The sequence below is a fragment of the Coturnix japonica genome, chromosome 1, assembly GCF_054131305.1.
Source record: "Coturnix japonica strain WE chromosome 1, WE-NBRP24, whole genome shotgun sequence".
NCBI lineage: Eukaryota > Metazoa > Chordata > Aves > Galliformes > Phasianidae > Coturnix > Coturnix japonica.
Genome location: NC_140663.1, coordinates 37,855,576 through 37,999,754, shown reverse-complemented (window position 1 = coordinate 37,999,754; position 144,179 = coordinate 37,855,576). Strand labels below are relative to the sequence as shown.

At 36.2% G+C, this 144,179-nt stretch overlaps 3 protein-coding genes and 2 long non-coding RNA genes across 11 annotated transcripts in view; 2 read left to right on the top strand and 3 right to left on the bottom strand.

Annotated features, from left to right (window-relative positions):
• Positions 1 to 22,094, top strand: part of MGAT4C (MGAT4 family member C) — a 256,593-nt gene extending 234,499 nt beyond the window's left edge. For 2 of the 4 annotated variants that reach the window (XM_015857541.3, XM_032443799.2), the window contains 3 exons: positions 5,115 to 5,270; positions 9,799 to 9,946; positions 11,674 to 13,129. In XM_015857541.3, the coding sequence (XP_015713027.2) occupies positions 5,118 to 5,270; positions 9,799 to 9,946; positions 11,674 to 12,830 (1,458 nt within the window). In that variant the 5' untranslated portion in view covers positions 5,115 to 5,117 and the 3' untranslated portion in view covers positions 12,831 to 13,129. Of the gene's footprint in view, positions 1 to 5,114; positions 5,271 to 9,798; positions 9,947 to 11,673; positions 15,799 to 21,900 lie in introns of those variants that run through there. The other 2 variants (XR_014942900.1, XM_085538100.1) reach the window with 2 other exon arrangements.
• Positions 8,944 to 20,090, bottom strand: LOC146762357 (uncharacterized). Its single transcript, XR_014942902.1, has 3 exons — positions 19,968 to 20,090; positions 19,759 to 19,849; positions 8,944 to 9,077 (listed from the first exon to the last, which is right to left on the bottom strand). It is a non-coding gene; the product is annotated as an uncharacterized LOC146762357 (long non-coding RNA).
• A 19,602-nt stretch (positions 22,095 to 41,696) lies between the features above and the next one.
• On the bottom strand, positions 41,697 to 54,267 carry NTS (neurotensin). Its single transcript, XM_015857543.3, has 4 exons — positions 54,068 to 54,267; positions 50,960 to 51,021; positions 44,562 to 44,786; positions 41,697 to 42,628 (listed from the first exon to the last, which is right to left on the bottom strand). Exons 1-4 carry the CDS (start codon positions 54,126 to 54,128, stop codon positions 42,482 to 42,484), a joined length of 495 nt encoding a protein of 164 aa, XP_015713029.1. The 5' UTR covers positions 54,129 to 54,267; the 3' UTR covers positions 41,697 to 42,481.
• A 3,820-nt stretch (positions 54,268 to 58,087) lies between these two features.
• LOC107311222 (uncharacterized) lies at positions 58,088 to 72,270 on the bottom strand. 3 transcript variants are annotated; one of them, XR_014942896.1, is made up of 3 exons: positions 71,801 to 72,195; positions 71,422 to 71,541; positions 58,088 to 59,600 (listed from the first exon to the last, which is right to left on the bottom strand). It is a non-coding gene; the product is annotated as an uncharacterized LOC107311222 (long non-coding RNA). The 3 variants fall into 3 exon arrangements; XR_001553952.3 differs by having other exon boundaries at positions 58,414 to 59,600; positions 71,774 to 72,270; XR_014942897.1 differs by lacking the exon at positions 58,088 to 59,600 and adding an exon at positions 68,821 to 68,938.
• An 11-nt stretch (positions 72,271 to 72,281) lies between these two features.
• On the top strand, positions 72,282 to 100,743 carry RASSF9 (Ras association domain family member 9). Of its 2 annotated transcripts, none has more exons than XM_015857547.3 (2): positions 72,282 to 72,608; positions 97,042 to 100,743. In XM_015857547.3, exons 1-2 carry the CDS (start codon positions 72,562 to 72,564, stop codon positions 98,315 to 98,317), a joined length of 1,323 nt encoding a protein of 440 aa, XP_015713033.2. In that variant the 5' UTR covers positions 72,282 to 72,561; the 3' UTR covers positions 98,318 to 100,743. The 2 variants fall into 2 exon arrangements, with proteins under 2 accessions (XP_015713033.2, XP_015713041.2); XM_015857555.3 differs by lacking the exon at positions 72,282 to 72,608 and adding an exon at positions 72,691 to 72,983 and having other exon boundaries at positions 97,042 to 98,463.
• The last annotated feature ends 43,436 nt before the right edge of the window (positions 100,744 to 144,179 follow it).

Sequence of the window (144,179 nt, the reverse complement as noted above, 5' to 3'; positions counted from 1 at the left end):
TTGCCGCCGCTGTTCTCTCTTCCCATTCCCTTTTCTGTTCCCTTTTGGGCCGGGGGCCCTACGGGGTGGCTGCCCCTGTCACGGGTGCAGGTAGATCTACGTAACCTGTGACACCACCCTCAGCAAGTTTTCTGATGATAACAAGTTGGGAGGATTGGCTGATGTGCCTGAAGATTGTGCTGCCATTCAGAGAGACCTGGACAGGCTTTAGAGGTGGGCAGTAAGAAACCAGATAAGGTTTAGAAAAGCAAGTGTAGAATCTTGCACCAAGGGAGGAATAATTGCATGCACCAGGACAAGTTGGGGGATGACCTGCTGGAGAGGATCTCTGCAGAGAGGGACCTAGGTGTCCTGGTGGATGACAGGTTGGCCGTGAGCCAGCAGTGTGCCCTCATGGCCAAAAAGTCCAATGGCATTCTGGGGTGCATTAAAAAGAGTGTGGCCAGCAGGTCAGGGGAAGTGATCCTCCCCTTCTACTCTGCCCTGGTAAGGTCTCATCTGGAGTACTGTTTCCAGTTCTGGGCTCCCCAGTACAAAATGACAGGGATCTCTTGGAAAGAGTCCAGTGGAGGGCCACAAAGATGGGGAAGGGCCTGGAGCATCTCCCCTATGAAGAAAGGCTAAGTGAACTTTGTCTGTTTAGCCTTGAGAAAAGAAGACTGAGAGGGGACCTCATCCGGGTCTATAAATACCTAAGGTGCGGAGGGCAAAGTGGCGAGGCCAGGCTCTTTTCAGCAGTGTGTGGAGACGGGACAAGGGGAAATAGCCAGAAACTGGAGCATAGGAAGTTCCACATGAATGTGCACAAGAACTTCTTCACAGTGAGGGTGACGGAGCACTGGAACAAGCTGCCCAGGGCAGTTGTGGAGTCTCCTTCTCTAGAGATATTCAAGACCCACCTGGATGCCTACCTGTGCAACCTGGTATAGGGAAGCTGCTTTGGAAGAGGAGTTGGTCTCTGGAGGTCCCTTCTTTAACTGCAACTTTTCTTTAACTGTTGGGGCACAGCACACAAGCAAACCAGAACAGAGCATAGAGATGATCTCACTGCTGCAGTTCTTTACATTTGTAGATACAAGTCAATCCACTGTATTGGTTAGGTAAGTTTATGGTTAGGTTGGCGTTTTTAAATATAAAGGAAAACCACAGGGACCTTCAACATTTATCTGTTAAGAAAAGGAAATAGATCAGGAAAATGAACAGTAATCTCTGAGAGTGGGACAACAAACATGTGACAAGTATTGTTAGAAAGTCATAAAGAATTAGAAAAGATTGAATATGAAATGGTTCATCACAGTCAACTTGCAAATGTGCAGTACACAGAAATTACTGCAGAGTTGGCATAAAATATCCTCTTACCTCTGAAAGGGGGAAAAATAAGGAAGAAACCGTGCTTTTAGCCACTTTTTATTCTTGGTAAAAGATGTTTAGACATCATAATTGAAAGTTGCTTAAAACTTTTAACAGCTTTAATTTTAAATTTAAGTTTTTGTATGTCTGTTTCAGAGACTTGGCTACTAGGAACAGACTATTACTAGAACACTCAGAATTTGCTTTCTAAAACTTTTTTTTTTTTTTTCTTTTATAAAATTCTGTTGAGTGTTGCAAATTCTGCAAGAGAAAGCATAACATTGTCATGTGAAAATAGTTCTGATCTTTAAAAAGCCTTCACACCTTTGCAGGTCTTTAAAAAACAGCTTCTTCTCTCTGCAAGGTATGTGATTGCATATTTTACTTCATTGTTTTTTTGTGTCTGTATGATCTTAGAAAGTCACAAGAATTATGGTTTTAAATTACTGTGCACAACAGCACAAGCACACGTGAATACAAATGTATATTAAAGCTTTGGAGTCTAAAGTGAGGGAAGAAAATTATACATCTAATTTAGAAAGGAAAAGAGAGTTCATGCATGTGTATTAATAACTACATTTTGACTGTGTAATGCTAGCTTTACAAAACAAATTGCATTTATAGCATTCTAATATCTAATTAATTGTGCATGAATAATGAAAGCATAAAATCCTAAAGCAAAGTTATAACTTCATAACTGATAAATTGAAGCTTTTTTTTTTTTTCAATTTCAGAGCCTTAGTTTTGAGTGATGGTGAATATTCTGCTCAAGTAGTCTTAATGAATACAAGAAAATTCTTTGTGGGAAGTCTGGATACTATTTTTCCAAAAGATGACTGGCAGTGCCTACCACTATCTTTTTATCCTTTCATATTTCATTTTTGTAGTGTTCCACAATACCATGTTACAGATTGGAAATAGTGATGTAAGAAAAAAGAATTCTGTATGTATGAGGCTTGAATAATTTTAGGTAAAGGCTTTCATTGTAAGTATACCAAATAATACATTCAAACAAACTGGTTGGGGCAGGTTGAATGCTGGCAAGCAAGCATCTGCACTGCCATCTGGTGTTAGTGATTGCAGCTGTGTCTCCTCCATGAAGCACTGTCAGCAATGGTCTCACCACAACTGGATTTTCTTCTCTGTAGTTCCTTGGGTTGGTGGGATCCTGTAAGTTTTATGAGCATTTAAAAAACAGACAGAAAACAACAACAACAAAAAACCCAAAATCATTGGAACTAAATTATACTTTAAACAGTTTCAAGGATTCTATATGTAATCAAGAACACTATAATGACTTTGTGTGAATCCAACTCAAGAAATGTAAGCAATTTCCACTGAATGTTGGCCATATGGAACAATTCTCTTTCTGCACATCAGCATTAATACGCTCCATTACTATTAATAATAATAGCCTTCCTCCAGTCTAACTTATGTGTTTCCAGCATCATCTGTTCCTAATTCAGCAAAGTAACTGTCTAATGAAAATTGCTTGTCCTTAAAGTAACAACCAGAAAACATAGTTACAAACATGTTCCTCATGCTTACTGACTTTGTTCAAGTTGCTCAGAGCAAAGACAAGGGAGCAACTACAGCTCAGTCAACTACAACTACAGAACAGTCATTCTATGAGTGAAAAGCCACTTATTTATTCTCAAGCATTCCAAAGGAAAACTTCTCTATGTGCAGCTGAAGCACATCTCTGATATCTCTAAAGTTGATAGTGATTCTAAGCACTGTGTGTCTTGCTGCTTGAATTTTCAGCAGCCATTCTCATTCTCATGCCATTCTCTAAGAACTGTCAGTATATAATGTTTTCAGTGATAGTTTCATCAGTCTTTAAGAGTGTATTGCTTTGAGAACATAGTTACATTGTGAGAATTAGTATTTATATTTATGTATGTATGTACATATATGTGTGTACATATATGTATGTATGTACGTTTCATGGCTTAATCTACAACAGGGACAATCTTTCATTTCCACAGCTGTTATGGTGTCCTCTGACAGCCTGTTGAATCCACTGATCCTCAGTAATCAGCGTGCTGTTAGTAGATGGAGGGAAAGAGTTTGAAGATTCATGACCCTCATAGCTCCTTCCTGGTGGGCTATTGTAATGTAAATAAATAAATAAATAAAGATTAAAAAAAAAATAAATCCTACATTGGACTTACTCAGATTCATAGTGAACAGTCTATTTTGGTTCTGCCCACCCTCAAATACATGAGGACAAGTCTGGCCAATTTCTGAAAAATATGCTGATATTCTTTAGTAGTTCTTTTCCTTTCTGCAAGATATAAGTTGCTCTTATTGTTGCTCTCTATATAGTGATTTTAAAGCCAGTGATATTAAATTCAGCCAGCATCCTTCCACCACAGTTCATCTAAAAAAAACCTTGCAGTTAAATTTTTCCACTACTTACACCTGAAGTACTTACCTCTCTGTTCTCTAGAGTGTAATGGGCTCATATTTTAAACTGTCATATATATTTAATTAATTTGACAAGGTAAATATAGATTGAATTCTACATTTTAAGTATTTTTCATTGGTAGTCCAGAAAATTATCAACTTGACATGATAAATCTTGTACAGAATTCATAGCTGGATACATTTTCTGTCAGTTTAGATGTTCAGCACATTAAAAAGCGGAGGTATCTAAATACAGATTTTAAACATGCACATGTAGTTCTATTTGCTTCTTCATGTAGATTAGTAGATCTTTACACTCTATACACATGTGTTCAATATATTAAATATTGTGGAAAAATCATACGTTGTTACGAACAACAGCCATAACACTTTTGCACTTAAAAACATTGAAAACATAAATGATGAGTTTATAATCTACTTTTCAGTTAAGAATCTCTCAATGTTTGAGCAGTACAGTCTGCTCTGGGTGGGTTTTATTTTAGTTTGTGGTCAGACATTTTTCAAACAAATGTAGTTCACAGTGAAGTAGTTAAACACATTAAAATAAGATAATGTTTGATCTGATACCCAAGAATCCCTTTTATATTGTATAAGTAGTAAAATCACTAAAACAAATATGTAATGCTATGATATGATTAGACAGCCATGTTTGTTGATCTTGAACTCAACTAATGAGCTTCCTGATTCTTTGTGCCACTTTTCTTTGATTTGTTTAACTGGGGCTTTCCTACAATTACCTGTGTCCAGTCTAAGGTAGGCATTGATCTTTTTTCTGCAATCGGCGGAGAAGATAACAGCTCTGAGGGAAGTTTTCTTCATACTAGTACAGGTGTCTGAGGCTGAAGGGTGCTGTAGATTCCTGATGTTACCGACTTTCTGCAGGAGAGGTACTTCATTCCTGCCTGGAATTATCCTGACTTTTCCCATTGGCAAGGATTTTGAGACAAGCAATAATTTCTTCCTGGTCTTTTGTCTTGAGCTGTATTTGAAAGGAAGTACAGATACAAATCATCTTTGCTTGTCATCTAAATGGAATCGAAGAAATTTATGCATTGGGAACTGAATAGCTGATGCTTTCCTGTCACAATGTTGTTATAGTGCCAGACTAAAATGGCTAGTATAAAGTGTGCTTTTCTTTATTGACTGGAAAAGAAAGGTTAAATTACAGGTAGGATTAGATATTAAGCTTGAAGATGACCAAGATTACATGAAATAAATTCCACCTTGAGGAGTATATTCTGTGTACGTTTTAAGAGCTTTGATACATATTGTTTTGCTCTCATACCTATATGGTAGATGAAGAGTTCTTGTAACACTGTGATTTTCTTTCACAGGTGATGCTACCGTATGCCTTTCTTCATATGAGTCACAACTGGAAATATTTTGATAAAATGAGATGCTTGCGGAAACGATCAGCAGTGTCATTCTTAGGAGTCCTTGTCATTTGCCTGCTGTTCATGAACCTGTACATTGAAGATGGTTATGTTTTGGTAAGTTTCTTAGATGAAAGAAGTTCTGGAATGAACAATAAAGTACATCCCTAGAGAATCATTAAGTTTCATAATTCCTGTAGTCTCCTCCCTTTAGTGTACAATTAACAACAAAATGCATCGTGATGAAGTCATAGTGCACAACACACACAGGGTGTGTCAGTAAGATCTGATCTGTCATTTACTTTTTAAGTATAGGAGAAAATGAATGTAGAAAATCTTTTCTATCAGATACCTCATTCTAAGTCAAAACATATCCTGTATTTTCCATATTTCTTGATTTCCTTCAGTTTTTATGTAGAAATAGCCTACATTTGGAATATTCATGTAAGCTAGAAGCTCCTGCTTCAGTCCATGCTACAAATCACACCTGAAAATGCTACATTACATAATAATAGGGAATATAGTTATAGAGGAGAATCTAAATTAATTCCATATTACTTTTAGGCTCTTGTATGAATAAATTATTTTCACCACTTTTATTTTATGTTTTGTCATATTCTGTTTCTAAGATTTGAATCTTCTAGGTTCAGTGCTACAGTGTAATTAAATGGAAATGACACCTAGTGTAAGTCAATAATATATAAATAAGTAAATAAATAAAAATCAAAAAGTCTGCTAAGGCTTTCAACAAGTAGGTTATTGAGAATGTAACATAACCTGCAATTTATATGTACCCTATCAAGATCTCAGTGGAGAATGAGAACTATATCTGAAGTATAAGTTATATTTTGAATTTCCAGTTCATCAGAGATTAGATTATGCTCAATGGAAGGGCATGATAGCCTAAAAGATGGAACGTGTATTTACATGTAATAAAATAACTAAACATACAGCACAGTGATTCAATTAATCCTCTTTCATGATTGATAGTTGAACTAATGAATGGCTTTCTGATTCCTCTTTGTCTGACTCATCTTATGGAGCAGTACAGACTTCTCAATATTGTCTTTGCTGAATATGAATAGCAATGCCATTGTATGAAATATGTATATGTATGTAAATAGTAAAATGCTTATGTGAATTTATCAGAACAATGTATGTCTTACTAGTGATTTTAATTAAAAGTATTTTACTCATTGTTATATTGTTATCTTTGTGAATACAGTTAAGGCCATCCTAGTGCTTTTTGAACTTTCAAAAGGATAACTCATACTTCATTACTGACATACTGCTTTCTCTAACTGTACTAGCACTAAGGTTTTATACTGTTTTCTTTATTCATTATTTCCTGGTTGTAATTGAATTTGACCTGGCTTTTTTTTTTTTTTTTTTTTTTTTTCCAAGCTGCATTTTCTTTGATGCTTCTTCTTTCAGTAATTGCTTCAAAGTCCCCCAGATGTCTCTGAAAGTGCTTTTATTATCACTTCTAATGGCGTTTCTCTTGGTTCGTTTTTGAAATCTTTTCCCAACCTATCTGCCAACTCCCCAGATGGCTCCAGGTCTTATTCTTAATTTGTTCACCATTTGTTTTTTACAAAATTCGCTCTTCTTCATTGCTTCTCTCATCACAGTTCTGGCATGTTTGCATTAATGTATCTCCCAGCCAAGCCTCTTGCCAAATCTCCTGACAGTTCTCCCAGGTCTCTTGATACATTTATGGTCCATCAAGCATTTTTCAAATGTGTCAGGCTGTTGACTTTTTAGCTTATTTATTTTTATTTTCAACTTTTCTGACCATGTCTGACAGCTCCTTTAATTTACGAGTATATGTGCTCTTCTGAGGTTAAAAAAAAAACCAAAACAAACAAACAAACAAACAAAAGCCATCTTTAGTGTTAGTGGTGAGGAGAGATGCAATTGTGGATAGACTTTGAGGACAGCAAGCTAATCAGTGTCCCTCAGGAAACAAGAATCTGAAAGTTCTCAGAACCCTGGAGGCCTTCTGACTTTCTAACTACAGCTTGTTTCCTGCTAGAAAATCTCCTGTAGAAAAGTGACAGAGTATGTGTGTAATTGCCCAGCTTCTCTTTCCAGTCTTGGACAGCTGGTACCACTTTCACCAGATGCAAGACGAAATGAGCAGATCTTCAGGAAGTTACAAATTAAAACTGAGATACACCGTGGCAAAGCATAGGAAGGGAGAATTTTCCTTTTTCACATGGAGATTCTTGCTTATCCAAAGAAACCTTTCATTGGTCTCTGCAGGGCATTTGCTGTGGAAGTGGAAAGTAATGACTGTGGAAGTAATTACTCACCTGGAGAAATTGCTTAAATTGTTTTGATAGATGCTATGCAGTGCTGATATACGCATATGGTTCTGCTGTAGCATAAGTCCCACTTCATCTAAACATTTAGAAAACATTCTGTATTAATATAACTTATATTGCAGTGTCTCTATTCAGATACTGTGACTTTTTCTACATACTCTGAGTTGTAAGTGAAACATGGCTTCCTCACTCTTCTATGAATAGCAGCATGATTTGGGTACTGTGAAAACTATGGTTATAATATAGCTGACACAGAATCTTTAGTGGAGCAGTGTATGTATATAAAAATGGAGCACTTTGGACTATCCTTACACTTACAATAATCTATCAAGATCCAGCAAACAATAGAACGTAAACTAAAGGTTAATTAAGAAAGGAGAGCCAGAGCTATTGTAGAAACAGAGAAGACAGTGAAAGAGAATAATTAGCTCTTCATCTTCACTGGTCTCTCCACAGCAGTCAGGAGGAAAAAAAAAAAAAAAAAAAAAAAAAGACAACAACAACAAAAAAACAAAACCAAAAACAACAACAAAAAAAAAAAAACAAAAAAAAAAAACAAAAAACAAAAAACGAACAACAGACCTTATAGTTAAGGAAAAAATCAATATTTCAGTTTTGCTTTTCATTCATTTTTTGAATGAACAACAAAATCTACTCATAAGAGTCATTCTTTCAAGAGTAAAAAGAAAAAAAATGTTGTTTTTGTTTTGTTTGTTGTGGTCAGTTCATTTTAACATTTTGTTCTGACATTTGTTATTTCTAAATATTTTTAAACTTTATGCAATAAGTCGGATTTCCATTCTCAAGTCCTATGAAATGAAGAATTTTGGTGTTTCAAATGGCACATGACATTTTGACATTAATGAAAACCCCGGTTTGAAAAAGTAATACTAGTACTAGAACAATTGTTGTTTTCTGTGCATTTGTTGTCATGTGTTGTTGCTTTCTGTTTCAGTTTAGTTTTGATCAGTTCTTATGAAAGTCTCCTGAAGTTTTGGAGCCAGTCCACTGATTGCATTTTAATCTAGAATCAATATGAACCTTCTTCTCCTAACTTATGAGAACATAGCATATAGCATAGCAGTACTAGAGAGTTTAACAGTGCATGTAGATGTCCTTGGGCATCATTCAAAAGATCTTTACTGAACTCAGATGACAATTATTTACTCTTCCATGAAAGAAAAATAGTAAACTTAAAATGAACATGGTATTGGTTTACACGAGTATTTATTTTCACCATAAAATACATCTTGGCATACCCAGAATGTTTATACCATCAAACAGAAATTTTGCTTACTGTCATTTATGTTAGCAGCAGAACTATTGCTGCACAATGCTCTCATTTAATGACAGGTCATGACATACTTTAGCATAGTAACGTACTGTAATAGAAGAAAGAAACTAATTTCTTAATTGACCTGTCATCAGACTAGGATCAAACAATGTAAATTAAATAAGCATACCTTTAGATTCAGTCTCATGGTGCTGCATCTTGATATACTTTTTTTCAAGGACTGAGAGAAAGCTTTTATGGATGATTTGCTGCTGATGAAATCTCTCTTTCCTTTGTGTGACTTCATTAAGGCTCGAGAGGCCTCTTGGAAGAAAAAAGAACAAGAATAGGGGATAGGGAGAGAGAATGTGGTGATAATTTCACTTTTCTTTTTCTCTACCACCATACCATATTAACTAAATCCAGCAAAAGATTTGTCTGTTTGGATGATCACGCACAATTCTGCTTATCATAATTCTAAGTTGGGGCCACTCAGAAAGTGATATATGACCTGATTCAACAATACAGTCTTGTGTTTTCTATGTAACTGCTCTGTTTGGGGCTTTTTTGGTAGTTTCCTTGTTTTAAGGCTTGGTTTGGGTTGTTAGTTTGTTTAGCTTTTAATCAATGAAAGTATTTTCAAAAAGATCTCCTCAACCATTTCTTCTTACAAAGAAAATTAAATCACGTGTTGTGAATGGATGTTCTCTTTTCCATGTTCTGAATATGCCAACTTTTTTTTTTTTTTTGTGATAATTAACTGATCTCAAACCTTTCAAAAAACATTTTAAGAATTTTTTTTCCAAAATATTTTTTTCTTCTTTTCTTTTTTCCATAATGTGAAAGTTACTTCCTGCAACTAAAAATGTATGATAATCAGTAATGGGTTTTAAAAAATAAGGTAACATCTCCATGCTTTCAAGAAAGCTGACACTGAAAAATATTATTCTTGGAAACCTGCCTGTCTGTGTTGCCTTTCTGGCTAGGATTCATAAATGTCTTTGTCTCTATCCCTTTCCTATTCTTCTTGTTTTCTCACTAATAGGAAGGGGACAAGCAATTAATCAGAGAAACAGCCACGCATCAGCTCAACCCAGAGCGTTATGCTCACACGTACAAAGATTTGTCTAATTTCTCAGGATCTATAAACATTTCCTATCGCTACCTAGCTGGCACGCCTTTGCCGAGGAAAAGTAAGTAACAGCAATCTGAATGTTATGAAATGAGATAAATTAAAATGGACAAAATCCATGTAGTTCTTGTGGTATTTCTAGGCAAGAAAAATTAGTTAAACAGTAAGAATCTCAGCGAGTTTGGTGGGACGGGTATCTCTGCACAGGCAGTTCCTGGGTAGCTGCTAATTCAGCCCCAGCAGTCAGTGTCCTACAGCTTCATTATCTTCTAATCGCATGCCTGCCTCATAAGCTGTCCTGCAGGCAGTCCCAGATGGTCTGTGTATATTTTTGTGGATCTCCAAAGCTGGAAGAGATTATTCAGGAATCTAGAGCTATGCACATGATGGCGGTGCACTGCAGCCACTCCCTAAGACTAGACACAGCCTGTGCCTGTATAATCAGTATGACTGGGATCAAATGGATGCAGTCTTCAGATCCCCCATTGGGTCAGTCTAGAAGCTGGAATTCAGTGTTCCTTTAACTGTGATAACTGGAGATAGGAGTTGCACTGTTTATGGAGATGGTAGACAAGGATTCTTCTCCTAGACTTCTGCAAACAAACTGCACTCTCATTCTGACTTCCAGCAGGGCTCAAGACTTCCACCTTGAAGTGAAATATAGACATACCTCAGTTTCATCCAGGAGTCCTTTCAAATCAGTCAGTTCACCAACATAAACAGGGCTTAGAAGTCCAAGCAAAGACAGTAAAATAGAATCATTTGTATCCTACTGATCTTCATAGAAATCTATAAGGCGTAATTTGTTAAAATTAGATTCGAGAAAATTCTGACTATGTAGGCAGCATACCTGGCTTCTAGGGATTGTACTTCACTGTACAAATGCATTTTAAGTGGAGTTTAGACTCAAGGAAAACTATGCATCACCATATCAGAGCAGACTTTTATAAACTTTTAAAAAAGTTGGGTCAGGCTCAACTTAATTATCAAGTTTTAGCATTTATTACATTAAAATAGAGATACGTCAGAAGATGTCTGAAAGTACTGATTTGGATTGCTGTAATAGTTATAACTGCAAAGCAGCAGAGATTAAAATTATTTGCTTAAAATGAAGATGTAGCTCTCCCCAGCAAGATGTAGCAGTATTAAAAACTGCTTATATACATATATGCAGTGGTAAATTCTCTTCTACTTCAAAATTATACCCAAATTACATCTTCCAAAAGGGACTTACACATGCTCACCCAGTGAGTTCTGAGAGTCAGAAAAAAAATCAACAGGAGAAAATTGGACAAGTTCAGTTCAAAATGAAAATGAAAATGTAGAGAGAAATTATTCATGTAACATTCATAAAATGGCGAATACATACATAAATGAAACTAGTACTGTATAGTGCTTAAAATGATAAAAGTTTAGCTCATGTTTTTGTGCTGTACTTTACAGTGCCTTGTTTCAAAAATACTGTGTGAATCATAAATCACAATCACCTTTCTTTCAGCAGATTTCATAGTCTTAACACTGAATTTTGGACCAGTAGATTTTTTTCCTGTTCCAGGCATACACATTGTTTTGAATTTTGTCCATTTCACACCTGTATGCAGTATGATCCTTGTTTCATGAATGACATTCTTTGTTGCATGCACCTCAGTAGGTTCACACAACAAATTCTCAGATTTCACCATTCAAAAGCTTTATTTAATGTTAATACAGCCCTAGATTATAGCTTTGCAACTGGTTTGCAATGTCAGATTCTCTGTTTTTGCTTTTTCTGATTTCTTTTTTGTACAGGATATCTTACAATTGGGCTATCTTCTGTGAAACGGAAAAAAGGAAACTACTTACTCGAGACCATCAAGTCCATATTTGAACAGTCAAGTTATGAGGAACTTAAAGAAATCACAGTGGTAGTACAGCTGGCAGATTTTGATTCAGCTTGGTGTGATGTGATGGTCCAGGATATTTCACAGAAATTTGCACATCACATAATTGCAGGCAGACTAATAGTTATTCATGTCCCTGAGGAGTATTATCCAATACTGGATGGTCTCAAGAGAAATTACAATGACCCAGAAGACCGAGTTAAGTTTCGATCCAAACAAAATGTTGATTATGCTTTCCTGCTCAACTTCTGTGCTAATCTTTCCGACTATTATGTGATGCTAGAAGATGATGTTCGCTGTTCAAAGAACTTTTTGACCACTGTTAAGAAAGTAATTACCTCAAGAGAAGGATCTTACTGGGTAACTTTGGAATTCTCCAAACTGGGATATATTGGAAAGCTTTACCATTCCCATGATCTCCCACGCCTGGCTCATTTTTTGTTGATGTTTTACCAAGAAATGCCTTGCGATTGGCTGCTGATACACTTTCGAGGGCTGTTAGCTCAAAAAGAAGTGATACGTTTTAAGCCATCACTGTTCCAGCACATGGGATACTATTCATCTTACAAAGGAGCTGAAAACAAACTAAAGGATGATGACTTTGAAGAGGAATCATTTGATGTCCCTGACAACCCACCTGCAAACTTGCACACCAATATGAATGTATTTGAAAATTACGAAGCAAGCAAGGCTTACAGCAGTATTGATGAATACTTTTGGGGCAAACCTCCTTCTACAGGGGACTTTTATGGAATTGTATTTGAAAAGCCCATCAAAATCAGTAAGATTAAAGTTGTCACTGGAACTGAAGATCGACAAAATGACATTCTGCGTCATGGGGCCTTGGAAGTTGGAGAGAAGATTGTAGGAAGTAAAACAGGGAGAAAATGTACCACGTATTTGAGACTAGGGGAATTCAAAAATGGGAATTTTGAAATGACAGACGTAGAGCACAAAGTCTTGTTTGATATTAGCTGCATGAGAATTCTTGTTACCAAAAGTCAAAAAGAGTGGTTAATCATTAGGAGCATTAGCATCTGGACTTCTCAAACATCAAGTCAATAAAACGAAGCTACCTGAGAAGGTACAGATTAAATGCAATCAGCTGGGTCCCAAATGGTACCATTTCCCAGATAAACTGACTTATTTCCAACTCTTTCCTAGAGACACAGGAAATCTGGGTAAATACTAAAATTATCAAAGCAATTTATTTTTTACTAGTTTGGCCAGGCAATACACAAGCATTTACTTGTTGAAAATTTTGAATTTTATAGGAAATGCAAAGTTCTGAAACTTTTATTGAGATCTTGAATCCTTTTTTTTTTTTTTTTTTTAAATATATATATATATATAATTTCTCTTTATAGAGAGATTTTCTGTACAATACAGATCAAAACAAAACATACTATAATTACTGGGAAATTTAAAGCTATGACCAGTATGTTGTGAACAGAAGTTGGATTCCACCTTATTTACATAAAATGTAAAATGTTATGGTAGTATGTATGCGTTTGTAAAATAGTTGGTGATATGTTTCTTTTAAAGGTAATTGTGACAAGGATGTCTGTCCTGAAACTGGCAATTTCATTCTGAGAACTGTAAGAAAATACTGTGGGTAGTCACTGAAAATTCTTTTCAAATGGGAATGTATGCAAAATTATGAATCTGCCATGATTACTCTGTGAAAAATAGATAATTGCGTCTATTATTCTGTCTCAACAAATATCCTTTGTTCTTTCTCCTAGGTTAAATACTACTAATATTTTATATTAGTTAGGAGAGCAATTTCATCTTATTCAAATAAAATTCCTCATAGTAAGCAAGCATTCTGCTTGAGTACAGGTGTCAGTATCAAATCCAGGCACCCCAAGGGCAACATTTCTTTCTTAGGCATCTTAACATATTTAACTTTCATAACTTTCTGTTCTTTTAGTTTGCAGAACTCCCTGTGAAAATTATGTACACAGCTGCTGTTTTCTTCCTGACAATTGCTCTGCCTTCCCTACTTAGATGTCTGGTCTATATATGTTGCAAATGTAAAGTGTACCAGGTAAAACAACTGAAAATGAATGTTACATCATTCTTTACTGGCTGATGTCCAGGCAATAGACCAGATGTAAAATGAAGATGCTTAATTTAAGGATCAATTAATACGTTTCCTATCTTTTTTTCCTATCATTCTCTAAATTTTATCACATTGGTCCTGTTGCCACCTTTTCATAGCCTCGAGTTTTTCCCTATAAATTTATTTTGTCTGGCTTGAGCCAATAAGCAGAAAGCTTCCTCAGTCCTAATGACTTCAATGTAATCACTGGATTTCCAGTGGATTACACAGGGAGGCTGTATGGCTACATGATTTATATTACATGAATACATTTGCATGAGTAGAATCTACAGGGTTATTCTTTTCTTCTAAGAAATTCTGCAGACATTCTCAGAAGAAACTAAAAACTCTGTAGGTATAACAAATGTGACACAGATGAGCACTGTATTATCAAACCCATGAATACTGTGGCTATCATCTAATTACATGAATGGATTTTAGTTAAACCTGGGAGGCAAAGATTAAATTTCAAGAATTCCTGCACTGACCAAGAATGAACTAACTACTGTACTCAGTACATCCAAACTTGACATAGGTATTTCAGAAAAGTAAGTTACTTGAAAACCTACACAAAACAGCAATGAAATTGCTTTTCCTGATTCATAAATCCTGCTAAATTCAAGTCCAGGTTTGGAAAATCTCCTACTTAGAGGCAGGTACATTTTAAAATATATCTAATACTACATGCTTATACATAACTCAAAAAAGCATCCTTTCCTTTAAGAAGAGACTTTTCTCCTTAATACACAACTAAATCTCTTTTCTTCTCATATTTCTATGGAAAGACATCTTAAAAGCAACATACATGTCCAATCTGGAAAGGAAAATATCACTTTTTTAAAATGACTTTTTTTTTAAATGAAAAATATGCACCATTCTCAAATGGTTATAAAAACTTTAAAAAGGAACTGCTTTTTAACAGTGATTACCCACGACTATCAACTTACTAGTTGATAATTAGTTATGAGTCGACAATATGGTTTTAAATGAAATGTCTTTCTACATTTCCTTTCCTTGATCATCAGCTATTAGTGCCAAAGCAAATATAACTAGGCTAACTAGGAGTGTTTACTTTTATTCAGAAATGCAGTATTTCCAACCAAATCTTCCAAATCAGGATGGAGAACATACTCAGTCTGTATGTTCTATAATGAAAAGTCAATAATGTTACTGTAATCTAAACCATGCACAGTATGAATGGGTGATATGCATTAAATGCTCTCAGCAAAAGCTTTAAAGAGTATTTTATGAACTATAAATCAAAATAATCAGTTCAACTGTGCAAAAACTTACCTAATAAAACATTTTTAGTCAGGCTTATAGTAAAAATAATTTTAAGTTGTAGTCTAAATAACAGTCCCTCAGAAATGCAATTTCAAATTGAGGCCTAGACACTAGCATCTGATGCCTGGCCATGATGCAACAGCTGGGAGGAGCTGGACATGCCAGTTGAACAGTGGAATGCCTGAAAATGCTGAAAACAACTTCTTATGCTAAATTTGCTGATTCTATGCATTTAGGAGACTGTACCCTTCTGAACTATAGCTTGTGTGTGAAAAGAGTCACAATACTTATTACCATTCCTTTGAGAGCAGAACACAACTGCTTTCCTTTCTAAAACACTAGCAGTGAATTTTATCTCCTGCACCATACAGATGTGGCAATAAAAGTCATCTGGTTTCAGGCTTTTCCCTGTCTGAGAGGCTCAAATCCATGAATAACAAGCATTTGCCCTCGAAGGAAGTTTGCTTCAGGTGTCGGTAGTGGTATGCTCTGGGAATGAGAGGTATGCTTAATTCCTCCTCTTTTATTTTATTTGAGAACAAAAAAAAATAAAAATTAAAGATTCATTTAACGTAGGAGAAGCAAGAACACTGTCCCATAGAATGCCTGAGCACTCACTTGAGTGTGTGGGTTCCACTTCCTCTTCCAAGTAATGCACATTTTACCCAACACATTAAAATGAAAATTGTTGCCAACTATTTTTTTCTGCCAAAAAAATACCCCCCAACACCACAAAAAAAAAAAAATAAATAAATAAATAAAATAAATAAAATAAAATAAAATAAAATAAAATAAAATAAAATAAAATAAAATAAAATAAAATAAAATAAAATAAAATAAAATAAAATAAAATAAAATAAAATAGTGTTAGTTGGTTTTCAGACAGATTTCAGAAAGATATAATTGAGATATTTTTTCCTCATGTGTTAAGAAAAGTGATTGCCTTCAGAAAGAGAAAGATTTAACTGGAAGTGTATATGTTCACTGATGCTTCCCAAAGTTTGGATTTTCTTTTTTCTTTTTTTATAAATACACTGATTAAACAAAATATTGGCAGTGTCTCTGTTCATTGATGTACACTGTTGGTTAGCGTGTTTCTTGTGTTCATTTGTGGACAAAATGTCAGTATTTTCACACTGAAATGCTAATACTGAAAATCTTACATTGTCTTCTGCACATTGATTGGTCTATTCTTAACTGAACATGCATGTATTGTTTCTATTAGCACTGTTTGGGACTACTTATTGTATAATTCCCCTGGGATTTTTTTTTTTTTTCTTTTCTTAATTAAAAGCCAATTTGTCTTCTATCTTTCTACAAATAGTGTGATCCCTTTGATGTAGGGAATTCTAGGGAAGTAAAATACTGCTCCTTGTGAAGTAAAAGAACTGAGTTCCTAGTTTTATGGAGAACAAACAAACTAAAAAAGCAAAAGCTGTCAGTTAACAATTTTAGCATATTTTCTCTATTTATTACCACAAGGATAATGAATGTACTGTTTGTAGATAAGAGTAATGATATTTTTAACATGATGCTCTGTTTTACACTCTGCCTAGTATTCTTCTCTTAGGCACCAATTTTTTTATTTTTTTATTTTTACTTTTTTAAGAGGAAATTTGGATTCTGAACATTATTCATTTATTAAAAGTGAAAAAGGGGAAATTAAAATAACTTAAAACTGAAAAGTGACTAACAGAAAAAAGAAAATAGACATCATTTAAATTACTGAACTGTAGATGCAAGTAGTTTTTATTGTGAAGCACTTCAGAGATTCCATTGGAAATTATACTTTTTACTAGCTGCATCTCATGTTAAATTTACAGTCCTTTGTGACTGCACGTTCAGTAACTGCTGAATTATCAGTAGTAACAAAGAACATGAATTATGAACTTAAGCAATGTCATATCCTCAGATGTGCAGCATAATGTTTTACAACAAACAGGTGGAAAATATGGATGAATTATAATGAAAACAAGTTAAGAACTTTTATTTTCATATACTATATACTAATACAAATGTACTGAAGTGTCTCCAAGACTCAAACAGCTTTACAGATAAGGTAAAACAGGGGGCTTAATACTTGTCCTTCTCGGTCTTTGGAAACAAAAGCTACAAAATTTCTACCCTCTATAACCAAAACGGAATTGACCTATAAAAGTCTGAATGCGTTAATTTATTTTATTTTGTGTGTGTGTGTGTGTGTGTGTGTGTGTGTAGAAGCTAATATTTCTCTTTTCATTTCTTCCCCCCCCTTTTTTTTCAATCTAAGAAGGCTGAAATCCAGCTAATGTATCTCCAAACAGATATATTTTGTTATCTCTGCGCTTCATTTTCTAAGTTAGCACCTGTTTTACTAATTTTGATTCAGCAAATTCATCCTGTATTGCTAACAGGTTCAGGACCTCTAACTGTAAGTAGCACAGTCAGGCTTATAGAGACTAAGGCCAGACTGCTGCTCCTGTTGTAAATGAAGAGGAGAAGAAACATGTCTAGAGTCATATCAGCATACAATAGATGTCTAAGGTCCATCTATCTAAATTTACTCTTTTGAGAGGCTATGCAAGTCATTTGGCCAGAATATTCAATTACTATGTAACTAAAGATACAGGAGACCTATTACTTTTGTATATTAAACATAATGCACATAAAAATAGATAAAGACATTTGATACATAGAAACCAAATATTTAATTTTACTTTCTAATCAAAAGCACTGCTGCTGTAGTTAATTTTCACTATAGAGACATTCAGCATCTTCTTCCCAAATGTTATTTTGCAATTTCTATGAAAATAATTGCTTCAGCTTTAAAATAATAAAGATAAATCAATCTTATTATTTATTATATGTTAAAGATTAATTACAGCGAAGGATTAATTACAATAACATTTCCATAAACACTGACTTGGTGTTGTTAGTATAAAATTGAATTGGCATCTAGGCAATTTTTTTAGCTCTATTTCTGGACGTTTTCCAGCTCTCATATTTCCCACTACAAATTTTCAAATAAAATTCCACTTTGTCCTTAAAGCTGATAAAAAAGGCTCTTAAAATTCTCTCTTGAACTTGAAAGAGCTTTATGTAGTGTTACATTATTAATTGAACCCTTTTCTGGCTCTTTGCTAGGCTTATGTGAGAGGTTCACATTTAATGAATAAAACCGAACATCAACAGCTGACACTTATTTCCCCTGTTCAGCTGGTTAAATAGCTGCCTTCCCTCCTTCTTGCTATTTACTCATTAACACTGGGTTTGCTCTTTCCAGTTCAGAGAAACCTGACTGGCAGCCATGGAGATCTGTCTGCAAATTCTCAGTCTCAAAGATACTGTGATTGTACTGCATGAAAAGTTCCAGTTTCTAAACACACTCACATTCTTTTTTAACACCAGTGAAAGGCACAGTGCTCAGTTTCTTGGTTTCTTTCCGTTGGCATAATTAGAGAGGGTTTTCTTCCTGGGTAACTGCATGAAGCAAGGGTGTTAAAAAAGATATTACCAAGAAATAATAATAATAATAATAATAAATTGTTATGCATTTAATGTTTTAAAAACAGATTCAAGGTTTCCTTTGTGATCAGGCTCCATCTATCTTTAGCAGTTTAGGCTGCAGTGATGAGAGTAATGTGATGGCAAGAAAAGGTTAAATAAACACAGTGTCTTTAACAATGGAGGGAAGGTTTGTGTTGCTGAGCAACAGGGTCAGCCAGGTATATTTCTGCAGTGTGATTGCACTTAAACTAACTTATTATTTAAGGACTGTTCTTTGTCAGAGTATCATCGTTATACTATCCCTTTTAGTGTAAAAGGGAGACTGTGATGGCCCCCAGAACTGCAACTGCAGGGTTTTTTTGTTTGTTTGTTTTGGTTTTTTTGTTGTTGTTGTTTTTTCCCATCTCAATAAAAATAATAGATTCAGCTTTAAAAAGCATTGCCTTGGGCATGCACACTGATGCAGTACAGACAAAGTATACTGGAGGCTGTCTGTCCAGCTTGCAGCATGGTAGCACTGGAATACTTATTTCTAACAGACTAGGGGGTGAATATGAGACGAGGAACAGTTACTGTTCTTGCTATGGTATCCAGAATATTTTTATAAATAAATGTAAGTTTGGAAAAGACTTGTTGTCTTAATGCCCTTCTCTTTAATCATATTATGATTCACTTTTCTTCTAACAAAATGAACTACATTTACATATGTTTTACTTGGGACAAAACTGTATATAAGCTAAGAAGAAATTTGACAGTGGATTCTTTTATACTTTCCCATACGTATGTTCAGCTTGTTCCGATAATCTGGATTTAGAGCTCCTTCTCAAACTGAAATCTAAAGCTGACACTTAAAATATTCTGCCTTTCCTCAGTACACATTCTACCTCCAACAGCAGAGGGCTTTAGGCATAGGTTATGCCTTTACACCAGTACGTGATGATACAGAGACTCTTGTGCTGCCACCACTTGTGAAACTTCAGTTTATCTGCAGCCTCAGAATCAATGCTAATATCATGCTACACTTACAGTAACACATGCAAGCAGTCCTTCCCCTCTCTTTAATTTAAGTACTGAATTAATTAACATCATGGTGGGTAAATACTGTCAAAACCCTTTCACCTTCATTCAGGAAACTGGGCCAGTTTCTGTTGTTCCTCAAAATTACTTCTTTTACGTAGTCAGTGCTCAACAGATTTAAATGTCATGTATCCTGTGAAGGCAATAAGCATTCTATAATGAGACACACTTTAAAAGAAAAAAGTGCTATTTCTTTTTTTGCCTTAAAGCAAAGGACACTCTATTTGATTTTTTCAAAATCAGATACATACCTTTTTACCTTCATGAAGATCTAGTAAAGCAAACTGGCTTTGTTAATCACTCCTGAAAAGGTTTCCTGTCAGCAGTCTGGTTTTGCACTTGCAAATTGAGCCAGGTTTCTCTCCTCCACATGGCTGAATAGTGTCTTTCACGGAAGGAAAAAAAAAAAGGCCCAAACAGGTCTTCTCTCTAGTGGTTGCCTGCTACCTTTCAAAGATGCAATTTCTTTCATATGTTCCTTCCCTTCTCCCACTAAAACTGCGTATTAAATCAACATGTGGTTTCCCTTCTTCCTAATACCTCAGCTCTCTCCCACCTACACATTCTCGTTTTCTTTTGGAAATGAGTACTTTTGCTTTAACTGAAAACTCTTATATTTGGTGGATAAATGACACAAAACAGCCAGCAATTTTTTAAAAGGTCTGTGGTACTGGAAAGATTCAGAATTAGATATGCAGTGTATTCCCTCATAGATAAAATGTTTACTTGAGGCTGCTCTTTACACACAAAAACACACACAACCCAAAAAAACCTAGGCAAGGAGGCTTTTTAGGTTAATGTGTGCATCTATGTATGTGTGTGTGTTAATAAAGCAGTTGCAAGAAACTTGCATAGAATCATAGAATGCTTTGGGTTGGAAGAGACCTTCAAAGTCATCTAGTTCAACCCTTTTGCTATAAGCAGGGACGCTTTCCACTAGACCAGGTTGCACAAAGCCCCATCCAGCTTGGCCTTGAATGCCTCCAGGGAGAGGGCATCCACAACTTCTCTGGACAACCTGTTGCAGTGTCCAACCACCTTCACAGTAAAGAATTTCTTCATAATATCTAGTCTAAATCTTCCTTCTTCCAGTTTAAAACCATTTCCCCTTGTCCTATCACTACATGCTCTTATAAAAAGCCCCTCCCCTGCCTTACTGTACTGGAATGTACTGGAAGGCTGCTATATCATAGAATCATAGAATCATAGAATTACCCAGGTTGGAAAAGACCTTGAAGATCACCAGGTCCAGCCACAGTCTAATCATAGTACCCTCACCCTAAAAACCCTCTGCTAAATCATATCCCTGAGCACCAAATCCAAACAGCCATTAAACACATCCAGGGATAGCGATTCAACCACCTCCCTGGGGAGCCTATTCCAGTACTTAACTACCCTTTCTGTAAAGAAGTGCTTCCTAATATCCAGCCTAAACTTGCCCTGGTGCAACTTGAGGCCATTTCCCCTTGTCACTTGTCACCAGTGAGAAGAGATTTGCCCCACTCTCACTGTAAGCACCTTTCAGGTACTGGAAGAGGGCAATAAGGTCTCCTCTCTGCTGAGGAACTCCCAGAGGCCCTTTCTTTTCCATGCTGAAGAGATCCGGCTCTCTCTGCCCGTCCTTGTAGGAGAGGTGCTCCAGCTCTCTGATCATTTTTGTAGCCCTCCTTTGGATCTGTTCCAACAGCTCCATGTCCTTCTTGTGCTCCAAAACTGGACACATTACTCCAGCAGAGTCTCACAGGAGCTCTCAAGTAACATAACTGGGGATGGAACTATGAAGAGGAGCAACATGCCCATGCATGGCCTTTGTACAAATCTAACTCATTCGTTTTTCAAGCAAGTTCCCAGGCTGGGCTTGAAGACACTGCAGAACCTTCCACATCAGTATGCAGAGACTGGCAGAGAAGCTCACTGTATTTTCAACAGGCCCATAGGATGGGCTTTGTTTTTAAAAATATTTTTCCTTACAGCAAACAATCCTTCTTGTTCTTGTTTGTGGACCCGTCATATTTAACTGTAGTGTGTTTTGGAATAGCAAAGTAATAAAGATATTAATGTAAGGGGAAATAAAATGGCTTGTGAATTTTCACCAGTTAGTCATTTACAATATCTCAGCAATAAATAATGACACATTTTTCTTCCATTTAATCTAGCTTTATTTCTCCCTCTCATATTTTTTAGCTGCAGAGACAACTGAAAACAGAAACCAACAAGAGCGAATCTTCCCACCCTTACTTCACAGTTTGCGGTTTTCAGCATTTATCCACAAGGAAGCATCTACCATCTGGTGAGCATATTTTGGTCGGATGCTCTGCTCCCAGTAGTCAGACTGTCTTGGAACAATTCCTAGTTCTTATTAAAAGAAATAAAATCTTCCTCTGTGCCAGTGTGGTTTTTGGGCCAGACACTTGCCTCTGCTACAGTGGTGCAAATAACTACTTCCAATACCAATTAAAAAACAAAAGATGTCTTTTTCCATTTCTTATATTCTTCAAATTTTCATTGTAATTCAACAGAATCAGATAATGAAATAGCTCCAAAACATTTTTAAGGGGAAGATAATTTTAGCTTAACTCAGAGTAAGATAATGGGTTTTAATTCCATTGACTCTTACAAAAGAATTTTTGTGCTTTTGAGAAGATCTCCGAAGCATTCAAAAAATCAAGAATCTGAAATCTCATTCCTCATCATATAAGTTGTGGATAAGCACCTTACTACCAAAAGAGTATTTATTCAAAATAATAATCAGAATTTCATAAATGGGGTGTCCATCGATTTGGTCTGCACTTAGTAGCTTAAGTGGTTTCACTGCACTTCTGGCAGAAGACTTGGTTTTTAGGTTTTGGTCTTTAAAGACAAAAAAGTTTCACAATTAGGAACTACTCTTTTTCTCCTCATACTTATATTTTGTGTATATATATATATATGTATACAGATATATATGTATACATACAAATATATACAAAGAAGCAATAAGGAAAAACTGTTTATAGTCTTCAGGAGAACTGCTCAATTTTTTAATCCCTTTTGTTCGAAAATTGATCCTTTTGCCCATATGGCACATCAGAACAGAGTTTTGGCACACACAGGCTCTTGTTTGGAACATATTCCTAAACGCTAATGCAGTTTTTTGTTGTTGTTGTTGTTCTTCTTTGTCCCACACTGCTTCTTTTAGTTTTCTGTTGTCTTTAAGCAATCGCTGTTTGTTATGAGCCTGAGGTTTGGTGGGTTTTTTTTTGCTTTTTCTTTTTCTTTATCAGAATGGAAATTATTCGTAAAAAATGCATCCTCTATCAAAATGATCTATTGCTTTCTTTTACGTTTTAGGAAGAAGTGGGAATGAATTGCAATAGCACTGAGAGCTCAGAGTTATTCAAAATTTCATAAAAATCAGTTAGCATGATTTTCCACAAGTTGAAATAGGGTTTTGTTTTTCTCACTCACTTTTGTTCCCATCTTTGCATCACCTCCCTGCAGGTTGCTTGCACCCAGTACAGTCAGGGAATGAATCAAAGAGAAGAATAAAATATGGACCTGATTGGTTACCATTTGGCTGTGCATACACTTGTCCTGGCATAGTTAAGGGAGTGGAGCTCAAAGAATTCAGTTAGAGAGAAAGAAGACATTGTGTATTTATTGACTTAGCTGTTATTTACAGTCCTTGTAAAATGTATAATGCCTTTCAGCATCTGTACCAGCATACATAATACTCTCATTGTTGCAGATCTAAAAAGATAAAAAACATATTCAGAAGAAAGAAAAAAAGTGTTACTCCAAACAGATGAAGTAGAGCACAGAAACTCAAAGATGTATCAAAACCACAAAATAAAACAGTAACAAAGGCCCAAACAGGGTCCAGGTCTCAATGTCTTCACATTGTTCAGCTGCAAATAATTGTTTTTGTTTGTTTTGCATCTTCACTAGTCTAGTTTTACATAAACTGTAATAATTTTAAATAATCTGTTGTTGCAATAAGAAAAAAGTCAATTAGATTATTTATCTTTAAAAGCAATTCTTGTAAAGAAATTCTCTTTAATTTCACATATGTCTTTTGTTACATTATTACAAGCCATTGTCACAGACAAGCATTTTCCACATTTTAAATTACAGATTTGGAAAAGTTTCTTTGACATACATAAATTTTAAAACTTACTGGAATACCAGCTCTGGATTTTTCACCTCCATAGCCAAAGAGGTTAATACTGCTGGCAGCTGATTTCTAAAGTCAGCTGAGTATTAAACAGAAGCATTGTGTATGTGTTAATAAAACTACAAATAGAAAACCAAATAAACATATTTGAATAGTATTAAAAAAAAAAAAAAAAAAAAAAAAGAAAGAAAGAAAAAGAAAAATGTTCAAATTAAATTATTTTTAGTATATTAAATATTTCCCAAAAATGTGTAAACACATACGTATTATTAATACACTTCTTAATATACATAAAAGCATAATTGGAAATAACAAAGGAGAACATAATGTTAATGGATAAATGTTTATCAAGTGCATGAGGCTACAGAGAGCAGACATAGAGACTGCTATGGAACCTTTGTGGCTGTCCCAGTTTCTGTGTCTATATGTCTGCTTTCAGTTTATTTCACACTTCTCACCAGTATGTGAAGGTTCCTACATTTTGACAGCTAAGAGTGTGAACAGAAGATAATCAGAGGCAAACTTCACTGCCAGTAAACAAGTTTCATAGTGAAATAGATGAAAAGTCATGGGACTGTGGAAAGAATGTTGTGGGGAAAACAAAGAGGATAGTATTTTTATGCACAGTTGTAAACCCAGAGAAAGAAAACTGAAGATGAATTGAACCCAGTGTTGTACAATATTCTAATGTAATTTTCACAATTCTTTGATTTTTTTAACATTGAAATAGACATTTGGAATTGCATAGCTTTGTAAAATAACTCCAATTTTCTGTGTGCAAGAACAGAATATTTCAGTTTAAAAAAATATCAAAAATCTCCACTATAGGATGGGAGAGAGATGGTGAGGCTAAAAAGGATAAAACTACATCAATCCTTTCAATTTCATAGCAGACTGGTCACAAAAGTTATGACCTTTAGTAATTTTAAAAAATGACAAGATGGAGAAAAAAGCTTCTAGTGAAGCCAGTCTCACTGGGAGGCAAGTAAAGACTGTGAAAAATCAGAAGGGCTACATCACAGATCAATATCAGGTGGATCCAGAAGGCAGGAGAGAACAGCGAAACTAGAGAATAGAGTTTACACCCACATTAATATATTTAATTCACTTAAAGAAGCCAGTAGTTTAGACAAAATATAGATATATATTTGTACAATTTACATTCTTTCTTAATAGTATACCTTCCGGTGGTGACAGAAGAGAAAAGACCTGATGGGACCTATGAACTTAAGTTTGAAAACATCAGATCTCAGCTGTTGTTATATTCAAGTTTTCAGTGTGAAGGCCAGGTTCTAAGTTATGTTCATCTTAGAATGGCAAAAGCTGAGTTCATTTCAGAAGGTATTTTCAAGTGAAGTCAGTCTGTTTATTATCTGGATACTCAATTTATGTGATTACACAGGCTCTATTTTTTTATTATTATTATTGTTGTTGTTGTTGTTGTTGTTATTATTATTATTATTAAGCAAGATCTTTTTTATGTATTTCTATTCTATATAAATTTAAAAATACCAAAGGTGTTGTACTCAGGAGGGGGGAGAGAAGAAAAATAAATCTAAGACATAAGCGCTTTCAAATGAATTTTATTTGCTTTCAGACAATAAATGGGGAAAATTGATAATTGTTTTTGGACAGGATTCAGTACTGATGTTCACTGCCATTTTAGATATTATTGGGTATCATAGATATCTCAGATTCAGGTTTGATTCAATGATATGAGAAACAAATTTGACTCAGTTCAGTTCCCTCACCTACACCCATACACATATTCAGACTGATGTTTTAAATGGAACATGCTTGTTTCTATACTTTTTCAAAAATAAAAGCAATAATTACTGCCAGAGGTTTCAACATTTCTAGTCTCAATTTATTAAAAAAACACCTGAGGATCAGTTTCAAAGGCTATACACTCTACCATAATGTCTTGAGCATGACTTTTATTTCACAAACACTGACGTTTAGTAATACTTCTATGTGTTCATGTGCAAGGAACAGTACATTGACTAATTAATGTTCTATGTTATTAAACCCACTTTTCTTTGTGTGTTCTTAGAATTGTCTAAAATAATAAATTGTCTCACTTAAGATATATATATGCAGTTCTCACAAATTATGAAATTCTTGAATTCTTATTCATCAGTAGTGCAATTCATGAGTCAGAGGTGTGCATACTTAGTGTGACTATGAAGTTGCTGAATGGATAAAAGCTTGATTCCAAAACTGTCAAATCTTCATAACACTGAAAACTACAAAATACCTAATTCCAACTTAAGGGCTTCTCAACAACTGAATCAGACCCTCTGCATGTACAGCTGCTGTGTCCAAGCCCTAATCAGCCTTGTCCACAGCTCTTACAAAGTGAGCAAAAGTTTTCATTGTTTTCATCTAATGCTGTGTTCCAGCTTCAGAATCTCCTTTTTGATTTGAAATAAGGGTACCACCTACTGGCCATACATTTTTAATTCTGTTCAGTGTCATTCCCACTTTATATATTAAAACAACCTAATTTCATACCTTTTCCATCATTTCATGCAATTCCAGGGATGTGGGTTTGAATAATACTCTTGTTGAAAATGCACATATTGCTAAGGGGTGAAGGATTGAGAAAAATATTGTGCAGAAGAAGAACTTTTAGTTGATCAGAGTTTTACTGAGGCAGGTATGAACAGGAAGTTCTGATTTCTAAAGCATTACAGAGGAATGGCCTTCAGAATAGCATCCTTTCCTAAAAAGAAATGTGGAAGAATATTCTTACTTCCCCTTCCTTTAAGGACATAATTAAGGAACAACATGATCATCTCAGGCATCTAACTCTGCCCTGGTTATTTTATACCTCTGCAGCAGAAACAGGGAAAGTCCAAATTCTCTTCAGCATTCATTCTCTATCACTGTACAAAGCACAGAAGACAGGAAGAAGAGGTGGACCTACTTGTCTGAATACTGAAGGTCCACTGAACAAAATGTCCTCTAAATGCTAGGAGCAGATTAATCTGGGTTGGATCAGGGAACCTCAGCAGTCTTTTTTCTTATTTGTCACTCATCTTGCTCAGCACCACTCACCCTTGAATAGTCAGCTATGTGAAACACTGCTAATCCTTTGTAGCCTTCCTTCTAAGGCCAAACTTCTGCAAATTCCTATTTACCTCTGGTCCTAATCACAGAGTAAAAACAAGCCCCGTATTTTCCTTGCCACAAGCCTAACAACATCATTCTCCTGAACATACTCCAAATGTTTGCCACCACATTTGATTCTTCCTGCCTCATGCTTTGCATTCCCCCCAAAGCACATCAGTCAATTCTTACCAAACAAAATTTGCCTTTGCAAAAAAATCTGGATTTCATTCTTATTTGAGAGAGAAACATTTCATACAGTGAATGAGGAAAGAATTTAGATGATATTTCATCTAGCAGATAAAAAGCATTAAAAAAATGGCTACAAAATAACAACTGACATATTCTAACTTATACTGCTTATTTCAGTTTTCAGTGGTTAGTATGGTTCATCTTTGGAGAAGATTATCACCAGAGGATACTGAACCATTGGCAAAAATAGGACAGATAAAATCACCTTCTCAGAAGCAAGAAATGAAACTTTGAAATTGAGAAGAGAACCCAGTACTTCCTTTAAGCAAAGAACAAAGAGGGATAGAACTTTTTACTATATTGAAGGCTGCATATGAAACTACTTTCAGAGCTAATTGTAGAGGTGCTAAATATAATAATAACATAGAACTGAAAAAAAAAATTAAAAAAAAAACACAAAACCACAAAACAAAACAACAACAACAACAAAAAATAGTTACAATTACAATAATTGTAAAAGTGCTGTAGTCCATACAATAAGTTATTTAAGGTAGAAAACAATTTCCTCAACAAATATTCTTCTGTGCAGTAGTGCAAAAAAAACTTTAGGTAGTAGAGCAATATCATTTAGCCATATCATATTAGCTTTTAAAAGAACATGGAAACTCACCACAAAGAAACTTACTAATATGACATGAATATTTTTTGAATCTCATTGCCATATGATCAATATGGAATAAGCAGTTGCTCAATAAACCATCAATATTTGGTCTAACAAAGCTTTTCAATATTGATATGATGAACTGAATCTTTACTTTCGTAAATATTTGAGGAACTAAAATTTTCCTTCAACCATATAGCTTAAAACTAATTCTCTATTACAAGTGAAACTGTAAACTCTGTGCTTAGGTACACTATGAAGATGACACTGCTTTAATTAATGTAATTAAATTATTCTAGGCTTTTGCTTTAAAACTTCACTGAATTGATTAAAAACAAACAAACAAACAACAACAACAACAACAAACCCAACACTTCTGTAGAGTTACTGATCTTGCCAAAGCTCCAGTAGAAACCATCAAAGATGCTGACTGTTTGGCTATGAATGTGTGAACTAGCAGGAGTCCTAAATTACCCTGGAAAGCTTTTGTTGGTTTGCTTTGGTATCCCAGATTGAATCATAGAATCATAGAACCACAGAATCATAGAATCACAAGGTTGGAAAAGACCAACAAGATCATCTAGTCCAACCATCCTCCCATTACTGCTGCTACCACAAGCCACTAAACCATATCTTGAAGCTCTCATCCAGACGCCACTTGAACACTGCCAGGGGCAGTGACTCCACTACCTCCCTGGGCAGCCATTTCTGTGCCTGACCACTCCCTGAGAGAAAAAATTCTTATGTCTAGTCTAAATCTCTTCTGATACAACTTGTGGTCATTTCCTTGGGTCCTCTTTGATACCTGGGAGAAGAGGCCAAGCCCCTCCTCATCACAACCTTCAGCAAGTTGTAATGAGTAAGAGTGTTGTGAGGTCTCCCCTGAGACTCCTTCAGACTAAACAATCCCAGCTCCTTGAGCCGCTCCTCAAAAGACACGTGCTCCAGACCCCTCACCAGTTTTGTTGCCCTTCTCTGGACATGTACCAGGACCTCAATGTCTTTCCAGTAGCGAGGGGCCCAAAATTGAACACAATACATGAGATATGGCCTCACTAGAACTGAGTACACAGGGATGATTACCTCCCTGCTCCTACTGGTCACACTATTATTATACAGGCTAGGATGCCATTGGCCCTCTTGGCCACCTGGGCACACTGTCAGCTCATATTCAGCTGAGCATCAACCAACACCTCCAGGACTCTTTCCTCTTCACAGTCATCCAGCCACTCAGCCCCAAGTCTATAGTGCTGCATGGGGTTATTGTGGCCAAAGTGAAGGACCTGACCTCATCCCATTCACCACAGCCCAGCGATCCAGCTTATCCAGATCCCTCTAAAGAGTGTCCCTACCCTCAGGCAGATTGACACCACCTCCCAACCTGGTGTCATCTGCAAACTTACTGAGGGTACACTCAATATGAAACAAGATGGGTCCCAGTACCAACCCCTGGGGGACACCACTTTTAATGGGTCGCCAGCTGGTCTTAACTCCATTAACTACTACCCATTGTGTACGACCCTCTAGCCAGTTCCTTACCCAAAGGAGGGTATACCTGTCCAGGCCATGGGCAGCCAGTTTCCCCAGGAGAGTACTGTGAGAGACATTGACAAAGGCTTTGCTGAAGTCTAGGTAGACTATATCAACAGCCTTTCCCTCATCTACCAGTCTGGTCACCCAGTCGTAGAAGGAAATGAAGTTGGTCAAGAACGACCTGCCTTTAATGAACCCATGCTGGCTGGGCCTGATCCCCCAGACAACACACACATACTGTGTGATCTCTCCCAGGATGATTTGTTCCATAACTTTCCCTGGTACCACTGAACCATAGAATCACAAGGTTGGAAAGGACCTACAAGATCATCTAGCCCAACCAAGGTAATCTAGTCCAAACATAAGTTACATGGCTATAAGCCTGCTTAAATCACTCAGCAGACAGTTTTCCAACATTTTTTAGTATCAGACCTCAATTCCCTAAATAAATGGTTAGGAGACATGTGGGTTGCCATGTCACAGGAGCCCAGCAGCCAGGAACAGAAAAAAGAAATAAAGAAAAAAAGAAGGAAAAATAGCAAAAAAGAAAAAGAGAAAGAATATGAAAAGAGAAAGAATTTGAAAGGGAAAAGGGAAAAGGGAAAAGGGAAAAGGGAAAAGGGAAAAGGGAAAAGGGAAAAGGGAAAGAGAAAGAAAACCAAATAAATGAGAATGGAAAAGAAATTGAAAAGCAAAAAGAAAAAGAAACTAAAGAAAAAGAAACAAAAGAAAAAAAAAGTTAGAGGGCGTGGATTTTTTTTTTTTCATAATTTTAATCAAAATGAGAAGGGAAAAAAAATAATAGGAGGAAAAAAAAATTAGCAAAATATTTTGAACTGTCTTAAAAAATCATGTGAAAAATTCTGTCCTGCCTTACTAACCAGTTATCCTTGATACTGAAATTTATGTGTAGCTTTAAGAGTATCTTTAAATGTCCCTTACCATTTAAACTCTTAAGTTTAAATATCTGTTTGAAATTAATAAGCTGAGTAAGGTTTCTGCAAGAACAGCACAGAGAGTTCATGTTTTTAAGCGATTTATAACAATAAAGCCAGAAGGACCTACTGAAGTTAATTAGCAAGAGTTAATTTTTGATAGTAAACCTACCCAATTATCTAGATATAGAACTGCTGAAAAGCTTCATCTTTCTGTTTCTTTCCACCAGATGGTGGTATACTGCAAAAAATCAGCCTTTCCACTCCCTTCTCCTAAAGAGAAATACTTCATTAGTAAAACTACTTTCCTTCAAGTCTGTTATTTACAGTACCAGAGGACAGATAGCTTCATTTTCCAAAGACTGAATAGAAGAGGTGTTAAATAAAATGAAATAAAATATTTTTTAAGGATGCTCTATCCCAACTCAGCAGCAACTCTATTTTCACCTATTTATTCTTAGTAGATCTACTAGTTTCATTTTCCTCTGGTTCTCACCAGTAACACAGATGCACATTTCTGTTGGATAAAGTGAAAGTTCCTGGGAACAGCAAAGCAAGTATTTAAAGCATATCTAGATGTCATGATATGACTCCTATACATTACGAATACTTTGAAATTTGTCCGAGTTAACTTTGCCTTAAAGATGGGGTGTGGCTTTAACACAAGGAAACTCCAACTACTAGACTTACATTGGCTGAAAGCCAGGAGAGTGTTCATCACATCCATAGGACCTTCTAGAACTGAGTAACTTGGTAGAAACAGTAGACTTTGAAGCTCATACAGAGTATGGAGTTTCAAGAACCATGTGTATTGGTAGCAGGGGTTTGTGTGACTCGCACTGAACCTTATTCTAGCTGGTTAGTACTATTAATGCTCACCTTCAACTACTGTGGTATTGAATTAGAATCTGCATCTGCATTCACTTTAGTGCGTACAAGAATTAAAAAAATAAAATAAAAAAAAAATGATGAAGAGCTCATACTTATAAACTTTATGTTCTCATCTGTGAGACCAGTGATTGTCTTCTAGTGAGAAACACTAATTTCATCATCCAAACAGAATGAAAGCTGTTTATTACTAATTTTCACAAAGGAAAATCTTAAAAGGTGAAATAATGCTATTGTCTACGCTTTATTTCGCTTTGTTTCTCCTAGTCAAGCCTTGATATGCATACACAAATAAAAGGGTCCATTTTGCTAATCCTCAAACTCCAGAGGATGAGCTCCAGGCCCTTGGGAATATGACGTTCAACACAAGCCCTGACATTACACCCTAAGCTGTGTGGATATGAAATCTAGGCTTTAAGCCTGGAGCAGGCCTGTATTCTAATTATCCTTTTCTCATGTGAAAGACAAGTCTCAGAAGCTAAGCATAATTAAAGCAGATATTCTACACTTTGGTCCCTAACATGAAGCAACTCAGGCTCCCAGCTCAACTGTTATCCATACTCTGCCAAGTTACTTTCTGCCAGGTTGATTTTTGCCTCCTCAGACACATGCCCTCTCTTTTTATCTTATGCTTATTGTATCTGAATTGTTAATTTTCTTCCCTTTCAATTTCAAGATATGTTTCCTAAATCACTGTCAGTTCTTTCAAACATTTACTGAATTAATATTCTATACGATGCTATATCTATGACACCAGACATCAGGAGGATTGAACTAGGTGACCTTGACAGTAACTTCCATTACTGTGGTCTTTTGTGTTACTTCATATCAAATTCCCTGTAATTTCAGTTCTGCAATAACTCCACTTAGGATGCTTTCAGGGAATCGAAGAAGAGCACAGGCCTAAGATACTAGACACTAAACGCTAAACACTAAACACTAAACACTAGTTTAAGAAAGAAAAATGCAGTATGATACCCATGTGTCACTTTTCTCAAAAATCAAGAATAGATTTTGGCTTGTGTACTGCGTAAAGTTTCTGTGGCTGGTTAGGTGCTAGATCAGTAGGAAAATCAAAACACAAGCTCCCACCTGTTTGATTTCTACCATCCCAGGAGGGCTAATATTAAGACACAGAAGAGCCTACTGTTTCTTGTTCTGGGAGATAACATGTAATCTCATAGTCTTCAGTGTAAGAAAATAAGTAAATTTCAGGAATTGATGTCTTTTAAAGTAAATTTACGTTATATTGATCTGATGCTTTGTGGGGGGTGCCGTAGTAAATTCCTTTCTTCATTGCCTTGCTTTAATAATAACAATTCATTTTTCAGTTAGGTCAGTTTTACTATTTTTCCATACATCATTTTCACCTTCCAAGAAGGCTGTCCCATTGCCATTTGAAATATATGCTTTTCAGTATATATCTACTGCTGTCTTAAAAGAGGGAAGCTTTTCTGTCAGGTTGGGTCAAAAAGCCCCACACCTTTTCCCAATTCTGTGTTCATTTGAGGTCAATGTGTGACTATACAAGATAGGGAACTAATTTTGTACATGCTGGAAGATGACTATGAGGCACCAGTAGTGCAGCAATTGCGTTTTGGTCTTTGTTTTGGTCAGCGCTGCTAATACATAACAGTTATAAAAATATCAGCCGTTATTAATAGATCAAACAAGCAGTAGTTTTTGGTTTTGTTCTTTTTTTCCCCAGAAAAATCAAGGGAGACTGAAGATAGCCTCTTCAAAGGCTATTGTTTGATAGAACACATCTTACAGAGAACAGACGCTATGTAAAATTACTTCATATATTAGAGTGTGCTTACACAGTAGAAAAAGAAATCTGTTTATTTGTCCTTTTCCTTTTTCCCATGCCTTTCAGATAGTCATATAAATCTATACTGTTTCAGTAATCTATAGCTTTCTATATTATTAATCTTGATGAATATCCATAATGGTGAATTTGAGCTATCTGTTCTTACTCATATCAGTTGCCAACCACATTTTCTTGGTTAATGTTTAGATGAGGAAGATGAGTCAGAGTGCCTTTCTTTATCCTCCAAGGACCCATGCATTTTTCACAGAAAAGCACTGAAGTGCTTCAGTGAAGAGAAATCAGATTTACAAGCACCATGCTTCAGAGATTTTAACACTCACTTTATCTAAATAAAGACTTTACTTTTCACAGTAAATGTCAGCTCCTTTCACATTAAGCCGTGTCTTGGGAAGGGGTGCAAATAGTACATTATGTTTCTTCACACACTACTAAGAGCTGCTAACAAGGCATCAAAATGTTTTATCACAGCATATCTTCTTTTGCCTTCTGCCTTGTCAAAAGTTGTTTATAATCTATATCATCCAGGTTGGAGAAACATGGATTTGGGGAACAAGTCACAGAACTATGCATTGAAATATGCCTTCTGATTTGCATCATTGAGCTAGATACATGAAGAAGAGCTACTTTGTTCAAATATCTTTTCCAGATAACTTTTTAAAGATTACATAAATTTCTGGATTTTTAATATATAAATCTATCTTGTAGAAGCTACAGCTCCCAATGCCACTTCTTGCTTTTACACTGAAGGAGAACTTCCATAGAAGAAGATGTATCTGAGGTTTTTTGCTTTTGTTTTTGTGGTTTCCTTTTGGCGTTTTTTGTTTGTTTGTTTGTTTGTTTGTTTTATTTCCCAAAAAAAAAACTTGAGAAAATGGAAGTGAAATGTCACAACAGATTATTTATTTGTTTGTTTGTTTGTTGAAGAATCCAAATATCAGGAATTCTGGATCATTTATGGACACATTAAGTGAATTCTCAGCTGGTACTTCAACATTATTTTACAAGATTTAAAGTAAATTCAAGTTAGGGTGCTGGCCATGCAGAACTCATTCAGACTGAAGCCGTTACGACTTGACTGTTTTGATAACAATAAAATGCAGGGATTATTATAATTTTTTTTTCTCGACCATATATATCTTTAATTGACCTTCTCTATTCCTTAAAATTGTTAAGGTGTCATATTTGAAGCAGAGCAACAAACTGAAGCCCTGTTAATTCTAAAGGGACTTGAAAGGACTAAGAATAGAAACAAAGAAAAATACCAAAAATAGCAAAGAAAAAACATTAAAAAAATTAATTTAGGATTTTTTAAGCTATCTTAGTTTGTCCGCAGGAACACTTCAATTTAGCTTTTATTACCTAGTTGTTATTTGTATTAGAACAGTTCCTGCACTTCATTGCCTGAGTACTACACAAGTATTTATTGAAGACATTCCTTTGCATGTTCAAAGAATAATTTCCTTACTTTTCTTCAGTACTAAAAAATCCTTTAAATGGAGGGGGAAAAAAAAAAGGAAAAAAAAGAAAAAAAAAAGAAAGTGGAAAACATCATGTTTTGACCCTCTAAACCATTGGTGTGCAACTTGTTGACTTGCCTTAGCTTCACTGAGTAAAGAGAAATTGTCTTAGTCTACAATCAATATATAATATAATCAATAATGAATTTATATAAGTAAGAAAGCTTCCCTTATATGTATATATATTATTCATACATTAGGAAAAGAGTGCAGCAAAACCATAAAAACAGAGGAATATTTGACTTCATTTTTGTGAAAATGATGTCTCAGTGTCTGGTTGGATTGAAGTGGCTGCAATTCTTAGTGAGTTCTCAAGATGCTTGTCAGAAGTTTTTAATGAAATTTTACTCTTCCTGTACTTCATCCTTCAAAACAATTGTGTATAAATGTATATACCAACAAAAAGTGATGACATGAATAAGGCATGATTGTGAGCAAGGCATATTTTTCTGTGAGAAAGTATTTCTTCTAAAAGTCTAGTAAAGAGACAGGAGTTGCAATTTTGATTCTCATGTCTGATTGCAATTCTTTACATGTACTTTGAAAAATCTTAGTACAACATATTTAAGTTGACTGAAGATGGAGTTACAAATTTTGCAAAAAATTGATAATTTCAATGTAAATCTTGAAATCACTTCTCAAATTCCTTTATCAAAATGGAGAACAGTGCTGCATATTTTTCACTGTTCACAGAATTATGTTTAGCTAACACATAAAAATGTACAAAATTATCTGCTATGATTTGAGCTTGCCATCATTTCAGTTTCATTTTGAATGCTGTTATGGTTTGCAATATAGCATAGATAAGTTGATTTTCAATGTGACAATGGATGTTTAATTAATTTAAATGAGTGGTCAGATCCTCTTAAAGTGCTAAATATGTGAGCTATTTCTCATCTTCAAATTCTGGAACAAATTTTCCTTTTGATTCTATAAAGGACTTGATTTCATTTTGCAAATCATAAAATCTTTCTAGCATTTTCCCCCAACTTAGCCACCTTACTTGGGAAAAGTAAACAGTGACTCCATAATTAGCATCCACACTTTTAAGAGACTCCTGGAATTGGTGATGATTCAATCCCTTGGGCTTTGTGAAATTCACAGCTTTAATGATGATTGGCTAATGAGTTTACTAATTAAATAAGAAAACTTACATATCTACTTAATAACAAAAAAATGTGTCTTCACAAGCATACACACATGTAGGTAGGCTGAAATCTTATCAATGTGTTTTACTTGCCAAGTTGTGCAAAGGTGTGTAATGTAATATTTCAGTTACAGTTCAACTGGCTATGGGTGGTGTGTACAAGAGTAGGAGTTAGAACTGTAACATGTTCTCAATTCCACAACATTCCATTCTCACCAACATAGCCCATACTCGAGATACACACAATCAGTTTGAGAAAAAATATCACTAAAAATCACATAATAAAAGTTTACAATCATGTGGGGCTTCAGTATTAGCCGTTCAGGGTCACATAAGGCCTACAGACCATTAGTTGGACATGCCTGTTCAAACCAAAGATGAATTTTCCCTAAAATATGTTTTTTCTATACTAGCATTAGATAGTTAGAATTGTTTGATTTTGATTTTGAGTATATCTCAGAAGAGAAAACCTTACCATTTTGACTGGAACCTGTGTTTGATTTATGCGGCAAGGTTTTGGTAGCAAAGGTATTTCAGGGATTGCCTGGGAGCTGCTCCATGCCAGATCTTAGCCAGCTCCTGGTGCTCCAAAAAGGACCTGTCACTGCCAGAAATGAGCCATGAGTGATGATAGGTGTGCTCTGGGAAAGATTTCAGAATGAGAAAAACTGCTGCACAACAACAATTGGGAGAGAGGAGGAAGAAAATGGGAGAGACAGAGCCCTGGAGCCACTGAGTTCAATGCAGGCGGAGGGCAGGAGGTGAGAGGAGTGGAGCAGAGGCTCCTTGCAGCATGGGAGAGGCCACTGGTGGGGCAGGATGTCTCCCTGTGAGAAAATCTATACATGCAGCCATGGAGGATCCCATTGTGCAGCAATGGATGAGGCCTGAATGGGGCACAGCCCATGGAAAGTTTGCCTTTTAGTTCTCAATGCTCTTGAATTAATTGATAAATAATCTTTCCCAAGCTGAGTCTCTTGTGCTCGTGACGGTATTTGATGAGCAATCACCATATCCTTACATCACCCCATAAGATTTTTCATAATATTTTCTCCCCTTTTTTTGTTCAGGAGGGGCAGAGAGGGAGTGACTGTGTGATGCTTGGCTGCCTGATGGTCTTAAACCGCAAGAAAGCTAGACAGAAAGAATACCCGGTTAATATCTTCTCACATTTTTTTGTTAAGACCCTTAGTTATCTGCATTTTCCCACTCGCTTGCTCCATAACAGATGCTTTCAACTGAACTAACGTAGAATCAAGAAGGTGTAGAGTAGATAGATGAGATGTTTACTTTACAAAGAAATTATAATGTTTGTAATTCATCCAGTTCTCATAAGATATTAACATAGCACAACTATACTGTAAAAACTAACTTCAGTACATGAAAAATGTTGAGGAAAATGTCAGTTAGATATTCACCAAGGATTTCAGCTTCAAAAGCATCTGTAATATTAGTGCTTCAGTACTTCCTACATATTAAAGACAATCATCAAGAAATCTATGTCATTATTGACTGTTTCTATAGGAAACTGAAAGAGAATCATGGTACCTTTGTGCTATGTAGTTACATATCCCCGTAAGTTATACTTTATTTACTGCAAAATTTAGAATAATTTTAATCCAATCAACCATTTGTGAGTATATAGAAATCTATCTTTTCTCCTTTTCATTCTTTCAATTCCTACTTTTTTCGCAGAATAAAAGACTTGTTGTCTGTTCCAAACCAATCTTTATTTAAAAGATCAGTAAATATGGTACTAAAACATAGCAACTGGGGTATACATGTTATACAAATACCTGAAAGGCTTGGTAGTACATAAAAATGATCAAGTGATTTAAGTCATGCAAGAACTGTTAACTCTTTCTAATATCTTTTATATGCCTGCTATTAAATAGGTTACCTTTAATTTCCATTTTTTAAAGAAAGTGAATTATTTTTTAACCACAAAGATTACACACTGAGTTAGCTAAATTGCTTTTACTTGCTAGTAAAAGGCTTTATCATATTATATTCTGGAACAGTTGTCTTTAAATGTGTAAAAGCATTGTGGATTTGATTTTTTTTCTTTGGGGAACCATACCATATCAGAACAGATAAAATGATTCCCAAGTCACGTCTCTCTATGAATAATTTCCTTTAAGAAAAAAAAATGAGCATTGCAGCCCATATTTGTGTATGTGCACGTGTACACATTTATTTTAGAACTTGAGTTAAATATATCTAGGAAAAAAATAGCAAATGTCTCAATTTCTAAAATACAAGATTACAAAAGTCTGCTATGCATCTTGGATTTTTTAAATGGTAAATCAGAAAAAAAAAAGTTCAATAATGATAATGATTGTCTTTTAGATTCTCTCCAGTCAAATATAAGATTTGCTGACTAAATAAATAAATAAATAAATAGCATCAGTTTTTTCATTCACATACTGTTAACACTTTGATAAGCTGCTTAGATATTACCTCTGGACCAGCATACTCATGCTGTTGGCAGACAATTATGGATGCAATATTTAGAATGTCTGACAAGCCCATTATGCAGACATAAAAGAAACATCGTACAAAACACTTCTGTGACTGAATTTCAAGAGTAAAATAGCTAAAACCACTATTATTAGAACTTTCATATCCCTCAGACGAGCTTATAGTCTTGAAAATAGTGCTAGCCTAATACTGCACTGTGTCTTTTGAGTCAGAACAACCCAGTACCTGACCAAGTAGGAATGTAAATGGACGAATACTGTACCTTGGTAATTTGAGTGCAATCATGTGTAGTCTTAAAGTTTTCCTCTGTGAGAGGGCCTAGGAGGAGTTTCCTGAAATATCTGTACATGTACATTCTCATCTACTTGAAAACAGCTAGCTGGACAAGAAGAAGCTCCTGAAAGCTTTATATTTCTTAACATCTGACCTCCCTTCAGAAGCTCCTGGATGTTTCCCTCCCTTCAGAAGCTCCTGGATGTTTCCCATGTCATTTCCCAACATTACTACTTCAGAAGAGTCAGACATTCATTTTAGTCCAGACCGTTGCCTGATTACTGTATTTCTCAGACCCATACAAGTACCCAGAATCTGGCAATTTTTGAAACCAGATGATCAAAATTGTATTTTGGATACGTGTTTTGTTTTTATAGAGGATAGCTATTGAAAAAAGATATCCAATCAAATAATATCTCAGTTCTACATTAGAAATTGTTCAGAATTTTTTGCAATTAGTCTGCATGACAATATCCAGTATCTGAGGAATATCTGAAATATTAAGTATCAAATTTCTGAAAAAATAGTACAATTATTCATCTATAAATGCCAGCAATGGACTATGTAGGAAAAAATATTCTCCTCTATGGAGACAAAGAATGCATCTCTCAGTAACTGCCTTTTGAAAAATAAAACTGTCCACATCAAAGTAGTTTATTTAAGCCAATTTGACAACATGAGTTAATGGTCTTCAAAACACTTTTAGGCATGAAGCAATTCTGAACTTCAGGGAAAAAAAAAAAAGAAAAAAGAAAAAAGAAAGAAAAAAAGAAAAAAAGAAAAAAAAGAAAAAAGAAAAAAATAAAAAGAAAAAAGTCTTTCTGTGTTTACAAATCTTTTCATATTGTGAGGGCCTCCTCTGTCTTGAAGTCCAGTCATTGCCCATTGTTACTGCAAATACAGGATGAAGAGAAATGGCCTCAAGTTGCACCAGGTCAGGTTTAGTTTGGATATCAGGAAAAACTTCCTTACAGAAAGGGTTGTTAAGCACTGGAATTGGCTCCCCAGGGAGGTGGTTGAGTCACCATCCCTGGATGTGTTGAAAAACCATTTGGAAGCGGTGCTCAGGGACGTGATTTAGCAGAGGGTTGCTAGAGTTGGGGTAGTATAGTTAGGTTGTTGTTAGACTTGATCTTTAAGGTCTTTTCCAACCTGATCATTTCTATGATTCTAAATACAACTGTGTTTTCACAGGCAATTCAGAACTAGGACAACGTTCACACCCTGAGAGTCTCACTGATATAATGGGTGAAACAGAAGTAAATATGCCTTCCTGCTTATTTATTTTTTGCTTGCATCATCTAAAAAGGAGGGTTAAAGAAAATCTGCAGTTCCACAGCAGTGAGGCTAGTTGGAAGTAGGAATAGCTAAAAGTAAAATCAAATTTCAAGAAAATAAAGGTTCCCCAGATAACCAAAACAACCCTTTACAGCTCTGTTTATCTGACTTAATCATTAGGGTTTGGTGTGTTTTCTAACAACTTAATTCTTGCTTTTCACCAGTGTCCAATAACATGAAATGCCAGCACTGACTTTTGCAACTTTACCAACCATTATAAAATCATGGATATTGTTTCCTCATCTAGTTAGGACTTCCTCTCATTCTGAATGACATTTCTCTCACAAATCCCTGAACACCTCTATCAAATGCTAGGGATCAATTTAAGAAGCTACCCTGTCGCACTTTAAGAGCTGCCTCCCTCAGTGACACACAATAGCTGACCCTGTATGGATTCAATGTGCTGAAAGTAAATGGGTTATTTTAAGCCATTTTCAGCCAGAGTACCTGGCTAATCTGTTTACTGTGACTTGCAAGGAGCAAGCACACAGTCAGAAGGTTATTTCCTCTAGGCAGGTAGAACATCTTAGGAGATCCCCTACCATCACTCTGAGTATCTAAATCACCTGCAAAATGCTTGCTTTTGTTTCTGAAAATTTTAGCATTTTCTCTCAGGTGACAGTCACATTATAATATTCTTAATGCCCTTAAAATGAATACATCGAAAAAATAACCTGGCAACTTTATAACCTGGCAACTTTTTTTTTTTTTATTTTCTTTTTTTTCCCCTGTTCTCTACAAAATAATCATCTGAAGAACACCTAGGGTTTTTGTTTGTTTGTTTGTTTTTTCCCCTCAAATATTACTTGAACTAAATTTTAGAACAAGCTACATTTCGCCTTGTTACTTCAAATCAACAAGTAATTTGAAATTTAAGCTGTCATAGTGGAACCATAGAGCTCGTAGGTTTATAGAAAGAGGGATGTTCTTCATTTGAGAACATACTGTGTCTCTAGTCTAATTCTACAACCATTTCATAAAAATAAAAATCAAAGGGTATGATTCTATGAGAGCCATATTTAAGCAAAGCTCTTAAGTTCATTAAGCATTTAAATCATTGAAACAAAATGTGCTTAAATACTTAGCTGTTTCAAATTATGATTATTATAGTAATTAGTGTATGCTCAGTTATATCTTGTGAATGCATGCTCTTAGTGCCTACTTAATAAATAAACTGACTAATAACACTTGAGAAAACAGAATTAGCTTTGGAGCAGAGAAAATACATTTCACAGTAAAAATAAATTATAAATAAATAAATAAATAAATCCCTCTCCATGTATCAAAGTTGGTATCATCACTGATATGGGTATGTTTTACAAGTGTACCCTTCTATATGTTTAACAGTAACTGACAGAAAATCTGATGTATGAGAGAATATGGTAATTCCTTGGGTGATTTCTTCTGGTCATTTATTGGAACACTCTGAGGAAATACCTCAAGCAGAAAACAGGCAGCCTTGAAAACCAATGTCTATTCCCAATTTTTGTCTCCTGGCTTGGGAATCAAGGTTTCATGGATCACAGTCTGTCGCTCTACTTTAGGTATTGGTTCATTCAGTTCTTTCAGACTCTTTTCCAAGCTGAAATCCAGGAGCATGAGATACCAAATCTGATATAATGATCAGACATTTAGGGATGGATGGAGTGTGAATTTTGAGTGGTTCTTGAGTACTTTAGAGGTTGAAAACACCTCTTTTCATGCTGAAATCTTCCTTGTGTCTATGGAATTCCGAGGTTGTTTTTAACTTCCGGAACTACTTGTTGACATAACAAATTTGTAGAGGGAGAAATGGGGAAATAGATTTCAATAGTAAATTTAAGTTGTTCTTACTAAAGTCCTATTTTAAATATTTTTCCAAAATTTCTCATGTAACTGGATTAGTATACTGATTTTCCAGTAACACCACAGGAGCATGAATCATGTTTTATTTTTTGTCTTTATTTATTTTTTTTTTTCCTGAGCATTCATATATTAGGTAAACACCATAAATTAGTTTACTGATTATTTAAACTCTTAACCTTATTTAACCAGTGATATCCAGGATTCTGAAGCATATCTGCCTTTGCTCTCAGCAGCATACTTTGTTGAAGTCTCATTACTGTATTTCCTTAAATTATGGCTCTTCAGAGACAAGTTAAGAATCAAGAACTTAAATTCACTTACAAGCAGGACATTTTAAATATGACCTTTGAAAATGCCATTTAATAGTAGACCATATTGCTCTCTTTATTTAGATCTAATCTCTAATAGTTTAAACTGGGCAATATATAAAATACTGTGGCAGGCCTGACTACTGTACCATATAAAAAATTGCAAGCCTATATGTTTCAGGTGTTTCTGTAAGAAATTGTTAAGAATTTCAGTAAGATTTATGGATGGTATCAATTTTCTCAGTGTATGACAGTGTACTTTCTAAAATTGGAAAAGGCTGCTGTATTGTTGGAAATAGGTTGAAATCTCAGTTGTGTACAATACATCATGCTTAGAAACTAGATTTATTTGAAAATGTATTGGTCTAATTAATCTCAGGTAGGAAAAAATCACAATCAAGAAACAGCAATTGCAAAAAAGACACAGTTATGTTATCATCTTGATGATCTTCCATAGAATATTTTCACACAGGTATGATTTTAAAGTTAAATAAGATAACTATAACACACAGTTACCTATAAACTAAATACACATTGTTTCCCTCTGCTGCATCAGTAATATGAACTTCTCTTGAGTATGTATGGTCTTCTAGCTTTGTTCACGTGCAGCTGACGTTTCAGAATATAAGGATTTTTTCTTTTCATTATTTCCTTTTCTTGGCTTGAATTTTCTAGATCATAAGTGTCTTGCTGAAGTAACTGTAGGATGTAAGAAAACACAGGATAGTATCAAGGTTTTTTTTTTTGTTTGTTTGTTTGTTTTTTTAAGAAAATCATAAATTCCACAAGAGTTTTATTTGTCCCAAACTCTGACTTTTCTCTAAGGTCAGACTACAGACAAGCAGAGTCCTAGAGTAGTGATATTTAAATTCCACTGAAACTTAATAAGACAATTTCTTTTGACTACAGGAAAGCTGGTATGTCAATCTGGGGCTAAATAATAATTTCCTTAGCATTGTCAGTCATAATGGTTAATTTATCCTAAAAACCTCCTGAAACACCCACTCCTTGCTAACTTCAGATTTTGAGGAATATTTTTATCACAAAATTCTACAGCTAAAAATCAAAATGTAAAAAAGAAAGGAAATAAAGTACAAGAAAGCTAATCTTTTTCAATTAAAATATGTTATTTAATTGTATTTAAGTATTACTTGTAGTTTTTTAAGTATTTTCTTCAGATTCATCATTGCTTTATTTATTAAAATTTCATCTGTTCTTTTACCATGTTCTTTCATGGTCAGGCTGAAAGGCATTAAGCTAGAAACATTTTTAGACTCACCTCAGTATTTTCCTAAGCAATCAAATTCTCTTACTCACTTAATTACTTAATAAATGAGTTCTCATCTAAATTCTGTTGATATAAATGGAAAAAAACTTCATCATTTCAACAGAGTTTGGAGTCAGTCCTGGGTGAGTAAGAACACAAGAACTTGTTTCATTACATAAACTGTTTATTTCAAGTCTTCAGTCCTTCTCCCTCTAGCTCTGTTCTTTCTCCTTCTATTGTGCCTTAGAAATTTTTGCACCAGATAACCATGTTCCTAGGCTGATACAGAAACATCCTTTTTAAATTTCACATGCAATATTGTTAGAAGTGAAGCTTTCCAACCACCACAGAAGGTGAAACAATTATAAAATAAGGAGCTGTGATTAAGTCACGGGCTATGGAATGTGTTTGTTTCTATGGTAGATTATTTTCAACAACAAATGTACCAATGAAGAGTTCTCAGAAAACTCTGGCTCTAAAAGATGCTGCAGGCTTTTTTATGGGTCATCCTAAATGGTACAATGGTACAACAACCCTAAGCAAACATAAAGTTCTGATTCATCAGGCAAAAGGGGATCGGGACTCAGTCAGATTGCCCATGAACTGTGATAGCTGAAGAACCTGGTTTTACTGGGAAGTGGATAGTGATACATAGATGTGTTTGTTTTGGTGTGTTTTGTTACAACATGAGTAGATTCTGTCTAGTGTGTTTATGTGAATGTTACAGTAAGGTACATATCACAGATAGATCACAAAACAATTACTACTCATAGGAGTAGCAACTGTAAGGTCTGGAGGGACAGAAAATCAGGAGCTCCCTTGCTACTAGTTTCCTAGCAATTATAAAAAGTTTAGAGTATCTGGTAAAATTACAGGTATACATAGGCATGTATGTATTTTGCATCCTGTTCATCTTAGGGCCTTTCAGAAACTCTTTTAAATTTACTTATGCTTGAATAAATCTGCAGTAATCTCATGTCTGTTAAGCACATATTAATTTTGTGCTCTGGCTAATTTTCATATGTTTATTTCATTCCTTGGAATAGCTACAAAGAGTGGGAAAATTATGTAGATAAGAGTATTTCACATTTGTTCACGTGTCTTTATCCAAAACAGATGTTTAGCTCTTCAGAAACTATACTAAGTCACAACTCTTTCACAAAGTGGCATATTATCAGAATCAAAAATTAGAAAATAGCAAAAAAGTAGGATAGTTTAGAAAACATGAAGAGATGATTTAAGCCAAGAACACTTAAGGTTTAGAAGAACACTTGGGATCTGAAATTTAAAAGGTCACTGGGACTACAAACAGTGATTGAAAATGTAACAGTCATTGAAACATGCATTTGTGACACTTAATTTTACCTCCCAGTGCTGAAAGGCTCTGCTGTGGCAAACTTTTTGGAGTTGATATACTGTCAGCATTGCTTCCAAGCTGAAGCCATCCATAGCAGCGGGGAACTGTCTTCCAGAAATGAGATCCTCATCATCTACCTCTACCGTTTCCCCTACCTGGTTGTTCATGTTGTTGATAAGATTGCAGACATTTAGCAGGGTCACTTTCCAGTAAGAAAGTTTTGCTCTGTTCATCTGAAAATACAAATGCATGTTACATAATATAATGCAACTTTTGTTTCATTTTGAGTAGTAATGTGTGACATTTAAACATTTTGGAATGAACAAGTATGTTTGTTTGAAGTCCTTTTCATCTGTCCAGCTTTAAGTCAATAACTAGAATGTTGAAATTAGGACAACTTCTTTATTAAAAACACCAAGACTGTTTCCCTATTGTCTTACCCCCCAAGTTGATATACACAATGGAAAAATAAACTGCTACCAAACCAGAATGGCAGCATTTCATAGTCGTTCCACACAGGTGCAAACAAAAACACAAATGGAAATTAATATAATATAAATTCATAGGTGTAAATCAGGACAGTGAGTCAAGCCCAGTGGATAAATTCCCAGTGCCAGATTCCAAGCTAGATGCCTGTGGTTAACTAGACGCTCCTCCCCAGTTCAGAACAAATAGCAGTCATTTCAAAATTCCCCAAGAAATGGAACAGAGTCCCTGCTTCAGGGCAAGCTGTCTGGTGAAGCTGGAGCCAGTGTTATGGAATCTGTAAGCCCCAGGGTTTTTGGATACTGGAAAGTCATGAGTGTTAAGAGATGTGAATAGGTCTAGGGGCTCAAATGAAGATGTAGTAAAGGCAGAAGAGAGTTGTGCAAACAATGTATTTAGTGGCTAGACTGAAATACTTCATGAGATCAACTGTCTTTGGGTGGTCCATAACAGAACAATTCAGTGATGTTACAGAAAGACAGAAATAAAAAGAGAAATGCCACTATAGTTTTATCCAATACTTTACACTATTTCAGAGCTGTTTAATTTTTAAAACCTTTAGAAAATGATAAGAAGAAATTTTACTTTTTACACTTTTTAAAAACAGTTATTGAAATAATTTTCTTCAGTTCTGATTAGAAAAACCTATTTCCTGCCTCATTCACTGTTTTCCTTCTCTGTTGTCTTTGCCACTTCCTTGGTTATTATCTATTTATTACCCCAGTCATTATTTCTTCTAAATTGTATTCCTCTTAGTGTTGAAAATAAAGATTAGTTTCATTCAAGCAGAACAATCTCCAATCAAAAGTCAAATAGCAAATTCCTGTTTATTAATGGCAATTAATGCCCTTGAGGCATATACTAGGATTATACTCTACCTATGAACTGAAATGTTATTTCTTTGTCCTGAGTGTGTTAAGTTAAATACAGGTATTACACTAATACAGACATTGCCTTTTACTCACCAACAGCATTAAGTAAGTCTGTGGATGCAGATTTACCTAGCTGAACATTGGGTAATCAAACAACCTATTGTTTGTTTAAGGAAATTTTCTAACAAAGAGATATTATATGCAAGATTTGTGCATATTTGCAAATAATTTTATGCTAAATTGATGAAAATGTATATTAGTGAAGAACAAGAAAAGCTCTCATCACTAATAACAGTAGTTGCAAGAAATTGCCTTTCAACCATAATCATTAGTTTAGTATACAACTGGTACACGCATGAATTTCAAAATGAGAGTAATTTAGCGTCTTTACTAAAACTGCTATGTTCTTAGATTTCTATTAGGGCTCAGATAACAAACAGTATTTTGTTTTGAGAAGAAAACTAATCTCAAATCTTATTCAGAAGGTTCTACATTTTTCACTTTGGACTCATGCGCTGTTCCATCTGGGAACTCCACTCAGGCATCCCATTAGTCTAATTATTTGAAAAGCTGTGGCAGGTTCAAAACAAAATTGATATCTTTACAGAATGCTTGATTTAATTAACAAAAACTAGTTTAGCCAAAAAGCAACTGTCCACTGAAGTTTCAAAATCTTTACTCTGTTTTAAAATATTTCTGAAATGCAAACACAGAGCTTTTATTGCCAAATGAGGAGCCTTTTCCAATACAATTCTTTCTCCTTGTATACGAAAGAAATATGAACTAGAGCTTCGCCAGCTAAACTGCAATGAAGAATAAAATCCAGGAGCAGTATTGTGTGAGCAAAGTGAGAATTCTGAGTTGAAAGCAATACTATGCTGGTAGATAGGACTGGGGAAAAAAAAGGACTAGAGAAATTTACTATGCTTTCCTGCTTAACTTCTAGAATCACTTTGATCTGGAGTTATTATTTTATGTTACCTTGATGTATGTCTTTTTTTTCAGGAACATTTCTTCATATATTAGCAAAATACTTAAATTGCAGTCTCCATTATGTGCAATTGGTCTTGGCTGCTACTTATGAGGTTAGGGAAAAAATCTTACAGTGCTGTATGCAAGCATACTTTGTTAGTCAAGGGAGTCTAATTCTCATTAATAACATGCATCACTTCAAAGTATTTTCATTTGGATACACATGCTTCTGACTTACACTGCTGCCAGCTCCCAGAATAAGACTATAAAGCATTATGAACTTCAGTCAAGAGTTAAATAATTTTATATTTTCTTATAATCTACTTCACTATTACAGCAAACATTACAATCATACAGCTTTGTTTTATAGGTTATGGAAAATCACTGAAGTGGGTATGTTAAAAAATAAATAAACAAAAGCAAAACAAACAAACAAACAAAAAAACCATGCAAAAATACAATTTCAGATGACTTTAACACAAATGTTCAGGTAGATATTCAGTGTATGAAATATTTTCCACAGATGTCTAAGCAATACCAGCTACAGTTGCTCAAGGTATGTTTTGGAAAAACACCTACATGAGAGATCAAAGAAATTATATCTGCCAAGAAGAAAGAAACTGTTTTGAAGATTAAGTTGAAAAAAATCTGGGAGGTACCTGGTGGAACAAAAGAGACTGCCATATGAATCAGAATTAAAAATTATTAATGATGAAGAATTCATGAAGTGAATATGATATATGTATTTCCACTGTTGAACATGCTTCTGAAATATGACTCAGATAATATGGTTTCCCATACCTTTTTGCATACTGAATGTGAACTCCACATTGTCAATGAAAAATAAATAAGCTTGAGAAGATTTCCCTCTTTGACAAAATATTTTTTTCTGTGAAAACTACAGAGAATCTCAAGTGACAATATATGTTTTTTTCTTTCCATTTCTGATCGAATGATGCTCCAATATATTTTAATATAATTTTTGCTGTTTCTGTTTGGTAATGAACACCACCTAAATGTTAATTAAAATAAAATAAGTACAATATTCCATTCTCTATGTATTATTATCTTGCCTTTATCTAGTGAAATCAGGTGAAAAAGATTCATGATCAAGAAAAATCCAAGGTACTGAACAGCTAGGTAAAGCACCTGGACTTAGCTAACAGAATTCATGAGATATAATGCAGAGAACTGAAGGCTTGTTACAGTGCCTTTTCTGGTGTACTTCCCTGTCCTTAGTTTTGGTTAATGACTTCCTCTGCACAAAATAAGACAGAGAGATCACCTGTTATCCAGCAGTGTTAATAACACACAAAGCATCCAGATAACTTCAGTAATGCACTGAGTGATATGTGAAAGTATCAGGAGTATGAAATGTATTATGTCAGTAGGTCTACACTGTCCCTACATAGGTGCTTCAATGGTTCCTTTTCAGAACAGTGATTGAATTTATTCGGACTATAACAGTAGAAATAATAACGAAAATATTTTCTGCCTTTAAGAATGAAGTTCTTCTGTGACGTATACTAATGCCTATATAAATATAAGGACTTGCATGCAATAACTGCAATAACTGAGTCAGGAAGTCAGAAATTCTTAGGCAGCTGCAGCCTCATCTGCCTGATACTAAGGCTAAACTTTCTAGGTATATACAGTAAGGAACAGGAATTCAAGCTCAGAGAACTCAAGATTCCATAAAATTCATGTAAGTAGGAATCTCAAATGTGTATTCTGGTAATGATGATTCCTTCAATTAACTTTTTTTTTTTTTTCCCTCTTGAACTAATAGCATTTCAGTCTTGTTTGAGATCAAGATGGCAAGATGTTCTTCATGCAAATGGTAGATTCATGTTAGCACTAAAGAAGCTGGGAGTAGGTCTATCATTTTGATGCAAAAGACAGCAGGAAATAATTTGTATATTTGTGATACTTCAGGTTATCTTACTAAATCTTCAAAAAGGCTCCTTGGACTTTATCTTAGAAGAAAGATATATAAAGCTTTTTATGGACTTGCTTGATTCCTGTATCTTCTTCAAGATGTAACGGGGAGAAAAGTGATAAGCTATATTAAAAGTTGAATGCAGTTCATGAAAGCATGAATGCAAATTTTTAAATATGGAGAGATATTCAGCACATGGGTGACTTTAAAGAGTAGTTTGAAAAAGACCAGAAGACACTTGTCAACAGTCTGTGAAGTCAAAAGAATACAGTAAAAAAAAAAAAAAAAAAGTCCATAATATTGCATAGATTTGATACCATACTTCACAAGTAGCTAGAAGTTTTCTGTGAAATAGCAGAAACATAAGTGATTTGAGAACCACTGAGTCTGTTTAAATTGGCTGGATTTCCCTTGCTGTTGATTATCAAGTCAGTGTTAAATATGATTAATACAATTTAATGGTAATTGCCTTCAGCTGGAGACTAATCTCAGGCACAAAGCCAGTCAGGTATCATAGATGCCATGCTAAAATTAGTCTTTCAGATCAGAACCATGGTTCTGTTCTAATTAAGAGTAAAAACTAGCGGAGGCCAAATAATAATAATAATAATAATAATAATAATAATAATAATAATAATAATAATAATAATAAAAATTATTATTTCAGTAATGAATGGATCTATGTCTTGTAGTTTCATACACCTTCTTAGTGGTTCCACTATGCCTTTTACTGTCAAGAAAGAGTACATTTTATACTAGTTAATTTGAAATAATGATTTAAAATTCTATCATTTAGAATTAAAATGTCTCCATTATCTGTTGTTTATATCAACCTCAAGTGTCAATTCACTTGCAGTATATATAACATAAAGCCATTAAAAAGTAAGTTACACGATGTAAAACAACACGTAATAGTATATAACAAACATCTTTGTATTATCAACAGGTGCACTGTATTTCAGCATTTTTAGTTACCTGAGGTTGCACTCTATGGTAAAAGAGAAGGAAAGATGGAAGTGGAATTTACAGTCACAGTTCGACTCAAATCAGTAGCAGCAATAGAATAGCTGCAGGGTTTTTTTCCCAGGGCATATTATGGTTTGGCAGGCAGAGAAAGAACTATTTAAAGAACATTAAAATTTGTCTCTGGGAAATAATCTCTATTAAATCTTTCTTTAGAGAAGCCAGTGGCAAACAGGTTTGTTTGTGATCTTTATGCCAGTAAAGAATGTGGGAACTTAAGAACTGACAGATCAGACTAGAACAATGTATTTTTCAGCCTCATTTCTTATCCTGGTTTATTCAAATGATACTGTGAAAAAGCTCACATACAAAAAAATACAGTATATACATAATTTTATTTACCAGTGAAACCAAGCACCAAGCATGAAATCATTCAACTTGAAGATTATGAATCTTGTTTTGGAGCTTTTTCTTCAAAGTATTGCTGAAGAAACACTAGACATATATATTTCTTAGATCATTTGTGGAAAATAACAGTGCTGAGAATGTGTCTGTCAGCCTGTTCAATACATATGTGCAACACTTGCTACTTCACCTACGTTAGTATGAGTTTGGAACAGAACTTTTGTCTACTTGTTTTAAATAACATCTACATCATTCACAGTCTGGCTACTTGTCAAAGAAATGTCATTTACCAGATTAATAGTTTCATAGTCATGCCCCCATGTTCTTGTACTAACATTATAATGAAATTCCTAAACCAAAATCAGCATATGTATTAACAGATTTTGCTTTATGACTGTCATAATTTTATATGCACATAGAAAAAAAGTTCTGCATAAAAATCTCACTTAGAGATTTGTCTAAAGGTTAATTTAGCTTTCAGCAGGCATAATCTTATTGGGAACACATTTCTTCTTATAAATTCATCCCTCTACACATTTTCGACAGTTTAATGGAAGTATCAATGTTATACGTGAGGAACACTTTTTGTGTGTGTCACATCAACACCTTTAAATTTCCTTTGAACTGACAAAACCTTGCACCAAAGCAATGTCTAGCACTGAACTTTCAGGTCTGGACCACAAGTAATTACTTTGTGTAAAGACTTTCAGGTTTGTAATGAGAATTCATTTGCTTTCTAACTATCAACTAAAAGAGAAAAAATAATTACCTTTGATGTATACATATTGGTCAATAAATCTGTTTCTAGTGCTTTCATTTCCTCTTCTGAATCTGGGAATAAACCAGTAACATATGTTCATTATCTTATCGTAAATCATGGACATTTGAATTGAACAAACAAAATATAGATAGACAAACGAGCTGGGGCAGAGGAGGGAAACAGAAATAAAAGTGGATTCACAGCAATGTGTTCTAATGTGACTATGAGATTTTTGGTACCAAAACTGTATTTTGAAATGGATCTTCACTACGTTTCACTGCACAATCAAGCTTATTAACATAAACGAAAGAATTCACTGTCAACCCCTAGACAGGCCCATTAATCTTCAGCTGTTTCAGTACAAACACTGGTGCAACTTTCTTCATTCAAAATCGGTCTGATTTTCATAATTACTACCCGCCACCTCTACTAACTAACAGTTACTTAGCTGCTGTTTTTTGGGAGCAATCACAATCTTTCTCAACTTGGATCTTCAAGGTGTTTTTAAATGGTGACCAGCAAACTAATGTGAAGTTACCGTGTCTCTGCTATAGTCTATTGGATATAAGCCATTCCTCTGGAAACTCCATGAACATTTATTTGGTGAAGGGCTATGCTCAGATCTATTAGACTGTCTGTTTCTGTCTCTGATCTAGTCTACTCTCACACAATAGCCATCTATTCACTAAGTCACTGATCTCAGCACAGTACAGCAAGGGCAAGTTCAGAAGTCTCAGTTCTTAACCACCTTTATGCTTACCACTTGCTAAGGAAGTAGCTTTCTGCAATATTTTTGGCTTTTGCTACTTTCATATCTGAAAAATCTTGGCATCCTCTAATTCAAGTAAGGTCAGATAGTATCACCATGTTCTTTGTCTCCTCAGACATTTTTATTGGTTGTGCTTCTGCTAAAAGGAGTTTTTAATAGAAGTGTTTATTTCCTAAACAATCACTTTGTATAGTTATACTGCTTTCCATTTGTATTAAAGTCACCAAAAAAATGTCTGTGCCTTACGTCAGTCTTCCTCTGTAGTGATGCTGATGTTCAGCTTTGTATTACCAGTATGCTACACTTACTGTTTTTACTTAAAAATTGTTACTGACAATATTGGTAAAGACTGGACAGCAGTAAAGTCACTAGTAACAGCATGTCACTAGCAACTTCTCTACAGCCTAATGCCTTTCAGCCATTTCAGCACTACTTGTTTTCAGGATTACCTAGTCTCTCAATAGCTTCATCAGTGATGAAGTTCTTTCTGCTGGCAGCACAAGTTCACCTCAGCTAAATTTTGACTACTGATAGTAGGTCTTGCAAATGAGTGAATAGTGCACGCATGACAGCATCACAATTTGTTGTATTCTGGAGCAATTAAATGATTCGCATCTAGTTAGAACCCTGTAGACAGAACAGAACGTAGTTTTCCCACCACCAAGGGTACAAGACAGATGCAGAAGTGGAAAGCTTGCTGAATAGATGAGTATTAAGAAACATTTTGAATGAGAAAAGAAGTCTGGAGGATATTACTTAGGAAACTGTTCATATGGTGAAGAATGAAACAAAGCCTGGAGGAAAAGGGAACATATTCAGATAATTCAGGAGTGAAAAAGACAGATGATAGGTAAAAGCAGAAGAAGAGCAAATATTCAAGAGAGCAATCTGGTTACAGATTATTGTGCAGATCTGAGGAAAATCCACACACTTTGCTGTCTTTTTTATGCTTACCTTAATATCGATAGGAAATACAGCTTCTTTCTGTATATTTACATTCTACAGAAATAATTGTCTTCTATTAGAACACACTTTCCTGAGGGCAAATATTTTCAAAATAAAACGAAAATGATTGATCATTTTCCTAATGACTTAACTGTCCACATCAGTAAAAACTGATTTGGTTTTTCAGCACAAACTTCTCTATGACATTTCTCATTCAAATATAATTCCAAATTTCTGAACAAATGAACCATCATGTCAGTTACACATACAAGTTTGCTGTTTTTATATGAGTCTATTTTAATTTCCACTCAAATCTTTGACTTTAGTGTTTCATGAAATCTAAATTGCCTCACTGAAAATACGAATCATGGTTTTGCTTGAAAATCTACATATACATGTATAAAAAATAATAAACTTTAACCCTGTCCCTAAGAACACCAGCCCTGTAAAGTACACAAAATGATTATGCTTAAGCCACGACAAAATTCAAATTTAAATGTGTTACATTTTGTTTCTGTGGAGAAATGCACATTGGAAACTTGCATCCAAAACAAGGAGTTCTGAGTCCTCCTGGATACTGAAGCTGAAAAATTAATCTAATTGTAAATCTACACTTTACCTTTACAAGAAACAGCAATTTGTACACCAGTGAGACTGGATTTTGAAGCTTATTCTGCTATGCATCTGTCACTGTACACCTGCATATTTGCCACAATTCTTTTATTTTATTTTATTTTATTTAATCCTAAACTGATTGTCTAAATAACACATTCTTAGCTATATCACTTTCCAAATGACTTGGTGGTGCATTTTCAGATATGACCCTATTTTTTTAGGTTTCTAAATCAACTGATCATAGAGTAGAAATGCACTTACATCTAACACAAGCATCTTCGTGACCAGCATTTGGTCTTCATTTTGAAATCATTAGTAGTGATTTTTTTCCCCCCAGAATCCTAAACCTGTACTTCAGCTACTAAAAAGTGTCTACAGTACATATATAGTAATGCTGATTTGTACTCTGATGGAAGGAAGAAGAAAACACAGCATCTGTGATAGCCTGGAAATACCCGGGATTCAAATATCACAAATGTAGCAACAAAATTAATGGGACAGTCTACATCGACGTTTCTCAATGACCACTCTGCACTAACAATCGTGGCAGCGATGTTGCTGAGGGGAATGGTTTGCAGATAGGGCGTAAATTACGGGAGTGATGGACAACGTGATGCTGGACAGAGCCCACTCGGTGCGAGCCGTGGGCGCCCGCAGAGATCAGCAGCCTCAGACCGAGGTGAGCGCACCCCGCCCCGTTTGGTCTCGCTCGAGGCTGCGGGAGCGGCCGGCCGCGTGGTGCTGCCCGCCGCACGGAGGCACGGGGCGCAGGGCGCGGCAGGGCTTACCTGAGCAGAGGCTGCAGGAGGCCAAGGCCAGCAGCACCACGCACACCAGCTGAGCTTTCATCCTTGCCGCGCCGCTCTCTAGAAAGTAAAGTCCATAAATCCTGGGGAGAGACGGAGAGAAAGACAGACAGACACACAGAGAGAGTGCCGCCGCTCCGCGCCTCAGCACACGCACTAGCGGGCAGCAGCAGGCACCAGATGGGGGACCCGGACCCTTCCCCAACTATATAAGCCTCAGGGTGATGTCACGGCTGTGCAGCCATCGCCTCATGATGAAGTGCCCTCCCCCCTCCCCCTCACAGTCCCCCCTCCCCCTTCTCCTTCCCCCCCCGCTCACGCTGCTCCCCTCCGCCGCTCCGCGCCCGCTGCCGCTGACGCCACCTCCCGCCTGACGCACGCGGAGCCCCGCGGGGCGCGTAGCGGGGCGCTCAGCATCCCCACTCCCACCCACGCACCGGAGTGCTCGTATCCCGGCAGTGACCTGCCCGTCGAGCTCGAAAAGCCCCCAGCTACAGATATGATAATTACTTATGAACAGCAAAAGTTTCCGCAGATGCTCGGACACCTGCGTGTGGGATGCGCCGGGTCACGGGCTGCGCAGAGACGCGAACACGTCGTGCGGCCGTCGCGGGATGCGCTTTATCGTCGGTTTGGCTTTCCCTGCCGCGTTGGGGAAACACGGGGAGGGGAGTAGAAGGGGGGGCACAGCGGATAATAGAATCAAATGAAGTCTATGTGAGAGCGAGAGATAACGGGAAAGTCACTTGATAAGGGTTTTTCATAGGTGCTAAGAAATACTAACGTCTGCCACAATCAGACTACCCGTTCCGAAAAGAGAGACAACAGCTGCTGTTTCAAGGAGAGTAAGCTCTCCCTCAAGACATTCATCCTAAGGTGTAGGTGTTCTGCTTGAATTTCACAACATTGGTAACACAACCCAGTAAGAGCGGGCTCCGCGGTCAGCGCCCAGAGCGCACGAAGGTGAAAGCCGTGGGGCACCGCGGGACGAAGTGGAGGCAGCACGGGGCGGACGGCCCTGCACCGGGACGGTCGAGGTGGCAGCGAGAGGCTGGGGGCTGTCACGGACTGTCCCGGTCTCTCCTCTGCCTCCTAGAGATCGGTAGTAAAAAAACAAAAGGCACGGAAGTGGTCTGAAGTGGAGGGTAGAGCAAGTTAATCTTTAACGTGGAGTGTGCATATGAAAAGATAAAGACAAGCAACAGCCTCCATCGCGGCGCTGCTCATAGCGTGATTTGTCTCAGATACAGACAAACGCTCCATCTGTTGAATGGAGATATTACAATGCAGAACATTTTGGTTCCTGTGAATACATTTAAGTACGGATGCACATGCCATATATAGCAGGAACGCACTGTTAGAATTCTGATTGCATGAAAGTTCTCTTCGCTATAGAAAGTTTCCTTTGAAATACAGTTATCCTTTTCTACGTTATCCGCCTGTCTATGCCATGAAACTGATACTTCAGAAGCAGGAAACCTGCAGAAGTTTCAAAACCCTGCTGCAGGGAACAGCCAGTGGGAAGAGTTCTTCCTTCTTCCCTGGATCAACTTTTGTAGCAGGATAAAATTTAAATTTGTAATTTTGTTGTTGTTGTTTGTTTGCTTGTAGATGCATAAATGCATGCAAAAATACAGCTGAGTGCATTCCAGTGGTATTAGCTCTGGGTTGGTTTGGTTTTGTTTTTTGTTTTTTTTTTGTTGTTTTTTTTTTTTTTTGCATACTGATGGGAACACATTTTCTGCCTTACTAAGAAGGAAAGAGAAGAAAAGAAAGACAAGGAAAGGGAAGGAAGGGAAGAGAGGGTGGGAGGGAGGAAGGAGGAAGGGTGGAAGGAAGGGTGGGAGGGAGGGAGTATATATCACATTGTGTGGACTGTACTAGTGTGCCATTAAAGTTTTAGCTACAGCTCATCTGCCTTAGCACAGAGGTTAGATGGCCACTCACATTCCCCTCCAGTCCCATTTTCTATTATTTCCGTGATGTAGAAAGACCAATCTGCAGCTGATTTTGCTCTGTGGGTGTTCTGCAGTTCAGGCAGCTCTATGAATGAGAATCATATTTCATAGGTATTTTCTAGTGCCTACTCTCTGTCACAGATTTCCTCAATAGTGTAATTGCCCATATACTTATGTAACTGGAATTTACAGGAATGACGTTTTATTTTTTCCTCAGGAAGAGAACAATTGCCAGTTTCCCTCCCATTAAAAAAGATCACCTAATTGGTTTAAAATAAAAAATAATAACCATGGAATTCTAATATTCGTGATTCCAAGGAAATGACTGTATGTTATATTATGAGACATAATATTTCTTATAATTGCTTTGTTTTCACCTGCTTAGGTTTTTGTTTTTTTGTTGTTTTTTTTTTTCCCCAATAGAAATGTAAAAGCAGAAACTTCAGTATTAAAAATCTTTGCTTTCTTATCATGTTGAATGTTCTTCACATATTATCTTTAGATGCTTTGGATTAGGCACAACTGAATTTAGACAATTATATATATATATGTATATATTTTCCTCAGTAGAACTGAACTATCTTCTATTTCCTCAGTATTCCTGTATTTTCTTTTTTCTAACTCTTTCCTGCTTCTGTAGCTTCTTCTGTTCCTTACATACTAGTATTTTTTAAGCCTTTTAATAATTAATGCCTTAAATCACCTTGACTTCTCCAAGTCATCTTCATTGAAGCTTTTCTTGATGAGAAAGTTTGCTCTTGCAAAGGAATGTCCCAGAAAAGCATTTATAAGGAAAACAAATTCTTCTTAGAACTCTTTCTCTCCCTCTTTCTTCCTAAGTATTTCTCAGCTAGAGAAAACATGTGTAGCTTTTCATTAGTGTTGGTCCACGTGGGAATCTCACATTATCTGCTTGCCCTCAACATGTGATTTAAACAGTCTATCAAGGCCCACAGATCATCTCCATTCACAACTGTGAGGCATCTGAAGATAGTGAAACAATCAGGCAGCTGGTAGATTCATTAAAGAACAGATACATGAACCTTAATTTACTTTACTTCATCACTGGAACCTAAAACTACCATCTCTACATGCAGATGACACCTAACACAAAAGCTGTAAGCACCAAAGAGAAGAAAACCACTCCGCCATAGAAGATACTGGAGACAATAATAAGGAAGAGTCGTTGTTTCTAGTTTACAGTCTTATGCCTTAGAAACAAAAACAGGCACAGTGAGAATAAATGAGATACAATTCAGGCCGTTTATATTTTGATATTAAATGTATTAATTTGTCTGAGATTTTTGTGTTTGTATGTGTTTTTTGTATGGGGGAGAGGGATGTTGTATTCAAACCTTGCAGGAGGTATAACAAGTATGGAACTGGAAGATGAACCATTCAAAATTCATTCACCTAAGAGTTATTTCACAAGACAAATATTTTAAACAGCACACTGGCTCAAGGTGCTAGTTCATCATATCAAATGCAAATGTAATTGATTTAAGCTGCTTTGCCCCTACAGCAGTTTGGCTACCAGCAGTTTAAGGTAATTTGCTTGATAGAAAACTGGTAACATTAATTTCTATCATGTCGGCTCAAGCAAAGTAGAAGAGCATCTGAAGCATAAGGTAGACAATGTATATGAATTTCTCAGGTAGTTCAAGTCTGCAGCATCACTTTCTTTGGCACAAAATACGTCTTGGGTTTTTCATTCAGTTTAGTCAGGACAGTAATGCTCAGATTTTAGCGCTGTGTTCATATGCTTAAAATCTTAAGACACTGGAGACCATCTGTGCTACTGATGACAATATCATAAAATAACTCAGAAGTCAGGGAAGACATTTCACACACTGGATCGTTCCTAAGTAAATAAAACATTAAGCATCCCCTCTATTCTAAATTCCCTCTCCTTCAGGCATTCTGTCATATGATATTTGAAATTTGTGAGGTTGTGCACTTTAGGGAAACATTAAAGAACCAATAGAATAATACTCAAATTTACTGCTGTAGAAAACAAACAAACAAACAAAAAACCCTATAAGCATTAATGTTATTGTCTGAATCAGATTTTATTTTTTAAAACACAGCAAATCTATGACATATTTTGCAAAGAGCTGCAAATCAGCACAGATTTGTACACATCTTATGGCTAAGAAATTATTTCTTTACATTTTAAAGTTTCAGTGTCTGAAACTGCGAATGTGACACTGTGCAGCCTCTACATCTGAGGACTACGTGTTTGGCAAGGCTTTTATTCACGATACTTTGACATTTCAAACAGCAACAACATCTTAGTACCCCCAAAGGCCCACAGTTCTCCAATCACAGGACATTTTAGGTGTTATCATCTCAACAGAATGATCTAAAGTCTCGTTTCTTTTCTTTTCTTTTCTTTTCTTTTCTTTTCTTTTCTTTTCTTTTCTTTTCTTTTCTTTTCTTTTCTTTTCTTTTCTTTTCTTTTCTTTTCTTTTCTTTTCTTTTCTTTTCTGAAAATTCACTAACCCTTCTGCTGGCAAAATAGATTCTGTCTTTATGACTGTAAAGCAAGTATGGAATATATGCAGCTATATGTATGTGCAGTTAAAACTGTTATGAACTGCTAAAATTGTGTACATTTCAGTACATATATATATGTGAAAGTACTCCCACTTTCGATTTTTTTTTTTTTCTTTTACTGGTATCTTCATACTAGCTAATAGTGTAGTTTAGAAGTGCCACCACAGTGTGTCATGGGAGTTATGCTTTGGACACCTCCTGCTTACTTTCACCTCTCAGCAGTGCATCCCCATGCCAGACTGCATCTTTGACATTTGTCAGTTACACATTTTCTCCAAATACCCAACTTAATCATTTTTTCATTTGTCTCCAGTGAACCATGAATATTTTAATGCAACTTTCAGAATATAATATATACAGTGGACATGGGTGAACAGCCTGATGTATCTCTATTGAAGACTGCATATTCGTGTGATTCACTGTTTATCAAAGTGATTCTGCTTGGAAATTTTGCGCTAAATTGAAAGAGCGAAATGAAATTGATCTGAATTCAGAAGGGTGACTGTCTTTTTCCAGCAACATTCTGATTTTATCAGCAATTGTTCTTCAGTTTTCACTGGAACACGGCAACCAAATATATGTAGTATTCATTGTTATATTGCACTGGTTCATTTATGTAATGTTGGTAGGAATTGGACCCTGCATTGTGAAATTATTGAAATTATTCTATTTTGTCTCTTAGGCCACTTTCACAAGTTTCTTAAATAATCTCACTATTTCCTTGTACCCAAGAGACAGTTTCAGTTTAACTAGTTACCTAGAAATCATACAGACATGAAACCACCTTGTGTTAAAAAATGCAGAGGATTATTTCCTTTGTGCGCAGTAGAGAAGCAACATGTTATTATTTCTGTAAATCAGTGAGATTATGGTGATACCTTCGATTTAGCCTGATACGGGTTCCTCACCAGGAGACCATAACAGGTTTCCTAACTAACAGTAACCTTTCTGTTTTCATAAGAAGAAGCCTCAGGAGTCACTGACAGTCTTCCACATTTCTGCTGTAGAAAGAAAAAAAAAACAACCTTGACCTCATTTTGTAGAAGTGCTTCCTGTATTTGTTTATTATTTTTACTTATCTTCCTTCTTCAGAAAAAGGCAAAAGAACTATTTCTACTTAAATTTATTATTCATATACAAGGTGCTTGGCATCACCATTTATGAGTAAATCATTTAAAAAAAAATGTTAAATTTGATTGTTCTTGATGTATTAAAATTGTCTTTAGAATCAAAATATGAATTCAGTGAACTGTGGTTTCAGTACTGTGCCAGCATGCAGATTCCAGATCTACACCCTTTCTGCAGCATGCAGCCTATGGGGAATGGAAAGCATCTATGTAATTTGCACATCTGTAAGCTGAAATTTGCATGTACAGCATTTAAGAAATTCCTTAGAGACCAAAAAGCAGACATCCCAATAAAGAAAGACAGGGTGGTAATAGGAATATTTTTTTACAACAGCAAACACAAGCAACAAATCATTTGCAAATGCACAAAAACAAAACAAAACAAACATTTCTCTGAAAAAAGGAATTCAGGCTTTGCATCTGATGAATATTTTGCATTTGCATAACACCTTTCAATTTCAGTGCTTTTCAAGCATTAATTAACCAAAGCTGCGTCTAAACTAGTATGCAGCTGTAAGTATATACTGCTCTGGAGGGAAAAAAAAAAAAAAAAAAAAAGAAGAAGAAGAAGAAAGAGAAAGAAAGAAAGAAAGAAAAGAAAGCATCATCTGCAGCAGGCTATACCAGCCTTGTAGCCTTGTTTGTATTGGTAAGGCTTATCACAGGGACTGCTGAAGAGTTGCAACCTTTACCCCAGTTACTTATCAAAATCATCAAGAGCAGAGCATCCTGCTCCTGGCCAGATGTCATGATAATAGTTCCACATGTGCAATTGCCATCCATTTCCAAGCTATGATTTAGTCCTTTTTATCTCCCCTGCTTCTTCCCAACAAAAATAAATTAGACTGGAAAAAGAACAGTAATATTGTCGTCACTGCAGGTAAACTGGGGGATTGAGCTAGCATAGGGTGTTCATGTCTCAGTTTAGCACAGTGATGTCAGCCATACCTTGTGCTGCAGACATGATCTCAGCTTCAGACCACACCCCTTGTACATTGATAAGTGCTGCTGGAGCCATGTTTAATTGAGACCCAGAGGCCACTGTTTTCTAATCACTAGATGATGTAGCCCCAGTCCTGCAGACACCTTCATACATGTCTAATTCTATGATGAATGGCATGACTCAAGTGCTGAAACACTAGCTTGTCTGTATCTGTAAATTTCAAGTACCCACAATGAAGAAGAACGTGAACTGTTGATTTAAACACTGAGTCTGGGATTGCAACTCTTCGTTTTAATGAGATACTTCTGCAATTCTTTGGGCATTAACTGAAAATGTTTTAACAATACAATGTTAAATGTAGGTTTAAAGAGTATTAAATGTACCTGGTGGTCCATTGCAACATTTCACGTTGTTGACTTAGGTAAAAACTGAAATTTTGGAAAATCAGGAATAAAAACTTAGGGCAAAACAGCAAACTTCATTCTTTTCTTTTTCTCCTTGTTCCCAGCCTCCTCTGGATGAACAAGTATTCCAGCTGTACTCACTGGTAACTGATGAGATAGATAGGCTGACATTCATTGTTGGTGGTAACAAGCACAGCTGCGATGGTCTCACTCTTTAGGGCCATACCTCTAATAGCAGTGCAACTTGTTGCAAGTGTGCCTCTCTGCCCTGTTTCTACAGAAATCATCAAAGGGAAAAGATTTGCTTATGCGGGTGAGATATGAGGTCCCTCTGCTGTGGGAACAGACATTTGAGGTCCTAATGAAGAAAGAATGACATTAGATAGCAACACAATAGAGCTAAAGGGTATGTAGAAAGTGTGGAGAAATTAAAAAACTTAACGGGTGTGGCATGTTATCTATGACAGGCTTGTACAGGTACAACAAGTGTAGATAGCCATGACTCTTTGCAGTCCAAAGGTGCAGCAGGAGAATGTGCATCATGAATTGAGAAAATTATCCTCTGTATAGGTTTTCAGGTGTTCAGCTCATATTATTTACCTTAATAGAGAATACAGCATAGTACTAACTGACTTTACTACTCTAAAAATCCCTTCTGAAGTTTCTCAGAAAGAGAAGCATTAGAGATAAGGATTTGGCCATTATTTTCATATGTTTATAATGGGTAGTTCAGATATAATTCTAACTTCATCAGGTAAGCCAGTGCTGGGTGATCCTGAACATTTTCTTTTAGTGGAATAGAGCTTGCAGTTGTGCTTGGAAATGCTTGCAGTGTGCAAGCACCAGGATCATCACTGCATAGAGGCTTTGTACTAGAGGTGGATTCCACAAATGGTTCTGACAGTGATTTCTATTCTTTACAGGGTAAAAGGAGACAGTATGTGTTTACCACGTGTAACAATATGCTACTGTTCTGTCATTTATTGCACCTTTGCAAATAAGCTTCAGTGGAGATTCTTGCCAGATTATACCCTTAGTGGAGATTCAGTGAAGATTCTTGCCAGATTATACCCTTTGTGATGTATAGTTGACTATACATCAGTCCTGGTCATTGTTTTTTTCACCTAACCGACTAGATCTATTTTGAATAGACTTTCACATCATTATACTGGTCTACATGGTTGATCATAGTCACAGTCAGGGATTGACTGACTTCACTGTAATTCTATACCTTCTAGTTCAAGGGAGCTAGCTTTAATAATGCAAGTAACCTTCTCATTAAAATCAGTAGGAGTTAATAATGTAAGCAACTCTGAAGATTTTGACATGAGGCAATACTAAGTCAAAACTGTCAATATTTTTTGGAACATCAATATAATCCTCTTAAACTATTTGTCAGTAATGTGGATACTGGCCACAAGTAGGATGGGGCAGAAACCAAAGAGTACATTCCTTTTAGCCTCTAGAGTTGAGGTCCTGAGGCCCTTGGTAATTTTCTTGCTGAAACAATAATTAAACAATTAGATGGGGAAAATAAGTCTTTGACCAAGAGGCACAGAATAGTTATACAGAAGTGACTGTTTATGAGAATGCAAGTCTGCTCCACTGTAAGGAATCCTACCCTAATCCAATCCGAAGTGACACCTTCAGAAGATGCACATCTTGATATATGTATCTCTCTGCTATGTAAACTGTTTCTTCCTGGAGCTTCTTTTTGGTTTATCAGATTCAAGCATGCATTCCACATGGCTTCACACCCTTTGAAAGTCTTCCTTTTATTGGCTGGTCTCCAATGCTATCTCTTATTTTGAATTTAGGTCATAAACATTCATATATGTCAAATCTTCCCAAACCTTTCCTTAGAGACCTGTTCCCTATTTTGGAGCTAATGCTAAATCTGTCAAAACAAATGCAACTCAAATTTCTGAAGGACATAGACAGTTTCAAATGTATTATTAAATTTGAACTTGGCAAATGATCAGAAAATACAGTATAAAACATATTGCGCCTTCAGGACAGTAAGTTCAATTTTTTTTTTGTTTTTGTTTGTTTGTTTGTTTTTATTGGTGTGAGGTGGTGGTTTGTTTTTGCTTTGATTTTCTTTTTCATTTATATATCTTAAATTGGTCCTATTTGCATTGCTTTATTCTGAGGTTAACACCAAATTTATCTTAAGTCAATGTTCTGTCGAATAAATTTGACCTCTAGTTAGGATGAAAGTAAGAAATTCTTTTGAATATGAATTACTGACCAGTCTCAGGAGGTTTGTTCTTTTCTCCTAAAGGAGAGAAACATTCATCATTCACTGTTCCAGAGATCAGTCTTTCCTAGCACATTTGCAGTTGTTCCTTTGTGTAAGAAGGCCTTGATCAGAAAAGACTCCCACTGGCTTCAATGCAGAAGCTTCAAAAAGCGCCTAAAATGTGAATTTAATTGTTTCCAGGTATTACATCATATACAGATTCCAACCTTACTGATTTATATATATATCTGTGTGTGTGTATATATATATATATATATATATATTAATAAGAAATGGGGTGAGAGAAAGATTTAGAGGCTGTTTTAGCCTAGAATTTTCGTATGTTATCTATTAAGAAGATTTCTTATTCTTCATGGTACACTATTTCCTTTAAAAGTAATTCATGAACTGTCAGTATGCCAGTATAAGGTTGTGAAACAGCGGCTTTCTGCCACTGTGGGATTATCTGTGATACTTTCCATCCTCCCCTACATGATACAGGATTGAGAGGTGTAAATCTTTGTTATTATCCTGCATGAAAATCAATAGGCTGCAGGGATGGAGGTATTTTGTCATTTAGGGAAGGGTTGTTCATTTTTCATGAATGGCTAGTATCTTGGAAGAGAGAAAGCTTGTATATCTGTCCCACATGTGAGCTGACATCTGGAGAAGATCCCTACATAGAAAGATGAGAACAGGCATGCTGGAAATGTACATCAGAAAAACAATATCAAGGATTTTGGTGTAAGTTGAAAAGCGATAGTCTTTATGGGTGCAGGTAGTGACAGGATCTCAGGAACTAGCATTAAAGAAAATAAGAACTCCTTCTCTAGTGACTAGAGTAGTGTTCACCTCCAGGGGGCATGTATTTCAGAAGTTTGTCTCTAAAAAATGTTCAACAGACCAATACTCAGAGTCTTGTTTCTTTCTGAAAATCATTTTCAGTTGCAAAGGTTTTTTGTTTGTTTGTTTGTTTTTTGTTTGTTTGTTTGTTGTTTTTTTCCTAAATGCTGTCAAATTACTTAAAATTACTTAAAAATCAGTTTATCTCTTAAAGTGTTAAATAATGCCCCAAACTTGGATAATAAACTAATTATTCCAGATCAATTGAGTAAGAGACTTCAGAAATATCAGATGAAAAATAAAATATTAACCAATGTATGTATTTATCTGAGAAATCAAATCTGGCCATGATCATCTCAGCAATATAATGAATTTCAGAAAATGTTCGTTCAGATATGTTTGTAACCCTGTACTGTATCCCTATCTCCCCCCCCCCTCCCCCCAAAAAAAAAAATATATATATATATATATTTTATATTTTTAAATAAGGAAAAGTATTTTTACATTTATATGCCTTCCAAACTGCTAAACCTCTTCCAGGAATAGGACATTTTCTTGATGTATCTGGTGTATTTACAACATGTGCTTTGTAATAGGTACGATCTCAGCTAGGGCTCCTGGAGATGTTCTCAGATCCATTTTAGGTTTTCTGATAAAGCCTTTTTGTCAGTTATTGGTGACCCTGACACAGCAGCTTGGAACACAGTAGTTCATCCAAACTACTTTATTAGATGTAGATGTCAGAGCTGCTACTAAGTCAGACATTTACACCAAAGAATATAACCACAAAGCACTATTGTAGAATGCCATATGAACTGCTGTGAAAAGTAATTAAATATTTCATAAGAGGATTAAAAATTAAAAAAAAAAAAAAAAAAAAAAAAAAAGTGAAGGAGGGTATTAGATGGATCATTTATCTCAATCTGATGTTTGCATGATTGCTGTGCAATTCTGGAAGAGCTGAGAATTTAACTCATGTCTCTTAACACATTTTAATCAAAATTGTAGGGTGAAGAAAAGAGATCTACTCGGCAGCTGGAGGGGAAAAAAAAACAAAACACGAGGAAATGAGCAATTGTTTTGTTAGGTCCAGTCATTAACAGAAGAACTGGTTTACCACACCAAGGACCTTACTGGTGTCACATTCTATCCCTGATACTCATCCTGCACTGGTAGCTTTTTAGGGTAAAAACAAGGCAAATATGAGGTAGTCTTTTTACTCCCAGCATCAGGTGATCAGCAGATTCAGTACATTTGGAGCTGAAAATTTGTTTAGTCCATTAGATTTAACTTGTTTACTCCATTATATTTAATGATCCTACAATAGATTGGGTTTTCATTTGTATCCTCAATGTTTGATTAATTTTCTTAGGTTCTTATTGCAGAATGTTCCAATACATAAATGACAGACATTTACACTATTACAGAAAGAGTGGAAACATGTAAGAGAGGAGAGTGTTGTAAATGGAAAGAAATGGTCAGTCCAGTCACAGGACATCAGCTCAGTATCCAGTGAAAGCAAGGACAGAGATAAGGGGATGGATGAATAGTGTGTTGACTGGAAGTCCTGCAGAGACAGAGTTTGACTCCACATCTGGGGAGTTCCCTCCCTTGAGACCGAATTAAGTTTATGGTTAGGAGTACTTGGAGCCTGTAGAATGTAAAACTAGTACTGTTTCTGAAATTATCAATAAAACCTACTTACAGAGGGGCAAGCTGTCTGTTTTGTTCACTGTTGTATTAAATTAAGGAAAATCCTTACACAGAAGTCTTCTACACAGGATGCGGTGGCTGAGGTGGTGCACTAGCTGGATCCAGTCTGCAAATTGTAACCTACAAGATTTCCTGTAGTGAGGGCTATGCCAGTCACCGTTAGGGAATGCACGAGGGCTATACCAATGATTGTTAGGGAATGCAAGATAGTGTGGGGGGAAAAAGACATAAACAAAAACAAACAAACAAAAAACAAACAAACAAACAAACAAAAACAAACAAAAAACCCCCATAATAATAGTAATAAAAGAAAAAAAAAGAAAGAAGAAAAAAAGAAAAAAAAAAAGAAAAAAATTGTTTAGGAAACAAATGTGCAGAAGCGACAAAGACTTAGGAAAATGGTGATTCATATGACCTTTAGTAACCATGTATTCACTCATTTTTTTCCCCTGTGAAAGAGCTGGCAGTCAGAGTGTAGTTCCGTGATTTGCAATGGCTGCTCTGAAAGTAACGCCACCTAATTTATTATGTTAGCATATTGACAGAGCTGGATGTTGGTGGTATGGCAGAAGTTGAACCTTTCCACCAATATTCCATTCCATTTTGTTTCAGTGTGACAGATAGCAGTAGAGAGGCAGCTTGACAAAATGGCCTCCGACATGGAAGTGCATGTGAAACAAATGTATGTAACTGAATTCCTCCATGGGTAAAATATGATACTCATTCACATTCATCGACACTTGCTGAGCACTGATGGAGACCAAACCGTGGATGTGAGCACAGTGAGGTGGAGGTGGTACATTTCATCAGTGGTGATAGCAGCATTAAAGTCAAGCCACATTCCAAATGGCCGTGAACAGCTGTCAAACCATGATATGAAAAGTGCCTCAGTCAGCTCATCCATGCAGATCAGTGGTTTACAACCAGGGAAATGTGCAAACAGATGAATGTCAAACACTGAAAACAATGGTAACAGTGTTGAAGTATGACAAAGTCTGCATCAAGTGGATGCCATGAATGCTCATACAGGAATGGAAAGAACATCATATGCAGAACCTATTGAACCCACACAAGTCTGAAGGTGACAGTTTCCTGGATCATGTCCTTGGTGGTGGTGGGATGTGGTGTCACTACTACAAACCAGAGTGAAAATGACAGTCTGTGGAGTCCACGTGAATTCCCCATTGAGTAAAAAGTCCAAGATGCAGCCCTCAACAAGTAAAGTCATGTGCACTGTCTTTTGGGATAGAAAAGGGGTGATCCTTCTGGATTTCCTGGAACCTGCACAAACCATCAACTCAAACGACTACATTGCTACATAGACTAAGCTGAATACTCAGATTCCCAGTCAGGCCAGAGAAGATAATCTTTTTCTGGCAATTCAGTAATTCCAGACCCCATACTAGTCTGACCATAGTGGAACACATTATCGGTCTTCTCTGGACTGCCCCAAAACACCCACTGTATAGTCCATATTTAGTGCTTTCTGGCTTCAACCTGTTTGGGCTGATGAAAGATGGACTGCATGGGCAAAAATCTTGTAGCAATGCCACCACCATAATAGCTATGAAACAGTGGGTCATCTCCATTAGTGCAGGCTCTTGTTTATCACTGGCAAAAATACATAGCTAATATTGGTGACTGTTGAAAAAAAGTGTTTTGTAGCTGAGAATTTTCTCTGTCAGATAGTGTTATTGTGCTCTTTGTCTGTTGTAGTTTCTGTGGAAATAAACAGGTGGCATTAGTTTTGGAGTGACATATTTTAGCCTTGCTGCCTGATTATTTCTGCAGGCCCTTGTATTTATACTATAAGAAATCACTGTTTTTACATTTTTCTCCATAATATAGACTTCTTTCATAGTAATCAGATATTCACAATTTTTCCAGAAATGGGTTTTTCTCAGAATGAATGTTTACAGTATCATAATGAGTTTTTCAGCTTCATTCCTGATTTCATCCCAAATAGTTTTGTTTTTTGTTTTTTTTTTTTAACCAATTGATCTGAGATGATCAGTATGGCTTTTACCTGTCAGTTTATCGTCAGCCACCAGTCTTCTGAGTCTTTCTTGCAAATTTTCTCAAGTAAGTTGAAAAGCACAAATCCATGAGCTCTCTGAGGATACATCCCCCAGTTTTCTGCATTTAAAACAGAATCCCAGCACTGAGCTTTCCCTGTTAACCTACTGGACCATTTAGTCTAGTGTCACATATTCATACACTTGGCTGCACTTAAAGCAGATGGAAGTATTTATGATGTTGTAAAATGAGGCTGTCAGAGTACTAGAAGCAGACTATGCATAGTAATCTCAAACAAGGAATGAGTAATTTATTCTGTTTCTAAGGAAGCTTTTGCTGCTTCCATGGAGGTGCTCAGTGCTGCAGTCAGAATGAAGTCCCACAATGTGGCAGAGCCAATCCAGCTGCTCAGCTTGCTCAGATGGGAAGTCCTACTCCCACATATCTTGTCAACTTCGTCCTTTTTTTCTCCTTGCATGCTATTACTGACAATTGTCATACACCTCAGTAAGTGAATTTAGTTAACACAGCAAAAAACTGTTTATTCACTTTCCTATGTCAAATCAGTTTTTCGTTCATTTAAAAGTAAAATGCTTTAACCCCAAAGCTTGTTGACAACAAGATCTGACACAAGGAAAGGGTCAGGAGTCTGCCCAGTGGGAGTTGAAAGAGACCTCCGGTCAACAAGGGCAACAAGGCATTAGGTTAGATGAAGTCATTTCACATGAATCCACTCTGAGCTGCCAAGCTTTCCTACCATATAGCCAAAGGGGGAGGTCTCGTGCCTTTCCTTTCTTTCTGATCCCTTCTTTTACTTTACTCCATCTCTTTCCTTCTTTTTGTCCTGCTTCTTGTTCAACTCCTCCCTTCATCAGCTTTGGAAATCATACTGTCTGACTTATCTTGTTTGATCCTGAAGGCAAGCCAACTCACCGCATCACTCAGTCCAAAGCAGACAGAGTAAACTGTTGTTGCTGGGTTCAAATTCATGTGAGTTACTTCAGCTTTCCAGGAGATTGGATGATGTCCCAGAGGCTATGTGAGATAGGTGCTGGAACCAAGAGGTGGGCATGAGGGAAGAATGGGAACGGGAGGGCAGTAGCACATCTGTACTTGTTGCATGTAAAAAGTTAATTTGGCTCTTTGCACTCTCAGAAATTATACCTGTAGACTGATATGCTTAAATCTAGATTGCACATCTCTGTGCTGTGGTGTTTTTGTCAAAGGAATGAGTAAAATGCTTACTGTGAGCTGCTTTGGAGGAAAGCAAAATAAACTGTTTAGTTTATTAACCTTAAGCTTTCTGATCAAGCACCAAGGATTTACATCCAGATTTATTGTTCATTAAGCTTATCTATGTGGCAAGTGATACTCTAATGTCTATGGTTCCTTTTCTTTCTACATTAAATACCATAGTGATAGGTTAGGCTTTCTTAGGATTTTAAGTCCACTACGTATATATTTTATGGAGTGTTTTGTTTTTTTTTTTAAAAAAAAAAACAACAACACAAAAAACAAAACAAAGAACAACAAAAAAAACCTACCGCCACCACCACCAACAAAAAACCTGTACCTGCAAGCTGTACTGGCTGTCATTCATTCCTAACTTCACCTAAGGGGAAGACACTATATGATTTGGCTGAGCAGAACAGCTCATGGGTTAAAAATGGAGCTTACCAGCTATTTGCCTTTTACTTTTCACAGGAACAGAGAATGATTAGGAGGTGATTGTGTTCAAGATTTGAGCTGTGGAGTTGTATCTTTCTTTTTTTTTTTTTTTTTTTCCCCTTTTTGTGTCCCTATGGCATGCTGGGAAAGGCCCTGGTCTGGAATGTTGGCCCTGTGTTCTTAGAAGATCAGAACTGCAGTTTAAAGAAAACTAAGTACGTGTATATACAAATGCGGAAAGTATGAAGCGCTTTGGAAATTTAAAAGCAGGCTAACTAAACTGTTGTGTCAACACTGCCTACAAAATTAACCTGTCCCTCTGACAAGTTTGTCTGCTCTCTGCTCCAGTCAGAATTTGGTTTATGTGTTGAAGCACAGAAGTTCTTTTCCTTTCTATTCCATTTTCTTGTGTTTCTGTACATGTATTTGTATAAAATCAGTATGTCCTTTTGCTCTTTATGATACTTCTGTCTGGGAGTTTATAGATTAATTGAATACCAAGAGAAAGAGTATGTATTCACTTATTTATGGTTTACTAAATGTCTTTTTTTTTTTCCTCGCTTTTTTTTTTTTTTCTTTTTTTGTTATTCTTGCTGTTGGTAGTAGTTGGTTTTGGGTTTTGGTTTTGTTTTGTTTTCAAAGAGCCATGTTCCTTGTTCTTAGGATTCTCTCCCTTATCTTACAGGCACTCTATTCCTGGTTTTGGTTAGCTTAATTTTGACTAAGAACTTCCTCTTCTCCCTCAGCTGTGGGGAGAATGTCTGCTTCTTAGTTCTGGAGTCTTCCTTACAATTCATTGCATAGCTACATGAATGCAGCATTATGATTGACTTGCATAAAGGGAGCCAGTTCCCACATTAGATAAACTCAGTTTTAAAGTATTTTGCATCTTCTGGTAGAAGAGGAACAATTTACATTGTATTTTAATATTTCAATAAATTAAAATCGTGAGAAGACTATTCAGGAGTAATATAAACAACTACATATATAGCCAGGTTCTCATTTCTTTTTGTAATTAAGAAAAAAAAAATATATTACTCTTCAGATAAAGCTATTTCATTTTACCCCTGCTGAGAAAAATAGTTATATGAATATTAATTGTTCTCCAGGAAATCTTACACTGATTTGATTTTTATGCCAAGTATGACTTGAATGTCTATTAGGGACTGAAAAAATTTCCCTGTCCTTTATATTTGAGAATATCCCCTCTTCATGGTACATGCAACCTGAGAAAGCAAAAGGAAAGAATTTTACAGACTTAATTTTTTCAGGCTTATATTCATAATGCAGAAAGCAGACCGCTTAAAATCTGCCCTGGCAGCAAGATGAGAAATCTGAAAGTTTAATTTCTGCTTCTTTATTTTTATGTTATTTGGATGATTACCCAAACAAGGCTTTTAAGATACCTCTGTCCCTCTCTATGTAGTCACAGCTCAGAGAATTCAGAGACTTGGAACTCAACTGAAAATATGTGGGGCATTTCCAGCACTGCCAGTAATAGGTAACCAATGGAATGGGCCTTTGCTTTCTTTTCTTCAGCCTGCTGTTCAGACTGAGGGAAGAAAGGGGAATTTTAGAAGAGAGAGAGAGAAAAAAATAAAAAATAAATGCCTTTTTCAGATAAGTCCTCAGTCTGGTAAAGTACTATCAATTCATTCTTCCCCACCGCTCTGCCATCATCAACTCATTTAATAATTCAGTAACCTATTATGTTGCACATTGTGTCAGCCACATAATGAATTGGCCCTGTAATATGTGGAAAGAAAAAAAAAATAAGAAAAGAAGGAAGAAAAATAAAAGAGAGAGAGAGAGAGAAAAGAAAAGATGATACAAATAGAAAGATAGAAATTTACATCTAATATGTACCTGTTAAAGTTACTGTACAAAGTAGAGGACTAGAGTGCGCTGTGCTGGGGGCTTCCAGTTCCAGGACCCTCATCTACTGGCATCAGCTTTTGTGGTGTAATGGTTCCTCCTTCCCATGCTCTGATCCAAATAATAATAATCAAAAAATCAAATAAAATAAAAAAGTCATCTTCCTTTTGAAACTTTACTACAAACCCCTTGTTCCCAGAGGGCTCCAGCAGACAGGAACTGTAATGTGCATTAATTCCCCTTTTGTCGAAGCCAACTCAAAATAATAGCACACCCCCCCGCCCCCCCGCCCCCCCACCCCCTCCAAAAGAAAAAAAAGAAAAAAAAAAAAACAAAAAACAACCAAAAATCCTGCAAGTACGAGCCAAACCTTTCGAGCTGCTGCCTCGCTTGTTCTCTGCTAGGCCAGGCTTAGCAGCCTGTCTGAGGCCCTTATAGCCACCCAAAGGTCTGCAAAGTCTTTCATGCATATAGATACTTCACTTAAAAATCTAGGGAGAGCAGAGGGGCCACCGAGGTCTAGCTTTATCCCTTCATCTTCCCATTACTTGTCCAACACCTTGTAAAGAGGTACTGCTCCTTGATCTGAAAGGCAGGTTATTATGTACTGAGAACTGGTGTGGCAACTGTTGCCAGCCCTTCATTAACGCTGGTGTTTAGCCGAACGACTTGACCTGAAGTGGCTGGAGCCTCCCGGGGAAAGTTTTCAATCCTTTTGTTGTGTGTTTTTGCAGAGTTCCCCACCGGAGCAAAACCCCTTCTCTCCCATTTGCTGGCTGGTGCCCTGAGGGCGACGAGGCTTGAAAGTTTAGAGAGCTCTGTGCATAACTTCACATCACAACAGCAAGTGCGTGTTCCCCTGTGTCCCGTCCCCCCCGTCTCCCTCCCCTTCTTTCTTTTTCCTGCTCCTAAACGCCTCCTTCAAGACTGCAGCTGGGCAGGACTCCAAAGGTGCAGCAGCAGCAACAAGCTGGAGTTCAAAGTTAGCAGTAAATTGCACAACTTCCAGCTCATCGCTACGCTCGGTGACTATTAACAAGCTGGAAGGCGCTCAGGGAAAAATATAGGGGAGAAGGGAACACCCTCGAATTGTTTGGGGATCGCTGATGTTATGCTTCTGCCGCTGGGATCATGGCTCCCTTTGGAAGGAATTTATTAAAAACTCGGCATAAAAACAGGTAAAATGCTTGCGTGCTCGGAGGAAAAGGGGGGCCGGGACGGTACGGGATAAGGGATGGAGCTCTTTTACACTTTTTTTTTTTTTTTTTTTACTTTTTTTTTTTTGTTCTGTGGGACGGATGTGTTGCTCCGGTCCCTCGCAGCGCCGGGAGCTGCTGTAACTTCGGGGCTCACCTGCGGCCGGGAGCCCGGCCGGAGGCAGTGGGGCGGCGAGTGCAGTCGGGAAGGGGCATTCGGTCCCACTCCCCCATCGGTCTCTCCCCTCTCGGGTCTGGCACGTTTGAGTCCCGGAAAGCATTTTCAGCAAAGGGAACGTAAGTTTTTCTGACTTTGAACTCACTCCAGGGACATTTGAAGTTCCCCGTGTTAACAAGGTGAGGCTGGACCGGGCATGGGACGTGAGGCTGGCGGCCCTCCCTGAGGGTTCTGAGGGCGGTGGGGGGTCTTTCTCCTGTTCTGGGAAAAAATTCCCTGAGTTTCTCAAGGGAGAGCCGAGCCACGCCGCGCCGGGCCCTCCGTGCCGCCTTCCCCTCGCTGGTGGGAGAGCCGCTGAGGATCAGCCCCGTCCCACGTTCTAGCTCTAAGTCTGGAAGGCAGGGAAAGGCCCAATCTTCCAGCGTTGGCAAGGGGGAAGCTTTTTAGCTAAACTTTAAACTGAGCCGAACTTGAATACTTTTCTTTCTTTCTTTGCTTGCTTCCTTTTTTTTTCTCCTAGAAAAATTGTGCCAGGTGACAGCTGTGGTACCTGGGTTGGCTCCTGCAGAGTTTTTTGTTTTGTTTGTTTTTAAAGGTTTTTTTGTTTGTTTGTTTTGTTTTTTTTGTAAGGGACTTTGCCCCTCACTCTGTGCGTGCTTCCACATGCCACATGCACAAACTACAGAAAGAAAAAAAGAAATAGCCCCTTGTGGAGTTATGTAATCATTTTAAGTGTGAGGATGCCACTAAAGTTTGTAAGACTAACTTTTCTTGGAGTGAACATGTTACATTGGACCCCGTGGAATCTAGAGAAGCTAAACCTGTCCTAGCTAAGGCTGAACAGCAGTGAAATTTTGGCTCAGTGAAAAACTCGGAAATCAATTGTAATCTCTTCCTGGTTTGACTGGTGCTCCCCACTAAAATTTGGCTCTTGTTTAGGGGTCCACAGGGGAAAATCTTTTTCCCAAGAGAATATGATCTGGCCCTTCAAAGTGGATCAAAATGTATTGCTTTTTATTCCAAGGGCAGGTTCTGGCTTTTAGATTTCCATTTGATAAAACTATTCTTATAGTGGGACTGTGTGAGAATACTCATGTATTGTATGGTGTAAAAATCAGACAGACTGTAACAGCTGAAGTTTAAAAAGTAAGATACTGTTTTAGAGTTATTGATACCACGTGTTACTTCTTATCATGTATATTTTTCTAGGAGTTCCAGAAATGGAAATTTTCTGAAGTACTTTTTATATGACTATTCAATGTTTAGTTAATTCAGAAAGGTGTACTTGAGCTTTTACACAAAATTGCTTTTACATAGAGCTGTAAATTTATTGCCATTTAAGTATAAGTTCTGCTACTGACATCAATTACCTGAATAACTGTGTTAAATCACAAAGCACAGTTTCCCACTGTTCAGCAGTGAATCTGTTTCTGTTTTGGACTTGTAAAATATCTTTAGACTAATTGCATCAGTCTTACTGTGTTTGCTGACGTGATATTCTGTTCCTCAGGTAAGAAACTCATAATACTTTTTTTTTTTTTTTCTTCTTTTCTTTCTTTTTTTAAGAGTCAATAAAAATTCAAATACCAAAGGAAACAGTATAGTGAACATCACATCTAGAATTTTCTTCTCATTTCCCATCCCCCTGCCGCCCCTCTACAAAATAAATAAATAAATAAAAATGGGGAGGATGCCTTCATGTGCAACAATTGTTGCGCCAGTAAGAAGGGGGCTGAAACCTTGAAGCTTTGAAAATGTCATGGCTACAGAAGAGGCAGTGGTGGGGAGCTAATAGGGAAATCAAGAAAAAAAGTAAAATACATAATTCTGAAAACCTGCCATTGTCTTTTCAAATACTTAAATTTTGACATATTTAATACTAAATTCTGATATTGACTTTTGAGAATTGAACTTTACTTATCCGACTAGTAAATGGATCTCGTGGTATAACTGAAGAACCAAAATAATTCTTTTTCCATTATGATAGCCTCTTTGCCAACTCAAATGAAACCGTGAAAAAGAAGTCAGTTGATCTTAAAATCAAAAATGGTAGCTGGGACTCAGAATTTGTGGCCCATTACCTTGCCTTAGTTTGCCTACCTGTAAAGAGTGATTGAAAAGAGACAGACGTATGTGTGCATATTTACTGTACTGCTTTGATTAATAGGTCTGGAGCTTGTCAATGTCTTCAAAAAAGCTATTGTAAGAGAAAACCCTCTTAGTAAAGGGGGAGTACAGGAATAGCAAACTCTCTGCTCTACCCCCTCTTTCCACTCTATTTTCTTTAAAAGTCTGTAAAGAACATTAACTATATGCAAATATAACACCTGGAGATAAACAAATGAGAAGTAAATTCTGTTGGCAGTAGGAGGAGATAAAGCTAAGTTAAATGGCTTAGTGAAGGCAGCAAAGGTAGTTGGAACAAGAGCCAGAAGGAAAATGAAGGAGTTACAGTCATTTGCTCAGATAACAAGATGACACCTCTGTAATTAGTGCTTGTCTTGCAGCATTGCCTAGAGGTTCCAGTGCAGGTTCAGAGCTCTGTTTTGTAGTAGACTCTTCACATCCAGGTCATAAAATGTCAGCCTCTAATTCAAAGAGTTTAAAAAAGGGTTTACTCTAATTTTGTCTGTGTGTATGAGGTATTTCATCAGGAAGCAGTGGGATGTTGGCTGAGGTGCCATAAGCCTTAAAAGAAAGAAATTGACATTAAATTTCAGGAAGACAAAACCTGTCCTGAACTGCTTCTAGCATTTGGAAGATCTGTGGGCGTCACTCTCTTGGGCTGAAATCTAACTCAGTAAAGAGTCAACATAAGGCCTTGGTAACTATTCAGCCCTCATTTGATTTGATTTCAGAGGAGCAGCCACTAGGAATGTAGCCCCAGCATTCTTTTCTTGGCCAGAGGGTGATATCTTGATATCTTTTCCAAGACTTGCTTTTCTATTTATACTATTTTTCAATCTCTGATGACATCAAGAATAATTATAGTCCCTGGAGCATGTATGTACTTGTTGACATTGTCCCCTGGAGAACAATACACCCAAAAGGTAGCAAGGCCATGCCCCACCCACCTACAAATTCCAACTCTGTTCAGTAGGGACAGGCTGTATCCTCTAAGACAATAAAGAAAAAAGGGCAGTTTCCTGAAGGACTAGACTTCAGCAGCATGAATAAACACAAGAAGACAATTTTTAATGCAGATATCTTAAAGACACTATTCTTTGGAAGTGCATGATGTGATGAAATACTTAGGCAAAGACTGAGGTACATAAAGTGTTAGTTCTTTGCAGATAAGGTCTAGTATTGAACTAACACATTAGACTGCACAGAGACAAAACAGCCCTCTATCCAAATATGAACAATGAATACAAAGTGTATTGTGTTTATGTACCAGTGCTTCACATTGTATACAGTTTCCTGGTTGCTAAGTAGAAGATGAATCTGTGCCCCACTGATTTTTTTGTAACATTAGGACTTCTTTACCCTCAGGTGCTAGATTTGGTCACTCTTTGGAGTGGGTGTTTATGTTCACCAGTCATATAGATATTTCAGATATAACCATCTTCTCAAGGATATCTGGATCTATCATTGTCTTACCTACACAGTGATCTCATACCAATAACTGACCCCACTACTTTTTCTCTTCCATTATGCTGCTTCATTGAGATTTTCACACAGACCTTATTCAAACTTGCTAAAGCAAGTAGACATCCAAAAGGGAGAGCATACAGAGAATCTCTCTTCTTTGCATATAGTTATCTTTGATGCTGCAGGACTATTCTGTTAGGCACAAATGGCTTGAGAAACACTTTTGCCATTGTAATTCCTGCTGGTCCTGAGTTTACCACAACTATTAGTATGCTCTGTTGACATACTACACATTTGAACCCACAGTACTGTTTGATGATGAAACAGTTGTATTATAAAACTGTTATTATTTAATTGTATTTATTGCTTTAGTGTTTCCTTCCTGATATTTTTTCTTTTACCATTGAGTTCTTATTTCTACAGCAGTAGGCATAGTGTTTCTGTTTAGGAGGCAATCATTTACTTTGTCTACTCCTTTTGTTTTCCTCTTAGAATGATTGTATGTATCCATTCATTCATATAGATATAGATAGAGTTCTCCCTGTCCCAAAGTCAGAGGCCCCTCTCCAGTGAGTGTAACATTCAATTGTTCTTTGAGGATTTCTATTACAATGTAAGACAATGAATTAGATTAGAGACTTCATCTATGTAATGCTGACCTACCATTACCATGTTCCCTCCCTTCTTCCCTCCCTCCAGTAATTTTGCATCATATCTATTTAGCATGGTATTACTCTGAACCTCTCTACAGCTTTACACTTCAGTACACTGCTGTACCTTTTAAGACTTGATGAAGAAAAACTGAATTTGCTCAGCATTTAAGTTTGGACTGAGCATGATATTGGAGATCAGCTACTTATCTGAAGGAACTGTTTGTGACCCATACTTTAAGTCTTATGGTACCGTGTGAGATGTCAAATACTTCACTTCTTGGATGAGCATGTCTGTAGGAAAGTCCATGCGAAGCTATAAACGTGCTTTTTGATCCAAAACTACTGGACATTTGGTATGTATGTTTGAGTGAGGGGGAAGGGAAAGGGGAACAGGAGGATCAGTGTATAAAGGCTTATTTAGAATCAATTGTGTTATATGTTTTAAATTTTAAGCTTGAAAAGATGGTGCTTGTTTGGTAATGGTGGAACATAAAGTCCTTGTTTTTACTTTTGCTTAAGAACTAAATGTATTATTGAGCCATCAAACAAGTTATTTTTTTAGCTGGAGTTCATATATTACAATCAGTTTCCTACTCTGGCTTGTCAGCTTTGTCTCAGGGGTCAAAATGGTTGCAGACATTTTCTAGTAATCTTCGTACATATTTGTTCACTTTCAGGAAAAGCTTTTTGTCTTGCAAAATACTATCCTTATTTCTAAAGAGTTAATTATCTACTATTCCAGGAGGGCAGACAGCAATTTCATACCAGTGCAGTAAATAAAATGACTAATAGAAGGGTGTAATACTACACCATCTAAAGAAAGAGCTTTACTTAGGTTAAGTTGAAGCTAATTTGAAACACTGATACAATGTACAGTCTAAGAAAGCACACACATACAATGTATGGGCTGAGAAGGCAAGCTTCAGACAAAGAAACATGTTTTTAGTAATATAGAGGAAAATTTTTCTAGGCTGTGGTAATTTCATGCTTTACTAATTAAAAAAATGAATATTTTCCATGAGAGGAAAAAAATAAATAAAAAATCCTTAATGTGATGATTTCAGTAGAGAAGTATGTTTCTAGAGATGGGAAATTACTTTCTAAAATTCTTATAACTATTAGAAGTCAGTGATAGTCACACAGTAGAACATTATCATTTATAAATTTCAATAGAACAAATGATGTACATAAATGAATTAGTTCCTCCAACTTCTGTACTTAATATAAAAAAAAAAAAATAATAGGAACAAAAATGTGGTGCAAGATACTGATTTTACTTAAGACCACACATCAAATGAAACATTAGAATGAACTTTGGACATACTGGTATCCATTTGTGTGCATAGACAGCTGAGCTATCATCGTGTCTAATGTGTCATCATGCTAGCAATTCCACAAGTCTCACACAGAACACAGCAGAGTAAAATGGGTTCAGGATGGTGAACAGAAGGAGAGAATGGTCAACAAAATGAAATTGAAAGGAAAAATAGTTGGCTAAGTTTGTTTGTTAAACAAATATCAGAACCATCCGCCTCAGAATTTAGATAATAAACAACTGAGTTCATTGTAATTTTTGGGTGGGTAGGATGGCATCTTATAGACATTTATTATGCAGAATTCTCTGAAAGTTTCTGTCAGATCAGTTTGTGTCTGATGTACTTTCAATCATCTATTTCATGCCCATATCTCTCATTAAAAAAAAATTACTTAGAACTGAGCGCAGGATAGTTGGCATTCAAATGATGGTGATGGCTTTTTACCTCCCAAAACTGCACATTTTCCATGCAACTCCCAAATTCTTGCAATAAGAAATGGGAAATTTTCTCACGATTTCTCATGCATGTATGTTACATAAATATAAAAGCCAAAATCTTGTTATTAATTGAGGAAGTTGAAGATTTTGGAGACTCTTACTAAAAATACAATTTGTTTTTGAAAGTACTGAGTGCTTTTCTGGATCTCACCTCAAGGAATCACCGAAATTACTCACTGGTCACCTTTCCCTGTCTTGGCCTATCCAGAATTGCACTTAAGGAGCACGTGTTGTAATAGCTATAATGATACCAGCTTGTTTATGACCTCAGACAGCTGATAAGCATACTTTGTTTTCCTCAGCAGTAATTTAGGCGGTAAAACTTGCATGCCTCAGGAGAATAAGTAGGACATGACTAGACAGTGAAAAATTCTGTAGAAGTGCAGGGTATTAAAGCAAGGCAGTGGGAGAGGTATGAATAAAATCTGGGAGTTCCTTGTTTCTAATCCTTGTACAGTCCACTAGACCTGGCTGCCACATAAAGAAATAAGAAAGCATAGTGGATTTTTTAGATTTCATTTCACATGACTCGCTTAGGAATTTTCAAGGGTCTAAAATTTTTCATGATGTTTAATATGTCTTGTGGAGAATTACGTGGTTTTGTGAGGTGAAGAAAAGGAAAGAAAAGTAACCACTGAAACCAAAACTCAAAATGAAAGGTCTTTACTGGTAATGATGACAAAGTTGTCCTGTAATCATAATTTTAAAGCTATGAAACATAAAGCTTAATATCATGAAGAGAAGAAGAAAAGATACTGTAACTGGAAGAAATTTTTCCAGCAAGTCTGGCAGATCTCTCAAATGCCTATTATTTAAAGATGGGTTTCTATTTCACTAAATTTTTCACTCATTTTTCTGCCTGAGTATGTTTACATCTGTCAGCTTGAACCATGTCATTTTTATGCATTAGTGTTAGAAGTAAAAATCCAGTCTATCAATTCATGTTGTAAACTTAGAGGTGATGTAAATCTCATTTTCCTAGTTTTTTGTTTCTTCACTTGTTTATTCTACTTTTGTTAGCTGCCTAGAATTGATAGGAGGAAGATATATTTATACAAAGGTATTTGGTACAAAAGAAATATATAAATACCAGCTCACTTTTTTGAAGGTAGAATGCATCAATTTGATTAATCTGCTTTCTTTATTCTCCACTTTACTAGTGTAAAGAATTCCGAGTTATGAATTTCCTATCATAATGGAAAAAAATCATCTCTCCAGACAAGCACAAGATATTTATTTTGCTCTCATTCTAATAATACAAAAGTAATAAGACTTAAATTAAATACGGAAAAGCATAACATTCAGGGGCTAAATCAGGCTTATAAAAGTGTAATAATGATACACTGCGTAAATTTTGTTTTGTTCAGATATGTTTACCTTAATTTAACTTGTAATGATGCGTGACATCAGTGGAATAATGTGGTTGAGTGAAGACTACTAATTTTTAAGGCAATCTATCCTTGTGTCTTGACCCTGTAATTTACTCTGTGTTTAAAGACATTGTTTTCCCCAACCTTCTCCAAATTCAAAATAATATTGAATCTTATTGAAGGTAGTTTCCATTGTTAAAACACTTTATACAACAAAGAACTTGAGAGAGAAAGTCAAGGCACTGTTTTGATAACATATTTTGTGTCTTATTTGTCATAGGAAGGTATCAAATTCAGATTCAGATTACTGATCAAAGTGTGTCTTAGTGATATTTATAAATACAGAATCATAGCACAGTTCATCCAATGGATAGGCAGGAGTTTAGCATGTTGAAAAAGAAGCTGTTCCTGAGAGAATATGGATAAGTTCAGAATTCAGGAATTAAAATAAATAAATAAATAAAATGAAGTATGTGCTGTATCTCTTTGGAATGGGTTAGTTTGTTAGTATAAGCTCAGTGAAATTTTCAGCAGCTCTTGTTTCTGTTGGCTTTATAATCAGCAAATTGGTTTGCTAAAATGTTGTTTCATTTGGACATTACCTGTTGACAGACTTCTTCAGCACTCATTGCTGAAGCTCTAAGTATACTTGTTCAACTTGATTATTGTCTGTATCTCTCAGATCCACTTTGCTGTCAGTATCCTATTTTAACATATCTAGTCTTCTAACAAAAAATAGCAAAAAATTGCTATTGACTTTCCTGCACTTTCCTAGAGTTCTAGTACTTCAAGGTCTTGGTAGATAACCAAACAGATTTGTTTACTCATGAAGGCCATTGCAGGTATCAGACAAAGATCTAAGTTATTTTTGGAAGTGCAAGTTTGTCACTGCATGCATGTGGATGGTGCATCTGGACACACAGACTGTCCATTAGATTCAAGTGCACAGTAAAGCAAAAAGGTGAATTTCAATTTAGTCAGCTTTAGCCATTAAACATTTACGCATCTATTAATCTCAGTACTCTTTGTAGTTAATGTATATTTTAGATGTATACACTTCCAGAGGGCAATTCATTCAGACATTTATTTTAGTATAGGAATAATCACCCCTTTGGAGGTGCCTATCTTATGTCACTGATTACAGAGGAAGGCCAGAAAATTGTCTTTGACTACATATCTACTTTACATAGCTAAAGTGAGCTGAGCTCCACCCCAATCATTTTCAAAGGGAAGGTTTCCATGGAGCATGCACAGACCTCGTAGTATATATATATAATCGTCTTTTTAAACATTCATTTTAGTAATTAAAAAGGGAATAGTGAATAGAGAGGTGAATTACAGATGTGTAATATATTATTAAGGGTGAACCATCCTAATAGCACGGATGCTATTCCTTACTCCTGCTGCAAAATTCCTACATGATTCCGGGCAAGTCACATTAACCGCAGCTTAAAAAAGTGGTTACTCACTGCACGTTCCTCATTTTATAACTCCATACCCTGTAATATGTTTTGAACAAGGGCTGAGCAGGAGAAGCTTAGAGTTATCCTGCTTTAGACATCTATAGATATCAGATCAGTTAATTAGAATAGGAGCTAAAATGAATGAACAGTTTGGCTTAACTCTGAGTTTTGGACCCTTCTCTTCCTAGGAGAGAATGAGAAGATAAATTAATTAATGCATCAATTTATGAAGCAGGTGAATATCTAGTGACAGAAGGCATAGTAAAAAAAATTAAGTTTAAGCCATCTTTTGCAAATGGTAGTACCATACATAGGACAGAAGACATAGAATAGACAGATACTGAACAATAGTAAGTAATAAAGGTTAGATTTATGACAAATGCTTTGATACATAGATCTCATTGTAGTCACCTAAGACTAGCATTTAATCTTCTGATGTCCATTAAATTATTATTATTAAAACCCACAGTAGTAACATTTTGATTGGCAGCATTTTCCAGCCACCTGTACTATCATCATGTCTCACACCAGTCTGGAAAACTCTCTAGTTATGTAACTCCCTCAGACTCTTCCACAATTAAGAAAAAAAGAGCCTTTCATCTCTTTGAGCTATGAATTCATATCCATCAATACTGTCCAGAGCACACAAGGTGCAGCCAGGCTCCCCAGTGACCAGAACAGATCTGTGAAATACCTGCACTAGCAGCCTCAATATTTATTTGTTAGGGAAATTGTGTCAACTTTTCTAAACTGAAGTTCTCTCAGTATTTCCATTTGACACTGTTCCTTTTTGTCTCAGTTTGCACAAATTACTTACAGTAACTCAAAGACAAAGATTTGTGTTGAAAGGAGAAAGGGATCAGGCTCTTGATGGTCATTCTAATTAATACTATAATGTGTTATGCAATGAACATCTAATAGTACTAACAGTAAATATTTCAGCCCCTCCCTTTTCTTTATGCTTCTGCCTATTTTGTCAGTTTTTCCTGATCTTGCAGTGTCAACAAATCCTGTTAAAAGTTAAACTTTTCCATGGCCCTTTTTATGGAAGTGTAGGTGCCCAAGAGGAGATCATGAATTTCAGCAGCAGGGAAAGCATGTGAAAGTGTCTGCAAAGTCTCAGTGCTTTCTACAATTGGCAGAACAGGACTACTGTCAATTGTATGCATTCAGAGAGATGGGGGACAATGTAAGGGAGAGAAGGCACCTTGTTGTGTGTATGCTGAATTGAATTTGTCGTGGTTGAACTAAGTAGCATGGAAAACTTCAACAGTGCTTCCAAAAGTTTGAGTATATATGGAGCATGTTTCTTCTCATGAAAGTGTTTGTGCATGGCAGGCCCATATTTAGTATATAAATGCATATATGATAGTTTGTGCTGTATGTGATCATGTAGTTAATATCTATAGCTAAAAAAATATAGTCATACAACTTATTACTGAATTGACCTGTATCAACTGCAGCTAATGATCTATAAAATATATTGTCTATCCCATCCTGTAGTTATAAATAATATCTACAGAAAGACATTTCTGCAGATTGTTTAAATGTGCATTAACATATTACAAAATTTGGTGCCTACAAGAGTTCTTTCCACAGAACCATAGAATTACCCAGGTTGGAAAAGACCTTGAAGATCATCAAGTCCAACCACAGCCTAACCTAACCATAGTACCATAACTCTAACAACCCTCTGCTAAATCATATCCTTGAGCACCACATACAAATGGCTCTTAAACACATCCAGGGACGGCAACTCAACCATCTCCCTGGGGAGCCTATTCCAGTGCTTAACTACCCTTTCTGTAAAAAAAGTGTTTCCTAGCGTCCAACCTAAACTTACCTTGGCAGAACTTGAAGCCATTTCCCCTCGTCTTGTCACTTGTCACCACTGAGAAGAGACTTGTCCCACTCTCATTGTAAGCACCTTTCACATACTGGTCAGAAGTGGCAAATAGAATGTGAACATGCCATGTAAGAATTCCATTCATATATATATTTATTTCTCCAAACATCACAGAGTTGTTTTCATGGCAGAAGGAAGTATGCCTTCAGTTAGCTATCTCTTTTGTATCCATTCAGCTTCTGCCATGTACAGTCAGAATTAAACTTGTTGTCCTCTTTAAGGTATAAAGTCATTGCTCATATGTTGAAAAAATCTGAAGCTACAAAGATGTTTGGATATGTGAAATAAAAAAGCATCAGATTAATTTGAATGTTGACTCAGTTTGATTTTCCATGAGTTGAAGACAACATATACTTTGTGGTGTCTTTTTGGTGTCATATACTTCTTGGGATAATGACTATTTTGCCACAGAAGCATCTTGCAAAACTAGCCCCATAATGTCTTGGATCTGCCTTAGTCTTTGGCCACAGATACTTCTGTATGTGACATTTCTTCAGCTGCATGAACTTTTTGAATGTTTGTGTTTTGTTTTTTTTTGTTTGTTTGTTTTTTATTTATTTTTAAAGTGTTCGGTCACTTTCAGGTGGGTTATCTCAGACAGTTTAACAAGGTCCTTATCTTTATGACCTAATTCATATTAAGTCATGTGATTTAGAGTGAAGTGGACCCATCTGGATACCAGAGAATATTTATGTAAGAATTCATAAATTAGTTATTCTAAAATTTAACTAAGGAAAGGAAAAATTGAACTTATGACAAAAGTTTTTAAAACAGTTTAGGAAAAAAGAGTTTTTCTTGTACTCATCATTTCAGTTTCCTGAGGTTCTGGGAGAAACTTCAGGCTTAAATTATGACCAGTCAAATATTTTAGGATTCACATAGCTTTTTTTTATCTGAATCATGGGACATTCTTCCACTAGAGTCAACTTCCTTCATCTACTCACAGCTAAAATGGTTTGTGTGCTGTCAGACACTACTCTTTGGTATTCTTCACCTACACTTTATTCTTTACATTAGAGCAGACAATTTCCTCTTGATCTTTATGATCTAGCATTGACCTTGCTTCCAGACAGCAGTTCCTCCCTCTTTGCCTTTCCCATCTCTTGCTCAACTGTCTAGAACTAGTTTTGCAAGCCCCTTTGCCATCTTTTGCATATCCATCACTAGGGCAGCTACTAAGGTTAACAATTTATTTGTTCAGTAGCTTCTTCAGAGAGGATGAAGAGCTTTTTCAGAGACCCTATCAGCCCATTCCTGGCTGACTACATATTAAAGCATTCATTCGAAGTAATCTTCGAAAATTACTTGATAGTATAAGCTGCAAAATCTTCCAGATTGTTAACAGGAACTAAAATGCTACAGATTTCTTTTCAAATATTCAAGTCCACTCTTCTTTTTAGTATAATCATGTATCTAATACTGAATTTAGCTCTAATATTAAGAGTCCATTTTGTCAGCTCATCTTTTTACCCCTTATCCATTCAAATACTGTAAGTAATGGAACACATATGTAATCAAATTAACTTTCAAAAAATTCAAGAAATAAATTTGAAAAAAATAAAACACAAACTGATTATAAATGAGTTACTGATAGAATCCCTTTTGAAGCAAAATTTCAGCATTCTTTAATGAAATCAAGCCAAATGGAGAAAATCATACAGTATAATTTCAAAATAGTTTAAAGACTGTAAAATGTGTTGCAATTAATACAAAGGAAAATTGAACGCCATTCTTACTCCTGACAAACTGTAAATATACATGTATACATATGATAGATAGATAGATAGATGAATCAAAATATACATGACGGCTGCTCAAAAAGTAATTCCTCCTATTTTATTGTGTTGTCCACAATGTCAGAGGCAAATGGTGGTGGTATGACAGCAGAGGTTGAACTTTTCCACCAATATTCCATTACATTTTGTTGCTGTGCAACAGATGGTAGCACAGGGGCAGTTTGACAAAATGGCATCTGACATGAAGGTGCATATGAAGCAAAGGTGTGTAATTAAATTCCTCCATGCAGAAAAGAACTGCACTCACTGACATTCACTGACTCTTGCTGGATGTTTCTTGAGACTAAATAGTGCATGTGAGCACAACGAGGCATTGGGTGACACATTTCATCAGTGATGACAGTGACATGAAAGACAAGCCATGTTTTGGATTGCCGGGCACAGCTGTCACTCCACAAAATAAAGAGTATCTTGATCAGCTCATCCATGTGAATTGATGGAGTATGACCAGGGAACAGTGTAAACAGCTGAATATCAGCTTAAATGCATCATAAATGATGGTGGAGGGATTGGAATATGACAAAGTTGCACCAGGTGAGTTATGTGAATGCTCACACAAAAACAAAAAGAACATCATGTGCTGACTTGTCAGGACCTATTGAACCAATACAAGGCTGAAGGTGACAGTTTCCTGAATTGCATTATTACCAGTGATGAGACATGGTGCCACCACTATGAGCCAGAATCAAAACAGAAGTCCATGGAGTGGCAACATATGAATTCCCCATTAAAGAAAAATTTCAAGATGCAGCTCTTGGTGAGTAAAAGGATGTGCACTGTCTTTTGGGGTAGGAAACTTCTGGATCTGGGATAGGAAATTTCTGGTTTTCCTGGAACCTAAAAAAAACTTTCAATTCTGACCACTGCATCACAACTCTGACGAAACTGAAGGCTCAAGCTTAGAGGTTCAGGCCTGAAAAGAAGACAACCTTCCCCATGAAGCATGAGAATGCCAGGCCCCATATCAGTTTGAAGATCACAGAGCTCATCACCAGTCTTGGCTAGACTGTTCTACTATAACATCTGTATTGATGCCTTCTGACTTCCACCTGTTGGGGCCAATGAGAAATGGACTGAGTAGGTAACATTATCCAACCACTATAGCAGCTTTTGACTCTGTTGGTATAGCCTTTTACAAGTGAAGCATGCAGACTCTTGTACATCACTGGTGAAAATGGTGATGAAAATGTTGAAAAATGGTATTTTCTAGTTGAGAATTTGCTCTATCAAATAGTGTTATTGTGTTCTTTGTATCCCTTCCAGTTTCCATGGAAATAAATAGGAAGCATTACTTTCAGAGCAAGCTATGTGTAGATGTACATACATAAACTGTTTTGAAAGATTATTTGTTGTTGCAAAGTTAAGAAAGCAAAAATAGAAAATCCCAGATTTCTGGCTGCTGATATAATTGGACATCAGATTTTTTTTTTCTGGGGGGTGGTGGTGGGGAAATGGAAAAATAATTTAAAAAAAATTGTTCCTATAATTTTATAATACACAATAGTTTATATTTTAAATAACCAAGCACGATGTTTGATAAGATGCTTGAGGAGATCCAAAGGCTTGCTTTTGCAGAAGAGGCATTCCTAAAGCCCACATACCATGCTACTTGACATTCTCAGAAATCTTTGCATTGACACCCATTATCACTTGACACCATATGACTTAATTCAAGTATCAGTTCTCAAATATATATACACACACACATATATATATATATCATAGATAGCCATCAGATTACCTACCACTTCACGAAATTCTAAGTCTTGTAGTTGCTAACCTAAAAAACTGAACTTTGCAGTAAAAATAGTATTTAGAATCATCACTTGTCTAAAATGGTAGAAAGCAATTTTGTGTATTTTAGGGATGGACTTAGGATGTGTAATAAACAAACAAACAAACAAATAAATAAAAGAATACTGATTCATATGATGTCCCTTTGCAAAATCATGAGTACAATGTCTGAAATTCACCAGCAGCTACAGCAGTCGTTAGCCTTAAAGAAAAGGCAGTAAGGAACAGAAGAGTTTCTTTGCTGAGTCTCTGCTCATCTTGAGGAATTGGTGAAAATAAACCAAGTCCATCTGGACTTTGTTTTCTTGTACTGTGAATTAGGCTAGCACATGTTCCCACATGGTGCCACGGAGAGCAGAACTGTTTGAGCTGTACTCCATATGTAAGGGTTGGTAAGATGGTAACGATTATAGTCTCCTTTAGCCCAGGGATTATCAGAAAGGTGGCATGAAATCTTATCATTTACTTGTCTGCTTCTTGTTACTCTATTCAGCTTACTTTATTATCACTGGTCTGTGTATAGTGCACTTTGTTCATGTTCTGGCAGTCCAAGCCCAGCCTCAGAATGCATTGTTTATTTCTTCACTGAGAAAGATGTCAACAAACCCCAAGGGGGGATATAGTACACATTAGCTTTTCAATGAGAGCTGAGCACCATTTCATAGAACAACAATAACAAAAGTAGTGCCTACAGCTTCTGGAATTCCCCTCATTTCTTTTAATATCAAAAGCTCATAAACAGCCAAGGTGATTCTAAAAGACAGTTTCAATAAATTCTCATGGGAGAAGTTAGATAACCTACATTTCTTCTGCAATAGCAGCTCTTAACTTTGTCATTCTGAAGCTTTTGTTTTAAATTAACTATATGTTTTTTCTTGTTCTTCTATAAAGGGATGAAATTTTAGACATATTCTGCAAATTTTTAATAGGAGTCTCTTAAAGCTTCTATAGTATAACCAGAGCTTCAGTATACACAAACATGTAAACATGATATATACAGAGAGTCATTTTGGCAATATAGCAAAATTTTCATGGTATCTAAAAAAAAACACAGGCATCTTCACTTATCACGTAGGAAGAACTACCCACTGCTCAAAATCAAAATGCAACATTTACTTTATTGGTGTTCCTAAAGTTTGCATGTTGTTTACTAATACTGAGGAATCTGAAAATGCCTGACTTCCTGTTCCCACCATCATGGGGCAACAGAGGTTTCCACCGGGTATGTCAGTGTTTGTTTTGGCTCTGGAGCTCCTCATGGATCTGCCATTCCTTTATGACAGCTGTTTCCTCAATAGCAGTTGCAATAGACACATTAAAGCAAGTTTTCTCAGTAAAACAAATTGTTAGTACTATTGTGGCTCATCTTGGAAAATATTTTGGTATACTTCACTGTATCAGACCATCACAAATACGGACCCAATACGATAAGCACATTACCTGCCATGGCAATTTGTGTACACGGCAAGTTACTCACTGAAATTCCAAACATTTTTTGAATAATATCCACTTACCAGTCTTATGACTTTGAATATACAATGCAGAAAGGATGATTTGTCTGACAGGAAGTAAAATTTGAAGCATAGTTTATAGGAATGTGTACCCTCAGGGAGAGAAATGCTTTCAGAAGTAAGACTGCAGAAAGACAGTGGCAGATGAAGTCTTCATCTGAACAGAGACTGCAGCCAGTGCACTGGACTGTAGCTTAAGTCACTGCAATGTAGATGTAGTAGGGGGCAGAGCTAATAAGCAAAAGGAAGAATACAGAGTTTTGGGTTAATTCTGCTGAAAATCTGCCCTTGGCATTTGCATTTCCATTATCTGTTCGAGTTACTGAAGTTACTATATCATTATTAAACCTTTTCTTCTCCCACAATATCATCTGCTGTAACTTTTGGAAGGTGGATAATTCTCCCTTATTTTATTTATTATAATTTTTTTAATTAATGTAACATTCTGAATTAGTGTAATGCCTTTTCTGTAGCATAAATACTGCTACCCATCCACTTATCTGATGACATATTTATTATTTTCCGTCCTTGTTGGTCCTTTTTGTGGCATGCTTTTATTTCTTTTGTATCGGCTTTAGGTAGTAAGAGTTTCTGTGTTTTTTTCTCTTTTTTTTTATTTTTCTCTGAGATTGGTCCCCATTTAGGTACGTGTGTCCCAAGCAGTGCAGTTATTAGAAGGAGGGACACAGTTTCTCATGAGATTTTCACCAAAGTTTGAGGCTTAAAGTCATCAAGAATTCTCCTGTGAATGACTTACTTAGAATAAGACAATTAAGTTGAAGAATTTAACTGAAAACTGTCATACAGCACTAATATAGTGTAAAATGTTTGGATGAGCAGAAATTTCTGCTGTAGATCATTGATGAATTATAATGTGTATAATTTTGTACAGAAGCAAAATGAGTTGATGACATTCCTCTGAAGAAGGGAGTAAGGATATAGTTATAGTTTTAATTGCAAAAATGATGATTTTGATAGAACATAATTCTAAGCAGCTGTTGCTAATTAAAATATTTCATAAACGCTTCCTGGCTCTGGAAATCTTACTGAGGTAAAAATTTACACATTTAAAAAGGAATTGCAAAATGCACATGAATTGGTAGTGAGAGAAGTGTGTATTACAAAGCTGGTTTAAATAGCCTTTATTTAAATCATTTTCTTATTTCAGATATTTGAAATATTATGATTAGAGCATCCAAACTATCATGTATATGCATATGCTTGAAAAAAGTCACATGAATATCTAGATACCTAATTTCCTCTTTTGTTTTTAATAAATGCCTACACACATTTCCATAAAGGAGGAAGCTGTATCATAAAACAACATTTAATAGATACAGAAACAGATGGCAAAGAGAAATTTAAGTTATCTATTTTGAAATAATTACTTTGCTTTCACAAGTTCTGTCGTGTTCTTTCCAAGCATTCCTGTAGTATCAGGATTACACTATTATTATCATTGTTAAAGTGCTCCTTGCCAAAATACTTTTTAGCTAGATACTGCCATTGCTTTAGTGTCATGCAAAAGAGAAGAAGGAGCAAGATTCTGGCACCTCATATAAGAAGTTTTTATCCCCTACATAATATGGATATAGCTGTGCAACATTAAATTACTATTTCTGAAATAAATGTTTTTTTTAGGAATAGGTAAAAGGAAACTGCAATGTTGTGAGTTAACAAGCTGTCTTGAATCCCTAAGGCTTTGGAGTAATTCCAGCTTCCCTGGGTGGTGAGAGAGGAGATACTTCCTCATTGCTGCCCTTAGGAAACTCAGAAGCATGTAACAATCTACTTAAGACAGGAGCAGTACTGAGTGTAGGGTTTGGCCTTTATTTCTTTCTGAATATCTCTTCAGAAGGGGATAGAAAGTTGAACAGAAAGGTGGGCTAAATTTGGATGGTCTGAATAAATGTTGCATGAACATTCAGTATGATCCATTTGTTTCCCAAAGGTTGAAATACTGACCTCAGTTTCCATAAGGGCTGTCTATTCTCAGCTGACTCAGTATTTAAACTCACTTTGTTAAAAATCCTTTTGAATCAAATTAAGTTGATCCAGCAAAAGAATAAATATGTTGTTTTTTGTGTCAGCTATGTCCACCTGCAGATTTTTATTCCATGTAAGTGATTTCAGCAACTGAGAGGATCCACCCAGTAGTATTTTTGAAAATGACCATAATCAATTTTTACTAAAAAAAAACACCTTTTGTCAAGGAGACTTGTCATATTGGTTTAAAATTAAGAAAGCATTAAGTAGTAGCTATTAAGGGGCTCACAAAAATGTATTGGCTTTGAAATTTCTAGGCATTACTTAGATATTTTTAAGTTAAATTAGTTTAGTTTCTTGGAACAAATAGATAATAAATAGAAATATTCTGAAAGGAATTCCATTTTATTCTGATGTGAAAGTAGGCAAATAATTTATTGTAGTGAAGGAAGAGAATAATTTTATCTGTTGGTTATTTTTTCTCAATAAAAAAAGTAACAAACAAACAAAAACAATTTTGATGTCAATTATGTTTTAGAAACACTGTATTAAGCTTTTATCAATATAATGAGTAACCAATCTAGACCCACCATAAAGTTTATTGAAATTATTAAGGAAAAACATATATGTAGTCATAAGGGTGTAATTCTAAAAATAGGAAATTCCTTATTTGATTGTCTTGACTGCTTGTTGAGCTATATATTCCATATTTAGTAAGGGAGTTAATATTTTCAAGATGGCAACAAATTACATTTTGGATATATGTGGTTCTTCTTTGCCAGTCATCTCTTCAGTGAATATCAAAAGTGCTTAAGTTATTGAATATTTTGACTCTGTGCAACATAAGTATGTGTTTTTGTTTTGTCTATATGCTGCTGGAATTCTGCCCCTAGGCCTGAATTTTAAATTAATGAAGTGTATATCAGACATGCAACAATCAGCTTCTGCAGACATAATAAAGATTTTGTGTGAGGTCTGTAATATGATTAATATATTTTTTGCATAGTAATGAGGAGGAGCAAAAACTAGAAGGCATAAAACTAAAAATCAAAACAAACAAACACTTACAGAGATATACTTTTGACAATTCATAAGTTTAAATTCTCACCTGTTTCTGAGCAATAAATGACTCTATTGGGGGAAAAAAAAAAAAAAAGTATAAAAAGAAAAAAGTACAAAAAAAAAAAGTACAAAAAAAAAAAAAAAGCATATTGCCACTGTAATAAAGGCCTTTAAATTATGGATAGTTAGACAGTACATTTCAATGATCAGTTCAAAGACATAGATTTCAAACACTTTAAAAACTGTTTACAGGAACACCAGTAAACTTTTTTAAAAAACGAAGAAGTTGCCTAGCTAGTTTTAAAGAAGCTGTTACTGAAACTTTCTTCAAGAAAGCCAAACATTTTAACTTGGTAAACATCTTAGCTGCTACAGACTCAATAATTAATGAGTTATTAAAAAATGACAGTTCCTTTGCTTTATTTACAAAACTGCAGGATGCAAAGATCAGTAAATATGAGAAGCTTTCTTCGTTATTTAAATGACCTTCTAAAAGTAGATCTCATTGCTGAATATTGTTATTTTTAATATTAAATTTCTGGGGAAAAAAAAAATAATAATCATTTTACATTCTTGTTACATTTCTCTTGAACAGTGAACCAGAATGTAATTGGATTACTCTCGCATGTATTTTGCTACCTGAAAATGAGGTATTTAAGTGAAGGTGGTCATATAGATCTCTTGTAGTTAATGAAAGAGAGAAACTTTCATTTGAAGTTTCATACCAAAGATCATTGATGGTTTTGAATCTGGAGGTCTTACCTTCCTTCGTGACAAGGAGGAACTTTGATAGCAAATTTATACAGACTTAACTTCTGGATATCTAAGTGAGATGAAATCCGCTTCTTAATGTATGCAGAATCTGCTCTTCATTTTCTATAGAGAAAGCACTACTTAATAGATGATTTGAGATGATTTGTAGTATTAGCACCTTCTTGCATCCTAAAAACAACTCTTTCCAACTCTTTCATAACTGTTACTCTGTGACACACAAGCTAAAGTTTCATTTTGGAAGTCTGGTGGGGTGGGGGGTAAATTGGGTTAAGTAGATTAAAGAATTACAGAATTAATTTTACTTAAAAGGACCACAGTATGCCACATTGGTTTATTACTTTAAGTGGAGGATAACAAAGAACACCTCTGATTTTTTAAAAATATATTAGAATTCCATAGTACTGTAAGAGTATAAATAACATATTAGGTCATTTTAGTTTAAAAAACATAATTAAAAATATAGTAACGCTGCTGAATAAAAATGAGGGTAAGATATGTTGTGACAAACACGGAAAAAATAATGACAGAATTTGCACTTTACAGACTTATTTTGATCCTACAATTAAAATAGTGTTGAGATTTTTTTCTTCTCTCATTTTCTTCAAAAGGTGAAAGTATAATTACAAATGTATATTATATGTGTTACACGCATGCATATAGTAGTATATATCTGTATGTATAAGCTTCTTGAATTCTCTGTGTACCGCCAGTATGTGGATACATTTTCCATTCCTGTAGTGCTACTATTAGTTATAGACTTAAGTATTTTAAATATGTAAATATGTATAGTTGCCTATGAACAAGTAAAGGAAAATCCTTCCCAAGAAAGCTCAGTGTTGAGTCTGGCTGGACAAGTGCACTGTAACTGAAAAAAATATTGGGGATGGAGAGAGAAGTATGAGCAGTTCGAAAATTATTGAAAACCACAATCTAAATGCTGTATGTATTTGCTGTATCTGATGCATGGACTCAGATGTGAATGATCCAAATCATTTATTACAAGTTCTCACATCTCTTACATACCTTCACAAGTTTTCTTTTTGTAGCTTTCCCATTCACCCCTATGTGTCAACAGAACATTCCACAAACATCGTTCAATTGTTCATGCAGGCACTTATCCAATCAGAGCCATGAGCTGTTCTTTCTCCTTCTAGAGGCGTCCTTGGTACTCATGTATTTTTTATCATTATTTGGGTAAATTTTGCAGAGATCTTATAGAATTGCTTTTCAAGAAATGATATCTTTTCATCAGAAGCATGCTGAACTCCTGCTGAAGTCAGCAACAAGTCCATATCAAAAATGTGTAAAACATGCATACTTATCAGTACACAAATGCAATGAGGTTATCTATGGGTTTTTAATTTTTTTTCTGAAGTTTTACTAAGGTCACAGAAAATTTCTTTATAGACGAACTTGAAAGGAGCCAGGAAGAAAAGAGAAAGTAAACTTCTGTGTAACTCAAATAATCCTTTACACACTAAAAATCCCAGGAAGACAATATATCAATAAATGAAAAACAAGCATGAGGAAAAAAAAAAAAAAGAGTTTCCGTGTGCGAACAGATTGCGTTAAGACTCAGAAGAATGGCAAAAGACCAATATGACGTTCATACTCTAAAATGTATTTATTTATTATGAAAAGCAACAGAAAAAGCATGTTCTGAACTTACTGCCTCAATGTTCCAGACTAATATTTCTGAATTTTTTAACACCTATTGCATCTTTTATTTTTCTGTCCATACTTTTCAAGCTGAAATTCAGTGACTGGTAGTATGCTTTTATTTTTAGGTCAATTACTTGTCTGTTAGTAGGGAACATTTTTTGAGACACTATTTTTTATAATTCATTTTGCTATTTTCTATGTCTGCCATAAGTCCTTTCATGTTTTCTTAAATAGTCTAGGATAAATGCATTTTTATTCTGAATACTGGTTTTAAAAAATGATCACAGTAAAATCCTGGAGTAAGACGGAACTATTGAAAAGAGAAAATGAAGTCATCCTTCAGAGCTATCTAACAAAACACAAATTTTACAGAAGAATATTCTAAGACTTGAAGCAGCATGGTTTGAGAGTTCTGCTGTACAATGATACTAATAAAATCACTGTGGTAGGTTTTTTTACTATTCACTTGCAGTCTCCTGTCTCCTGAGGGTTATTGCCTTCTGGTCAGAGTAGCACCTAGAGTTGAGTCAATCATAGTTCAATTTAATGGACTGTAGTTTTTCTTCTGTGTTGTACATTATTTAAGAAAAATGAAATAAGTTACAAGCTTTAATAATTATAGGTTATAACCTATTATCCTAATTAACTTAAGTGGAACTCCATTCCTAGTAAATCTCAACAAAGAAAAAATAACTAGAAATGTGGTGTGAATAAGTAGTTATAGACATAAAAAAAAAAAAAAAAAAAAAAAAGTGTGGTATTGAGCCTTTAGAATACCACAGACATTGTCATTATCACTGTCATGTTTCCTTGTCAGGGTGGATTAAACCACATTTATTCAACAGAACTGGAAGTGATACCAGAAATTCTAAAGAAATGTGCATTTCCTCAGTGAATTTGTTATTTTTATCATTTTAGGCAAGAGGCCTAATCACCAGGTCCAAACAAGCAGCAAGTCATGCATCTGTAGGCTAGAAAATAGGAAGATACTGTACATCAGTTACTCCTTTCCTTTTAGCCATATTTTCTCCATTGACTTTGTGTCAGTGAACATAGCCCATGGTGGTATAGAGCTACTCAGACCGCGACAAATTTAAAAGTTAGCTCTAAAGCAGGCATGTCCAACCCATGACCATGGTCTGCATGAAGCCTTTGACATATAGTAACATGGTCCCACAAGATTATAAACTTTTGACTTTGGGTGATTTTTAGTGATATTTTGAATGAGCTAGTTATACATAACTCAAGCACAGACTATGTAGGCAACAGTAGAACTCTGTGAAGGGAAGGGTACGGTGCAGGGCTAACTGCTCTTCATGTGCCTATCACACATACTCAGTTGAATTGAAACCCGTGTGCATTATACATGTTTTAGTCTACCAGCATGTGTCTACATGTGAAGACACACATTTCTTGTTATTGAGTAGACAGATAAGTTTTCTTATTATTATATTTGGGCTGTTGTTATTTCAGGAAGAAATATGCACAATACTTGTGAAGTGCTGACAAATTTCTAATTTTTGAGGTCTCAAAATGCTCACAAAAAACTTTTTTTTTTTTTTTTTTTTTTTTTTCAGTTGATGTGATACATTAATGGTAAATTTTGAAATCAAATATATAGAGTTGAAATCAGACATTCAACTTGAAGAAAACTTTAGTCTCTATACTAGACCTGTCATACCAGAGAAGAATATTCCTTGCTTCTCAATTGCAATTAATGTCATCGCTTTTTGATAATGTACATACTTAATAACAGCTATTTTCAAGGCTGAAGCATCAGAAAAGTAAAAGTTCATCAAAAACCTCTGATGAGCACCTTGAGAACCCACGAAGAACTGCAACCACTTCCTCTGAACCAGATATTAATGCAGTATCTTAAAAATAAATAATATAAAAAGTCTAATAGCCCACTGGTTTTGTTTTTGTTGCCCTCTTTTTTGTTTCAATTAAAAATATATAAAATAAAGAAATTTTGTTACTTATATACACTAACTATATCACCAAGTCTTGCCTGTCCTTCTATGATGGTACAACTGCATCAGTGGACAAGGGAAAAACCATTGATGTAATCTATCTGGATGTTAGTAAGGTCTTTGACATCCTTCTTTCCAAATTGGAAATACATGTATGCGATTGGTGGACCGTTCAATGGATGATTAACTGGTTGTAAGATCATACCCAAGGAGTAGTAGTCAATGGCAAATCCAGTGACAAGTGGTGTCCCTCAGGAGGGACTGGAATTGATCTTTTCTTCATCAGTGACAACAGTGGGATCAAGTGTGCCCTCAGCAAGTTTATGAATGACACCAGGGTGTAGAGTGCAGTCAACATGCCTGAGCTATAGATCTGTCCTTACAGTCAAACTCTCTTAAAGTAGTGTTCTATTATCTTTTTCTCATTTTCAAACCTGTTTTGCTGTATATTTAGAAGGAAGATTATTCCCATTAGAGGCCTGGATGATAATAAAAGATTTCAGAAGTTTGTGTAATGTTTATGTGATTAGAACTGATACACAGATCTGAAAGTTATGTTACCTTAGGATAGCTTAGAAATTTTCTTGCTTACTATTAGCAATCACTTGTTAAGTCCACAAAAAGAATATGTCAAGTTTCTGAGGGAATTAACATTTAGCTGGACTAGTAGTAATGTTAAAGCAGTTGTTGAAATTGCTGTGTTTTTCTGTTACTAATTGCGAAAGCATATTTTTCATCTCATGTAAGGAAGTATACTGCACTGTACAAGAATGCAGGAATTTTTCCATGTATTGGTTGTATCAGAATTCTGATGATGATTCATAAAGTCTCTGCCATTTAAATATAATTTAAATTTGTTCTCTTTCTTCCCCCCCACCTCTAGATCTCCCAGCAAAGACATGGCTTCAAATGAACGAGAGATTGTGGTGTGGGTTTGCCAGGAAGAGAAGATTGTATGCGGCCTGACAAAGCGTACAACATGCGCAGAAGTGATTCAAGCTCTGCTTGAGGAACATCAAGCAACATTTGGGGAGAAAAAAGTCCTCTTTGGAAAACCTAGTGATTACTGTATTGTAGAAAAATGGAGAGGGTCTGAGCGAGTCCTTCCTCCTTTGACAAAGATTCTGAGACTTTGGAAAGCTTGGGGAGAAGAGCAGCCCAATTTGCACTTTGTGTTGGTAAAGTCTGATGCTTTCCTTTCATTTCCATTGTGGAAAACAGCTGAAGCTAAGGTAGTACAGAATATAGAAAAGCAGTGGGAGCTCAGTCCAGCAAATTACATGAAGATGTTGCCAATTGACAAGCAAAAGAAAATTGTTAGGAAGACCTTCCGGAAACTTGCCAAACTTAAACAGGACAGTGTTCAACAAGACAGAGATAACATGGAGACACTGATTCATTTAATCATATCTCAAGATCACACTATTCATCAGCAAGTCCTTAGAATGAAGGAACTAGATATGGAAATCGAAAAATGTGAAGCAAAATTCCACTTAGACCGCGTTGCCAATGATGGAGAAAATTATGTGCAGGACTCCTATTTAATGATCAATCCAAGTGAGGCTGAGCAGCAAGGGAGTAGGTCAGATGATCAAAAAGAGATGAATGAATATTTCAGCAAAAGTGAGGGAATTTTGCAGGTTGAAGAGAGACTAAAACATCACAAACAATTAATAGAGAAGCTGTGTGCTGAAATAGAAAAAGAGGTACATGGTATATGCTCAGAAAAAAACAGCGATGTTGTTCATACAGAGGGAGCTACTAATGCTCAATTGGAAAATTCAGATTTGGACAATGTAAAGTATGAGCTGGAAAAAAGTATGAAAGATGGTCTGAGAATCAATTCATACCTGAGCTGCATTCAGAAAGAACTTACCTACAGAGACTCACTGCTTCAAAAGAAGGAAAAAGAATATGAACTTCTTACAGAAGAATTTAATTTACTACACGTTAAAGACAACATTGAAGTAAGGCTTCCATCAAATGAGGAGCTGCCTAAGGGCAGTGGCATCTCCAGTAACAGCATTGCAGTTCCTGATTTTGTTCATAGAGTGACCAACTTGGACATAAATGATACTGACTCTGACACTGGAATCAGCTCTACACACAGTCAGGACTCTGAAATAACTTCTGGGGATGTGGTATTGTTATCAACATAGTTGAAAACAGTCATGCATTTATGAGAAGTCATTTTTGGAGGACACTGATAAGAATAGATGAGCCTTGTTTTCTTGGAAGTTCATCCCTTTAATATGTAAAAAATGTAGCGCATCTCGAGAAAAGTAAAGTGTCTATGTGCTTAAAAGTGCACTTGTTTTTTAAAGCTCAGGCATTCTCATGCATTCATACTAATACATGAAAGGAAGGCTGTAGGCTTTGCTAAATCCAGACTGAAAGTTAAGTCGTCGTAATATTGATACTCAGTGAACAGGGGTTTTCTTACTTGTTTGGACTAAAAGCCTGTAGATTTAACATCGATTAATCTTTGAGTCCACCTCTACATCTCTCTTAACTTTTTTGGAAAGTGAATTAGAGATTAGATGGAGATCTTGTTTTTCTGCTCTGTTACAATGGCTTTATTCAACTGGAGTTTTCTTGGCATGAAGCTGCTGTAAAGGAATATATAATCAAGCATATAGACTCTTAAAAATTAATATTTATGATACTATAAAAGAAACAAAAAAGCAATTTGTTTGTGTGACATATAATTCAGTTTTGAGTTAATAGGATGATAATTTCAGAAACACTCAAGTCCTACTTTTAAAATGAACATACTCACTTAGATTGTTAATTTCCATTTTCTTTCAGCAGTGTCCAACTGCTGGCAAAAATCTTGAAACTCCCACTCTTCTGCTCTTACTCTGCAGTTGCCGTGGTGATGCCATGTGGATACAATTTCTGCCAGTGGGCATGTCAGAACTGCCCGCCTCTTGCTTCTGTGAGTTGATAAATCCCAAATTCACACCTAGCCCCAGGGACATTTTCAGGAAGGTTTTCTCCTGCTTATCTCAACAATAGGATGTAGTGACTATCTAGTGAGTTGGGCCTCCTGAAATCATGGCTATGAAATCAAACATAACGCAAGAGACAGGCAGGGTCCAGACATTTTTACTTTATGTTCCCAACGGTCTGGTAGTTAAGCTTCTCAGATAGCAGACAGATTGTCAGATTCTGTCTGATACTGTTTGGAGCAGGGATACAGACATGTATTTGCTAATTCCTTGATTTAAGGACTTGAGGATGCAGCTAAAGTGGGTCTACTTTAGATATCTAATTAAATATTGGGTCACAAAGGGAACAGAAAAGAATAGGAAACAGGAGATTTTTATAACTATGTGTTTAAGTTAAATGATTTCACTTAGGATGTAGTTATTAAGCTGAAATCCTTCTCCAATGAATGCTGCAAATTCAAAATTGGGTGTATAAGTCTTAGTTACTGAACAAGGTTTCTAACTGAGCTAGAGACTGCTGACTGAGGGAACACTGAATAATTTCTGGTTTGCACACTGAGGGTTGCTGTGTTTATATTTTGCAGATCAATTTGATAATGCTTTTGAAAATGGAATGTAAATCTGATTAAATGAAATGAATGGAGAAGTAGTTACTAGATGAAGTTTAACAGAGTTCAAACACAGACTGCCAAAAAAAAAAAAAAAAAAAAAAGGAAGTGAAAGGGCAAAACCTAGATAGTATAAAGGTAAGATACTTCCAGATGCACTGCTTTCTTTTCCTGTATTTTTCTTCGTAAATGTTTGTCAGCCAACTGTGTTCTGGAGTGACAGAAATATCAGGACTGCTGATTAGCATGTATTTCATTCAGGAAGAGAGAGAGAGAAAGCAAAAAAAAAAAAAAAACAAAAAAAAACCAAAAAAAAAAAAAAACCAAAAAAAACCCCAACCTTTCCTAAAAAACTAAACTTTTTATCCTTTATCCTTTTCTTTTTTCTTTTTTTTTTATTTTTTATTTTTTTTTATTTTTTAAAGATTTTTGAGTCTTAGATATTATAGAATTTCTATTCTAAGAATATATGGTAGTTACCTTAATATATTTTGTCTTGTTTTTATTATACAGTTTTATTTGAATAATTCAATAATAATATGTCATATTTAGGCTCATCAGATCTTGATGGAAACTCAAATATGCATCAGATATCTTTGTAATAACTTATTAACGCAACTCAGAATCTTTTGAACTCTGTGATATCACTCTGACAAGTAGAAAACACAGGGTTTTGACTGCTGAGAGTAGGTTAATGTATTCTCTGAGTTCTTGTGAATGTAACTATTAGTTATTTCTACTGAGTTTTTTATAAATACTTAGGGGGTAAAAGTTCAAGCAAAAAAATACACATAACTATGCAGGCCAGTACAATACCTTTGTGGGAAGTAATTTCCACTCATACTCTACAAGATTAATTTTACTTACAGGAATTTGTACTGATTTTCATGTCATCTTCATTCACAGTGTGTGCCTGATTGTATATCCCCTGCAACTTGTAGATCTTGAGTATTACTATGTTCTAAGAAGAAACTAGGAAAAAAAATAGGTTGAGAGAGTATTTCTTAATAAAATAAATTAACACAATTCATGGTGTTTTGAATCTTATACTTCGATATAAAAACTTGTCTATTTGTGAAATTAGAAAACTGTACAAGATGATGAAGTGTGCATGTTTTACTGTTTATCTGCTTTACACTTTTCGTATACTTGATCAACCTGTTTTTACATGCCAAAGTAATATTTGTGTTCCATTATCTTCACTCATTTGCATCAGCTGTCCACAATTTTTTTATTCCCCAAAGAAGTGCAAAACAAACATTTGGCTTTGTTTCCCGCCATTCTCTCAAGCTAATTCCCTTTTTATCCACCCAGAGAGAGAAAATGTGAAATGTCAAAGCAAAATGAATGGAAATTCATTTTGTTACACTCACATGTACTGAAATGTTATTTCTTCAGAGTGAAAGAAATACTGAAGTAAATAGGTGTCAGACTCACCCTGATTGTTTTATGGTTTGGATAGGTTTGTTCCCAGTACGAATCTAGGCAAAGATCTTCAGTGACTGTCATCTGGGTTAACTGTACTGACAAGAATGGACTCTGCTAATACAAAAAGCATTGGCTCCTACATACCTACATAAAACCACATATCTTTGTAAGAAATACCTCTATAACAATTTCCATGTAATACAGTAAATAACCAAACTTCATGTTTCTGCATGACTTACTTTGTACTTTTACAAATTTGATGAAAGCAGATGAGTCAGATTAATTACCTGCTTCACTCCCTTAATGATGACTCTTTAATTCACAATACAAATACAAAACATATTTATCATTTTATTGTACATACATTTACAGCATTTTCCATCAATTTCTATACTTAAACATTGCTGTGATAGGAGAAAATATGGTGGATTTTGTTTGTTGGTTGGTTTTCTTTTGTTTTGTTTTGCTTTCCCTGGGAAAACTGAGTAATCCCTGAGTACCTGTGTCACTTCAAACTAATAGATTATATCTTTACCTTCAGACTGTGCATTCAAGGATTGTTTTCCTGCCTGATATGCTCCATACATACACACAGATTGCTGACAAAGGACCTTCTATTATATGATAATGACAGATTGAAGCACTTGTCTGTGAATTTAAACTTGCAGCTTTAGTCTGATAAGATTAATAGGCTTTTCATTTCCTTACGTGCCCAGAATCATCATTTGTTATTTTTGCATATTTCCAACTGTATAAAGACATAAACAGATATAATGTAACAAATCATTATTGCAAAATCATATCATTCTGATTGCCTAATTATGTTCATTGCTTTGGACAGACAAAAATCTAGATTCATGAACCTAATTCAGCAAAATATTCATATACGTAGCTTAAAGCAAATAGTAACTTGAATTATTTTACGTGTGATTGATCTTTATTATATTTTCTTGAATAATATATAAGTATTCCTTGTTTGATAAATACTTTCATTAATAGTGCAAGTGGAATGTACATAAGAAAGAACTTCTAAACCTCCCTTAGATCATCTCTTCTGGTTATGCAAGTTCAGTAAGCTTGAACATAAATTATTCTTTTCTACTTACAGTTGTAAGTTCATCGTTATTATATGCATCATGTTTTCTTTTCCTAGAGCTGAGGTGTTTATCCTTCAGGGTGTTTTTACTACAGCATCAATTACTCAAGATTTTATATATTCTGAAAATAAATTGCTGATCACTGTCTTTCTCATGTCTCTATTTGACAACATAAACACTTCAGAACTAATAAGACTACGTTTAAAGTGCCCATAGTATAATTTTTTTGATACACTAAAACATTGTTTCCTGAAGTGTACTTAAATGAGTATAGTTCATTGTTTAAGATTTTATTTCCTTTGTGATAGTTTTATAAAATGTAATAGTCTCGTTCTAAAGTTTATTTTTGTTTTGTTTTGCATTGTTGTTGTTGGTTTTTTAATTATTTTTATTTTAAAATGAAACTCGGTTTATTTTGTACTATATGGAAGTCTCATAGTCCCTTCTTAAACAAAAGATTTTGACTGAAATGAATATTTTAAAGATTTGAGAGAGTTTTTATGGTATATAGAATACATAAATTAAGAGGTTTGGTTTTTTTTTTCTAATACTGAACAGGCTCTAATATTTCATTTATATGCCTTACACCAAATGTAGATTTTCCAGGCGATGATTGCTGATTAATTTTTTATTTTATTTTATTTTGTTTGTTTATTTATTTATTTTTAAAGCAAATTTATGGATGCTTTGTGAGTCCAGCAGATCTGGACCAGCTGGACCAGTCACTTATTCATCTGGAATTTGAGGGTTTTTGCATCAGAGGTTTATTCAAAAACCAAATGATCATAGTGTTGAAAAATATTTTCAGTATGAATGCCAGAAACGCTTGGCTGTGCTAGCTTTGTCAGCTAAATCCTGCGTAAGGGTAGGAGATGTAATCTTTCTGCACATGTGATGAATGTATGCATATTTTACTTGATTAGGCTGTTGGATTAGATTTTAATTCACCTCAGTATTTGAAAACTTAATTTCTGATGTTCAGTCCATTCATTGGCAAGCATTTTTCAGGAAATGATCTTTTTATGGACAGGAGAGGATCAGTAGAGGGATCATATTGCTAGGAACCAGTTAAAGAGAAGGTAAAAAGCTTACCTGATGCCTGATTACCTCATTTCAGCCTCCCAGTATTTAAAAGGAGCTTATAAACAGGAAGAAGACTGACTTTTAGTATGGTCTGATATGGTGTGAGAAGACAAGAGGGATTGTTTTTAAACTAAAGGATTTAAATTAGATATTAGGAGAAAATTCGTTACTCAGAGGATAACAAGGTGCTGGGACAGGTTACCCAGAGAAGCTATAGTTACTCTGTCCATAGAGATGTTCAAAGCCAGATTGAATGGGGCCCTAGGCAAACCGATCTAGTGTCTAACTTAGTGGTTGGCAATGCTGCCTATGTCCAAGGAGCTGGAACTAGATGATGTTTAAAATCCCTTCCAATTTAAGGCATTCTATGTCTCTGATTCTATGATGATTCTTTGGTTCTATGATTCTATGATCTTACCCTTTTATTTTAGGTTTATTCCTGTTTTGCATTGGATATGCTGTATTTCATGTTCTGACTTCTGAATGCAGAAGGTGAGGTCCCGGATGATTGGAGGAAGGGTCACGTCACTCCCATTTACAAGAAGGAGAGCAGGGAGGACCCAGGTAACTACAGGCCGGTGAGTCTCACCTCCGTGCCTGGGAAGATTATGGAACAGATCCTCCTGGACAACATGCTTGATCACATAAAGAATGAGCACGTGATCCTAGACAGCCAGCATGGCTTCACCAGGGGAAGGTCATGCTTAACTAATCTTGTGGCCTTCTATGATGGAGTGACGGCATTGGTGGACAAAGGGAAGGCAACCGATGTCATTTACCTGGACCTGAGCAAGGCCTTTGACATGGTCCCCCATCACATCCTCATCTCCAAATTGGAGGGAAGTGGATTTGATGGGTGGAGAACTAGATGGATAAGCAATTGGTTGAAAGGCCGCAGACAGAGGGTGGTGGTCAATGGCTCTATGTCCAGGTGGAGGCCAGTAACGAGCGGTGTCCCTCAAGGGTCTGTCTTGGGACCGGTGCTCTTTAACATCTTTATTAATGACATCGATGAGGGAATGGAGTGCACCCTCAGCAAGTTTGCTGATGACACCAAGCTGAGTGGTGCAGTCGATACGGTGGAGGGAACGGATGCCATTCAGAGGGACCTTGACAGGCTGGAAAGCTGGGCTCGGGTGAACCTAATGAGGTTCAACACGGCAAAGTGCAAGGTTTTGCACTTGGGCCGGAAGAACCCCAGGCACCTGTACAGGCTGGGAGGAGTTGTCCTTGAGAGCAGCTCGGCAGAGAAAGACCTAGGGGTCCTGATAGATGAGAAACTTAACATGAGCCAGCAGTGCGCTCTGGCAGCCCGGAAAGCAAATGGGATCCTGGGCTCCATCAGGAGAGGGGTGGTCAGCAGGGATAGGGAGGTGATTGTCCCTTTCTACTCTGCTCTTGTGAGGCCCTATCTGGAGTACTTTGTCCAGGTGTGGAGCCCTCAGTACAAAAAAGACATGGAGATTTTGGAAAGGGTCCAGAGGAGGGCCACGAAGATGATCAGGGGGCTGGAGCACCTCCCCTATGAGGACAGGCTGAGGGAGTTGGGTTTGTTCAGCCTGGAGAAGAGAAGGTTGCGGGGTGACCTCATTGCAGCCTTTCAATACCTGAAGGGAACTTACTCCCAGGAGGGGAGTAAACTCTTTGAAAAGGCTGATAATAGCAGGACTAGGGGAAATGGTTTTAAGTTAAAAGAGGGAAGATTTAGGTTGGATGTTAGGGGGAAGTTCTTCACTAGGAGAGTGGTTAGGCCCTGGAACAGGCTGCCCAGGGAGGTTGTGGATGCCCCGTCCTTGGAGGTGTTCAAGACCAGGTTGGACAGGGCTCTGGGCAACCTGATCTAGTAAATGTGTATGTTTGGTGGCCCTGCCAGGCAGGGGGGTTGGAACTACATGATCCTTGAGGTCCCTTCCAACCCGGGTCATTCTGTGATTCTGTGTGATTCTGTGCATGCATTTTTTTTTTATTTCATTCTACTTTATGAAAAAATTTAAGTGGATCAGAAGATTTTTTTTAGATAACGTAAGCATGACTTGATTGAAGTAGTCCCTATATTATTCATAGCTACACTGAATTCTGAAAGCAAAATTATAAACGGATGCTGTCTTTTTTCTTGTCTTTTCATGTCAAAAAAGGATGGGTCAATCATAAACCAAACTGTACTGCACAGTCACACATAGAGTAATAGATCAGCAATGTGTGGATTAGCTAATGTTCACTAAATTGTTCTTGTGTGCTTAAATATGAGAGCTTGAAATAGCTGTGAAACTGTTATTGCAGATAAACACAAAAAGCAGAACCTTCCTTGTAATATTGACTGTGTTGAAGACTGTATATTTTTGCCATCTGGATTAATATTTTGCTCGGCAAACAGTTGAGTCCTTTACATTTAGACACACTCATACTTTGGGAAGGATTGTATTAACAGGCATGTGTTCAGTTGTTTTTCATTTTTTACTAAAATTTTTATAAAAATAAATTTTAGTTCAAGTGTTTTTAAGAAAAATTGTTCAGTTATTTTCTATAAAGATTAGGCACTTCCATATTATTGCTGGTTTCAGCATTCTTTTCCAAGAAAAAAATCATATATTTGGTTTTGATATCTGAAATTGCAGACTGAGAGTGTTTGTAGTTATGTCAATATTTGAGCTATGCAACAGAGGCATTCAGAAAAAGACCAAGGCCTGTACTTCTGTAACTATTTCATTGCTGTACAACTCCGTAAGATTCAGGAAAGAGAGATTTCTTATATATTGGTATGGCATGGAAGCAAAGTAATTGTGCAGCATCTGCTGAAAATTAAATGTTCTTCTAAGCTGTATCTTGCCAGGAGAATGTATTATGAACTGTAATCTACTGATAGCTAACTTCTTGAATTTTGTGATTACATGGAAGTCTCTGCTTTCAGAAGTGAGGACAAGAATAAAATTATTTATGTAGCCTTGTAGAGCACTGTCCAAAATTTTTTCTACTGTTTTTGATCAAACACAAAACCAACAATTTTTTATGATCATTAAGCCAATTTTATGGTGAGGGGGTCTTGTTAAAATCTTCAATTATAACTACAGTAATGCTGTAGTTTTAAATCACAGATTGGCCTCAAAAAACTCTTTGCACTTGAATTTACTGAACAACAGAATTTCAGATTAGTATGCAAAAAATGTGCCCATCAAAAGAGTATCCTGATATCTGGCATTTTAGAAACTGCTTTGATTTCATTTTTTGACTCTATATTAAGGTATATTCTCAAAGATTTAAATGTATACTTATATATATACTCTGAGGATTTTTCTCTGAAAGTTTTTTTGCTCTTTCCTACACTAAATGGATGATGTAATAGTTCAAAACCAATGCTTGAAATATATTCTGTGGAATAAAACATGGAAAGAATATTTTAACCTCTTTTCTAAAAATAGATTCCTAATATTTCTGCACAAAATCACAAAATTCTGTCTTGATTCCCTGCAAATTCTTCATTTTTTATCATTCTCTACAATACTTTTATTTTTAATGATAATAAAGTTTTTATACACTACTTAATTAAGTAATATGTTGCTGTTATCTTACAGTTTGTTTGTATCTCTACTTTAAATATTAATATCTGATATTCCATCTTTTTAGGCTATGACTCTCCCCAAGTAGCATTTTGACCTGTAATTAATGCAAACAGCTTTAGAAATCTCAGATTGTTGGTATGGTGATTGCAGTACCAAGACAGAATCTTTATCAAAACTTCCTAAAAATATATTACTGACAAAAATGTTCATTCAGACTTGCAGATGTGGGATCAGCAAAGCCAAGGTGCAGGCAAAACTGAACTTGGTGAGGGATGTGGAAAACAATATGAAGACATTCTACAGGTACATTGGCCAGAAGAGACAGGCCAAAGAGAGTGTACCTCCTTTGGTAAATGTAAAAGAAGAACTGGCTTCAACAGATGAAGGGAAGGCTGAAGTACTGAATGCATTCTTTGCCTCAGTCTTCCCTGGCAGCCAGGATACTAATATTTCTCATGTTCCTGAGGCCTGCATCCCTAACCCTCTAGGTGGGGACCAGGGGAGTAAATCCCTCCCCTCCACCCACTGTAAGGGCAGAGCAAGTCAGAGACTGCCTCATTAGACTGAATACATACAAGTCTATGGGGCCAGATGGTATGCATACCAGGGTTCTGAAGGAGCTGTCTGAGGTGGTTGCCAAGATGCTTTCTGTCATATTTGAAAAGTCGTGGCTGTTAGCTGAGATCCTTGGTGACTGGAGGAAGGGTCATATCAATCCCATTTATAAAGGAGCAAGGTGGACCTGGGGAACTAGAGGCCGGTGAGTCTCACCTCTGGTACTTGGGAGGGTCATGGAACAGATCCTCCTACATGACATGCTTGATCACATGAGGAATGAGCATGTGATCTGAGACAGCTAGCATGACTTCACCAGGGAAAGGTCACATGTAACCAATCTGGTGGCCTTCTGTGATGGAGTGATGGCATTGGTGGACAAAGGGAAAGTGACGGATGTCATTTACCTGGACTTGAGTAAGGCCTTTGACATGGTTCCCCACCACATCCTTATCTCCAAATTGGAGGGATGTGGATTTGATGAGTGGACCACCCAATGGATAAGGGATTTGTTGAAAGGCTGCAGACAGAGAGTGATGATTGATGATTCTATGTCCAGGCAGAGGCTGGTAATGAGTGGTGTCCCCCAGGAATCTGTCTTGGGACCAGTGCTCTTTAACATCTTTATCAGTGACATTGATGATGGAACTGAGTGTATCCTCAGCAAGTTTGCTGGTGACACCAAGCTGAGTGGTGAGGTTGATACATGGGAAGGAAAGGAAGCCATTCAGAGAGACCTTAGCAAACTTAAAAGGTGGGCCTGGGTGAATCTAATGAAGTTCAGTACAGCAAAGTATAAGGTTTTGCACTTAGGCCAGAGGAATCCCAAACATATATATAGACTAGAAGGAGCAGTTCTTGGGAGTAGCTCAGCGGAGAAGGACCTAAGTGTGCTGGTGGATGAAAAATTAAACATGAGTCAGCAGTGTGCTCTTGAAGATCAGAAAGCAAATGGTATCCTGGACTCCATCAGAAGAGGGGTGGCCAACAGGGACAGGGAGGTGCTCTCTGCTCTGCCCTTGTGAGGCTCCATCTGGAGTACCGTGTCCAGGTCTGGAGCCTCCAATACTAAAAGAACAGAGGGTTGTTGGAGAGGGTCCAGAGGAGGGCCACAAAGATGATCAGAGAGCTGGACCTCCCCTATCAAGGCAGTCTGAGGGAGCAAGGTTTGTTCAGCCTGGAGAAGAGAGGGCTGCGGGGTGACCTAATTGTAGCCTTTCAGTACCTAAGGGTAGCCTATAAACAGGAGGGGAGTCAACTCTTTGAAAGGGTAGATAACAACAGGACAAGGGGAAATGGTTCTAAGTTGAAGGAGGGAAGATTTAGGTTGGATGTCGGGGAGAAGTTCTTCATGATGAGAGTGGTGAGGTGCTAGCACAGGCTGCCTAGAGAGGTTGTGGATGCCCCGTCCCTGGAGGTGTTTAAGGCCAGGTTGACTGGGGCCCCTGGGCAGCCTTGTCTAGTATTAGATGTGGAGGTTGGTGGCCCTGTTGTGTTGAGGGGTTAGAGATTCATGGTGCTTGAGGTCCCTTCCAACCTGGGCCTTTCTGTGATTCTGTGAAATGCACAATTTTAACAACTACAGAATAGACTGGTACTCTGAATTTAAATGGTCAAATAAAGACCATCGGGAAACTCAATCTGTAGGATGCTTTTTTTTTTTTTTTTTTTTCCCCCTTAAGACAACAAAGTATGGAAATACACTGGGAAAGGGCTTGTTTCAAACCATACATTTGTATATGTCTTCCTCCCATTTCAAGTTTTCTTGCTACAGCAGTGATATTTCTAGCATTCAATGCACTTAAACTCTATTCCATGATCACATGTGCCTGTCAAATCAGGCTTAGATATGATCAGTTGCATATAGAAGTGGAGGTCCCAGTGTGAATTATGCAGAAACTGGTAGTTAATGCTTGGCAGATGCTTGGCTCACAAGGCAGGTAATTGTCAGTCTCACAATTGAACTGTGCTGCCATAGCTTTTCTCCCAACACATAATCTTGTGCAAGTAGGAAACACCATCATCATGCAACTGACTGTTACATCCCTTGACGTGACAGATAATTTCAGTCCTACTTTTCTTGTGGTCTGAGCCTGCTTTTGTGAAATCTGAGAGAAAGATGAATTTGTGTTGTTAAGCATGAAGCAGGGTAAAATTAAAGTTGAAGTGGGGCCAACTGTAACAAAAAACCTTTAAAACATAGTTATAAAAAGGCAGCAGAGCAAAGGCAAACACACAGATATATTTTCTCACTTCTTGTGGGTGTGATAAACACTCAGGCCATACTGACCCATATGGCAGCCCCAGATTTGTTTCTGGTTGAAAATGAAAATTAGAAACAAATGTTCTGCAGTGATAGCAATCATCCATTGTCAAGAAGAAGGAAATTTATCATCTCTAGGATTCCTTAAATTGAGACAGGATGTATTTATGCACTAGTAAACCTCAAATTATTGAGCTTGACAGTATTCACTTACATAGGAGGGGAAGAAGATATGTTCTACTACAAGAATTATTGGTGAGTTTTTATGGCCTGTGTTAGGCAAAGATCAAGCCAGATGATCCTTAAGTCTTAAAAGTTGCCTTTAAAATTTACAGCTTCTCAGAAACAAAACATTGTCAAAGAAATGAAGAAGGGAAAGAGGAGGCCTGAAAAACTGCCCTTAACTGTTTTCCTTCTAATAAAAGAACTACTGTTTCCAGAACAGGAAAATCTTGTTCTGGAATTGTTATGTCCCTGGACTTGGTTACAGCCATCACCATGCCTACCATCTCAAAAATAAACACACATTCAACATACGAAAATAAAACCAGAACTAATCCACAAGCTGGGACTTCTTTAATGCTTTCCCACCTGGCAGTTTAAGGTATTGCCTACATCTCTGATGTCAAGCCCTGTAGAAATTCACTTGCTAGCACGGCTATCTAAACAGATGCAAAATCTCTTGAAAGTGAGAAACTATGCTCAGAATGACTGATTCATTCAAAGTTGTGAATTCTGTCAGAGCCAGTGAATAAAGAGAATTTGTTTTGGATCTGCCAAGGTGGTAATGTTATGACTTATCTCCTTATCTAGATTCTGTCATTCAGTCTCTACAGCTTTGCACGCAGTAAATCTTCCATATTTTCTTCTGTTAAAATTGTAACACTACCACATGACTAAAAGTGGAAGTACTGTGTGTGACACCTTAAAAAAGTGAGAAGAAGATGGAGAAAATGAATGAATACAAAGAGAAAATAAATTTAAATATATTTTTAAAAAAGGAAGTAGATTTCTGTTCTCTTCAACTGTGCAAAAGAAGGGAAATATGATAGCTGAAAGGTATTAATTCTGTCCTCTGCTTCTTCTGCCTTATTTTTTTAGATTTTTATCCTTTTTATCCTTTTTAAGGATAAATTGCAAATTTCCAAATTACTTCAACTTTAATTCTTAATTTTCTATCCACTATTTCCATCTAGGTTTGAGACGGTCTTGCTGCATGTGATCATACAAATTAAAGGTATAAAAATCAGTCTTGGTTTTATCTTATTAGACTTGGAATGTGTACTGCCTTAGTCTACATAAACCTTCTGTAGTTACACTGAAGTGTCCTTAAATTGCTGCTATAAAACAACACCTGCAAAGATTACCTGTGATTTTATTTTTTTTTTAATACATTCATTGTAAACCATCAAACACACCAACTAGAAGTGTTAGGTTTACACTTCTAGTTAAGTAACTTAGTAAATTCTAACAAGGTATTTTTAAGACTGAGGAATAAGAGGTGCATTACATGTCCTTTGAAGAAATGTGGAAAACATGAGAACATAATCATAGAATCATAGAATGGCCTGGGTTGAAAAGGACCACAATGCTACCCTCCTGCTATATGCAGGGTTGCCAGCCACAATACCTGGCTGCCCAGAGCCACTGGCAGAGCCCTGGCCTTGAATGCCTCCAGGGATGGGGCATCCACAACCTCCTTGGGCAACCTGTTCCAGTGTGTTACCACCCTATGAGTGAAAATCTTCCTCCTAATGTATGTAACACTATATCTAATGCTGATATCTAATATCACAGATCTTTTTCACAAACTATTGATTTGGTCTCCTATGCAGAAAGAAAATAAACAAATAGCAACAAAAAACAGGTACCACAGGAGGGGGGAAAAAAAAAGAAAAAAAGAAAAAAAGAAAAAAAGAAAAAAGAATAAGGTTCTCATTTAGAGAGTGAACAAAGTAGGAGTGCTTCAGTGCATTCTTCAGATTTTGTTTCAGCATAGGCATCAGATAATAAAATTCAGATGATCCTATATGAGAAGTCATCTAATAGCCAACTCCATCTGTTGTAATGGGAATTGAATAATTTACTGTACAACAGAGTTGACAAACTATTGGTGCAAATGTGCTTTTCTGATAGCAGTCTCTAGAAAGTAATTTTTCAAATAGCCTTTTATTAAATAAAGTTATTTGAAAACAGCCTGGTTCCCTGCAGAACTGTGTTGATCTCTGAATATACATACCTGTGCTGAGCAGCAAATTACATATAAAAGCATAAGAATATCTGCAATTTAAGCTCAATTTATTCCTTAAAGGAATAGGTATTTCACATGGAGTTGCATGACTTTCCTCTCCAGTAAGTTAAGTACACCTTTCTTCACCTAACTTGGCAAATGATTCAATGTTCTTGGGAACAGACAAGTAGAGAACAAAAGAACTGGAATTGTTGCTTTGATAGTAACTCAAAGTTTGATGTACTTGAAAATCCAACCCTACCATGAGGCCTGCAAGAACCTTAAGGCATTAAAAATTAGGAAGAATTGCTCAAGGGTCGGAAAAGTGAAAATAGTGATCTGACTTCACATAATTGGCAAGGAATTTGGTACACATAGTTCTCAAATAGGTAGGGCTGGATTTTCAGCAAAGATTATGCTGCATCCTAAAGCAATTTCCAAGCTGATGCATCAAGTACAAAATGATGAATGCACTATAATGTTACGAGCATCAAGAAGCAATTTTTTCTTATTTTTTGTGGAAGCATCATGTATTTTTCAGCATGCAATATAATGCTGTCCCAGTTTAGGATTCTAGTAGTCTAAAACAAGTGATTTATGAAATTATTGCGTCATTGCCAGGACAATGTAAAGGATCTCCTTCTACAAATTCAAAATGCATAATTTTTTTTCCTCCTTTAAAATTTTTCTTTTAATAGCAAGTTCCCTGTATTTGCATAGATTTTTAGTAAATGTCAAAAAAATTTCATGCAACGTAGAGGTGTAAAATTTTGCAGGAACATTGACATTGAAGTCATTCATAGAAAGCTATTGATGCCAGGCAAAAGAATTAAGGAGCATAAGTTATACTATAAATAGATCACTAGGAGGAAGTGCTAGGGAGAAAACAGATCCAGGAATAACTATTCTGAACTGGTTATGGAAACACAGACTTCTAATAAATGGGTTTTGCCCAAGGAAAAGAAGTAAAACATGTAAGATACAAGCAAAAACTCACTTATAGTCTAATGTATGCCTGACTTCAATTGCTACTTCCTTTAAATATGGTCACTGGGTAGAAAGAAATTGTCTAATAACTACTTCACATATTACTGATGTTTATTCCATCCTTATTTGTCAGAGTGTGATGTAATTAAAGATTCTGTGCTGTCAGAATGGTCACAGTCAAGCTACAAAAGAGAAAAAAAAAATATATATATATATATATATATATATATTCATATTAGCCCAATTATTGATTTGTCAGTGCATTTTTAATCCATTGTCTGTAGGCTGACATTTTGTTCTAGCCAATGCCTGAACAACACCATAAAATAAGTGATTGCTTAGGTTAGCATATCTACTGCAATTTATATTATTTCACCTGCACCTCAAGTGTCAAGACCCTTCTTTGGCTGTACTCTCCAATTAAGATACCTGAGGATTTATAAGGATGTAACTGTTCCTTTCAGAAAGAAGAGTTCACAGACCAAACTCTTAAATGTAACATTGATGGAGTATGCAAATATTACAGAATCTGGATCATTTATAGAGGCATTCTGCAAAGCAGGATCCTGTTGGACTGTTTGGTTGGGAGAAGATATTTAGCAGCAAAGAAAAAATGGAGAAGAATGGAGGAAGCAACAGAGATGAAATTCTGTCCACCCCTCCTTCTAACAAGAAAGTGTGTGAGTGGAAGGTAGAACTAATATGATGCACCTGGATTCATTTCCCTCAGCTCACAAGAGACTGGGAGACAGAGACAGAGGCTTCTGTGCAAAGCAACAGAAAAAAAAAAAAAAAAAAAAAAAAGCAAAAAAAAGTGCCCCTGTTTCCTGGAATAAAGAGACACCCTTATACACAGTTTTTTTCTAGACCTCAAGCTGGACTTTCCCCGTGCGTGGAGTCCAGTATCTGCTCTGTGGCTAGCCAGGAAAGCTATGCATGGAGTATCAGTTATATACAGGGTAAAATGACAGTCATTGCTTCCTCATTACAAAGGTGTTATTGCTCAAAGGTTTTCAATATTCACTAACAATCATTTTCCGAGAATAATGGCTGGCTTTTTGCCACATGTGCTGAAATCATGCTCCTAATTATATTTCTGAAACTACTTAGTTTCCTGCTACAAAAGATGTACAGTATATATGAGTTATAAATTGCATGTAGGTTTCACTTTGAATTTTCTGCCTTAAGACACATCATCTAGGACATACTCAGGAGTTTCCTGCTGTGCTAATGAATGCCATAGAGTCTGCCATAGCTATTAAATATAATAGGGTCTCATGGCTTTGTTATCACTGTAGAATCATGTCTTGAAACAGTTTCAAAACAAAAGCAAGACACAAAGCTACCAGTGTTATTGTCATTGCCTCTTATGACTGTGACTTGACTCTACTGAGTGGTGACTCTAGGGAATTGTTTTGAAACCATGCCTTCTCATATGCCATCTGAACTGAAAAGCCACATTGTTTAAACATCTGCTAGAAGTGCTGAATTCTTTTGTTGTTATGTACTGGGGAAGCTAGTTGACCCATAGGAGAGTGGGGACAAATTCATAGGCATATTTTTGAATGTGCAAAAATGCTGTTTTGGTTTACGTCCGGGAGGATGGATGAGAAGAAAGTGAAAATTCAAATGTCTGCATTTTAATACAACATTCAGTTGCAATTTTACTACATCTGACCATTTCAGTAGAAGCTTTCATGCAAGATCTTACAAAGATTTTCATCTTGAGGTCTTACAGCATCTTCTGAAATTTGTTATTATTGCAGTTTTCAAGGTAAAGCAAGGCAGAAGAAGGGAATGGAGTTTGTTAGTGTCACTTAGCCTGTCAGTCAGTAGCAAAGTAATGAAATTACTGCGTACTAGTAAACTTCTCTGTCTATTTTTTGAAACCAAATCCCACTCAGGTGAATGAAAAGATCCTGAGTAACAGTTGGACTAGAGGCTTTTAAATCTACCTTTTTTCTAGATGAATTTTTCCATCTAATTGAGAGGCACAAGTAATGGGAAATAGATCAACAATAGTTTTCTGGGATTTGAAGGATTATATATGTACAATTGCCTATAAAGACATCCAGGATTAAAAAATAAAACAAAACAAAACTATATTTTTAAGCAGAAATCTTACGTTAAATGATAATATTAATGATAATATTTCCATTTATATGGAAAACATAAAAAATACAATGTTGCTTTTTTACTTTTGTCCATGAGCAGGTACAATGTATGGAAACAAATTATCGAATTTTAAAGAGGCGTTTTCATTTCTATAGTGGAAGTCATTCTTCAGTCATTTGGTTATTTTCATTATTTAAATAACAACTTAATTTATCATATTTGTGCTAGTAACACAAAATTTATTTCTGCATAGAGATTACAGTATCATAGATTTTTGTTTTTTAATATTAACCTAAGAAAATTATTATCTAAGAGAACTACTTTAAATATATACTATTTAACTTCAACATCAAGCATTCAAATGTCAGGATTAGTTTCTTGTCACAAAATGAATTATATTCATTTGGATTCAGGCATTATCATATGCAGGCAACACAACAACATTAACATATACTATTTTTTAGCAAGATCCTCTTTGTTCAGTGCACGAAAACTACTTATCATATAATGGGCCATGGTTTCAGTTATTATTCTCTCCTTGTTCCCTTTATGTTCTTCTGCTGTATACACTGCACACTACTGAGACAAAAACAAAACTTAGTAAGTCCTGGATTTCACTGCAGGAAGCACCCATGGAATTTACAAATGATTTATGAAGACTCACAGTTTCTTTGTTGTAAACCACTCTGGGAAGAGGAAAAGAGAAGATGAAGCAAAAAAGCTTACAGTCAAACATATCAATTAATATTGCATGTTTAAGAACAGTTCGTTAGAACTTCACTCATAGTATTAACATATAATCTTCAATAACAAGTACAAATTTAAAATTCTGACTTCCACTGATTTTATTTACATTTCATTGATTTCTTCAAATCCCTGTAAATCAGCCCTTCATTTCTCAGTGGAAGAAGAGGTCCTGCTGGAGTGGAAGAAGAATAATACAGCTACAGTGCTGCAGACATGGTATATGATGCATAGCACAAGGATCACCCCCAGAGGTATTCAAGAAATGCACCAATTTTTGACACAGTTTAGTGGGGAAATATTGTTGGTAGGTGTATGGTTGGACTAGGTGATATTGGAGGTCTTTTCCAGCCCTGGTGATTCTCTAATTTTATGATTCTATCAGCAGGGATTAGGTACAGTTGCACTGTTTGTCATGCAGAGAATAGGTCTATCAGTCTTCCAATGGAATCTCCTTCTGTTTAGAAAGAAATGAATTCAAAATCATTAGTTGCCCTTGAAAAGTTCAATTCATCGTCATGTCAGTATCCAAGAATTGAAGATTTTTCTGCCAACTCTATGCAGTACTTTTGCTTATGTAGAGCTTGTCAAGGCTTTTCAAGTAAATAAGGCTCTCACCAGCTTCACTGCCCTTCTCTGAATATGTTCCAGGGCCTCACTGTGTTTCCTGTGGTGAGGGGCCCAAAACTGAACACAGTAGTTGAAGTGTGGCCTCACCAGGGCTGAGTACAGAGGGATGATCATTCCTCTGCTCCTGGCAACACTATTTCTGATACTAGCCAGGATGCCATTGTCCTTCTTGGCCTACAGTATTTAATTGTCAGACATTGTGGCGTTTGTGCTGGTGGTCTCTCTTTAATACATGCTCCTCACTAGGAAATAAGTAAATAAATAAATAATACAGCAGTAGTCACAAGGAGGCAATTGCTTAGATCTGACTCTAAATATAATATTCCACATATGAATTAAATTGGGTCAGAGAAGTCAGATAAGAAATTTTTTGAAAGAAGAAATAGGGAAAAATGAAGTTCTCTGTTCTGGTTTGATATATGCATGGGTCATTTAAATTGGAATGTTTGTATTCCTCATTTAAGACAGTAGAATAAAAGAAAGGATTTAAGACTGTGTAAACTTATGAGGTCAAAGGAAAGATTAGCAAATTTTATCCTCTGCATGGACTTGCGGTAGAGGAAAATGAGCAATTTTGCTAGTGGCTTTTGTAGCTATTTTGCCTACAGGAGGAATGAACAATGAGGTTACGTTGTTCAAGGCTCTGTTATGAGCTCCAAAGAAGATGATGCTGCAGTAGCACAGGCTGTTCCAGTATTATAGACCATTCTTTGTTGCTTCACTAACCTATCACCCATTTCCCAGCCCTGTGTCTTTCTCACTCATGGTTTCTAGTCTCAGCCATATTATTCTGTCCATAAATTTTTATTCCCAGTTTCTCAGGTTTGTCCTTTTCTAACATATATCTCTGTATTCTTCTTCTTAAGTTTTCCTTGTCACTGTAGATTACTACTGCCATAGCCAGGCCAAGCTTCCTCTTCCAGACATTCCCAGTCTCAGTCACATTCCTTGGTTTCCCTTTGTCTTCTTGCCTAGTCAGTCCTTTCTCTTGAAAAGAAGTGAATATGAAAACGTTTGGAGTTTTCCAGAAGAGCTCAGCCTGAGGCAGCTACAAAGCAGATGGAATTCCAGCCTAAATGGTTAAAGTCTGGCAAAGTTTAATGCAACATAAAAGAAATTTTTTTAATAACAAGCAGTGCTACTAGCCAAATCTTTATAAATCCTAATCTGGTTCCCTTTGAAGTCAATGGTAAAAGTCCCAATGGGAGCATTAAGTAATATAGTAAGCAAGCAAGCACATGTTAAAAAATGCCTTCGTCGATTGGACAGCAACTACAAATGAGAATCTCTGTCTTATTACAATGCACATGTATATACAATATGCATTTACTATTTTGTCTTCCATTTGAAAAATGTACACGATGGAATCTGTGAAATTTGTCTTTGAAATTTCTCTGACTAATGTGGTCACATGCTGAGCTTCCAGTGTCAAGGAAAATAGATAAAACTGATAATGTGATTGTTTATGCATGTAATGCTCAAAACGACTTTCCACTCACTTAAAAAAGCAGTGTTTGTTGTGGCTGTAATGGGTAGCATCATTTCAGTTTGTAAGCACAAATGTTCAAAGTAGCAGTTGAGCTTCACGTGTCAGACACAGGAATTACTCTTGAGTTTAAATGCCAAAGTTCTCCTAAAACCTTCTTTCTCTGCTCAAGTAATGCCTACTTAGTCCAGACTGTGACATATAAAGCGACAGGATACATAGCCTAAATATTTACTGTTTACTGTATTTACTTTAGCTTCTGGAGGAATCTCACACTTGTTCCCCACAAGTGAAAGAGGAGCATTATCTTTTCCTTTTTTTTCATTTGTTTTTCTGAAGACCACAAAGGACTCTTTCATGTTTTTCTATGGAGTAAAATTGTCTTGAAATTGACATATAGGGTAAGTTACAAAGTAGTAGCCTTGGGTAATATGGCTAGTATGCAAAAATAACAAAAACCGGGGGGGGGGGGGGAGGGGAGAAAAGAAGAAGATGAGAAAACAAACAAACAGCAACAACAACAACAAAACAAGACACTGGCAACACACTGTAAGACTGTAGCACATGCTGCTCAAAGACCATGAAACCAAAGGCAGATTTTTGTGGGTCTTGAGGATTACACAGATGTTATCTCCTTTTCAGGATTTGTCTGTAAAGTCATTGAAGACATGCAACCTTCTGTACGGATCTTATTTCCCAAACTGTAACTTTGGACATAAACATGGACAGTAACTCTCAAAATCCCTCCCTTTTCAGCACATTGGTGAGATCTCTATTCGTGGTATCTATGGATTCGGAGCATATTTGCCTAGAAAATCATCCTGTGAGCCATATCCCCCTGGCTATTTTGTTACTTTGCAATAACGTTAAAGCAATATATATATATCCAAAAGGCATAAAACAAAACAAAATAAAAAACAAAAAACCATACAGAAAAACACCACCACCAACAGAAAAGCACTATCATAATTTTGTTTCCATCACATTTATCTTGTTTAATGCTTTTTGATGAGTGTAAGTTAATATGCTATAATTAATACCATTATGATGGAAGTAACAAAAATAGTCTATTAATAATGTTTTTCGTGTTAAGAAATTCTATTTTTCTGATGACCTTTTTGGAATAATATATATTTTTTTCTTATTCCAAATTCTGTAATGACTCTTTTGAATATCATAATTTATAAGAATAAGTCATTTTCTTTACTCCTCCAGGAAGAATTTGAAGTTTGAATATCTTATTTGTGATCTGACTTTTGTACTGGAAAACTCAATAGCAAGGTTAGTCTCATTCATATTTGCGTAATTAATATCAGAACAGAGTTCAAAGCTTCTGCTTCTTGTTGTAGTGCTTTGGTTTCTCATTAATCAGAACACAATTCTCTCCAGAACTCTCTCTGGTAAAATATTGGTTCCTTTCTGACAAGTTAAATTTTTTCCAGGTTAATCTGACCTAACTATATTAGGTAAATTAGAAATTCATTTTCTATTCCATTTTATTAGTCATCAGGATTACTGAATTTCCACCTACTATAAGCTATTATTATTATTATTATTTTAGGACACATAAACTTCCCTGTAGCTTTTTTAAAGGTCTGTTCTCATTTTATACAGATCTTTTGTTTAAAGGACTGATCTATCTTTCATTGCCAGCACCTTCATAGTTGTTCTCTTGTTCTATTCAGAATGTTTTCCTAGCTCCTGTCATAAGGTGTCTGGTCCAAACTTACACAATGTGCAGGGCTGTAATTTTCTTCTGTGGAAATGACCTATTGAAATTCAAAAGAGCTCACTTTGAAAATTACTTCCAACAGTGCTACCACTGGAGACAACAGTGCTTTTTCTGGGACAGTTTTAGAGATGTCATTTGCTACTGTGATATAATTAAATAGAATAGTTCAAGTAACCTAGAGCCATGCCTGTTGACTGCTATAAACTGATCCTCAGGTGATTCTTTCTCTCCTCTCTCCACCCAAATTTTTTGCCCTGGAACCTTTTTCCCAGACATCACAATCTTCTCATATTGACAGTATTCTGCATTAGTCTATGCATTCTGCACCTATGTGTCAAAAACACATAGGAATCTCTCTGATATTTTAGTTTACAGGTCCAGTGTGACATGCATAGGCAGATGAGAAAGTTAATACTGGATATTTTAAAAGGCATAAATTAATGCTATATACTTTTTCTTGTAAATTACTGTATGTGGTAAAATGTTAAATATGAAAAAAGAGAGTATTGCTTGTGAGTGCAGGGAACCTGAAGGAATTTTACAGCTTACAGTAAAGTCTTACAAATGAGACTTTTGAGGTGGCAGTAAAAGATAATTTTCTTCCAAGGATTTATGGCCCATATCCTGAAGGGCATTTAAAGACCTAAATTTATGGAGATTATACCCTGAAATACTGCTCTGGATCTCAGGCTAGATACCAGGTGTTTAGATATCCAATTATCTTCATTTTCAATACATGTTCCAGTACATCTAAGAGTCAAGTCCTATAAGATCATAAGAGAGATTTCCTAATTTCCAAGCAGTTTTGTAGCTGATCTGCAGATAATAAAGTGTAGGCAGACCAGTGAGATGAGCAGAGATATGAAAAGCAGCTGGTAATCCTGGCCTTTGGAAGTGTCTAATTTTAGGATAGTAAAACATCAAGGAACACACATGAATTGCTACCATTTTAATATGGGCTTGAATATATTCCTTAATAATGAGAGTTCTTATGGGGAAAAAAGCCCACAAAACCAAAATTTACCAAACAAAAATTGTTGCATCAGTTGTGTGAGATGTAAAGCATTTTAAATTTAATCTTGTAAATTGGGAAACCATTTTAATAATAACTCTGAAAGTATACCATGGAGAGAGGGATTAAAAATTCTTTTTAGAAGCCTAGTTGACATTACTTATCTCTCAAGAATAAAAAGGAATGGAGATTGAAAAATATATACATATAACAAAAAGAAGAAATATTTTATATGTTGATGAGGCACAAAAAGAAGGCATGGAAAAAAAAGAAGCAAGTTTTACATTCTTCATTTGGTGAAGAGTTTAGAGTTATGTTCTCTCCTCAGAGATTGAATTATTTTCTTCCTGCAGATCCTTTGTACTGCTTTCTGCTGTAGGCCCTAATTGTTTGTTTATTTTTAAATGTTCTAAAAGCCAGCCAGCTACTGGGGCACTGGGGTGTCAGATTAAAAAAAGAACTAAAACAACATCACCGTCACCACCAACAACAAAAAACAGCAACATTAAGATCCTGTCATTTAATTGTTAAAAAAAGAAAAAAGAAAAGTTGGTGATGAAATTCTCCTAATTTTAATCACTTTATTTTTTTCATATTGATATATATAATATATCACCTGTCCTGCATGTTACATTTTGCTGCTACAGTGCCATGCCTGAAGTTGAAAGGAAGAGGAATATGAAAATGTTGAGTATTTACATTTACTAACAGAAAAGTGTGGGCAGCAAAATAAAAAGAGAAAGCTGAATTAGAAAGAAATCAATAACAAGAAGAGAATGGAATCCAATATGAAATGAATTCTGGCAGAGTTATTTAAAATAAAGTAAAGCTGGAAATGAGATCTTGCATTTAAATTGTTCAGTAACTACCTCAGTGGCCAAAACTATCCACAGTTTAACAGTTATTATTCTTAATATGTATCTTAGAATTACCCTCACAGTTCATTATTTCTTACTTGACAGCAGTACTAGATGCAAATAATTATTTTGTTTGTATCTGTCTTATTTGAGATTCATATAAATTTTGTGATTCTTTAAAGTTGGCAGTCAACTTAAGTGTAGTGCTGTACGATTTTTTGTTTTGTTTTGAGTTGCCATTGTCACAAATTTTTGTTCTGACTGTAGTATCTAAATTCAAATGGAAAAAAAAAATAAATCAGTTTTTAGAATTTTATTATCATTTGTGTTAAGTGGAAGAATTCCTGGAAAGTTCGTAGATTTAATTTAGACCACTCTGGCTGTGTTTTGCCCTTCCTGCGACATTCTTGTGTAAGAGTGAGAAGAAGGAAATGCGGTTTCCTAATTCTGGGTTGCAAGATACTAATTGCCTGTATAAATATAGAGGTGTCATATAAGACATATAACATGTCACCTTCTGGAACAGATAGTATAAATAAAGTGTTTATTTTACTTAGCTGCTTTTTATTATATTAGAAGGAGTTGGTGTACATGGGTCACTTTCATGTCAAAGTGCTTGAGGTGCTCTCTGACTCTCTACTCACATGATCTGTGAGTTCAGGGGGCTCAGGGAAGGAGGCCAGAGCCAGAGACCCATAAGGGGTTGCCCATCCAGCCCTGAACTCTGCAGCCTTTGCAGACACAACTTGCTGAAGACTAGCATTGCCAAGAAATCCTGAGGATATCTGTCAAAAAAGACTTTCACAAGAACTATGTCCAACCTTAATGACGCTCTGAAACATTTTGATCAGATCTCATCTGAGATATCAGTAAAAGAAGTTTCCTTTGATTAACAATGGCTGGATTTTACGTAATTTAAAACAGGAAACACCATACTTCATTTCAGTGTAGATGTAAACAGAACAGTGGCTTCTGTTATCTGCAACTAATGGGACAAACTTTTTTTTCAACAATACTCTAATCCAAACTCTTACGTACAAAACTTCAAACACATAACAGAAGTAAGGGAAATACTACTGTTTGGATAATATTCCAGCGAAGTAAATGATAAAACAGAAAAATTAAAAAATGAGCTCTGCCCCGTTTTTCAATTATTTTCATTTCTACAACGTGAGTGTTTAGATATTATCCCCAGTGGACTAGCCTGCATTTAGTAATTTCATTTTGTGAAGTACTTTAAGATGTTTTCTTATTGTGAACTACAGTTTCTCTGTGCACCCACATTCATGGGTAAGGTTTTCCAGAACAGAAAGCTCTAACACACTGCAATGTGGCCGCATTTTACGAAATATTATGGCTTTCTGTCCAAGTTCTTTCTCAGGGTTTGATGCAACTTGAATTAAAAAACATCATTTCTTGATCTTACACTACACAGGTGTGTAAGCAAAGCGATTTTTTTTTTTCATTACCAAAGTAATCTGAAATGATTTTGAATAGGAAAATTTAATTAAAAACATTTTCAATAGGAATGTGCTATATCATAAGATATTTTTTAATAGTTTATACTGAAATGCACCCTCTGAAGTACACTGAGGAATGGTAATGAGGATTTGACAAGAGAGTAAAAGATGAAAACTTAAGGGAACAAGACTTGTCAAAGACTGATGAAATGCAGTATGAATCAGTACAGTAATGGATGCTGAGGAGAAATTGTTCGGAGTCACTGAACAAGAAAACATTTGTTTAATACTGTAACATAATTCTCAGGTGAACTGAGATTGGAAACTGAGGTGAATAGGAAGGGTGAACTATTGTTTTTTTACACTTGGTAAGCAAAATGAGTTTTAACTCTGCAGTTTCGATTGCTGAACACCCCCTTCCATACACGCATAGACAAAAAACAAACGAACCATAGAAGTAGCTTGCTTATCCACTTCTTCACAAATAAAGTAATCTAAACAGGATTTGGATTGAAATATACAGAGCACACAGCATGTGTAGAATAAGCACAGAAAAAAAAAAAAAAAAAAAAAAAGAAAAAGAAAAAAAAAAAAAAGCTTAGTATTAGCAAACAGATTTCAGTTTGGTTTCCTGTTGCAGACTATTTTCATGGCAAAATGCCCACATAGATTTGAAGAGGCGGCCATGCGGAAACTTAAAATACCTCGGGTAGGTCTTAGTAATCATTCTAAAGGGGTAGGTCTTGCTAATTCCCTCATACTCGCACAGAAAATCTACCTTACCGCCTGAGAGCAGAGTAATTCTTCAGCTTCTGCTGAAATGAATTGGATTAATGAGACTAATGGGCTATGGGTACGTGATAATTTCTTGTTACCAAAGGCTTGACAGGTTCCAGAACTCACATTCCTGAGCTGGGTGCTCCTGACCTGAAGCCCAGCGAGTCAGTGGGCCAGGCTCCACCTGCTTCTTGCCATGGTAACAGCCTTCAGATGAAACTCTCCCTGCTGCAGCACAGGAGTGTACTTGAGATTATCAGGAGCCATAAATGAGCTTCAGCTTGGGTTCAGTGTAAATGAGCAGTGTAGATGAGGAAGGAACAGTCAGTCATTCTGGCCTCAGCCCTGCTGGTGAAGACACAGTGACTATGCCCTACTCTTGAAAGACTTTCATATGTCCTTATTCACAGTTCAGGTGCAGGACTGAATCATCACTGGTGCCCTGAGACTCTTCTCTGAAACTGCCAGGAGAGAGTTTAGTTTGGTGTCTTACCTGTTCCTGTCACAGAGGCTGATCTAGGATTTAAATGCAGCCTGTGTGTGGACAATAGCCCCTTTTGCCTGTCTGCTTCTCTGTTCAAGACCAAACTCACATGCTGTACAGAGCCTGCCACAGTGCTAACATTCTTTTTGTTCTCTTCTGTTCCATTTCCATTTTCAAAAAACACCCCCTTAATAGGAAAAGGATGTGAAAATTATACTTAAAAATATCAACTGTAAACTGAAATACAGTAGCTATTGCATTACTAAATTACCAGTCATTCGGCTTTTTAAAATGGAATCTAAACAAAATGAATTGTAGTATTCTAATTTGATACTTCTTTTTTTCTTTGCTATTTATAATCCGCAAACATTATTTAATCAAGTTTGAGGCATGATATTCCAAGTTATTTACAAACTAATACTGAATTTTATTCCATAAAGTCCACTAGGTTTATTGCTCTGCTGCATTTTATGTCCACATTCATCTGTTCACCTTTACATGATAAGTTGCCTGTCTGTTTTGCAGAAGTCAGGGCATACTCAGTTGGCTGTTGTATAGCATTAATGATCTGCCTGTCCATTGAAGTCAGAGAGGAAATACTGCTGCTGTTTTCCTAGATGACAATCTATATTTTGTGTGACAGCAAAGTAGTGATGGAAAAGAACAGAACTGAAGGAAAAAAAAACAAACAAACAAACAAACAAAAAAAAGCCCGGGAAGCCCAGAGGACTCGACTAGGAAAAATAATATATATATATATATCATAAATTATATATATATATATATATATATGTATGTATGTATATATATATATATATATAATTTTTATATATAAAATTTATATAATAGTTATAATAATTATTATTAAATCACCTAGTTTATTGAATCTCCCAAGAGTTCTAGCACTACTCAGAACTGGGGCTGATGAAGATCCCTTGAGAATCTTGTAGTTTCAGCTATGTAGAGCATATCATGATTAGCATATGTTTCTTTTAAAAATACATTTTGAAGCCCTCAGGACCTGCCATTTGTTTGCAAGCCATACTAGTGTTTCAGCCTCACTGAATTTCTATTTTAGGACAAAAACTTTACTTTTTATCATTGTGAGAAGTGGTCTATCTTTGCAAATACTGTCTCCAGCCAGATCTCAGGAAGGCTGCTCCAGATCACAGCGGGAACTAGGAACTCACTCAACGTGAAAGTGAAGCAGAAGACAGCTAGATATGAATTTAGAGGTAGCCTAGTTCAGTAACTCCTGGAGTGGAGCAGAGAATTTAATAAGAAGTCTCAGTCTTTTGGTGGTTTGTTTTTTTGTTTTGTTTTGTTTTGGGTTTTTTTTGTTTTGTTTTTGTTTTTGTTTTTGTTTTGTGTGTGTGTGTGTGTGTGTTTGTTTTTTTTGTTTTTTCCCTTTTCCCAGAACTTGAATCCTTTTCTTTGACATCTAGAGTCCTACTTAGAAAGACATGGGGGTGATACTGTCAGCTGAATCTAAGAGAATCAGAAGGGTACTCTGACAGATCATGTTCTTACAGATTTGCTGTGGGTGTTGCCTGAACTATCCCTAGCTGTACAGCAAACTCAAATAAATGGCTCTAATGAGATATTCTTATTTTGTGATTTCATGGCATAAAGGACAGTCTTGATTTGTGATTTACATCTCTAATCATCCATGCAATGTGTACAGCAAAAGGGTAACTACCTTCTTTTCAGATAGTTCTTCGGTGTGATTTCCACTGGTCCAGAACCACCATATTCTGGTTTCCCATTATTCCTGGCAGCAGAGGCCACTTACAGGATTGACACAATATGGTTTCTTAGGAAGTTCTCCACACAAAGAAGATCCCAGTAGTTGCTACCTTATCCATCTGAAATTATCAACCAAAGTATGACTTTTCCTTAAGGAAAAAAAGAAAAAAAAGGATAGTATCTATTCCTAGATGTTCTTAAATGCTGATTATACTTGAATCTCAAGAACTATTTATAAATTCCATTATACACATTATTCATCACACATTATGTGAAGTTTAATCTTTTTTTTTTTTTTTTTTTTTTTTTTTTTTGCCAGGAGAATACAGTGATCTGGATATTCTGTCCATATCTTGTTAACATCTAATGCAAGTACCTGCTCATTGTAATATGGATCCTAGCAGGAAGAGCTGGAAATTAGAACTCTTGTTTTGGTGTGATTTTCTGTTGTTGAGACTGATAAAATGCTTCTTTCAGCACTTCTCGTTGGCCACACCTTCTACAAAATCCTAGGCTTTGTGGCCAAAGGGAGCCCTGGTGAACATCTTCCTGTGATGATTCCTTTCTCACCACCTAAAGACAGATTTCTAGAAAGAGGCATGGACTATGCTTTAAAGCTGTATCTGCCAGCGTCTTTTCCCAACCTTTATTTTGTCTTGCCCTGGTTCTTCACATCACTGCTATCTGCAAACAGCTGGAGGAAAAGGCCCTTTAATTGGCAGCTTTCCAATTTTATTCCCTGACTGTGTTCAGCTCCAGCCAGCAATGCTGCTGCACAGCAACAATAGAGTAACGGCTTGACTTCCTTTCAGCCAAGACCAATAGACACAGTTATGGTGCACCTTTCCTGCTGCTATGGCTGCCAAGGAAAACTGGGCCTCAAAACCCGCTGCCATTATTCCTGCAGGAAAAAGAATACAAAATAAGTCTCTGTAGCAGTATTGTAAATGCTCAAACTAAAAATTTTTCTCATTATTTGGAATAGCTACAGTGAGAAGAAATGCTATTCATTTTATTGGTGAAAAGATTCCTAAAAAAAATCTCTTGTAATTTTCTCACATATCAAAGCATATCCAGTTACATACTAGACCAGATTACTTCTCAGTCAGGATGGGCCTTAGTGTATGGTTCAGTTGTTTTCACAAATCATTTCTTTTTAAAGGCACTTTAAACGGTGTAGCATTCTTAATTGCAACTGAGAGTAATTTACAAGGACCCCAAAATTAAAACTCTACCTCCCTCCTTCACCTGCTTATCAGTACTTGTCAAAATCTTAAGTGCAGATTATTCTAGAATTAGACGTGTCACTACAGCTAACCTCAAGATACCATCATTCTTCACAGACTGATGGTCATGCTAATGGTGGGACATTTTCTCTGAAGTTGTTTTGCTAGAAGTCTTACTTTTACAACATCTGTAAAGGAGTACTTCTAGCCTATTACTTAGAAAGCATCATGTGCCATATCTATGTAACCTGAAAATACTGAAGCAGCTTCAGTGGCAACAGAAGTAATTCTCCAGCCAGCATAAGCAAGTCCACAAACAAGAGGGACTGGTGTGTCTCCACCTGAAATGTATCTAGGAGCAGCATAAAACTGCAAAAAGGGATAGTGACTCATAATGGAGGTCACTGGTGACAGGGCAGGGAGTGTAGAGAAGAAAGCAGGAGTGACAACTACGCTTACTCTGACTGAACTGGAAAAACAGAAGGCCTTCCTGTTTGCTCTTTGGCTGCAGGTGCCCATGACCACAAACTGTAGGGTCTAGCCTTCTTGACTCTGTGTTAGCCTTCCTTCTGAAGAGGCCCATTCAGTCTCACCACAGACTCAAGCCTCTACATTGCCTATGAGGAGAAAGAGAATGGGAAAATAGAGGAGAAGGAGGTATCCATAGTTTCCACACCATAAAGTAAGTTTATAAATCTGTGAATAAGCAAGAATATCTATGGTCTAAAACTATCAGTTCAAAACTGAACAGTTTCAAGGTAGTGAGTTGTGAAAGAGGTGATTACATCAGCTGTATCTTCAATATGTACTTATATTTATAAAAGTCTTATGTATGATGCAATATGATCTAATGTATTCTTTTTTACTAGTATGTTAAGGTAGCTCGCAAAATTTATTGCTTCCCTATTCTTCTTTTCTCACACTCATTTTCACTTATTCTTTCATACTGGCATCTATGCATAGAACAGTTTACTTCCAATCCTTTCTTAGTTCTACCTTTAGATTTCTCTTTAGGCAAGTTTTGAATCTTTTCCTATCTTTATTTCCCTTCCAATAATTTTCTTCCAACTATACCCAGTATCTGCATTAACAGCACATTTCTTTATAATGTCTCTTTTTATAAGAGCTTTTCATGAAAGCAGTCTTGCAAAGTGTTTTGGGCCATTTTCTGAGCTAATATATTAATATTTTTAAATAATATACTAAGAAGGGCATCCACAACTCACTCTCCTGTGAGTTGTGGATGTCCGTCAGACTTAGGTATGTTACATAGCTGGTAAGTTTGCCACTGATTCCTTAATGTGTGAAGCTCATATTGTGTTCAACTAGAACTTGGTCAGGCTTTTCCCACTCTGACATTATTTGTGGATTTTTAGATTAACTGGAATTTTGGGCTAAGTGAAAGACTGAGATATGTAACTAACTAAATTAGATTAACATAGATCTAGACTGTTTTGTGAATGACTGAACCAAAACCCCAGGTATATGAGATTATGGGTTTTTTGTTTGTTTGTTTGTTTGTTTCTTTTACAGCAGATAGATATGTTGACTATTTCAAAGTAACTAACTTTACTTGCTGCTACATCTTGCAAAGTTTTATAAACTGTAATCACTCTCTGATCTTTCTTGCTTTTAGATACCTCATTTGTATGTGCTGATATGCTTTATCTCCTTGTTACATAAATTACGTTTGTTGCACTAATTATGTGTTCTCCTTTCCATCTCATCCAATCACAAAGCTGTTTTGAAGCATTCCTGTTTGACAAAGCCTTCCATCCAAACCAGACACAGACTAAACATCTTTTCTGGTATATGTCCAAGTACTTACTATAACCAGTCTAGGAGTGCGTTTCTCATTCAAAAGTCCATATTACTAAATTTATACAACTTCTTCAGCATTCTGTGTTGGGCATAGCTCCATTTCTCACACATAATTTTAACTGTCATAAAAATATTTTAATCTCGATTGTTTCAGGGGAAAAAAAAAAAAAAAAAAAGAAAGGAAAAGAATCTACTGCACAATGATTGTGTCTATTACACAATGATCACAGTTTGCACTTGATTTGCAGTAAGCTAAAAAGCTAAAGAGAAAATAAGAACGATTATTTAAACAAGATACCTGGCAGAACTAAATATATTTTCAGTTTCCACAGAGATTTTTCACAGTTGAAAAACTGTACATACAGTATCCGATGTGGGATTTTGAGGAAGAAGTTCTGTTCCAGCTTCCTTTTAACACCCAAGGAATCACTATGGGACTGATTTTGTTTGCTTGTTTGTTTGTTTGTTTGTTTTTGTTCTTGTTTTCTTATTCTAGTTGGAAAGCAAGAAGATGTCCAATTAAGCTGTGGACAAGCAAAACAGATGTATTCAGTGTCTTGAGAGTAGTAGAGTGGAAACTACTACTCACTATCAAAATCACATTTTACTCTGGAGTTGCAGTTGTCATTTACTCTTAGCTCAAGATTAAAGTGCAGACAGGTTATGTTGCCATGTGCTTCCATGGTTCAACCACCCCCCTGCCCAAACTCTGGCGCCATCCCCTCACCAGGACCAAAAGCCACTCTCACACCAGTATGATGGATGGCAAAATGGCATTTATTATGGCACAGTTAGCACCTTATATACTTTAATCATTTTGTCTATGCCCCCTTGAGAGTACATTTGAAATATGCACCCGATATACATCACAAGGTAGGGGACGGAACAGTGGAGGTCTTACCACATCACATCCCGAACCCTCGCTAACGCCTACAAAAAGGTCAGAGTTTTCTGACCTTTCACACATATCAGTGTGATTTTCCTCTGGATATAGTGATCTGGATATTTAAGATCTCACTCTTTTACATGTTTGTAAAACTGCTACATATTTTTTCACCTATTATCATACTGTCCATCTATGTGTTCTCTGCATATATACAGTTGTTTAGCTGGGCCTGTATGTATTGGCGAAATCAGCAGAGGTGACACAGCAATACTAAAAATGCTTCAGTTAATATGAATGCTCATTTCTTAGCTTCACTGAAGTGTGTTATGATAAAGTCTTAACTCTAGAATCCTGTAAGCATGTCCCAGGGCAAATTATACAGAAGAGCACAATTTTGCTTTCATCATTTTAATTTTCAAGTATATCATGCACTGTGGTTGCTGATTATATTTATGTTCAGCAAGAACACTTTGTGGGCATGCAGTACTTCTGAGGAAATTAAAAAGATGGGGAAACTAGGGCAGGTACCATAAAAAACTTAGTCCTTGCTTAATGTATCACACATTAATAGTTACTGATGTGTAAGTTTTATTTAAATCTCACGTTTAACTACTGTAAATACAAATGATTGTACTGATTTTGTTATTCAGCAATATACCATTTAAACCATTACAAATAAAAATGTAGTAATAGGATAAATAATTCATGTTGGAGATGAAGCCTTATGCAAAAAACAAGTGCCAAATATTTGATAGTCAAGGACTATAAAAATAATATCAGAAATATTTTCTTATAATTCAGTAAGAAAGGAGTTAGGATTAGTTACCAAGTGACTATCTGGAAAAAGGAAGTTATGATGAATGTGATTTCTAGTAACTATAACTAAAATGGATAATTATCCATCTTTTTTTTCAGACAAAAATCAGAGAAAAAGAAAACATTAAATAAACATGAACTTGTAGCAATACTATTAAGAGAAGTATTACTACACGGTAATTTTACTTGTAAAAATCACATGACAAAAGCACATAGTGTATAGCTAACTGATCTGACTGATAGAGTCTGATTGAAACAAACAAACAAAATCAAATGAAATGTATGAAGTTGTGACAAAAGCAACTGAAATAGCGATCACAGTTCTTAGAAACTAAGTTCCAAAGTTTAGATACTTGGCAGTCCTCAACATCTTTTCAGCATATTTCATTTCCTCCAGTTTTCTAAAAGAAAACTTTATCTGAGAACAACTAAACTGATTCCTAACACATAAAATAAGTTTTGTTAGTCTATAAACAAAGCTCTCAGAAGCTGTGCTATTGAAGACTGGGACTAATTGTGTCATTTCATTGTGCGATTTCAGTTTTGGTGTTTTTTTCCCTTCATGAGAACATATCTTGTCATCAGACAACCAGTCATCCTTTATGTAGAAACTGTTGTTCTCTTTAATTTGACCTACTCCACTATGAGCAGCTGTATATCATGTCACTTAATGATAGACCTTCCAGAAAAGCAGGATATGCAATATGTGAAAGACATCGTTCCTAAAGATGGAAATAACAGGAGCCGCTTATTGTTGTATTGTTAGCACTGTACACTTAAGCTAATTATCAGTGACCTACATAGCAAGAAGGGAGTAAAACAACAGTCTCAGTCTTTCCAGGGCAGCAGGACAATTTAAAATGGCAAGCTTATGATGAAGTGCAATTTAGACTCTCAGTTATGGTATATGGTATGGTATGTTCCTCAATTTAATGAAATAAAACCTGTCCTTGTAAGTGTCTTGAGTTCCTTGAGAGCTAGGGATACACTTTCATTAGTCTTAGGTTGTAGATGAAGCTCTTGTCAGACAGAAGCTTGACCATTTGTTCTTGTCATTTTCTGTCCTGTATAGCAACTCAGTAAAATTTTTTTAATGTGCCTCTATTTCTCAGTTAAAATCAAGTGTTTGACCTAATCTATATATGTTCTGTTTATGGTTGCTCATTGTTGTATCCATCATGGTCTCAACTATGCATCAGTGCAGCAAGTGTTGCATTTGCACTTGAGAGAGAAAGCATAGTGGGAAGATATGTGCAAGGTCACAGCTTCAGAAGAAAGTACAGCGTTTGCTAGTTGCATAGAGAATTACAACTGTCAAAGGACAGTCCAGTGCAGCTGTGGTATGTATAACCTGAAATTTAAAGACTAGCAGGCTTTCACCACAGGCCTAATTTAAGATACTTGAAAGCACTTGTTTACCACAGGAGACACAATTTTTGATGTAAATCAGTGAACAGTGAACAAATATACTGCAAAAATATTTGTCAAAGATACAGCAAAGATACAGCAACAATTCACCATGCAACAAAGTATGCATGGAAGAAAGACTTACAGGGTTATCTTGTAAATAAGCACACATAAAAAGATTCCTGTACTATAACCTCAATATGCTATATATTTTGGTCCTGTGTATGGCAGACTGGTATAGTACATTTATGTATGTATGTATGTACATAGTCCTTTAACACTGTTACTTCACACTAGAGAAATATACATAATTTCTCTGTTTGGATACAGTTATCTTTTAAGAATGTTAAACCTCAGTCAATTAAGATAATGTATATAAAGTTACAACATGAAACTTCTGGACAAGAATGTAGGTCTAAAATGAGAATACTGACATAAGAACAGTTACAGCTTGCACATGGTTTTTACCTGTTTCTTTAATAAGTAAAACATTTCAGTAAAATACATTTAACACATCAGCTGTCCATATGAAAGCAGCAATACCACATTTTATTTTTAGTTTTTTGTAGACTTTTTATTGACTTTGAATTTGGAGGCAGTGGAAAGAGACATATAAATTTAAAATGTTTCCAGCTCCCAGTCAAAACCAAGTTGATTATACTGGGTAGGTAGAAACCACTATAATATTCCACACTGTCTCTACAGTTCTGTGTATCATTGCAGAGATCCTTTATTCTGTGTTATTTTTGAACGCATATGACTTTATTGAATTTCCTATGATCTCATTTGTCCTCACTTTTAGCAATCCAAATCTTACTATTAGTATTGATGTTCCTGGAAGCATTTGGATTCCTGACAATAAGTCTTACCTTTATCTTGAATTAAACTGAACTACATGGAGTCCTATTCTTTCTGAACTCTCATTGCAGTTTTCCAGTCTTTCCTCTGTTTCCTTTTATTTTTTTATTTTTTATTTTTTTTGGTGAGATTATATTTAATGATAACTATCAAATGAAAAGCTCTATTAATAGAGGTAAAGCATATCCTATCCTGCGGGAAACATTTTCTTACAATAAAATCAGTCCAGGAACAAAGCCAGTTTGATCCTGTGTTCAGAATAATAAGTATGATGTGAACAAATGTTCACCTGGAATGAGTAGACTAAGAAATTTATTTCAGTCTTCAGATATTATTGATTATAATTTGAAACAGAGTCCTGGATGTGAAAATTCTGCTAGAATTAATCTTTTCAGCTCTTTCACATCAGATCTTCTCTTTGAACACTTTTTCTCAGTGGCCATGCATTCGCATTTTTAATACTGACTAAATGATTTAATTAAATACTGTATATCATCAGTAAAGTGCCACATGGTTCTATTCATGTAATACAGTAGTGTTCCACTTCCTAGGCCCCTCACTACAAGAAAGATATTGAGGCCCTGGAACGTGTCCAGAAAAGGGCAACAAAACTAGCGGGAGGTCTGGAGCACAGGTCTTATGAAGAGCACTTCAGGGAGTTGGGATTGTTTAGTCTGGAGAAGAGGAAGCTCAGGGGAGACCTCACTGCACTCTACAACTTCCTGAAGGGAGGTTGTGATGAGGAGGGGTTGGCCTCTTTTCCCAGGCAACAAACAGGATCCAAGGAAATGGTTGCAAGTTGTACCAGAGGATGTTTAGGTGTAAGGAAAGCTTTTTCTCTCAGAGAGTGGTCAGGCACTGGAATGGCCTGCCCAGGGAAGTGGTGGAGTTGCCATCCCTGGCAGTGTTCAAGAGGTGTCTGGATGAGGAGCTACTAGATATGGTTTAGTGGCTTGTGATAGCAGTGGTAATGGGAGGATGGTTGGACTAGATGATCTTATAGGTCCTTTCCATCCTTGTGATTCTATGATTAAAAAATAAATAAATAAAATAAAAAAAGAAAAAAGAAAAAAAAAAAGAGGAATATTCTTTCTCAATTATCCTATATCTGTCACATTTGTATTAATTTTCCTTCACTCAAAATGATATTCTGTCAGTAGCAGACTCAGTGTGAGTCAGTAGTGTACTTCAGCAGCAAGGATGACAAACTGCATTTTGGGGTGCATTAAACACAGCATAGCTAACTCAATCAAAATAGGTAATTCTCCCCTTAGATATAACATTGGTGTGGCCTCACCTTGCATACTGTGTTTGGATTTAGTGTTCACAACATAAAAAGGATGTTAAGGTATTTGCAAGCATGCAAAGGAGGGAACAAATCTAGAGAAATGCTGGGGGACATTACTCTCTGCAGTGCCCTGAGGGGATGTAGAGAAGGATGTGTCGGACCCTTCTCCTTGCAAATAGACATTAGGACACTCAGGAACTGCACAGAGCTGCACCAGGGGAGGTTCAGATTAGAGCTTTAGGAAAAAAAAATAAAATATATATATATATAGTGTGAGGGTGATCAAACACTGAACAGGCTTCCTAGAGTGATGGCTGATGATTTGTTCCTGTCAGTATTCAGGAAACATTTGGATAACTTTTGGTTAGCCCTGAAAAAGTCAGGCAGTTGAACTACCTGATTTTTTAAGAAATAGCCTGGTATCTCCTGAAGCATTCAGAAGGGGTTCCTTTTTCTGTGTATGCAGAGACCTGAGGTAGTAGCAGACAGCCAGATGTAGTGTTATACAAGTGTGAATGCAGCAGTTTAATGACAACTTGGACACTGAAGAAATGCAGAACTGCACCTGCCAGGTGTACAGAGACAAATGAATTATTCTTCATGTAACTGTCTCTGGTCTGAGATAGATAGCCAGATATTAGCTAAAGCTAGCAAGACCCCACCTAACTCTTCACAACATGCAAGTACTCTGATTGCAAAGGAGTTCCCTTTATATAAGATACAGAAACTCCCATTTCACACACTAAGAAAATATTCCAGCATCCTCTGTGAAATCATTCACCCTTTTTGTGATGCTTTCTTCAGAGCTTATCAGGGATTTTGACAAACAGGAATTCAGTATTCCATACTAGATAGATATGTCATATCAAAATGGTCTGGGTGCACACTGTATCCAGTGCAGTCTGTGGCTTTGTGCAAATTGTGAGTAAGAATGAATTATTATGACTTAATATGCCATGTACTGCAACATGAAATTTTTTCAGGAATAGTCAGTTGCAGACAGGTAGACATTCTGGTCCAATTACAGTTGGTACCAAAGAGATACATGTTCCGTGATATTTGTGGAGATTTGAGTTTTATCTGTTCCTAGTCTGTAAACTATCATTTTTGACTAAGATCATGTGTCTACACAGAATAACAGCCCTCAGAAAGCATATTTATCTTTTAGTTTATTTGAGAGACATATAAAACAAAATTTTTGCTTTTTATCTATTCATAAAAATCCATTTTTTAAAAAAGCTAACAATTACAGCATTCTATGGGTGAATCTTACTCTAAATAATTTCAGATGGCAGAAGGAGTAACAACACCTGTACTCAACTAAAATAAAACTGAACAATTAGAAAGTGAGTTTTGATGTGGTAAATGAGGCTTCAGTTATTGTGGGCACAGACTCCCATATTTTCTTTATCAGCAGATGCTGATGTTACAAAACCATGACTAGCAATTGAGCACAGATGGTTATCTCTGTTCAGCACAAAAGCTCAGAAGGGAATAGGCACTTAAATAGAGAGACCTCAGTCACCCCTCTCAGCAAGTTTCCTGTTCTGACTTTCAAACAATATGTCTCACAGTTTTCAAGTCTCATGAAATCTGCTCAAACAGAAAAGTAACCTCAGTTGCCATCAGTGCAGACCAGGCAATAAATAATAGCTGATCTCACCTGGCTGACACATAGATTTGTGGCAGACATTTATTCCTGGAAGTGAATCTGCCTGGGGCCTGAGTTATAATGACCTCCATTAACATACTGGGCATAGTTTGTTCCCTCATATCTAGATATTAGATGGCAGCAGTGTATATATGTATAAAATTTACTCTTTCATCACTGATTTCTTTTGTACAGGGCCAGCTGGCTGGACAAAATCGCAAAATGTTTTAAATAAATTTCAAATTCCTCATCTTGAAGTAATTTCAAAAATATTTTATAATTCTCTGATTTAATTTGCTGACCATAAATCAAAGAATACTATTTCCAAGCAGGTAAATTTTCATCCTGACACTCCAGGAAAACCAATGAGAACCAGAGTAAATAATGCAAAAATTAAATATGGCTGAACTCCATATACATTTAATTTCATCACTGGCTAGGTTCCCTCTGTTCTTGTCCTTTGATGGGAAATAAAAGTAGTTGGAGCTAAAGAGGAAAGTTCAAAAAAGTTCAGAAAAATTCAGTGATAATTTGTGATTATCTCACTGGTCTTGGCGGACCATTACCTGCAACCATTAGATGCTGGCCTTCTCCTTGGAACACTGAACAGTGGATCTTCCTCAGTTCTAGCACAGCTCTTGCTCCTGAGGAGGACGTGTATAAACAGTGAATATAATTTCTAAGGGAAGGTGATGAGCTTCAGGAATAGAGCAACATGTCCTGATGAGCTTAATGAAGTCCAGATGCTGATTCAGATTACCAACAAATCTTAAGCATATTCATGAGATGAGATGTGTTATAAATTTACTTCTGAAAATTCCAGCTTATCCTGTTCTAGTTTATCATTTCTAATTTATCCATGATCCATGGGTCAGCGCACCTTACAATGGGTGCAGTTAGGAAATACACAACTGTGTGTACATGAAATGTCCACACCCTTTACATATTGGTGTTTCAGTAGCTCTGAAATGACATAATTTGCAGTCGCATTTGCTGAATTAAATTTTGTCCTGCTTTTTCTTGATGCCAGCGTTTTTAGGTTATCTCTTTAAAAATGTTCTCTTTTTAAAGCTATTGGTTACAATGGCTGAAAAGTTATCCCTATAAATGAACAGATTGGAAAATATAAAGTACACAGTATGCAAAATATTAGTGGGTGTGTTGCTGGTGTGGCTCTCTCCCTCTCCCGCCTGAGAAAATTAGTCATGCTGAAAAACTGGTGCAGTTCTATATGTTTGCTGTTCATGTAATCAAACTATTTTCAGAAACTGGGATGGAGGAATACGCTGTGGAAGAGATTTGAATTGAATATGATAACTGAAGGGGAGTTATCTCCAGTGATTTCTGCTGTCCAGGATAATGCTAGAAGATTTATTTAACTATGAAAGCCCATATGTTAACACTGCTTGATTGACATTTAAAGCAGGAAGATTTGCTTGCATTCCTGGAACAAGATGCTTGTAAACCAGCTGTGAAGTGAGTAGTGTTGGGTGGTGACTCTTATAGAACAATGAAAAGTCTTTGAAATATCTTTTATAATTAACATTTAACTGCTGTGTTACACTAATGTTCTTTCTCATTATTTAAATAGGTAAGTATTAGGTGGAAAGTAGAGCACAGAACTTTATTATTAGCTTTGTGGTCCACCATCTTGAATATCAAATAATAGTCTCAAGGTTCCTGTATCTTACCACCTACTAATTCTGTGGTACCTTTTTTATATTATTTTAAAACTTATTAAAAAACAAACTGTCACGGGTTAACCAAAAATCTACCTGCACCTGTGACAGGGGGACAGCGAGCCTGCAGGGCCGCTGGCCCAAAAGGAAAAGGAAAAAAAGGGAAATTAGAAAAGAAAACAGCGGCAACGATCTAAGGAGGCACACTAATTTACTAAATACTATATTGAAATACAGGATAACACAATATAATACAATACAATTGAAATTAAGGCTAACGAATCAAGCAAAATAGGGAGAGAGTGATTCCCAAAACCTAGAGGCCTACTGTAGCTCTAGGCGAAACAGCTGGAAGGCTCCCACATGCTCTCCCCTGGTTCTGAGGATTCAAGAGCACAAGTCCAGCCCCGAAGTGAGATTATATAGTGTCCTTGTCCCATGACTTATCCCTGACTGTGATGTTCTCTGGGATACGTAGTCTTCTTCTGTGAGCTGTGCATTCAGTAAAATTATCCATGCTTTACATGATGTTATGATGTGGAATACTGATAGCAAAATTACAAAACCATGATACAAACAAACAAAAACACTTCTAATTAGATAATTCACATTAGCCAGAGTATTTTCTGCTATATTGTAAAATATTTTATTTAGATAGCAAAATTCCTACAAATAGCTGCTGATTCTGCAACTGCAACTCCTATTAATGGCCAGCCTTGTTTTTGAAAGAAGACAGTAAAAAACTATTTTTTAGAAGACAAAATTGCAGCCTGAAACTATTTTTTAGAAGACAAAATTGCAGCCTGACTTACCTGAGAACAAAGAGACATCCACCTCTACCATTCTTGTATACAAGTGTAGATCTAAAGCACGCAAGGGTTATTTAGTGGTCCCAATTGGAAGAAGATAACTTGCATTCCTCCTCTTTGTGTTCTGAGTATTTCATATTCCATTTTAAACTACCTGATTTTCCCCTTGCTGCATGCAAATATAAAATTTCAAATGTATGACTCTGAATTTCACTCTTTTCTTTCAGCATTAGCATATTAAAAGCATCAGAAGCAAAGGGCTGGTATTGTAAACAAATTATTTAAATGTAGTCCAAATACAGAAAAGTACCTAAATCAAATGGAGCTTTAAGGTAGATAGATAGATAGATAGATAGATAGATAGATAGATAGATAGATAGATAGATAGATAGATAACTCAACACGAATACAGTACAAGTTATCAGACATTAACAATATCATAAGATCTGAGTATTAAATCTTGTGGTAAACACAAAGTAATACAATTTGACTGAGTTCTGACTGCCTTATTCTGTGTCGGAAGAACACATATGCAGACAGATAGTGTGAAATCAGCCATAATTTGATTGTAAATCTGAGTCCATGAAAGTTGGTAATTTACAGCATTAACCAATTTCAACCCAAGAGAAAAGTTGATATATTAGTTCTACCTTGGAAGAAAAGTGAACTATTGAAGAAAAAGATCAGAATTCTGAATTTCATGTGAAGGAAACAAAATTCTGGGGGAAAACAAAACAAAACAAAACAAAATAGCTGCAGATGGTTATGCATTAGAGTTGTATCTTTTATATATCCTCTCTTCATATGTACGATTTAGTTTACTAGTAGAGAGTTTCTTATTTTGTTGCCTCTGGACATCCTCAACTTTTCAATTACATTTGGAGCAGATTTTATCCTTGCTGCTACTTACCTCATTTTTATTTTTCCTGCAGATATTATTTATGGGGAACTATTTGTAAAAGTACCTCCTAAGAATACCTGAAGTCCTTACTGAAGGTAAAGCAAACCATTTGAGGCGACTTAATTAATCAAAACACAAAATCCCTAATACACTCTAAAGCTCTTTGTTGGATGTGGCTGGAAGATATTTCCAATACTGGCAGATAAATGGAAACAGATGTCTTCTATAAGCCATATCTGTTTTCAAAGCTTCTCAAATGGAAAATGATACTATGTGAAAAGAGTTGAGAAAATAATGCAAAACATTTTTATTATTGTTGACTTTATTGATTGCTATAAATAGCAGTGCCACTGTGCAAATTAAAGGAATAATTGTTGACCTCCAAACCTCAGACATGTAATGAATGGTTTAATTGGTGGCTAGAAGAAATGAAACAAACTCTCTAAACTAAAAGGAACTGAATAAACAGAAAAAGTCCAACCATTTGAAACAGTCTCACTGAGACAGCGAAACAGTCATTTTTTTTAATTTATTGATATAGAAATATGTCTCAAGCAAAGAATATATTTTTTTTTCCTGGAGAGAATGACTGAAGAAGTATCTCAATGTGGGAAGGATTGTACCATGTGCACTTCATGTCTTTTAAGGTTACTTGAGTATTATTGCTTTGATGACCTGAAATAAGTAACATTAACTGTAACTAAAAAGGCTGCTCCAAAATTAATGCCTCCTATTTTATTATGTGGAACCATAACATCAAAGGCAGATGTTGGTGTAATGGCAGTAGTGATTAAACCTTCCTGCCAATATTCCATTACATTTTACTGCTCTGTGACAGATGGTAGCAGAGGGGCAGTTTGTTATTGAATTATTTCATGTGGAAAAAATGGTACACCTGGACATTCATCAATGCTTGCTGAATATCTACAGAAATCAAACAGTGGATGTGAGTACCAGTGAGGCACTGGGTGGTGTGTTTCAGCAGCAGTGACAGTGGCATGAAAAGCAAGCCACATTCTGGGTGGTCATGCAGATTTTTACAAGTACAGCATGCAGACTCTTGTTCACCTCTGGCAAAAAATGCATAACTAATGGTGGTGACTATGTTGAAAGATATGTTTTGTAGCTTAGAATTTGCTCTATCAGATAGTGTTTCTATGCTGTTGTAGATTTTATGGAAATAAATAAGAGGCGTTACTTTCAGAGTGACCAGTATACGCATTTATTATAACACTGTTTGAGAATAGGTAACTCACCAGCTCAATACGAAGAAAATGAAAAACATTAAAATAAATGGGAATTACAAGAACAGAAGGGAGGTTCCCCAGTTACTAGAATGTCAACCTATGACCTGGAAGACATAAGCTTGATTTCCTGCTTTCTTAGTTCTCAGAAAAATTCTGTTCTCTCCATGCTTCTTTCCTTTATATAAAACAGTTACAAATTTAAGTACAATAATGAAGACAAATAGAGTACATGCTTTGAAATTATGGAAAAAGTTATGTCACTACTTATAATATCAAAAATAGCTAAAAATATAGAATAGGTATTTATACCTGCAGCCTGATTATAGCTACTACTTACACAAGCTTTGAGAAATGAAAATCACTTTCCTAAGTAGGAGTCATCCCAATCACCTCTTTCCTGATTTGATTATGACAGAGAGAGCATAAAGTACACTGGAAAAGACATTTATTATGATAGCATATAGTACACAAGAAGGAACTGAATGAACAAAAGTGAATTTGGGGCAATTGCAAGGACTGACTCATTTTCCAAAAATATATGCTTGGTATGTGATAAAACCCAACAGATAAATAACAAGTAACTAGAATGACTGCAAACAAAACACAACTATCTTTCACTGCATCTTCATATAACAGAAATTAGATATCTGTGTATATTGCTCCACCAAAAGTTAAACTCAACAATTAACTACTAAACTGATGACCTGCAATACTTTAAGTGTCTTAGAGAAAATAAGAATATAACACACAAACAGTAAGTGTATCTTTCTGGGCTTTGTTCAGTTTTGCTCCCCTCTCACTTTCTCTATTTCCATCTCACTGTCTGTAATCTTACCATGACAACTGTACTTTGTTTCTCCATTACTAAATTATACTTTGAACTTGCACCGCTGCATAAAGCAGTACTACTGATCAAAGGATTGTTCAAACCTGAAATGGTATCTCAGGAAAAAAACAAAACAAAACAAACAAAAAACAAAACAAAACAAAACAAAAAAAAAGAGAGAGAGAGAGAGAGGGAGAGAGAGAATTGCTTTAAGTATAGACATGAAAGCACAGGGAATAATCATATCAAGCAGTATCATGCAAGCATTAGAATATGCTTGTTGTTGAACATTGGAGATCAACTGGTGAGTCATTTGGGCGGAATTAACAAAACAAGAAAATAAAATCCCATATTTGGAATAATTGAGATATTGTGGCTTGAGGTTAGTGCTGTACTTAGAGAACTCACAAAGCTCAAAACTCTGTGTTACATATACATCAGAATAAGTCTTTATTCATGATATCAGAAAAACCTTTTCTCTCATTTTCAGTAATTCCCCAAAGCCAGTCCCAAGAGGGGTGGCTTTTTTTTTTTTTTTTTTTTCTTTTTCCTACAATGGAATTGTGTTTAACTGTTATCCTTGAAAGTTATGTAGTATGTTCTCTTTGACTATTATTTTACCTTTTGTAGCTTTTGGGACTATGAAATAAGCATTATAAACTAAAAGAGAGCTGTGGTGTACTTATTAAAAAATATTCTTATATGGTATTTGACCAACCTGATCATCATCTATAATTAAATGACTGGCTTGGTGGACTAGAGGAGAACAGTAGTTATTATCTACCCACACTTCATTAAGGCATTCAAAACTGTCTTGCTTAAGATCCTTTTAGAGGAGCTGATGAAATATGAAATATGGACTAGATGAGCTAACAGTGAAGGGCTGAAAGCTGACTGAATGGTAAGGCACAGAGGATCGTGATCTGTGGTAATAGGTCTACTTAGAGGCCAGTAACTATCAGTGTACCTTAGGGGTGAATACTGGCTCCAGTTCTGTTCAACATCTCCATTAATAATCTGGATAACAGGACCAAGGGCATCCTCAGGAAGTCTGAAGGTGATACAAAAAAATGGGGAGTGCTGCCATCCAATGGGACTTGGGCAGGCTGGAGATGTGGGCTAATAGGAACCTCATGAAATTCAACAAGAGAACTAAAAAGTTCTGTAAATGAATACGGATAGACCCATGCACCAGTATAAGCTGAAAATAATAGAATACTAGAATATTACAATACCTCAAGTGGGAGGGACCTTCAAAGGACATTGTGTACAACCGTTTAACTTCTTCAGGGCTAACTAAAAGTTCAAGCTTATTAAGGAAGGCATTGTCCAAATGCCTCTTGAACACTGGCAGGCATGGGGCATAAATCACCTCACTAGAAAGCCTGTTCCAGTGTTTGACCACCCTCAAAGCAAAGAAATATTTCCTCATATCCAGTCTGAACTTTCTTTGGCACAGCTTTGTGCAGTTCCCCTACATTCTGCTATCATTTCCCAGGAGCAAAATCTGGTACCACCAGGAAGACAGTTTTTAATTCTCAAAACTCCTGCAGACTGGATAAACCAAGTGATCACAACCTTTTCTCAAAGACATGCCTTCCAGTCACATTATCAGCTTTGTTGTCCTCCTCTGTATGCTTTCAATTACCTTAATATCTTTTTTATATTGTGGAGCGCAGATCTACCTTCAAGATGAAGTTGCACCAACAATAAACATAGCAGGAGAATTACCTCTTTTGACCAGCTGACTATGCTATGTTTAATGCACCTGAAAATGAATTATGCTATCTTTGCTGCTAGGGCACGCTCTTAGGGCATACTTCTAGCTCATTCTGAGCCACAGTCACCAGCATCTCTAGGTCCCTTTCTGCTGAGATGCTCTCCAACCACTCTTCTCCCAGTTTGTGCCTGTATCAGGCGTTACTCCTTCCCATGTACAGCACCCAGCATTTACCTGTGCTGTACTTCATGCTGTTGCTAATTGTCCAGAGCTCCCATCTACCCAAATTCTTCTCCATGGCCTCTTGTCCCTGCCAGGAGTTAACAACAGGTCCCAGTTTAATAATATCAGCAAACTTGCTGAGGATGCATTCCAGTCCTGCACACGGGTCATTAATAAAAACACTGAACAGCACTGGTCTTAGTTGAACCCCTGGAAACACACTGGTGACTGTCTGCCAGCCAGATGTGGCCCCATTCACCACAATCTTGAGTACCATGATTGAGCCAGTTCATCACCCAGTGCGTCATGGACCTGCTTATCACACAATTGGACAGTCTGTCTAGAAGGATGCTGTGAGGGATGTTACCAAGGACTGAAATTCAGAAAGATAATAGGCACCCCACTCCCTTTATCCACAAAGCTGGTGACTCCCTGCCCTGCCATGCCTCGGGTGGCTGTGCTCTGTTCTCTGGCATTCCCTAAGGGTGAACTCAGAGCTGTTGGTCGTTTGCTGGACTGCATGTATGGGGCCCATAGAGAGTATTGTGGCTCAGAAACCCCCTCAAGACAACTCATGTGACCTAGTGATCTCTGTGCTTTTCTCAGCACAGCAACTCATGCTGCCACTGCTGGCCTTGTAAAAGCTGACCAACTGAAAAGTAGCTTTGCAGAAAAGGACCTGGGGGCCCTGGTGAACATCAGGTTGAGTGTTAACTGGAAACATGCCCTTACCACAAAGAAGGCTGATCGGCTCCAGTTGGCAAAATACAACCATCAAGGGGAAGGAAGGGACCTTCCTCTGTCCTCAAAATTGATGACGTCCAGCCCACATCCAGCTCTGGCATCCTCAGCACAAGAGAGA

Bases quoted from the DNA above. Each gene is read 5' to 3' on its own strand.
- NTS (XM_015857543.3), bottom strand. From the start codon at position 54,128: ATGAAAGCTCAGCTGGTGTGCGTGGTGCTGCTGGCCTTGGCCTCCTGC. The intron at 51,022-54,067 runs GTAAGCCCTGCC...GTTTATTCCCAG, and splicing joins CTCCTGCAGCCTCTGCTCAG to ATTCAGAAGAGGAAATGAAA. The intron at 42,629-44,561 runs GTAAAATTAAGT...TACATCCTACAG, and splicing joins GAGCCTTTCAGCACTGGGAG to TTACTTCAGCAAGACACTTA.
- RASSF9 (XM_015857547.3), top strand. From the start codon at position 72,562: ATGGCTCCCTTTGGAAGGAATTTATTAAAAACTCGGCATAAAAACAG. The intron at 72,609-97,041 runs GTAAAATGCTTG...CCCCACCTCTAG, and splicing joins AAAACTCGGCATAAAAACAG to ATCTCCCAGCAAAGACATGG.